The 144,179-nt window shown below is 45.7% G+C and overlaps 1 protein-coding gene, 2 long non-coding RNA genes and 1 pseudogene across 21 annotated transcripts; 2 read left to right on the top strand and 2 right to left on the bottom strand.

The window, feature by feature from the left end:
- Positions 1-47,623: 47,623 nt before the first annotated feature.
- On the bottom strand, positions 47,624-101,707 carry LOC121450467. 8 transcript variants are annotated; one of them, XR_005974604.1, is made up of 9 exons: positions 99,805-99,938; positions 86,592-86,741; positions 71,977-72,135; positions 52,356-52,527; positions 51,712-51,965; positions 51,126-51,303; positions 50,759-50,895; positions 49,091-49,626; positions 47,624-48,004 (listed from the first exon to the last, which is right to left on the bottom strand). It is a non-coding gene; the product is annotated as an uncharacterized LOC121450467 (long non-coding RNA). The 8 variants fall into 8 exon arrangements; XR_005974602.1 differs by lacking the exon at positions 50,759-50,895; XR_005974606.1 differs by lacking the exons at positions 50,759-50,895; positions 51,126-51,303.
- A 176-nt stretch (positions 101,708-101,883) lies between these two features.
- Pou3f3 (POU class 3 homeobox 3) lies at positions 101,884-109,706 on the top strand. Of its 9 annotated transcripts, none has more exons than XM_041655374.1 (4): positions 101,889-102,022; positions 102,219-102,278; positions 102,983-103,032; positions 103,173-109,706. In XM_041655374.1, exon 4 carries the CDS (start codon positions 104,042-104,044, stop codon positions 105,530-105,532), a length of 1,491 nt encoding a protein of 496 aa, XP_041511308.1. In that variant the 5' UTR covers positions 101,889-102,022; positions 102,219-102,278; positions 102,983-103,032; positions 103,173-104,041; the 3' UTR covers positions 105,533-109,706. The 9 variants fall into 9 exon arrangements, with proteins under 9 accessions (XP_041511310.1, XP_041511306.1, XP_041511303.1 ...); XM_041655371.1 differs by having other exon boundaries at positions 103,112-109,706; XM_041655376.1 differs by lacking the exon at positions 102,219-102,278 and having other exon boundaries at positions 101,884-102,022.
- A 3,954-nt stretch (positions 109,707-113,660) lies between these two features.
- LOC121450468 lies at positions 113,661-120,550 on the bottom strand. 4 transcript variants are annotated; one of them, XR_005974611.1, is made up of 9 exons: positions 120,093-120,390; positions 119,111-119,187; positions 118,149-118,533; positions 117,051-117,137; positions 116,757-116,896; positions 116,366-116,546; positions 116,161-116,251; positions 114,936-115,016; positions 113,661-113,842 (listed from the first exon to the last, which is right to left on the bottom strand). It is a non-coding gene; the product is annotated as an uncharacterized LOC121450468 (long non-coding RNA). The 4 variants fall into 4 exon arrangements; XR_005974609.1 differs by lacking the exons at positions 117,051-117,137; positions 120,093-120,390 and adding an exon at positions 120,404-120,550 and having other exon boundaries at positions 116,757-116,972; XR_005974610.1 differs by lacking the exon at positions 117,051-117,137 and having other exon boundaries at positions 116,757-116,972; positions 119,111-119,233.
- Positions 120,551-139,150: 18,600 nt separating this feature from the next.
- Positions 139,151-139,798, top strand: LOC121450670 (annotated as a pseudogene).
- Positions 139,799-144,179: the final 4,381 nt, after the last annotated feature.

Raw genomic sequence — 144,179 nt, 5'->3', positions numbered from 1 at the left:
CACCTTGGTTTCCTTTTAAGATTTTTATTTATATTATCATAAATTATGGGAACATAGGCATAATGTGTGCATGAGAATACAGTGGGTGTGATGTCAGATTCCCCAGGAGGTGGTATTGTAGGCAGTTATGAGCCACATGACCCGGGTGCTGGGAACTGAATCCAGGTCTTCTGCAAGAGCAATGAGTGCTCTTAACTACTAAGTCACCCCTCCAGCCCCCACTAAGTTTTGAACAAGGTCTCTCACTGGCCTGGAACTCACTGACTAGCATAAGTCAGTCAGCCAGTGAGCCCCAGGAATATTCCAGTCTCCACACGGCCAGTCTGAGATGACAGGCTTCCAGTCTTTCTTAATCATTGCTCTATTGCTGGGAAGAAACACCATGACCAAGGCTGCTAATAAAAGAAAGCATTTCATTATGGCTTGCTTATAGTTTCAAAGGGTAAGTCTGTTCTTGTTATGGAGGGGAGCATGGCAGCAGGGAGACAGGCTTGGTGCTGGAGCAGTAGCTGAGAGCTTACCTCCTGATCAGCAAGTAGGAGACAGAGAACTGAACTGGACCTAGTGTGGGCTTTTGAAACCTCAAAGCCCACCCCCAGTGACGCCCCTCCTCCAACAAGGCCACACCTCTTAATCCTTTCCAAACAGTCCACCAACTAACCACCAAGCATTCAAGTAATATGAGATTTAGGCTCTATTATCATTCAAACCACTATATTGTCAACCAATACCGTGTAAGCTTTTGCCATGTGATTTCTGAGTATCAAACCCAGGTCTTATGTTTAAAAGGTCAACACTTTACTAGTTGAACTTTCCTCTCAGGGTTCAAATTTCTAAATAAAACATCAAAGTACATGAGAAAATGGGTATATGTTATATGCAAGTATCACATCCTTTTATGTAAGAGAAGAGACTTGAGTACTCACAGATTTGGGGACACAATTGGAGGTAACCTTGGGCTCCAACTCTACCATAATGGTGAGGGAAAGCTGGATGGTGCATCCCGCAGTAGCTGCCAAAGCTAGTGGCCAATTAAAATGGCCTTTTCATTCATTCTTATCACTCTGGGTTCAAGTACGTCTTTCTTTGCATATACATGATTCAGGAAAAATGCTAATGTTCATGAGTTGAAACTGAGTCCCATTAAGTGCACACCTAACATACCTTCCTGAAAATAAAGTATTTCACATGTTTAAGCCTGTTGTATAGCACTTTCCTCTGAGACTGAAATATTCCATCCCACGGGGAAGTGAAGCCACAAAACAATCCCACACGAGTTAAGAATTAGGGATAATAAAAAGGGATATTTGAGGGGAAAAACTTACAGACGGTGGTCCAAAACAACAGTCCTCTGGTCGCAAACAGGAAACAGAGTCTAGCCAGCCGCCTGAAAGGGAGCCAGAAGCAAGAGAGACTGCCCCCCCCCCCCCCCCCCCCCCCCCCCCCCCCCCCCGCCCATTTCCCCGCTGCTTTTTAAAGTATAGGAGACCACGTCCCAGTGGGCGGTATCTTAAAGGTTATTGGCTGAAGGAGCGGAAAAAGCTCCCACAGCACCGAAGCTCCTAAAGGCAGACGGTAAAGAAATCAAAATGGCTTTAGGACGGTCCTGAAACTGACTAGATTCCCTAAGGCTCTTCCTTCCAAGAGTAAATAATAATGACAACTGAGAGCTACTCTGACAAGCCAAGCAGCAAGGAAGACTCTGTCTGAGAGCAGCAGAGCTTCCTGGAAGACATTTAGACCAACTGAGTTACTTGGAAAGCTCACTGGCCTTCCTTCAGGCTGTGCAGGGTGCTCCCGGTTTTCCAGCTTTTGTGAGCTGTCACCCATCCTGGCATGGACTTTAGTGATGCAGTTGTCCTTGAATATTTCTGCGTCTATTAGTAGCCGATGCTTCTCCTGCAAGTAACTCCAGTAAAACGCATACGTTCACCAAATTGGACTTTACTAGTAGAATCTGTACTTTGGTCTGTAGGAGACTCCCTCTCTGGTGTGAGTAGATGTGGGAAGGAGGTCTGCATGTGTGTATCTGCATGTGTGTCTGCGTGTCTGTGTCTATGTGTGTGTATCTGCATGTGTGTGTCTACATGTGTATATCTGCATGTGTGTATCTGCATGTGTGTGTCTACATGTGTATATCTGCATGTGTGTATCTACATGTATGTTTGTATGTGTGTATCTGTGTGTTTGTGTGTGTTGCATCTTCCCACGAAAGTCTGCCACACAACAATGGCCTTTGTATTTTACAAATTAGAATAAAACACATGTACAAAGTACTTCAAACCCACAGACAGGAAAATTTGCAAAATTCCTTCTAGAAAGAATTTCCTGCATTGCTAGCCACTCATGAAAAAACGAAAAGGTAGTCAGCCTTTCATCTCTCCTTTTTGAGGATGAGTGAGAAGGGCAGAGAATGTGCCCTTTTCTCTTTAATTCGAGACACTAGTGACAGGTACCTGACCTCTGATGCCACATCTCTAGGTCATCCTCTGTTCTTGCCAGGCTGAAGGCCAACTCCTCAGGCTCAATACAGTAAGTCAGTCACAGCTGGAGTCCTCGGTAGGGCTTGAACTTGACTGCGTACGTGTTCAAGAGCCTCCCGTTTCTGAATTGTGCCTTTTGCTCCTAGATCAAGGGCTGTTCCTGAAGCTTAAGGCTCCATATTGCTCATTATTGTTTTGAAGAAAAGCTATCCCATATACATGGCATAGTCTGCTTAATTATGTAATAATTGATTTACAATAAGCAAAGAAACCAGCAGTGCCCCCTCTTTCTACTTCCTTCTGGAATATTACCAAAACTCACTTCTCCTTCAGTGTGGCAGATTAAGCCACGGAAACCAAAACTATGGAAGAGGTCATAAGCCTCCTACAAATGTGCTGGACTTAGAATCCCAGAATGAGACTTCAAAAACTACAATTAGCCAAGGGACTGTGAACTAGCCGTTGGATGTCTCAGCATAGAACAAGGATTCCTAGGATCACATGATAAGACTTGAAGAATTGGTCCAGCAATTCCAAACCTCAGGCACAGGCACAGGCCCTGGGCATAGTGCCCAGAGATGGTTGGTCACAAATACGTAAGATTGCAGAAACCAGGTTTAGACCACTGAAGTGTCCATATAGAACTACAAGAGAAAACTTGATGCTCTGAGTGCAGGTTATGTCTACTGAGTAGCCCCAGAACATGATTCTTGAGAATGGCAGAGTTAGCCTGAAATCAGCAGCCAGCGATGTCTTAAGCCAGGGGCTAAGACAAGCACTTTCAAAGGGCAAGAATGTGGAGGAGTTCATTGTCCTCGAGCTGAACCTGCTGCTTTCCTAGAAAGCTGTCGGGAAAAGGTTTGCCCCCCCCCCTCAGGGCCACACCTAGGCAAAGGATATAACTGGGAGTCTCCTCTACCCAACACAGGTGGGACAGGGTCCCTACTATTGATACCATCTCTGCTTTCCTGCTCTGAACCAAAACATGGCATGATGAACCATTTGCTTAGGACTTACTGATGATTAAATCCATACAAGCAAGTCAGAGGGGCATGTGCCTACCCCAGGGCAATGATGAAAAGCCAGTGCAATGGAAGCCACCAAGATCCCATAATGCAACTGCTCAGAAGGAACTGGCTAGAGAGGTGGAGGGAAAGGGTCTCTAATGGCCTCCATCCACAGAGCTCCTGCACACCAAGGACCTGCTCTGTGTGCCTCATGCTATGGTCCACAGCCCGTCCAGCAACCCCATCTATCGTTTCCACCTCCTCTGCCACATGATGGGCAGGCAAGCCCAGCCAAAGTACCAACTAAAGCCACAAGATTCTCTCTTGTCCATACTTAGGTCAGCCTCAGCCACACAAGCTTCTGTGTGATGGACAGAGGAAGCAAGCCACCTCCTTCCCATCCTTCTGTGACTTGGGCATGTGACAGAGAAGCACACACCACTGGGTGTGTGTTGAAGGGCTCCAGAGTGGTGGGGACTTGGGAAACAGGGCCAATTCTAGGTGTCCCATGCTGCGTGGAAATGAGAACATTACTTCAGTGTGTTTGTCCTCGTCACAAAGGTGATTCTGCTTCTGTGGGAAGTCTCTGTCATGTCATTTTTCCTTATTGCTGTTCACACAAAGTTGTCATCATCTCACTCTGCCCTTTTCTTACCTCTTCCTTCTCTTCCCTCCTCTTCTCCCTCTCCCCGTCTCCTTCCCTGCCTTCCTCCTGGCTTCCCTTCTTTTCTTATCCCTGCCCTTTTCTCCAACATGCCCTTCCCTCTGTCCATGACAGAGCAGACCTCTCAGCTCCTTATGGGTCCACAGCCAGCAAGTCCATGCATTTTTCCTTCTTCTAGTTCACTTACCAAAATGACTCCCAATGGGCTCTTTTTAGAACTCTAGTCCAAAGTAAATTTCCACTCCAGGCAGGCCAAAATAACTCACATGGGAGAACAATGGACTAGAGAGGCTGCTGAACATGACTTAATGGTGTGGAACAATTGTCTATATTCTGTCAATTATGTTTTAAATAAATGCTAATTGGCCAGTAACCAGGCAGGAAGTATAGGCAGGACAATAGACAGGGAGTAGAGGTGGGTCCATGAGAACAGGAGAATTCTGGGAAGGAGGAAGCCCATTCCTCCCCAGTCCTGTCCAGACACTGAAGAAGGAATATGTGACCTGCCCCGCTGAAAAAGGTACTGAGCCATGTGGCTAACACAGATAAGAATAATGGGTTAATATAAGTTATAAGACTTAATAAGAAGCCTGAGCTAATGGGCCAATCAGATTGTCATTAATATAGACCTCTGTGTGATTTCTTTGGGGCTAATGGCTGTGGGAACTGGGCAGGACAGAAACCCCAGCAAGCAGGCCCTTGTGTTACAACTTAATACTCCACAGCCCAGCTCTAGAGATATCTTACTCCTCTCACGTTCTCAACCAGCAGCACCTTCTGAGCACTGGGAGCCCTGGGGACCTGCTTGATTCTCTCACAAAGTTTCTATCCAATCCCAACAGCCACAGCAGCAGCCTGAGGGGGAGGTGCACTCCTGCCTACAGTGCAGGGAGTCCCAGGTTAACAGACTGTGAAATGTGAACAACTAGGAATGGCCCCCAGCAGGACCCTAAGGAGAAGCTAGTCCAGAGAGGCAGCACCTTCCAGCTCCACTCAGTTCTCAAAGCACCTACACGGGTTGAGTCCTCCCTTGGCAGGCCTTGGGCTGATGTCAAGAGGGCTCATTGAGTAAATTCAGGGTCAGCTAAGTGAATAAACAGACGAAACGACAAGTCTCACACCGTTGAGTGGGGACAGGTTTTATGACTTCTTGGCTGGAACTGAATGCACCTGGAGTGAGTCTGAGGCTATACCACTGTATCAGAACAAGCTGAATGCGTCCTCCTTTGCAGGTCACAGGACCTTTGGTAAAAAGCACTCTGTACTATTGTCCCAGTGACTACTGCTGTTACCGTAGACTCTCACCATGCTTGGGTTTCAGACAGATGGGTTCAGGCTCCATTCATAATTCCTTCGATTTAGGAAAAGTCATCACCACAGAAGGGAACTCAGCAATTGCCAGGCACCAGGACCCAAAGCAGCTTTGGTCTTGGCACAGGTGGATGCGATTTTCTTCACTGGTGAGCTTGCACAGGTCTGTCCCCAGGATGTCATGGGTGAAGAATGGAGCCAGGGCTCACCCTCCTGGGAGGGACATTGAGATTCCTGGGCATCACACCAACTCAGCCATATGTTACCCCAGAAAGGAACTGCTTTTTCCATATATGATCATAGCTAATGCTGCAAAGCCTGCTCTGCCTGGATCCTTTCATGGAGCCTATGCAAAGCACGCTGTACGCTCTCACTCCTCCATGCCTCTTCCCAGGGATGAGCGAGGCTGCGCTCCCAGGAATGCATTCTGCTCAGGAGGAGTGATCGTGGGTCCATAGGTTCCTTCTCGGTGTGTTAGTTATGGGGGTGACGCCCTGGCTCAGGATCAGGGGCTGAGGGAAACAAAGATGCTATCTGGCAAATGCATCCCAATGTTCTCCTTTCAATTCTTTCATTTTTTCCCTCTCTTTACCTTTTAGAAAATGTTAATGTATTCCTGATGAATTCAGCGTGAAAAAATATGTTTATCAGCTTGGGTTTAAATTTTTTATTCATAATAAGAAAGATAGTAGCACCACTGAGCCTTCAGCCCTCACATCCCTGCCAGTTCTTATGGGAGCATATTAACTAAAATGACCAGAGGGAGGAATATGGTGCCAAAATGGCAAGCAAGCTCACTTGTACCAGGTGCGTGGGGCTGAGGGAGGCAGGCTCTGGTGGCAGATAACCCTGCACGTTGTCATTTGGTAGCTACAGAAGTTGTGCCTTTAGTTGGGGCCAAACGGATGAGAAGTTTGTCGCTGTTCACAAGTGCTCCGTACTTGGAGCGAGCTACACTCTCTCTTCAAAAGAGAACCAATCCTTTCCCACTTACAGAACTTTCCTTTCCCTGTCTCAGAACTCCACTAGCTAAGAGAACTGGGTATCAGTGCCCTGCTGCACAGAAGGGTGACCATGGTCCATAGCAGCTTGTCATGGGTTGCACCAGAGACTAGAAGGGAGAGGACCAGACTCCACGGAACTCTAAACAGTCCATGTTCAAGCGAATGGAAATGTGAATTATGTTGATATGATCATTGTAAGATGTTTAGAATTATCACGCTACCCCATTCCAAAGTAGCATAGTTATATATCTGTCCATTTTTTTTTTCCTTAAAGAACAAAATGAGGGTGAGGGAGGGAAGAATCTCCCCGCTAAGCCTTCTATCATAGAGACTTTTGCATTTCTCTCAAGTACCCCTATAGTGATATTTTATTTGTGTTTTAAAAATTAAAATTTGCCTGAAGATCAGAGTGCAAAGCAGCCACACTAGTCAGCCATACAGGCCAGGCAGTGGTGGCCACATCTTTAATCCCGGTAGCAACACTAGTTAGCCTTAGAGGCCAGACGGTAGTAATGCACGCCTTTATTAATCTCAGCACTAGAGAGGAATATAAGCTGGGAGGAGACAGGAATTTGCACTCTTTCAGTTTGAAGATTTTGTAGAGGTAAGAACTCTCTAGTTGGCTGCTTTGCTTCCCAGATCTTTCAGCTTGAACCTCAAAATCTGTCTCTAGGTTTTTATCGTTTGTGCACTACACCCTCCCACACCCAACGCCACCCCAGTCCATGTCCCCTCACCTAGGCTGGCTGTCATTGTGCTTCCCACACAGCTCACCTCAGCAACTTCCCACTCCCCCAGTCAACGACACTGCACAAAAAGCCAGCATGTCTGTGGGCTGCAGCCTGCACCACAGCTGGGGGCTTCGGTTTGTTGCAGAAAGAACTCCAGTGTTTCAGAGCTCCGCTCAGCAGAAAGATGGCTGGTGCACCAGGAAAGGGAGAGGGGAGAGAGAAGAGTTCATCTGAAAGTCATGCCGCCAGAGAGGGAGGCCAGGCAGGCTTCTCCTCTCCCAAAGCCCAGACTTGTTGCCTCAACCCCACTTCTCCCTCCAGTCAACAGAGCGGACCTGTGGGAACCGTGGGCCTTGAAACTCAGTCCTGGCCACAGAAATGGCTCCAAGGCCTCAGGGCAGGTATAGCAAACAGTGCTGTCTGCTCTGTGGTCAGATGGGGCCAGCCAGCCCTCCAGTTGTTTGATTTCAAAACCTGCCTCCACCTCCCCGAGGCCTCACAGAGCTCAGGGCTTGTGAATCAACACAACATTTAATTAACTGAACATTAAAGTTTCCATCTTTCAACGCAGGGAATTAGGGACAGTGCACTTTCCGAAGCATTCGTTAATGAAAAGATAAATTCTAAAATCTCCCGAGTGTGGAGTGGTCCTCCGCACACTAGCACACTAGGCTGATGCTTGCCCTGATTCGGGGGGGGGGGGGGGGGGTTGGCCGTTGGCTTCAAGTGAGCTGCAGTCTTCGGGGTCCCTTTCCTGGCAACTGTTTTACCTTGGGGCTTCCTAAGCAATACTTAGGAGTTTTCAAACAATACTCAAAAAATATTTCCAATTATATTGAATAGTGAATCCTCTGTATTGAATATAAAAGGCACAGATCTACTTTTAAGACAGGCATGAGCAACATAATTGAAATAACTAGCTGTGAGGCCTTAGGGATGACATACGGGTCACCATTCTGTGGGGACATAGCAGTCAGCTCGACACTGTGAAGGAGTAGGAACAGCAAAGGACAGAGCAAGAGAAGGACCAGGATACAGCCAGCACGACTCCCTGCCCATGAGCTGGTCCTTCAGTCATCTCCATATTCCCTGCCAGGTCAGGAAGGACACATGCATTCACAGCGAACATGAGTCCCAAAGCCCAGCATGGGTAGAGAGAACATGGTTCAGGAAGTTATGGATGCTGGTCCAGCTTCCATCTCAGCCCTCTCTGTTTCTCTGTATCTCCTCTTCCGCTTCTTTCTCCTCCTCCTTCTCTTCCTCCTCCTCTTCAAGTCAAGGAATACCCTGTGCCTGCACATGACTACCTGCTGTAGGCCTAAGAGTACAACTGTGTTCGTCTACAAGGTACACATCTCACAACAGATGTCTTGGGACATTGCTGTCTGTGTGCATGCCTTTCCCAAGTTTCAAAGACATATAATTCCCAGCTTATCAGATTAACTTTTGTGTGATTTAGAAATTTCAAGTTATAGGTTGACTATGCCTATTTCAAAAATCCAAAGTCATAGATGCTCCAAAACTTAAAATGTTTTGAGTGCAGACGTGGTACCGTAGGTGAAAAATTTCACCCCTGGCCTCCTGTGCAGCATCAAAACATAGGTCAACTAAAATTAACGCACAAAAAGACCCTTCAGCCTACCTCTATAAAGTGCACCTGAAGTACAGGCAAATTTTATGGTTTGAGGACTTGAGTCCCATCCCCAAGTCATCACATATGTACCTGCAAATACTCTAGAATTCTTACAGAGCTACAATGCTTCTACTTTGAGGAATTTTAGATAAGAGCTACTCAACTAGTAAGAAGAGCCCTCAGTCAAAATGGATTTGTGTGGAAATAAAGCAAATACATTTCTCACTTCCCACAGGGTGGAAGAGTCAAGGGAAGTCAAAGGACACCTTTCCTGGTGGCTCTTCCAAGACCGTGAAACACGTCAAGCTCAGCTGCACCCTCCCGACAAGGACCCTGCTCCCTTTCATCTCATTCCTGCCCCCAGTACACACTGAGAAGGCAACAGGACCACTAGAGGATCCAGGCTCTCATCTCTAACTCCATCTATTTCACTGCTTCTATCTAGTCTGTAGGTTTTTCTCACCAGCATGGTATCGCCATAGAAACCACATCTCAGATTCTTGTTCATTTTCCTTGAAGTAGCATCAATTTTGTCCCAGGAAGGTAGAAAAAGCGGGAAGCAAAGCTCATGCCAGCAGCTGACGTTGGGTCACTGAAATGAGTGTCCCACCTTGTGACCAAAGAGTGGGGACATCCAGATTGATAAACCACTTGGCTCTTGCTGCCAGGATTCTGCATTCTCCCAGTTCTCTTTTGGGATCTCTCCACGGGGGCAGGGATCCTTGGTTGCCAGTCACAAAATAGGAAGTACTTCTACAAGTACCATAGGTGGGGACAGCTCTTGAATACCTTACCCAGGGATGAGAGCTTCTGTTATTTAACAAGAACTGCTTCCGAAATGCCTATTACCCCATGCTGTGGCTCTCACAAACGGAGAGGAGACAGATAGAAACAAGAATATTGTGGGTCTGTCACGATTTTGATGTGGCCCTCATAAGTCATTTCAGTTTTCACTGGTGTACACAGCAGCATGAGACTGAAAGATGTACCCACCCCTCCTTGCAATCACCTGGTTCTACTGCTTTTCTCTCTCCCTTCCTCACCCCTTCCCTTCTTTCTTGTCTCTGTCCTCCATCACTAGTTCTGTGGGTCACAGGTAATGTTGAATCTGGCAGACCATATGCTCAAAATCCAAGCGTGGCATGGATCCACAGGCCAGAGGTTAAGTTGGGCAAAAAAGATGGAGGAAAGACAAAAATGGTCCTATCACCCAGCCTAGGATTGTGTTGTGAAGGTTTCCCTGTAATCCGAGACTGTACTTTTGTTTCCCGGCCACCCAAACCCAAATAACCACATAGAAACTGTATGAATTACAACAGTGTTTGGCTGATGGCTTAGGCATGTTTCTAGTTAGCTCTTACATCTTAAAATTTACCAATCTCTATCAATTTATGTATCGTCACGAAGCTGTGACTTTCCAGTAAGGTTCTGGCATCTTTTTCTTTTGGCAGCTATATGGTGTCTCCCTGACTCCGCGTACTTTCCTTCTTTCCTCCTCTATCTCTGCTTGGATTTCCCCCCTTGCTATATTCTGGACTGCCATCAGCCAAAGCAACTTCTTTACTAATCAATGGTAATAAAACACATTCACAGCATACCGAAGGGAATCCCACATCAGTTTCCCAGAGATTAAAAGGCCAGAGCCAACTTTTGATTTGATCCAGAGTAAGTCACAGAAAGATTTAGGAGGACTCCATCAGCAGGTGTATCAGTAACATCCATAATCCTTATTAGTGGCTCCCATGAGGGCCCAGGGAATGAGTGAAAAGGCCCGTGAGGCCCACATCAAAATCATGATAGGCCCATCTTCCCACCTGAGAGTTTACACAGTCCATCTGCTTGGGACTCCATAATTTTTCTCCTTTGTTTGAATTCCCTAATAGGATATGTAGTAGATACTCATTTATTTGATCCATATAGCATTTCCTTGTGAGTCGCACCTTATCAGCGTAGCAGGAATTAGTCAAACCAATGAAAACCGGTCACCAGGACCCAGGAATCAAATGATGGAGCCTAAAATGCTTAGCCAAAGGCTTCTGTTCCATATCTTTGATGGATGATACTCCTTTAGATTGGGCCAACATTTAATCTAGGTTACATGGAACTGTCTCCATTGTCAACAACAAAAGGTGAAATCTTCAATACTCTCGGAGAATGAGCTTCAAAGGTTTTGTATCTTTTTTTTTTTAAGGCGTCTTGGCTTATTTTGACATAGCAGAAAAGTTTTGCATGCATCCCAGCTTCCACTGTTGTGACAGCTGCACTTAATGAGTGCAAAATGATCAGAAAAACATCCTTTGCCTCAAGTTGCCAGTTGGTGACAGGGGAGAGGTGACGCTGTAATCAGAGCACTGGAGTCGTGCACACATCTGGGGAGGTGGGATGCTTGCACGTCTGGCCGATACCAGGTGGCACAGTGCACGGCCTCGAAACCAAATAAGACCCTCAGCCCCACATCCCATGAAACCCTTCCTCAAACAGCGGGGTGAGGACTAGGCTGGCCCCCTCGGGCTGTTCTGCAAAAGGTTCATTCAAAGTCAAGTTCTTCTAAAAATTCTACGTAGCTGTTTTACTGAGAAAACATTTTTTAGCTAATCTAGCATAGTGATAATTAACAAACTCAGGAGAAAACGAAAGAAATAAAGGGAAAGGCACACTAAATAATTCATGCGTAAATGCTTAAATTTGTAAATAAAGACTTCCATTAAATATTGATAATCGCAATAGATTGAATTATTTTTCAGCAAATATTCAAGGCTCATATCTTGACACAGAAGCATAGGCCTCCGTGGGAAGGGCTTGGCCCACTGTAGTTAACCTTGAGTCTGAGCCTTATTCTGCCAACGAAAGAGCAGATGGTTCGGTGCTGATATGGAGCCTTGATCCTCACCCCACTGTGGGCTTCTACTTGCACTTCAAAAAAATCATAAGCCAGCAGCTGGGAAAACTGTGTGAGAAAAAAAGTCACAAACCTGAATCAGATCCCCACCAAGCATGCAAAACGCCAGGTATGAAGGCCATACTTGTAATCTCCGTACTGGAGAGGGCAGAGACAGGAGAACCTGTAAGGCTTACTGGTTAGTTGGTGAGCTCCTGGTTCAGTGACAGACACTCTCTTAAAAAGAAAAACATTAGCTTAAACTGGCCATCCCCTGTGATGAGACCGGTGCCCAGCCCAACTGCCATCAGAGAGGCTTCATCCAGCAACTGATGGAAACAGATGCAGACACACAATCAAGAAACGCTATGTGAGCTCAGGGAAGCCTGTGGAAGAGGGGGAGAAAGGATTGCAGGGGCCAAAGGGGGAAGGACACCACCAGAAAATTTGCAGAATCAACTAACATGGGTTTAGAGGGGCTCACAGAAGCTGAACCAACAACCAGGGAGCCTGCATGAGACACTCTATACATATGTTACAGTTGTGTGCCTTGGTTCTCTTGTGGGACTCCTAACAATGGGAACAGATACTGTTTCTGACTCTTTTGCTAGCTTTGGGGACCCTACTCTTCATACTGGGTCACCTTGCTCAGTCTTAATACATGGAGAGGTGCTTAGTCTTACTGTAACTTAATATGCCAAGTTATTGATACTCATGGGAGACCTGCCCCTTCCTAAGCAGAAATGGAGGAGGGGATTGGGGGTTGGGAACAGAGGGAGGGTAGGGTGATGACTGGGAGGACAGGAGGGAGGGGAAACTGCAGTTGAGATGTAAAATAAATAAGCACATATATTTATAAAAAAGAAATAAGGAAAGAAAGGAAGAGAGAAGAGGAAGAAGAGAAAGAAAAAGAAAAGCTAAGATAGGAAATGGTCAAGGAAGATGCCAGAACCTCTGGGCTCCACACACATGTACACATGGGCACATATATCCATACACATTAACATATACACATGTATACAATACACACACATAAACACATACAAACACACACACACACACTCATAAGCCAGGCAGCTCTAGACCCTCTGAAGATTCTTATAGAATGGGTAGCAGGTGAAACAGACCTGAACTCAAACTTGCAGAGCCAAACAAAGTAGTCCATACTGAGCATGTGCACAGCAGAGCATCCTGGGAAGAAGGCTGCCTTGCTGAGCCCAGCCTCCCTCCACCAGACAGCAGCTGACCTGCAGCCCAGGAAGCATGAGCAGAGATGATGCCTAATTGAAGTCCCTGAGATTTGGGATTGTTTGCTATTCAGTCTCATTGTGTTGTTTCATAAACTGTTGATGGAGATCGCCAACAATGTGTGCTTGATTACGTGACAAAGAAATGATTCCAGCTGTGCGCAATGCCTCCTGCTGTTCTGCGGACACAGATTGAGGCTGCTGTTGACTGAATGTGTGCCTCCTTGAAATTCATGTTAGAGCCCTAACTGCCAGCAGGGCAGTTTCTGGAGCGTTAAGGAAGTGATTTGGTCTCCCTACCATGTAAGGACAAAGGAAGCCAGCCGTAGACAAATCAGGAAGAAAACTCTCGCCCGGAACTTTGATCAAAGGGTACCTTGGCCTTGCACTGCTCAGCCTGCAAAACTTTGAGAAACGGGTTGTTGGGTGAACTTCCTGTTCTACGGTATATTTATTGCATCCTGAAGTAAAGGAGAGAAACCAGATGAGGCAAACACGAAATTCATCCTATTGTGTTTACCGAACGGTTTACTAACATCATTTTGGGTGACATTTACTGCTTTTCTGGTTCCACTTTGGAGACATGGAGTAGAGGCAGCTTTAGTAAGACTTCCCACACACTCTCCAGTGACCTTCCTGCCTCTCACAAGTGATATTAGTCGCCTTTTCATTGTTGGGACCAAAATGTCTGACAGAGGAATAAAAAGAAAAAGCGCTTGGGCTCCCAGTTGCAGGAAACCATGCCAGTGGAGATGGCAAGGTAGGATAACTTAGTCTGTGCTGCCAGGAGGACACTGGGAGCTGAGAAGGGCACAGGGACAAAGGGTCAGGCTGGATTGTCAAAGGCCACCTGCTAGGAACAGACTCCTGAAAACCAGACCCCACCTCCTAAAAGTGCCACAGTTCTTAAAATCCCCCCACCCACCAGCTGGGGCACCACGTTTGAAACCCCGAGTCCCTGGGGACCATTTGAGAGTCGAGTTCTAGCACAGGTGAAAATCAACCCCCCACCTAGGTTCAGCCTTCGCCTTGAGTCTGACTCATTCCCACGTGGCGCTTGCTTCAGCTCCTGGCTCCCTTCAGTTCTGGAAAGACAGCAAAAGCAAAGAACCTCGTGAGGCGTGGTGACAATTAACTCTCGAGGGGAGAATCCTGTGGGTGTCTAAAAGCTTACTCTGAGTTGTATTTATTTAATTTATGCTCCACTGATGAATAATTAGGGCAGGAATTAATTTTAAAATGCAAATGTGCAGTGGGTCCCCCTCTTTCGTCTTGGTACCCTCTGTCCTCACTGCTACTTCTGTTAGAGTCTTAATGGATTTAGTTAAGCAAAGGAATGAAATTATTTTTTCTAATGCTTTATTTACTTGATTGAATCAGACTTTCTGTCAAATATTGACAACAAATGTTTGTTCGAGATCATATGGCACAGAATTTAATAGAAATAAAAGCCTGAAGTACAGACAGAGTCCATCATCTGCTTCGGGCCCTGTGGGTGATCTATCCGAATGATGGCGGGATGCCAGGAAGGAAGTTTATAGTCATGGGCCTGTCTACCCCAAATTCAGGTGGCAGAGGCAGGCAGACCCCTGCGAGTTTGAGGCCAGCCTGGTCTACAGAGCAAGCTCCAGAACAGCCAGGGTTACACAGAGAGACCCTGTCTCAAAAAAAGGGGGGGGGGAGGAGGGGGAGGGAGGGGGAGGGAGAGACAGAGACAGAGCAAGAGGAAGAAAGGAAGAAAGAAAGAGGGGGAAGGGAGGGAGGGAGGAAAGAAAAAGACAGAAATGAAGGAAGGAAAGAAGGAAGGAAGGAGGGAGGGAGGGAGGGAGGGAGGGAGGGAGGGAGGGAAAGAGGGAAAGAGGGAAAGAGGGAAAGAGGGAAGGAAGGAAGGAAACGGTCCCTATGAAGGCAGGGTTCTCACAGCTAAGAAGTACAGCGCAGGGTAGTATGCTGTTTGTGTCTGTGGCTGTTAATAGCAGGGCAGTGATATCTTAGAGAAAACATGGAAACCAAAAGGAGAGAGTCCTTCTTCAGCATAGGGTATGGTGTAAAGTGGGTGAATGTGAAGGAAGATGCCAAGGCAGAGTTCAGGACAGGACCCAGTGTCCTTTGCGGGAATATGTACTCCGTACAGAGTGTGTGAAGCCCAGGAGGTACAAGCCACCCGGACAAGCAGAGAGCATCAAGGTACATCCTGGAGCGTGGCTCATGAATGGTGAGGCAGCAACTGGGGTTCCGGCTGGTAATCTAAACAGGCGCTGTCTTTCACCTTCTCTGTTCATCTAAGAAAAACGGAAGGCTGAAGCACCCCGTCTCTTCAAATGTAACTCGGCTTAAGGACGCTGCCGAGACTCCGCCCACCAGTCCTAAGGGAAGCCTGGGTCACTGTCTTAGTACTGGCAGTGTGATACAACCTGGAGTTACCCAAAACGGTTTTGATTGAGCAATTGCCTTTGTCACATGAGGTGAGGAATTTGTCTTGAATGTGAGTTGATGGAGGAAGGTCACACCCACTGTGGGTGGCACTAGCACTGTTCCCTGGGAAAGTGGGTCAGGGATGTAGAAGAAGGCAAACTAAGCTTGAACGTACAGGAGGTCCAGAAAGCTAGGACCCTTTCCACCTACTGGGTTGCCTCCACCAGCCTTAAGTTGGGGGGAGGTGCCTAGTCTTATTGCAACTTGATATGCCATGTTTGATTGATAACCCCAGGAAGCATGCCCCTTTCTGAAGGGAAAGGAGAATGAGTGAGTGGGGGTTGGGGAAAAAAGAAACTAATTAGGATCTGAGAGAAGAATAAATTAACAAAGAAAGACATGCAGCAAGCAACAGTGATCCTGGCTCCTTCCTCCAGCTTCCTGATTTGGGTTCCTTCCCTGTCTTTCCTCGATGGTGGACTGCGATCTGGAAGCATAAAAACTCTTTCTTCCCTGGGTCGCTTTAGGTCAGTCTTGTCACAACAGCAGAATGGAACTAGGATAGTCACCAACCACACAAGTCACCTGCAGCTAAGACTCTGTCCTTTTGCTGAAGTACGTGGCGGGAAACCGGCATGCAGATCTGGATTGCTTGAGTTTTCCCACAATGCTCCACCGGCTGATGGTAGATTCTGAGTGTTGGTTTTGTTGTTGTTGTTGCTTTGTTTTGTTTTGTTTCTTAAAGTAAGAGTAGGGGACTGGAGAGACAGTTAAGAGCACTGACTGCTCTTCCAGAGGACGCGGGTTCTAATCCCAGTACCCACAGCTCAAGGGACTCTAACACACTCATATAGATATGAATGTGGACAAAACACCAAATGCACATAAAATAAAATTAAAGTAAGAGTGGAGGTGGGTGCATATAACACTAGCATTCTTCCCCAGGATTGAAAGTCAAACGGAGGCCAGCCTGGACCCGTAGGAGACAAGGAAGAAAGGAAAGTGGGGGAGGAAGGAAAAGGGGGGAGGATGGGAAGGGAAAGAAAAGTAACTTTCTCATAAACCCAGCCCGAAAGTCAATCCCTAGCAACAAGAGAAAATAGGGGGTGGGGCTTAAGGGATGGCTTCTGGGCAGGGGGGCGAAGGGAGCTCTCAAGTCAAGGGGCAATCCTGGAGCATGCTTGCTAACAGACTGAAATGTCATGCTCAAGAAGACACTCTGCTTCCATATAGAAGATTGGCATCAACTGATGAAGCCACCCAGCATCACCCCCTCAGGCCTCCAACCGCCCCCACACACACATGCTCCCACATACATGTGAATACACACACAAACACGTGCACGTAAAAGATGAGACAGCCTTATTATAAAAGTCTTCTTTTTATCCAACACCAAAATCATTCGTCTCTGTTTCCGGCCATGTAAGAGACTGTACCATTCACTAAGAACTAATAAAAGACAATCGTGCGGGCTGGATTTCACTGGGGCCCTGTGGGGGTGGGAAGATTGTTCGCTTTTGTTTCGTGGACTTTTCTGTTTTATTAGAAGAAAATACACACGCACACACACACATAATTAGACGGAGCACATGTGCAGAATCTAGTCCCTGCTTCCCGCCGGCTGCAGGTTGAGGTCATCAGTAAGTGATAGCAGGACACTTCCATCTAATTGTGGATTCCTCTCATGTGGAGACAGGCTCAGCCCTGATGATAAGGGTTTTTTGAACAGAGAGAGAGAGAAAGAGAGAGAGAGAGAACACCAGAGAGTTTTCATTGTCTGCCACCCAGTTTGTGAAGGCTGATTTTCTCTTCCTCCCATTTCCAACCAAGCTTACCACCCTAAGGCATACACGAACCCTGAACCTGCAGACTAGAGGCCCAGCTTCGGGTGTGGGGAGAGGGAGAGGAGGGCTTACCAGGTGCAAGAGAGACCCAACGCCACTTTCCCCTGGCCCGTCTCTGACCTCTTCAACTACTTCAGAGTTGGATTCATTGCCCAGGGACTGGACGAGCCTTACTGTGAGGGAGTTTATCATCAGGTCTAAGTCTAGGTACCCAGAGAACATGTGGATGGGTTGTTCCTAAGGTAGCAGGTAACTTGTGTTCCCTACCATCTCTAAAAGGAAGCCAGCTGAGGGCACTGAGCAAGAATAGGATGCCGTTTCAGGGTTGTTTCATATGGGCTTGAGTTTCTTTACAATCCCCACAGTTTTCAGCGAGACTTTTCATACTTGTGTTCTCCGTTGTTTAGATAACTTAAGAAATTCAAATGGTATGGGTTTGATCATATTGTGTGCAGTTGGGTATCTACAGAAACCGGTTTCTAAATCCCCAGAGATGCCAAAATCTGAGGACATTCAAGGCCCTCGTATGAAAGGGTAAGAACTTCAGAAGTCTACACACATCCTCAAATATACCTCAGCTCGTGAGTAGATTGCTGCCGTGTCAATGGCTGCTACATGGCATTGCTGAAAGAACAAAGGAGCGGTTTTCAGCCATCACGCCATACACGGTCTGTGATAGGTCCTATACCGGCATGGAATCAAGGAGACGGAAAGACAATAGCAGGAGCAGCAAGGCTTTATTACATGAGGCTTGCTACATTACGCATCCTGCATTGCCTAATTACGACAAGATAAGCGATTCTACTTCCACTCTGAATCACAGGGTGCACTTTTGTTAATCCTGCCAGTTGGAAACCCACCTTTTTCCTGGATGCATCAGAGTGGTCCTAAAGTATACACAGTTGACATCGAAGACCCTGGACCTGCATGAAATCAAACAAGTCTTGTGTGTGTAAGGAGGGGTTATCTGCAGCAAAGTAATTTAAGAGAGGAACAGCTAAGCTAAAATGCTTGCAAGAGCTGTTCCACAGGTATTCTTGTTTGTGTGTTTGTTTGTTTGAACTGCAAGGCCAAAGGGATAAAAACTTAGCACCCCTGTTGCCGGGCTGTGGAACTAGAGGCCCAGCAGAGGTCCAGTCAACCATGACTGAAGTCAGGGGCAGGAGACTTGGGCTCTCTGACAAGTTGATCTGAGTCATACACAGGGCATTGGCAGAGTCACACAGGGCCTGTTAGCTTGAAGTCTTGGGACAGATGGGGACTTGGGGTTCTCTGATTTCTTTCTCTAGCCTGGTCTTTAAGAAGAGCACAGCTTTACCAGGCATCATCTACGCGATGTCATCTGCCACTGCTAACCAGGGCTTCTGTGTCAGCTCTCGCCAGAAGCAGAATTCAGACAAGACTGAAATAGAAATCATTCTGTAGGGTAGTTGATTTCCGTGTTCCTTGTAAGAAATCCCATGTAAACCCAGAACTAAATTAGCACCTACAGAGTCTTAAAGCATAGCAAGAAAGGTTCAACTATTTCATCGACACAGTAAGTTTTCCACAGACACTTACCTACACACTCTATCGGTAGTGAAGGAAAACTACTTTTGATTAAAGAAAAAGTGGAAGAGAATTCAATTGCCAATTCACAATTTTCAAACTGAGAGGTTTGACGTTTCTTGACTCGTCTTCAGGCTCCCCACCCCCAACCCAGGTGAAAACGTCACATTAATTTCTCCTTACAGGTAGTCATTCCCTCTGCTGTCACTGGGATCCAGAACTGACAGTGACACTTGGCAGACTCTATTCTAATGTCATACCCATGTCACCCCTTCATCTCTCCAGGGGAGTCAGAACATGGGGATCGCAAAGATGAGAAAGGTGGTCACTCATGCACTGGACTCTTTTCCAACTTGGGTTTCTTCCCATTACAGTCCTATTCTCTCTCTCTCTCTCTCTCTCTCTCTCTCTCTCTCTCTCTCTCTCTCCCTTGTGTCTGTCACAATATGCCTTCCAATCTCACCCATCTCCCATTCTATCATAAATTAAAAGAAAATAAAATTTAAGAGAAAAAGAAGGGGAACTAATGAAGGAGGGGAGATTCTCATCACGGAAGCTTCAGTGTGACACAGTGAGTCACACAGTGAATCCCATTATCCATGTAGTTTTACATGCAGACATTTATGGAAACGAATCACGGATCTGGGTTAAGGTTCCTAGTCTCTGCTGCACCATCGATGCTGGGCCCTCCCTGGGATTCTTTCTGGACACCCTGTTGCTGCCCTGTGTCATGGAAATCCTGCAGCTGGTTCACAGGATTGACACCCCTCACTCCCCCCACCCTGTGCTCCAGCAGAAGACAGATGGGATAGATATTGGGGTGGTCTGGGCCTGGGTAGTTGCAGGGTTAGTCAGAGCACCAGAGCTCCCCTGTCTTCACCACCAGGGTGGGCTCTCCAGCATTGCCCTAGCTTGTTCACCCCAGCAGCGATGAGCAAGGGGCGGGTATGGCCCAGTTACTTATTAAAGTAAGAGCTAGTTAGTAATAAGCCTGAGCAATATACCAACCAGTTTATAATTAATATAAGCCTCTGTGTATTTATTTGGGACTGAATGGCTGTGGCATCGGGTGGGACAGAAACTTCCGTCTATAGAGAAGAGATTTAAAAAGGCAAATAACAACAACAAAAAAAAAAGATAAAGGGGAAAAGTTTTGTTAAAGAAAGGCTAGGTGATTATAAAAGAACAGAACTGTAGTCTCTTGAGGCTTACGATGGTGAACGAGACAACAACCAAATGGCTTTGAAAATTATTATATCACAACTTGTAACATATTGATTAAAGAAGACCTAGCCTACAGTTTTACTGGATGCTGAAGGTATTTTCAAGGAGATGAATTCCAGGATTTTTAATGGGATCCAAAAATGATAAAACAACTGGCAGAACATTATCAGAGTGAGGGGCTAGAGGAATACCCGATTCCTCATTTTTTCATGACATAAAGTTCTCAACAAATAAAAATAGATGCAAACTATGCCCCCCATCATAAAGAATATAAAGTCCCACAACCAACATGATACTCAATGAGAAAATGTAGAAACATCTTCTACTAAGATAGGGAAGACAGCTCTGGCCATCTTTATATAAGACCCTGCTGCACCTCCAGCCAATGAGATTAATCAAGTAAGTACATTAAAGCATTCAAGTTAAAAACAAGAAATGGAAAATGTTGGTGTTTGTATGTGACATTATCTTACATAAAGAAGTAACCTAAATTTCTATCACATTCCTGTACAGTACAGCAATAAACAACCCTAAAACAGAAATGAAAAAGTTAGTCCTGTTTGCAATGATATCAAAAGATAAAATACTTGGGAATAATCAAAGCACAGAAATTTCTGTATACTGATCTGCATAAGCCATCAGTGAAGGACACTGAACAAAAATAATTGGAAAGACATTTTATGTTCACAGCTTGGAGAACTCAACATGTCAATAACATGCAGCTAAATCTACAGATTCAGTATAATGTCTACAAAAACCCAAGTGTAATTTTTAAGAAATAGAAAAATAATCAACCTAAGATTCATATAGATTGACAATGGACCCCCAAATAAACAAAATGCTTCTAGAAAAGGAAGAACAAAATTGGTTCATGTTACCTTATATCAAGACATACTGTCAAAATACAAAAATTAAAACAATGTGGCACTTTTATGAAGATACAGACCAATGAAATAAGACATAAAGCACAGAGACAGGCCTTCATCAGTAATATTAAATGACCTTCTATATGAATAGGTGAATTCAATGAGAAAAAGACTTTCTGTTCATCAGATGGTAGTAAGAAGACTGAGTATTTACCTTATATATATTAACTTATGTTTATATATAGAGAGGGGGGAATAACTAAAATATACACAAACACACACCTGCTGACACATACCCCAACACACACACACACAGAGAAAGATCGAGAGAGAGAAAGAAGATGCTAATGATCACTTCATCCCTACATATAAATCAAAACCACAAGGAGATATAACTTCACACCTACTAGGATGGCCATACCAGAACTAATAGAATGACAGTAAGGTTGAAATCACCTGTGTTGACAAGGATTCCTGGAGGACTCTTATTGAGATTGTAAAACAGAATCTCCACCATGGAAAACCATATGTCAGTTCCTCGTAGAAAAATAATTTCCATATGACACACAATCCCATTTCTGGGTACACCTCCAGACTTCAGAGTGGGGTTCACTAGACAGCTGTGCATAACAGCCAAGAGAACGGAGGTGTCATCTCTAAATATCCATCCAAAGATGTGAGTACAGAGACAATGTGGTTCATTCACACAATAAAACATTGCGTGCTATTTAAAAAATGTCTGAATCTTTAAGTCAGGCCACTAAGTGAAATAAGAAGTCGCCAAAAGACACTACCATATGATTCCACTTAGTCAAGGGATGTCAAACCCTTAGGAACACAATATACAATGGAGGTTATTAGAGGCTGGGGAAGGAAAGAGAGGGAGAGCATCAGATGTTTGACCTGAAAAATTCTGGAGGACTTCCCTGACACTGTTGGATTATCATTCATAGTCCAAAATGGTTTCAGTTTTATGCTGTGTGTGTGTAATCACAACAATACATTAATCTTTGAATTTTCTTTTTTATGTTTTATTTAGAGTGTGTGTGTATGTGTGTGTGCATGTGTATATGTGTATGTATCTGTGTGTGTATGTGTGTATCTATGTATGTGTGTGTGTATATGTGTGTGTGTGCGTGCATGTATGTGGAGGCCAGAGGACAATTTGTGGAGCTGGTTCTCTCTTTCCATCTTTACACAGATCCTAGGAATTGAACTCAAGTCAAGGGACTGGCATGACAAGTATCTTCACTCACTGAGCCATCTCCCCAGTTCCACATTCCCTCTTCTTAAGAGGGAAAAAAAAATCAAAGCATGGGAAAGTTTCGTTGTGGTAGAAAAAGGGGGACTGGGGATAAAAGAGATTTAGAGGTCATGAGAAAAACAATCAAGAAGAAGTGTGTCTGGCAACGAAAACGCACAAAGATCAAACTGGATCTCAAGAAAACAAGTCCTGACTTGGGATATAGGCCAGTGGAACAATACTTTCTTAGTGCATAAAGGCCCTAGCCTTAGTCCCTAGCACCAGGATTTGCAGGGCCCCAAGCCCATCTTGGGAGAAACTGCTGGAGATGACATAAGCTTGTCTCTTGTCCAGTAGTCCAGCTTTAAACCAAGTCAAGTAATGAGTTTTCCCACAAAAACTGACCCTTGGCTTCCCTGGATGGTGTTCCACTTGGAAGGAAACCAACCCAGTGCTTGACCAGATCCCACACCAAAGCAAACCAAAGTGACATCTTGCCCAATCCACCGTAGGTCTTGTGTCACTCATCCATTCAGTGGGCTGTCCCTCTCTGCTCACTGTTGTAGGAACCTTGCCTAAGGGACTTGGTACAAATTGACCCTGAGAAATTGGCATCTCCCAGACACCCACCAAGTGTGCTTTGTTCCTCGCGTGTTTTTGGTGTGTACATACATCCCAGCTTGTGACCCTCCAGTACTCTTGTTTTTCTGTGAGGAGTTAGTAAATGGCTTGGTATGCGGTTTTTCTTTCATTAGCAACAAGCAAGCAGTTTGCATATTTGTGGATAAGAAGACCAAACTAAAAATAACAGAGGATGCCATGGAGGCCATTCAGCACTTAGTCAGCCATGACTAAATTCTCACACACCAAGAAACATGGAGTACATAAGGGCAAACACAAGGGTAGACTGTGGCAAGAGAGAGGAGAAAGAGAAGAGGACAGAGCACAGAAGAAAAAGCAATAAAAAAAACCTGCTAAGCTATTCACAGCAATATCACACGCCCCAAGAACCCATGGAATATTTTTGGAACCCATGGAAACAGTTAGACTAGGGAAGATTACTCCAATAAAAAACTTTGCTCTTGAGAAGAGACAAAGACCTTGAAGACCTTGATGTCCACCTCTAGTTTACTAGTCATGAGAAAGGACCCACACAAGGTACTGGAGAATCATAAGAACACAAAGCAAGCAGTAAGTTTTTTGGGGGGCTGGAAAGTGGCTGCAGCCTCAGCTGGTGTTAAGAACTCCAGAAGCCTTAAACTATAGTTCACACATAGACATACAAACACATGCATACACACACACACACAATCAAGCACGGAGTATGATAACTTCAAGCCTAGTCCTATAACTATAGTATCTCCTGCTAGTAAAAATAAGCAAGTTTTTATTACTACTCAATTAATTAAATATCATTACCTCATTTCCATCATGAACTTTCCTCCCTGTAACCTTACCCATCACCCCATTCTCAGCTCTCTCTCTCTCTCTCTCAAATTCATAGCCTTTTTATAATTTTCATTATTACATATACGTAAATATATATATGTGTGTGTGTGTGTGTGTGTGTGTGTGTGTGTGTGAAACCTGCTGAGTTAGTTTAGTGTTGCTCCTATGTGTATGTTTTAAGGATTGACTATTTGATATTGGACAACCATTTAGGGTTCTCATCCCTGTAGAACAATAATTCTTTCTTTCTCAGCAGTTGATAATTGCCCATAATTCTTCATCTAGGGATGGGGCCTCATGAGATTTCCCCCACCCACATTGGCATGTCAAACGGTGTTGTCATTGTTTGGGTCTTGTTTAAGCAGTCACATTGTTGGAGTTTCATAGTGTAACTTCTAGAAAACACAATCTGAAGCAAGCATTCTTTTTGTTCCTTTTTTAAATTCAAAATGGATTCTTTTTTCATACAATATAATCCAAATACAGTTTCCCCTCCCTCTACTCCTCCCAGTTCCTTCCCACCCCCTCTTCTCTCCAGATCCACTCCATTTCTGTCTCTCAGCAGAATATAACAGGCTTATAAGAGATAGCAATCAAACATGACAAAATAGAATATAACTAGACAAGCAAAAACTACCAATCATATCGAAGTTGTGATGTGGAATGTCCTTTTGTATGTGTTGCTCTTATTGGTTAATGAATAAAGCTGCTTTGGCCTATGGTAGGGCAGAATATAGCCAAGGTCAAAGAGATATATAGAGAGACTAGGAAGAGTCAAGGAGATGCCATGTAGCTGCCAAAGGAAAAAAAACACGTTGGAAACTTACCAGATAGTCACAGCCTCATAGTGATACATAGCTTAATAGAAATGGGTTAAGATATGAGAGTTAGTTAATAAGAAGCCTAACATAATAGGCCAAACAGTGTTGTAATTAATTTAGTTTCTGTGTGATTATTTGGGTTAGGGAAGCCAGGAAATGAAAGAGCAGTCTTTTTTGTAAGTTCACTTACAAAATGGTGCCCACTGTCTGGGAGCATGGATCCACATCAGACCTAAAAAAAAATCTTAAAAAAAAGAGGGCTTCTAGACCCACAAAAGAAAAACGGGAGCCAAGCACAGCTTCTTGGTAGTCACATTTTTTTCAGATAGGTTCTGTTTGCTGACCGCAAGTAGAGGTATGGCTTCTTTAAGAGAAGGCTTTCTGATTCAGCATTAGCGGCAAAAATTGTACTGCTTCTTGAAAAGACAGCTTCCTTTGTGTTGGCAGTACAAATTGGATCTTTTGGGAGGTCCTGCACTTAAATGGAGCTTGTGAACAGTGTGCTACAAGTTGCTTAATGGCAACATAGACCCGCTGTATCCCTGGAGCTGGGGTGGTGAGTGTGGCTCGCAAAGGTGGTGGAACATACCTCTGCCATGTTGGATGGTGTGGAGCCAACAGACAGGGCTGCAGAGTTGGTCCTAGCCACACCTGCTTAGCATAAAAAAAGGCACTCCTGGTCAGAAAATTATTACAAGTATACATTAAAGACAGATTTAAACAAAAATAAACCTCTGAACGAGTCATAGTGTGTTTAAAAAATATACATAGGCTTGGGAGAGAAAGGAAAAAGTTAAGAGACAATAAAAGTAACATTAAAAAGTACAGACAGTCATAAATAAAAGATAATAAAATAAATATTAAGAATTAACAAATTAAAAAATAAGTCATGTAAAGATGAAAAATATACAGAGAGTCTGGATTATGCATATTACTATATTTTCTTTGAATTTTTTTGACTGTGAATGAACTAACTACAGAGAAAATTTTCATTGTATAGGCTGCTAAGCTAAACTAAAATATATATTTTAAAGGTAGCCTGGCTTCAAAACTTGAGTCTAAGGATATGTTACTCTGGAAAAGAAATTCTGATTTTGTTTCCACAGAAGATGAGAACGTGTAGGTTCCTTCCAGCCTAATGTGGTTTGATGGAACAAGACCCATGAAAGGTCTCCAGGAACCCTAACAATACTTCACCCAACAAACAGCAGGAATTGGTCTCGAGAAAACAATGCCCAAATTCCCAAAACGATTGTTGATAAATGTTTGTTTTAATTTAAAGGGGGTTTATCATAAGTGATTAATGGTCACAGTCAATTTCAAAAACATAAGTAAGGGAGATATTATATATAAAAATGAATTTATTGGTTTGGGCTTGATTTATTGATACAAATTTAAGGTCAATTTTGTTATACATATATTTCTACTCTTGTTTAAGGTATTATGTTTCTACAGCTCATTTAAAAATGTAATGTGTAATTAAGAAATGTAGGTTAATAGAGTCATCTGCATTAATCAAACTTTTAATCACTTTAGTTAGATTTTCTAACTACAAAAAGATATATTTCAGCTAGATAACCTTCAACACTTCAAAGACCTACAGTACATGGTATTTAAAATGTTTTAAGAACTTAGGTTTTTATCGACAGTAAGGCATGTCTGCTTCTGGCAACACCAATTATTTTACAGAGATTGATGGGCATCGAAGAAACTCATTATAGAATTTGTCTTCAAATGTGACAAGGCTAGCCATTTGGGCATGAAAAGGGCTCTTGTCTGGACTTCTTGATGGCATGCTGTATGAACTTCTGCATATGCTGCAATCCAGAAGAAGCAGGCTCCGATGCCAGTGCAGGGATGGATGTGCTGCTGGCAAGGTGAGAGCAAGCAGAAGAATGAAAGGACCCTACCTTCTTCCATTGTTCTTATACAGACTTCCAGCAGGAGGTGTGACCTTCCCACCTTAAATGTGTGCCTTCCTGTCCCGAGATCTGAATTAAAGGCCTGGAGAAAGGGCTCGGCAATAAAGAGCATGGGCTGCTCTTCCAGAAGTCCTGAGTTCAATTCCCAGCAACTACATGATGGCTCACAACCATCTGGAGTATGATCTGATGCCCTCTTCTGGTGTGCAGGTGTACATACAGATAAAGTACTCATATAATGAAATAAATGAATTAAAGACATGTGTCTTCCAGTTTCAAGATCCGGATTACAAGTGTGCCTTCCGTTTCTGGATTGTAGTTCATTTCAGATTCAGTCAAACTGACAGTCAAGAATATTCCTCACACGTGTGAAGTCTCTGTTTTACAAGCATCATGAAAAATTAAACAAATTAGCAAGCAAATACCAGGGTGCATCAGTTAGAAGAGGCTAGATTGAGTAACAAAGGCCCCTGTATTGAAGAATCCACACAAAGGAATTTGGTTCTTGTTCATCTCACAGTACTGCACAGGAATTCATATTTCTGGAAGCCAAATCTTTCCATTGGGAAACTAACTCCAACATCGCCTATTTCAAATTTTACGTTGAATATTTTTATAAAGGCATAACATTACTCAAAAGGTCTGCATGGGACCTGAGACTGTACATCTCTGACCAGAAGCATCCAGTATCAATGGCTTTGGTCTGAGGACAATTCCTTGAGTGACCAGCTAGCTAAGAGTGTATTGCCAGGTACAGAAGAAGGCAAGGAGTAGGCACATCTGCTGCTCTTTGAAGCACAGCCTTGTGATACTGGCATTCCTTCTACATTCACTATGCCCATCTTCATGGTCTTCTTAATAGAAGAAAAATGGCTGAATGGCTCTACTATAGGAAGGAAGAACCAACTGGGGTACACAGTTAAAGTCTTTACTATATATATTCCAAATTCAGCTGCTACTCACCATTCAAGAGAAAGCTGATATCAGGATCACCACTTTCCTCTACAAATATAAAAACCCAAACTTGCTTTGGCCCCTTACATATAATGGAGTGGCATGGAACCTCTATACATCCTCCCGAATACTTGAATCATTTCTAGATGACTTACGATGCTCAGTACAAATAAACACTGTGCAAATGATGGGTGAGACATGTTACCTAAGGGAAGGTGATGTGGGAAAGTCTGTTACCAAGGAAACAGTGATGTGGGAAAGACTACATGTGTTTTGCACTGACACAGTTTTTCTCAAATAATTTTACTTTTGGCTGTTGAATTGAAAGCCAGAGAACCCACGTATGCAGAAGGCAGACCACACATTCAAAGATAACAATGAGACAAGCAGGTTTTTTGGATATCCTATCAAAATATGACCTTTTCAGACTTACGAGATCCTAAAGAAGTGCAAATTAGACCTTTTACTATGCAAAAATATAAATAAAATTACATGGTGAAGCTACATATTATAATAAATGAAGGACTTTAGAATATTTTTGTTGCTTTGTTTGACTTGTTTATAAAAAAATTGTTTAAGTAAGACAAGGCAAGTTGATCCATAGACAGTTTTTTAAAAGCAGGGTTTCAAGGGAAGACCCAAAGATGAGGAAATAGCAACTGAGTACCATTTAAGAAACTGAAGAGAAATGGATCCAAGGATTCTTTGGGTGGAATCCAGAAGACACTAGCCAAAGGGGCTAGTGATCCATGGGAGGGTAAGGATGTTCCTTCAGCAACGAAGAAAATGAATTTTTGATTCAAACAAGAAGAGACCATGATCAGCAAAGGTGTCAAGACCACACAATGGGAGCAAGGACAGCTTCATTCAAAGAAGGTGCCGCGGAAAGTAAACATCAAGATGTAACCATGTATAGACCTTTGCCTTCATGCATAAAAACTGACACAAAATGCATAAGAGGTCTAAACATGATACTCAGAACTAGGAAAATACAAGAGGAAATGTTGGGGAATTGAAATGAGCAACGATTTCTTGGCTATGGCCCCAAAAGCACAGACAATAAGGGCAAAAATAGACAAGTGGGATCATACCATACAAAACTTCAGCACAACACAGAAAGTGGTCAAGAGAGCAAAGGGACAATATGTAGACTGGGGAAAAAAGACCTTCTAGTCAGATATTTCATAAGAAGTCTTATCAAGTACAGAAAAACTACAACTCAATAAATAACAAAGCTGAGAGTATAGCTGAGATTGCAGAGTGCTTTTCTAAAATTTCTGGAATTTCTCTGGGTTCAGTTCACAACACTATACAAATTCAAGCATGGTGGCACAAGCTACTTAGGAAGGAGAAATGGGGAATTCAGAAGTCCAAGGTTATCTTCAGCTACATAATAAATTTGAGGCCAACCTGGGCTACATGATGCCATGTCTTTAAAAAATGATATTAACAATCTGAAATGATATTCACAATCTGATTGAGAAACAGGCCAAAATCTTGGGTTGATAGTTCTCTCTATGCAGATGATTAACGAACACGAAAAAATATTCACGTCAGTAGTCATCACAGACATGCAAATAGAAACCAGAGTTGCGTATACACAATGACCCCATAAAGAAAAAAGAAAGCAGGAACTATCCAGTATTGACAAGGATGTGAAGAAACGGGGGGCCTTGGACCATCAATATGACTGTAAAATAGTTGACACCTCTGTAAAACAGGACAGCATCTACTAAAAAGATTCAAAACTGAATCTCACTTCCAGATATACACGCAAGAGCTGGAAGCATGACCTAAAGGGAATAATTTCATTCCCAAGGTCACTGGGTATTATTTTCAAGAACTCAGAGACAGAAGCACCCAATGTCACTTAGAAGGTGAACGACGAAACAAGAGAGGCAGACACCTGCGATGAAACATTGCACAGGCTCTAAACAGAAGATCTCAGAGCATGGTACACTATGAATTAACTGCAATGGTAGATGAGCTTAGAAGTCCTTAAATCAGACACTGGGTGTAAAAGTTGGGTATATAAATGATTCCAAAGCTACCATGAGTGAGGCAGGAAAGTGACAGCCAAAAGTCCATAATTCCTAGCACCCCAGAAATTCAGAGAGGGTCCATTTCGAGAAGGCAAAGGCTGCTCAGTAGAGTTTTAAAGTCTGTGCATAAAGGCATTTGCCATGAAAGTAGTGGCTAATTTTCTATATTCATTGATGTTACCAGCATCAGGAACAGTGTCAGATGCATGGTGTGTACTCCAGAAGGATCTTTAATAATGAAGATTATTAAACAGTCATAATAAATAATACCTTTTCCTCAAAAAAAAAAAAAAAAGAGCAGGAGCCAAGGGCTCTGAGCCTAAGACAGCCATGATTGCCTGGTACCAGGGCTTAACGGGGCCCAAAGTTGAGAAAACACTCTCAAGAGATGAGTCCTCACTCAAAGAAAATGGCCAGAGGTAAAGAAGAGGGGCCTCACCAATCACCCTGCTGTTGAATGGAGGGGTCCAGGGATCCTTATCCGTTTCTTGGAGAAGCAAGGCTGTTTCATGTAGAACGAATTCCAGGAGTCTGCCATGCCTCAAACTGCTGGCGGGCAGGAGAAAGCACCAGGAGAACCTTCCTGGCCAGGGAACCAATGTTGTAATTTTAAAAACGCCATGAAGGGAAATCATGCCATGCAACAGGACTCACGTGGGAGGTTTATTGAAAGAGGAGAGAGAAGGGGCAGAGAAGAAGGCAGAGAGAGGAACAGAGACTGGTTCCCTAGGGACAAAAGTGGCAGAAAAGAAAAGGAGAGAGAAAGAGGGAGGGAGGGAGGGAGGGAGGGAGGGAGAGAGAGAGAGGGGGGGAGAGAGAGAGAGAGAGAGGAGAAGTAGACAAGGCTCACCTTTTAAAAGGGAATGTCGCAAATGAGCACAGGGGCGGTGCTCTTAGTGGTTGCAGCTGGGGATGCCCTGTCAGGCAGATCAGCACAGATGCCAGAATACTAACAGCTGTGGCTGCCTCCATTTTGACAAGTGTTGAAATAAAACTGGAAAAGAAAAAAATAAAAAGGCTAGCCTAGTCAATGGTGCTGGCAAAACTGGACACCTATCTGTACAAGAATGAGAACAGATCCACATCTCTCACCCTGCATAAAAATCAACTCAACGTGGATCAAAGACCTTCATTTAAAACCTGAACTCCAGGAACTTCTAAATGAAAGCCTGTAGGGATACACTTCAAGACATAGATATGGCAAGAACTTTCTGGCAAGACACTGACAGCGCAGGACAAAGCCTGGAGAATTAACAAATGGGTTGACAAGAAATGAAAAGCTTTCTAAACATCAAAGAACACGCTCAGCAGTGCAAACAGACAGCCCACAAAAATGGGGAAAACTTTCGCCAGCAATACTTCAGGCAGGCAACTAATATTCACAATTTATAAAATTCCAACAAAATTAAGCACAAAAGAAGCCAATGGTTTATTGAAATGCTGAAATGAATAAATAGTTCTCAAAATGAGAAGCATTGGCTTGGTAGCACATGCTTTTAGTCTCAAGAAGCAGAGACAAGTCAGTATTTGTGAGTTTGAGACCAGCCTGGTCTACTAAGTGATTTTTAGACTAGCCAGGACTATGTAGTGAGACAATGTTTCCAAAGAGAATGAAAGGGAGAATAAAGAACAAGTAAATATTTTTACAAGTATCCAACTTCCTTAGCCATCAAGGAAACACAAATTAAAGAGACTTTGGCATTCTATATTTTCCTAGGCAGAAAGGCTGTCATCAAGAGAACTGACAACAACAGACACTTTCTAGAATATCAGAAAAGAGGATCCCACTCTCAAAGTTAGTGGGAGGATAAACTGATACAGCCATTGTGGAAATCAGAATGAAGGTTTCTAATAAAATTAAAAAGAGAAATAACTGTATGTCATAGCTGTCCAACTTCTGGGCAAATACCAAAAGACGCTATCCTCTACCACAGGTAAAGATAATTGTATACACATGTTCATTGCCTAGATGCAACTTAGACACGGGGACTTTGGAAAACTTCCTGGGTGGCCCTAAGAGCTTCTGAGCAAAGCAATGTACCCTCACACATCCCTGAAATCAGAATTGCCTGGAGTCTTTTTTAGGAGAGAAAGTAAAAAAGCACAAGCGCTCCACACTGTGAGGCTATGGCTCCAAGCTTGACAGTTTCGTGTGGGGTGCTGGGAGTTGACAGGGGTCTACCTTATTCTTATTAGTAAGGACTGGGAAACCCCACATTAAAAATATTTAGCAGAGAAAGCAAGTGTTTCTGAGAGGGAGGAGGGGAAGAGGGGGCAGAGAGAACAAGAAGGACTCTGTTCATATAGCAAGAGTGGGCAGTAGAAAAGATGCTTAAGACCCAGCCTCCAGGCTCCAAGGTACAGCAAGGACAAACCTCAAGGTCATGGTGCAGAGAGTATCTACCAAAAATTCACCCTCTCATGATAGACTGGGTGAATATTTCTTTTCCTTTCTTAAAAAAAAAATATTTGTATTCGCTCTTTGAAATCTTGAGTTTGATAATATTGACCCACACAACACTTGATCATATCCACCCACTCCCCTAACTCTTCCCTGATATCCCATCCCTTCCCTACCTGCCCAACTTTAAGACATTTTGTTTGTTTGTTTTTTGTTTTTAATCCTTCAAGATCAATTTGTACTGCCCAAATATTCTTGGATGTGTAGACATTCACTGGAGAGTGGTTGATTTGCCATGGGTATACTGTTAAATTAAAATGCCTCCCCTCTCCCAGTGGCTAACATTCCTAACTGGCTGGATTCAGAGCATTTGCCTGGCTGGCGTCCACTCCCCATGTCCTTGCCAGGTAAGGGCCATGCACTGAGCTCTTCCAACAAGCTTGCAGGTCTGCAGCCACAGTCACATGGTAAGGACTCAAACTGGTATTTGCACAGAATATTTTTTGTCAGTTGAAATGGGCATCACTGAGAGACTTAGAGTGGTGGGTCTCAGCTTGGGCAGCCTGTACTCTTGGGACGGAGCAGGAGCTACCACCCAGGACCAGAGTAAGCAGGACAAACTACCTACCTTGTGGCTTCCTAAATCTCTGGCTTAATATCCTTCTGTAACCCAGAGCCCCATGACGTGGTACAAGGGCAAGGTGCTTCTAGAAGTTTCTCATTTGAGTGTCCACAGGAGAGAGGATAAGAGTGAGAGCTGACCATGGGATACATGGTGATTGCTGCTCTTCTTCTCAGTAAGTAGCCTTGGCCACTTCAAACACAGCAGAGCTGTGCTCTCTGAATCAGTCTAGGCTCCATCCGCAGTGAACCAGAGACCAGCCTGGAATCTCTGTACTAACAGTTTGATGTTTTCTCACCCTCCTGTAGGCCTGGCTCCATCACCTGAGTTCTGTTGCCCTGTCCAGACAGAGGGAGCCAGGGTATGCATGGTAACAGTCGACAGAGCTGCTCAGACACATGGGATTCGGATGAGCATTGTTGTGGGTGAATATCAGCAGGAACAACACAGACAGGGTGTGGGGGCACTGTCGGCCTCAACATCTCTAAGATATTTCATGAGAAAGGGCATAACTTTGGCTATTAGATCTCCCGGGCATCTTCGAGTCACTCTGTTCGCCTCTCTCATTCCACCCGTGATGAACACGAAGCACAGGAAGAAAGTATGATGTCAAAGATCTAAGCCATTACTATCCAGCTGAATGTACCTGCTTCCTGCAAATATTCCTGCAGCCCTCAAAGCGCTCCCAAAGACCAAGGAGGCTGAGTAGCAGCATCTGTAACAGAAAAAAAAAAACGACAAGAAAGAAGAGATTGTTTGACCATGCCATACCTCTGCAGACTCAGAATGGGGGCTAGTCATTTCTAAAACCCATTCAAATTCAAACCTGTGTGTGTGTGTGTGTGTGTGTGTGTGTGTGTGTGTCCTTTAACTTCTCATCTTAAATGTGTGTGTTCTTAACCAAGTATGGTTTTACACATTGGAGTCACCACCAGGAATGGGAGGATTGAAAGGCTAAGGTCAGTCCTTTCTGGGACACAAACAGGAAGATGATTTAGGATACCCAAAAGAAAGAAACGCCTATGATAAGGTTTGTTCCGTGGCTAGATCACTAATGTCGTGTGTGCGTGAGTGACAGCGTGGATAGTGGAGCTAGTGGAGCGAAGCCACTCAAAGGATACTACCCACCATAGAACTATGTCTCAGCTACTGAACAAAGACTGTCAAGGAATCTGACAGTTCTTACCACCACCCCTCCACTTCTCTCGTTTTAAGAATTCTGCACTGGCCGTCTGCTTTAAAAATCCAAACCTAGATCAACTTGAAAGAGTCTTTTCCCAAAAAAGCACATTTTATAACAAACTAGAGATTAAAACAGTTCTAATTCCATGCACCCGCAATACCTCAAGTAATGTCAGAAGACAGTTTCCTGGGCCCAGTCTGACAGATCTGGGCCCGGAATGCATGATGGGCCAGTGATTTCCTTCTCTTGTCACCTCGGTAAGAAATAATCAGTTTGAGAGAGTCACTAGAAAGAGTAAAAAGCCAGCATGACGCATAAATGAGGAGTTTTCTGAGGCTTCTTAAGAATTATGCCTTGGCTGTTTTATTTTTCCAATCATGTTAGAAGTGGCAGAGAATGCCCTCACTCGTGTGATTAAAAGGGCTGCACACTATTAGAACTGCCCCTCCCCCCCAAAAAATCACAGAGAAAAATGGCCTGACAGGTTAACAAAATTTTATATTGTTTCCAGTTGAGAGAGAGAATAGCCCAAGGCAGAAACATTTTGTTTCTGGTTAAATTCTCATAAAAAGAACCCTGCGAAATGTCTAACATGAACACAAAGCATCCTTTCTATTTTTTTTTTAACCTTCCCTCAGATGTGGAAATTTTGGAATGACACTCCGTTCCGTGCTTTACAGCCATGGTGACTTAAGTAGAAGTGTCTCTCAGCTCCATGAACTTCTGCTTCTCCTGAAGCAAAGGGATGAAGGATTTGCTAGCTGGTCTAATGGCAATGACTTTTCGATAGACATGCCCAGAATCATTGATCACTGTGTCCTCTTCTTGCTTGCATTGGAACACTGTTCAATTTACACCAATTAAAGAATGCTTGGCTTGGATATTGAAGAATAATTAAGGCATGCAAATTCCCCAAAGGCTTCTAAAAGTGACATCTGACTAGAATGTTGATCGCGGCATGAAGGCCGCATTCGTATTTAAATAGTCTGACTGATACACAAAATCATTACAACATCTCTCCAGGAAGAGTGACATTGGGTCAATGTAGGTACTTTGCCTGGCCGCCCTAAACAAATTTGACAAGTCTAATTTTAAGTAATTGCTCCGAGTTTAGTGGCAGGCTCCGTCCCCATAAGGGCAGCTGTCTAGACCACATCTTGTAATTGAGATGTATCTTTAAGCTCTATGAGTCAGCCCAGTGCGCCTGTGCACTCTCAGGAAAGGTCAAGGACTGGTGACACGATGTGTCCTCTTCAAATTTCATCGGGAGGACTGCACTGTCTCTGCTGGACAACCTTGCTCCATCTCATCCACTCTAGGAAAATACTGAGTCATCCCGCCAGATGTGGCTCTAGAGTTCCCAGACAAACCAGCTCACAGTGTGCTTTTGCACCATCAGCGGTGCTGCAGACTGGTTAGGTAGGCAGCGTCTGGGGTCCCTCTAACCAGTACGCCTGTATCGGCATCTTTGGGCTAAGACTGTGCAGTGAGGTTGAGAAAGTGCTTGCCATCACTCCGAGACCTTCCATGTCTAGCAGCCACTATGGTAAGCCCACAGACAGACCCACCTTCCCTGTGATAGTACTGGGGATACATGACAGCCATTTGCCTAACTGAGGGCACAAAGCTCAGATGAGCGTGGACACTGAGGTTGATGGTTCATTTTTTTTTAATTTTCTTAAAGTAGGTGTAACTTTAATCTGTGGGGTGTGTGTGTGTGTGTGTGTGTGTGTGTGTGTGTGTGTCACAAGCATGTAAGTGCGCCAGTGTGTATGCCAATATGCACACATATAGAGGCCCAAGCAGGATGTCTGGTGTCGTCTTCGCATCTGCCTCTGAACCAGAAGCTCTCCATGCCTGACTTTTTAAGTGGGTGCTAGGCATCGAACTCAGGTACTCACGCTTGCCAACCAAGTGCTCTTTTTCACTGCGCCATCTCCCAGGTCCCCGCAGCTTAAAACCTTAAATGCTAACTTTAAATTCACAGTTTAGTGAAAATTCGGCCAACTCTGCGAGCTGGTGATGTTCTTCAGCTGGAGTTTCGAGCCCATGTTGGTCTCCAATTTGTCATTCTGCCTACTGCTTATCCATGGCAAGCAGATATGGCACAGGACCTGTGATGGTGGCTGCTTCTTGTCCTCTCTGGGACATCAGAGCTGAGCGTCTAAGTTCCAGGTAAGCGGGAAGCCACCGGAACAGCTGTAAAGGAAATTGCATGACTAAGGGGAAAGCCCTCAGAGGCCCCTCTTCAGTTCAGACATTCCTTTGTCTGTCATTCCTGCACGAGATGATGGACCGGACACCTGCAGCTCCTGGTCATGGGGGACAAAGGACAGATGTCATTAAACCACTGATTGGGGGATATTTGTGACCACCGGTATACCCTGGTATCTTTCAAGACCCCCAGATAGTCCCTCCCCATTTTCTTAAAAGTACTTGGCCTGGATGGAAGACAGGTGGAAGAAGAAGAAACTTTTAGGATAAAATCAGATAGGATGAGGTTTCCAAGGAGATGGGAGGGTACGTACACAATCTGCGTTACTAACCAAATGACAGGTTTGAGATTTAATTTTCCTTCTAATCTTTTTTCCTTTAAAATAATTATTGTATCTTTTACAGTTTGTTCCAGCCTGCCAATCCTAGAGCTACACATCGTCTGTACTTGTCTAACTATGAGTGGGTGGATAAAACCAAAGCGGAGAGATTAAGGGCACTATCCCATGAAGGCTAGGCCAGGATGCCCTGCCCCACTAGCCCCCCAGCTCAGCTGGGTAGCTCAAGCCCCTTCCCTGCCACCACCCAACACCCCCATTTCCACCTTGGCTCCCCTCATAGACTGCTAGCCCTCTTTCTCCTGCTGAGCGCCCTCACCCCCAGGTAAGCCCCTGCAGCCTGCATCCCCAAGTGGCCCTCTTCCTTCCTTCTTTCTTTCCGAGTTGTTCTCAGCAGCAATGCAGACAGCCTAGGCCTCCTTCATCCCTGCTCTGTGTGGGACGGGCAGTGAAAGGTACCTCTGAATGGAGAGGAGTAGACAGGGTGAATTAATGGCAGAGGCAGAAGAGTAACACAGCCCAAGCAGAACAAAACGAGGGTGACCCGCACGAAACAAAGCGCCACAATAGATCATTTCTGAAAAGTCATCCGGCAGCTTTGAAACCATGGGCTGTGGGCTCCAGGGCAGCGTCTCATCCATGGCTTTCAGGAGGCATGAATGGACGGGAACAGTAACTCTTTTTCATGCCTCTTTCAGGGGGACTTGTCGGCCGAGAAGGATTTACCATTCAATTCCCATACTTTTATGTGGGAAATTAGGAATTTGTCCCTTTAAAAGAAATTGCCTTTTAAACTCTCATAAATTGTTGTGATTTTATAGATTCACCCAAACTTCTTCTTCCTTCCACTTATATATCATTTTTAAAAACACTCATAAATACACACTCATATGCACACGATCGCACGCGTGCGCACACACACACAGATCCGTCTTCTCCTCTTTGCTCATGTCTTCCATTCAAGACATGTCCAGCGACAGAAACATTTTGTCTTTCCGTTTTATGCCCTGTTAGATTTTGTCTCCAACATAACAATGTTATTTTATCATTTTTTTTGTCAAACTCTCAAATTCTTTTCTGAATAGAGAAGACTAAAAAAAAAAAAGGAATAATAATAACACCGCCGAGCTGCACAGGTGCCAAGTGCTAGGCAGAGCTGGCGAGATGCAAAACTGACCAGGGCATTCAATTCATTTTCAGCAACCATGTAGAGGTCTGTCTGACTCCCTCCACCAGCCCTGGGCACAGCACTTTCTGAACTGTGCAGAAAAAACAATCAAGTTTTACTAGGGACCATCTCCAATCAGTGCTCCCAGCCACCACGGACTGACCGTTGGTCCAACACTGGGCCTTACTACCTGCCTGTTTGCTTCCCAGAAGTCCACTGTGTTTGGCCATATTAATCTCATTAACCTTCCCTATCAGTTTCAACAGCAGCGAAGACTTGAGAACGTGTAGTTCCTGGCAAACGAGTCAAGCTTTGGCTCCCTGCCAGTACATTTGAACATTTGATCTGGCTCCCCAGGCCCCTTCCAGAGGCTGGCTTTTTTTTTTTTCCTTAGGAAGAAAGCACAAACAAGGGAGCCTTGCCATACAAAATGCAGCCATGTGTGACTCCAGGCTACCTCCCCTCCCTCCTCTTGCCAGTGTTTCCCAGACTCCAGTCCTTAGAGTAGAGGGAGCTGAGCTGATGATGCTTGCCTTTCTCTGGGGTTGGTCAAGCATGCGGCACCTTAGGCAGAGTACCCCCCCCCCCAGAAGGCTTTAGGCAAAGAGGGAGGACTGGGGGAACAGAAGGCCTTCCTCCTCAGCAGGTCTATAAGGCCAGACTGGGGGCTTCTAAACACTTTCTCTGGTGCAAATGCTGACACTAGACATAGATAGATAGATAGATAGATAGATAGATAGATAGATAGATAGATAGATAGATAGATAGATATAGATAGATAGATAGATATAAATATATATATTTCTTAGCAGGAAAAAATCTAACCCCATAGAAGTCTCTAATTCAGTGATTCTCAACCTGTGGGTCACAACCCCTTTGGGAGGGTCAACAACTCTTTCACAGGGGTAGCCTAAGACCATCAGAAAACACGGATATTTACCTCACGATTCATAACAGTAGCAAAATTACAGTTATGAAGTAGCAACAACAATAATTTTATGGTTTAGGGGGCCAGCACAGCATGAGGAACTGTATTAAAAGGGTCGCAGCATCGGGGAGGTTGAGAAGCACTGCTTTAAACAGACTTAACTTGGATGGAGTCAGACTCTGATATCACTTTCTGTAGTTTTTTTTTTAATCAATTTGTTTTATTTCTGAAAGTGTTAAAAACCCTGAGAAAGAAAGTCCTAGTACTGACTTTATGGAACTATGAGCCTGAACACTCAGCCCTTTTCTTTCTTGCTCGTAATCATGTCAAGAGACACACTGTTGCTTTTTAAATATAATTTATACGTATGTGTGTGCACCTGTCTGGGTGAGTGTATGCACACATGTGTGTGAAGGTCCCCACAGACGCCAGAAGAGGCCATTGGATCCCTCAGCACTGTGGTTATACACGTTTGGAAGCTACTTGATGTGGCTGCAGGGATCTGAACTCTGTCTCCGTGATTTAGCAAGTGTTCATAATTCTGAGCCATATTTCCAACCCCAATACTGCCCTTTTAAGAGGGAAATATGCCTTAAAATTAAGATTTGGGGTTGAAGATATAACTCAACGGTAAACTTCCTGACTACCATGAGTGAGACCTAGGTTCCATCCATAGCATTGAAAGAAAACTTCAATTAATATTTGAAAAAAATGGGAGCTCTTAAATACAGGTATCATTTGCTTGTAAAAATAGGTAGCTTTAATGATCTGGGAAGATTTAATTTGTAATTTAAAGTATTTGTTTTGATTATGTTTAATTTAAATATATGTTGCCATTAGGTACATGTTGCAATATACTTAAGTATCTAATTTCAAATTACAATATTTACACTTCTTTACTGTCTTCTGAACCTGTAGAACTTCCAAAGTCCAGGCCTTTCTAATCCTCCTGGCAACAGCTCTCACATCCTTCAGTAATAGCAGCACTCAGCACCTCTGGGGAAGTCTTTTCATCAAACTCACCCACACTACCGAAGTAGGCACATTGACAAGCTGACATCACCACCGAGTTCCCAAGCAGCTACACCAGCCATTTGGAATAGGACAGCATGCTGCTTAAGAAATCCTTCTTCCAATTTAACCCATGAGAAAAACAAAAACCAGCTTCTGCTTATTTTTTAATTAAACTATATGGTTAGAAAACTTTTTCCATGATTTTGCCTACGACCCTTGCAGCCTGCAGCGCTCTATGAATTTCCTCTCCGTAGCTGTGACAAAGCAGTTTAAGGAAGAAAGGGTTTATGGGGGCTTCCAGTTCCAGAGAAGACACTAGTTCATCATGGCAGCCAGAGCTCGAGGTCATTGCCTCACAGTGCATTATCAGTCCAGCAACAGAAAACAAAGAAGAGGTGGGGACCTGTATTCAGCCCTCACTCCACTTCTTGAATGTCCTCACCTTCCCAAACAGTACCACCAGATGAAGACCCAATTGTTCAAACTACAGGGGCCAACGCACCATGGTCAGTGCAACTGCAGACATGTAGTTTGCCATGATGCTTTGCCCACAAAGCAGTTAACATCGTAAGATATTCATGAAGTGACTTACCCTTCTTCCACCTCATGTCTTGCTTAAAACTTTTCAGTAGCTTCATATCTAGTGAAGAATAAATACTGTCTCCCGTACAGTGTCCCTCTACCTTCTTTCGTCTTGTTTTCCATTCCTTGTATCCAAGAATTTTTCCTTACCCCAGGGATTCTGCATGTATTGCTCTGGACTTGGAATGGCACGCCACCCCTTGCATACTTAGCTTCTTCTCTTTGTTTTAGACTCAACTAAAACATCCACTCCTCACAGCGACTTTATCTGATCATGCCATTGGAAAGTTAGGTCAAGTTTCTTTTGTTGGCATCATATGTAACATGTAACACATACCATGTAACAGTCACAGAATCTATAATCTAAATCTTTGGAATGATGAAAAGAAGAAAGAATTGAGGAAAACAAAATATTAGCTTGAGGCCAGCAGTAATTGAGTAGCATTCAAACTACATATATTCAGTACAAGTAATTGAAGGCAATGTCAACTTTTCAGTCTAGGAATGATCTGCATTATTCAAGGTCAATCCTAAGGTCACATATTAACAAGGACTTGAAATTCATCAACTCATAGGATGAAATCAATTCTCCTTTTACACAGCAGTATGATATTATTGGACCGTCCAGGCTAGCAAGATGCTCTGTTTCAGGTGGTAATGATGAGATCTAGGCTCTGGGGCAGCTCCCAAAGGCACAGAACATTGTTTGGTCCAGTGGAGATGCCAGCATAGTGAGGGAGAAAGCAATAGTCTAGTACACAGTGACATCCATTGAAGTCATGCAGAGTTGTTTGTACCACTTGGGCTCATTTTTCCCAGTTGAGAAGCTGATCTCATATGATGTGTAGGAGGCTGGTAAAGATCATCTCCAGCTGTGTGACTGTATGCTCAGGAATAAAGGAAAGACAGATTGGACAGCTAATCTGCCACCTTTTCCTTTGGCTGGAAAAGAAAGATCTCAAACTCAGCCCCGCCACCACCCTATAAACCTTATGGCAATTGAGGAGGCAACTCAACATAAGGAAATACAAATAATCTCTACTGCCCTGTAAAGACTCCAATATACCCAATCCTCTCCCTCTCTTGCCTCTGAAGCTAACAATATAGCCAGATGTATTGCTATTTCAACAGCTACATTCTCCCACTCAGACTTTCTTTGTCTGTTTAAGAAGGACTCAGGAAAGGCAATTGAGTGTCGTGAGGGAGACAGAAAGACAATATCCTTCCATGTTCCCAAGAGAGTCCCAAGAAAGAAGGCTTAAGAGCCTTCTTTCTATGAGTTCTTGACCAAAGTACTTAACATTCCTAAGACCCAATTTGATCACCTCCCAAGCAGAAGCTGCCATTCCTGTCTTAGGATTTCTATTCCTGGGAAGAGACATAGACACCATGACCATGGCTGCTCTTATAAAGGGAAGCATTTAATTGGGGTGGCCCACTTGTAGTTTCAGAGGTTCAGTTTATCACCATGGACGGGAGCATGGGGGCATACAGGCAGATATGGTGCTAACTGCATCTTGATCAGAAGGCAACAGGAAGTCAACTCAGACACTGGATGATATCTTGAGCATAGGAAACCTCAAAACCCACCACCACAGTGTCCACAAGACCAACAAAGCCACACCTAATAGGGTCACTTGCTATAAGCTTATGGGGACCAATTACATTCAAAGTACCACAATATCTAGTTATATTATAGATAGTCTAATTAAATGCACAACCTCATGTGAAGTTCTAAGTTTGGGGGTTTGTTGGTTTTGTTTTTTTTTTTAAGATTTATTATGTATACAGTGTTCTGCCTACACACCAGAAGAAGGCATCAGATCTCATTATAGATGGTTGTGAGCCACCGTGTGGGTGCTGGGAATTGAATTCAGGAACTCTGAAAGAGCAGCCAGTGCTCTTAACCTCTAAGTCATCTCTCTAGCCCTTTTGTTTGTTTCTTAGGAAAAAAACATTTAACCATATTCTCTAAATTATTTTTGTTTCACTCAATGCTCCTTTTGTGCTGAGCAATCCACCTATTTCCTCATCCTGAGGACTTGGTTCTCTGGACTATCTTCAACTCCATGGCTATCTACAGCCTTCTTCCAAACACATCCACAATCTGTCTCCATTCTTATCCTACACATGATTGTCTTTGTTTATGATGTTGTGTGGTTGTCCCCCAGTTCATGAGTGTTGGGAGCAGTGAGACCCCAGATCCTGAATTTCTTGTAATCCCCTAATCTGAGTGCCTACAGCTGCTCTGAGCACGAGACCTTCAGGAGTTCCTGAAGGCAGGAGAGTGGTTTCTGGTGGGTTTGGCTGGGGCGTGGCTATCTCTACATAATCTGCCCCTGAACACAATAAAGCGAGCATTCTTGCGGAATTCAAGGATGACCTGTGTCACTGTCTCTCTGTCCTTGTGTGTCTGTGTCTTTTAACCTCCAGCCCCCTTGTCCGAAGCTCGCGAACTGGGTGCCAGCGCACAGAACACGTGAGCACTTTCCCTACTGATTAGACTACGAGCCCTTCCCATAGCAGATAGTTCTGGCAGCCGCAATGTCTCACACAATGGAACTTCACAATATCCACTCAACAAACACTCTTTGATTTATTGAAACGGATTAAAGTAAGCTCTACATGACCATAGAAGCACAAATAAATTCAGAAGACTAGTTCCAAACATTGGCGGATTCCACATTTTTTTTTGCTAGTAAAATATTATGCTTATAGGTTTGTCATTCATGGCTCACTTGCCCCTCTCTGCAGAAAAAGCTGAAATGTGGCTAAAATTATATAACACCCTGGAACTTCTGGTAACTCGGGCTATTTCCTTCTGGGTGGTGTTTATTCTATGCCACAAACACCTGAATTACTGAAACTGGAGTCCTTCCAGGTTCCCTGGTTGGGGTTCTAGTACCTTGTGGATTGGCAAGTATGTCTGACCAAAAAGAAAAAAAAAATATAGGGAATGCTTGGCCTTTCGTTCATCTGAGAATTACACCTTTTCCAAGAAAAGCTAAATGGCTCATTCATGCTTTCGTTTCTCTTCCTCCAGGCTGGTTTCCTGAGGATATTTCTTCTCTAGGCCGGCGTGTTTTCTTTCTTTCTTCTTTCTTTTTAAATAGGTTGCAGTAAGAGGAGAATTTTAGACTTCAATTGGATGAATCTTGGTTTAGAGTCTGTTATGAAAACGGGCACCATTCCCATCATCTCATCTGTTACGGAGGGAAAACAGCTCGCACATGAATAGCGTCCACTCCGTGGCCTCTGCTGACCAGCTCCCCCACGGCGGGACTCGGATCCACATGGGGTCCCTCAGCGCCGTCTCTGAGCAGGGCTCACTAATAGGCACCATCCGGGAACTGAGCTGTTATTTTTTCCTTTCTTTCTGCATCACTTTTATCATCAAGAGAGGTGGAAACTTTCACATGTCAAGGGCTTTCTGCACAGGAAACTCTAGTACGGCCTTCACACACCCTGAATTCTCCAGAGGGGAAGTCATGGAGTGACCCGGAAAACTTGAGCAGAGGAACAAAGCTCCTTGGCCGGAAGGCATCCATCTGGGGCTTCCAGCGGGAAACTGGGAGATATATATATATATACCACCCGCAAACCTGGGGCTTGCTCCAGACCACCTCCATCCTTGAAACCTATTTTCAAAATAGAAGATGTCATGAACTGCAGACCTCTGGTCTAAGATCTCCCACCCTGAACCATGCAATAAAGTTAAACGCAGGGAAGAAAAATACTTTGTTTGGCTCACCTGGAAGACTTAGGCCACAGAGAACTCGGCAGGCCAAAGTAAAAGTCTCTTAGAAAACCAAAGGGGCTCGTCAACAAAGGCAACCTTGCCGTGCAAGAAAATGTACCATTTCCAAAACGGCAACAAAATTGGTACCCGTTTTCTCAAAGTGGTAAACCAGGCAGGGTTGTAGAAAGGGTATTTTGACCTTTATTCACAAAGGAATAAAAGTTCCTGGTGGGTGAGGAGCATGCAAGTGAAAGCCGTGTGGGATGTGGAGGACCTCAGGAAGAACAGACTCCAGGCTGTCGGGAGCTTGTCGACCTGGGCTGTGGACAGGGAGGTCATTGTTCTCTAGGAGCCTCCACGCAGCTGAGGATTAGGCAATCTGCACAAACCATGGGCATCCTTTTACCAGAGTGTGTGGTAAAGGTTCCCTTACCTGAAAATATATGATGATGAACTACGTGACTTATCAAAGAGCCGTTAGTTGGTCCTAGTGTGTGGTACACACCTATAACCCCTCCTAGAGATGCTGAGGCAAGAAGACCATGAATTCAAGAGAGCCTAGGATATATGAGAATCTGTCTTTAAAAACAAACAAGACAAGTCATTGGAGAGCACAGTGGCTTGACGGCACATGAAAAGAGGTGTAGGGCTAGCAAGAACCATTACAAAAGCATCCAGTGGGTTACAGGATGGAAGGACTGGTTCTTTGCATAGCATGGAATCCTCTGACCAACTGCCGTAGTCAGGGTCCCAGGGGGACACTGAGAGCCTACTCCAGAAGGTAACTAGGAGAAGTCAAGAATCAGTTTCTGGAAATAAAGTCAGCATTAAGAAAATCAAAACAGTGTTAAAGAGCTGTCAATACACACACACACACACACACACACACACACACACACACAGACTGAAGCAGTACTAGGGAACTCTGAATCCTTCACTGGAAATGATGAACTTCCTCCAGCTGATTCCTACCCCTAATGATGGTTACCTTTCCCAACTGAAAGGGTTGATTCCCATCATTGAGAAGACATGACTCTTACCATTGAGAGGGCTGACCCCAGTCCCATTAGAAGAACTGACTTCCACCATTGGAAGGACTCCCTACACTGCAGACTGTGGATTCTTCCTTTGGGAGGGCTCTGAACCTACCTCACCACCCCCCAAATCCATAAAAGCAAGAGTGTCACATTCTGGCCATCAGGAAAGCAGGGACTGGCCATCAGTATCTGGGACTCACCGTCTTGCTATCTATTCTTCTAACCCAGCTGAAGCTTGAAAACAAGAAAGTCATTGATGCCACAGAGTTCTCCACAAAAGCAGGAAGTGCAAATGGAAAGGGTCCAGTTCACAGCCTCCACACTCCCATCCAAACTTTCATTTCATTGCCTAAGCATAAGTTCCTGGGAAACCCCAGCCAACTCAGCCTTAATGGTGTCCCAAAGATCTCAGTCCCTGTACACTGTTTGCAAGAATAGATTTGTTAAGGATTGACCATGTTCATTAAAAAAAAGAAACTGCATATTTAACAGCAACTGTGAAATAAAAGGCAACATTTTTTTTTTACAATGTAAAACTATTCCTTAACAGGGTGTTTCCCTATGGTAGACTAATTCTTAATTTGTCCATTCTGCCTAAAGCCAGATAGCCAAGATACATACAAAATAAAACAGAGGCTGGGCAGTGGTGGTGCACATTTTTAATTCCAGTACTCAGGAAGCAGAGACAGGTGGATCTCTGTGAGTTCGAGGCCAACCTGGTCTACGGAGTGAGTTCCAGGACAGGCTCCAAAGCTGCAGACAAACGCTGTCCTGAAACCACATATACACCCCAAAAAATAAAAATAAGAATATAAATAAATAGAAATAGAATAGGCTAAAACCAATGCACTGAGAGTCTATGTATGCTTAGCTGGAACAAAGAAAAGTCAGGGGACTACAGCATTTTGAATTGCCTTTAATGCAAGAATACACTAACTGCGGCATTCTCCAAACTTCCCAGACCCCAGAACTAAGAGAGTAAGGCAACTGTTGCCAGGATTGCTCAGCAAGCTGTGCTCAACCACGGAAAGATGGCAGCAGTGGAAAGATGTGAGCCTTTTTTACCATGGGAGCTTTTTGGAGACCAGTGCTGTCTGGATTTGATGACAGGTAATGACATTAACTAATTAGAAAACTAATCACATTTTGGAGCAGTGGAAGCTGAGATCATGATAAGCATAATCAAATCCCTGACTTCAGGGCTTCGGGAATTGGAGGATAAGTTTCCTCCATGCACAAAGCTTGAACAGATGCCCTTCGGGGTCCTTTGTCTGGATTTTTAGGAGCTATGGAGCAGCGTTCGAACCTGTTGTGAACAGCAGCACCCAGTGTCTGGATGTGAGCTCAGCAAGCCAACTGTGCTCCAGGGTCTTCCTAATGAGTCCCAACTGACGGAGGATGTACCTTGCCTTTCTGCTCTCAGGAGCCCCCGTCAAGGTAAGCTTGTGACTCTACAACCCCTATATTTTCCTCTAAGCCTCTGAAGACCTGTAACCCCGACCCCCACCTCTGGCCCAGCCACACTGGATAATCTACAGCCCACTGGAGCCTCCCTTAATTGCTGTCCAATTCTTGCAAAGGTGAACACATCTATCCCATTTGCCTTGGCACATCGATGGGAGAATGCCGTGAATTCGTGTTTAATTGGTGTTGTAAACAGTCGTTAATATAAAGAGTATTGCTAGTATGGAGCCAAATTAAAGGCCCGTGTGTCTGACATATGAATATCAGTCGCTAAAAGGGAATTAGACACAATATTAAGATGAGAAGCTGGGTACTTTCCAGTGGTCTGGCAGCGGCCCCTCTGCCCATTCTGTATTTCCTTCTAAGGCCTGGGAAGAAAGGGGCCAGGCCTACTGCTTTCAGAGCCTCATCAGTCTTTATGGAGACAACAGAGCAGGGAGCTGTGCTGTAGTAATGCCCTGGTGGTTCTTCTCATCTGCTGATGTTTCCTAAGCACCAATGTAAGACTTAAAAGGAACTGAAATCCTGATGTAAACACTGTCCCTGTCCCCTGGAAAATGACGTACCTTCACTCTCGCATGCACGCCCATCCACTCACCCTACAATTAAAGCTGTTCTATGAGTTTACCCTCACTGTTCAGAAACCAAGCCATCACTTACGAAAAAGAGAAGCATTCAGAGACACGGGTTTCAATTAACTTTGCCATTGATTTTTGTGTAATTCTGGGGAGGCATGACTCTTTTGACAAAATGGGGACAGGGAACTCAACAGTTAATAGAGGTTCTGATGAGAGCAGCCAACCAGCATTGAGACATTTGCAATCCTGACCCTGCAAAAAAGGCAAAACCAGGAGGCAAGAGGATTGGAGGTGAGGCCTGTTGAACTGCCCCCAGCCTGAAAGTCTGTCATTCAGACAGAATGATATTGAAAAGTAAAGTGTGCCCGTGATTTATTTGTTTGTTTGGGTTGTTTAGTTTGGTTTGATTTGGCTTAATCTTTCTGCCTTTTGAGACAGGATTTTACAGTGTAGCCAGTGCTAGCTAGCCTCAAGCTCAAGATTTCCCTGCCTCTGTCTCCCCCGTGGTAGGATCACTGCTATGCACAGCCTTTTGTAGCTATACTTTTTCATCTTTAGGCAGTTCCTACTTTTGGTGATTTACATAACTGGGTTTTCTGGAAAACTGGTAAAGAAGATATATGCCCAACCTTGCTTTTCTAAACACTACAATTGTTTCATAGTTGTGAAATATCTATTAGTCACATGAGGTAGTACACACATGCACACATGTGCAAGCACACACACACACACACACACACACACACACACACACACACCATACCCAGAAGCACAGCAGAGGAAGTCTCTGATATGGATATAATGTTTAATGTGGTATGTCATGAGATGTCTACCAGAGGAAGAAGTCTCTATGAAATAGATTTAAACTAACAGTTTAATCAGATAAGTATGCAACATTCATCTCTATCCCCAGCAATATGATTGGGGGATAATGAATGAAGGGAAGGAGTTCTTTAGAATACATCTCTAAATGAGTAAATCCAGCTATCATCAGAGGTCTTTCCCCAGGGAGTGTTGTAGGACGTCTATTGCTGTGATAAAACACTATGACCAAAACTTGAGGGGGAAAGACTTTATTTCATCTTACAGCGTGCAGTCCATCATTCGGGGAGATCAGGGCAGAAAGTAAGGCAGGAACTAGGAGGCAGGAGTTGATACAGAGGCAAGTAAGGCTGGCCCACCATGCCTTGCTCTGCCTGCTTTCTTATAGTACCTAGGACCACCCATCCAGGGATGGCAGGCACAACCCACAATGGGATGGACTCTCCCATGGTGATCATCTATCCAAAAAATGCAACACAGGCTTGTCCCCTCGGTGAGGGCATTTTCCTCAACTAAAATTTCTTCTTCCAAAATGACTCCAGCTTGTGTCTAGTTGACATAAAACTAGCCAGCACAGGGAGGCAGGGGCAGGACCCACCTCAGGCTTCATCTTCATAGACAGGTAAACCTTTAGAGACAAGGAAAAAAACAAAAAGGGAAATGTGGGACAAGGAACTATTCAAAGTTTACTGAACTTTCCAATGAGGAATTCTGCCCTGGCACACACTTATCAAGTTTTGGAAGACCTGATGGTAGAGCAGGGGTTCCCTTCTCTAGGGGAGGGAGAAAGGAGTGATAAATAACCTTTCAAAGAAGTATAAGGAGAAAGAGTTAGAACCAAGATCCTCCTCAAATACAAATGCAAAAAGTGAATCCACTCAGTTTCAGGACTGCTCAAGTAAACCACACAAGGCAACCTGTTCCTAGCTGAATACCTTGAAATCATTCCTGGTAATGGAGCTCTGTCATGGGGATGCCGATATCACCTGTTGTCTCCAAGGAAACAGTAGGATTACTGAGGGGACTTCCTAGAAGTACCATTGCCCACAGTAGTACTTAGGAAACTGCTGTTTATACCTTTGTCTACTCATAAATCAGTCCTGATACAAGGGCTTTGTCCCTCACCACCATGTGGCATGGGTCCTGATTTTCCAGTCCTTCCAGAGATGTATGGGAAGATATGAAGTGACTTTCCTAGGATCTCATGGTGACTAGGTGTGGTGATTTGAATGGTATGAACTATCATCTTTACTGGATATGCCAACTTTTCTGTCCTTATAGAAACATAATGATTTAAATATGGAAAACAAAGACTTTTGCTATTTCCCTACTGTCATTCTTCATCATGAGCCAAATTAGTTTATCTTTAGATTGCAATTTGGTAGAGTTTCATTAAAATCACTAAATGAGTGCAGGTTTAGGGACAGAATTTGCAACAATCTCTGAAATGACCCTACGTGTACTTCTTTCATTTTGTGCCACATATTTATGTTCTGCAGCATTCTGGGCATTGGCAATCATAAAATAAAAATATCAGTCAATATTGAGAAACACTGGGAGTGTAAAATTATATTTCTTTATGATCTATTGTCAGTAAATGTTTAGTTTCTACACAATATATAAATAGATATAAAGATAGATGATAGATAGATAGACAGACAGACAGATAATAGATAGATAGAAGATAGATAGATACTGATAGAAATATATGTACCCGGAGACATATAAAAATTTATTTGGTAAAAACGTAGTCCCAAGTAGAAAAAGTTCAAGAAGCTGGATGCTTTCCTATATCAGCAGAAAATGTGTTTTGACTCCATGCTACATCCAGGAAATCCAGCACAGTCTCAGGCTCCTTCCATCATATCTTCAAAGTCTATGCCCTATGGCATCAGTTCGTCTCATTCTAGGGGCCAGTGACAAATGATCCAGCAGCCAGTTACTGCTGAGGCTGAAGCTTAGTGGACTTCTGCTGAGGCTGAAGCTTAGTGGACTGTCTCCAAAGGCTTATGTATTATAGGCTTGGCTCTTAGGGTGGTACCATTGGAGACTTAGGAGACCGGCCTAGTAGAAGATCGGTAGGTTTTTAAGGAGGTGACCTTGAAAGAGGTTGGGAGTTGTGAGACTCCAGCACCCTTCCTTTCTTCCCCTTGGCATCCTGGCTATGAGGCAAGGGCGCTGCTCTGCTCCACACTCCCACCATGCTCTGCTGCCTCTCCACAGGCCCAAATTGATCAGGTTCAGGAGATCCTGGAATAAAATCATCACCCAACATGAATATTTTTCTCTTTTTAAGTTGATTATCACACATGTTTATTACAGTAACAGAAAACTAAGACAGTTATGCCCTGATGCCGGGTCAGGGCCACATCAATAAAACACCCTTTCTTTGCTTCTCTTCTTCCAGCCACAACCATTGTGCCCCAAACCCTTCCTACTCTGGGACCAACTTCTCCATCAGAGAGGCAGCACATGAGGTTTTCCTCAAGCTCTACTTTTTTGGTAAGCTCAAACTAATATGTCTGAATCAGGAGGACCAGTGCACATGCTAACAATAGGTGTGATGATAAGAGCCATGATACAAGAATTCTCTGAGTTTACAGGGAGGAATTGTAAAAAGAGAGGCTGATACACCAAGAAAAATGTATGCCTTTTAAAAGACATGCATCTTCAGTAGTGGGATTTACACTGTGTCAAAATGTTTATTTCTATCCTGAAAAACATTTCCAATGGGGCAAAATTAGAATATCAAGGTGGACAAGATTAGGAAGTAAACAGAAAGTGTGGTAGTCTAAATGAGAATGACCTCTACAAGCTCCTAAGTTTGGATATTTGGTCACCAGTTGGTAGAATTGTTTTGAAGGGTTAGGAGTCATGGCTTCTTGGGACGTATGTCACTGGAGACAACTTTGGGGTTTCAAAAACCCACTCCACTCACAGTTAGCTCTCCCTGCCTGGTGCTTGAGGATCAGATTGAGCTCTCAGCTACTGTGGCAGCACCGTGCCTATCTGCCGCTGCTACGCTCCTTGCCACAATGGTCATAGACTCTACTATCCTGTGGAACCATGAGTCCCAAATTAAATGCTTTCTAAGTTGCCTTTGGTCATGATATTTTCCAACAGCAGTAAAGAAACTAACCAAGACAGAAGGGAATTCACTCTGCTGAGAGGCACTTACGCGGGCTGATGAACATGCCCCAGTTCCCTGTGGAGGGGTGAGTGCTATCTGCCACAACACTGGGTGTGGCTTTGCATATGCTCTCGATATGTGAAGCAACCTGCATTCCTCCAATGGGCAACGTGTCTTATGTCCTGGGCGGGTCTAGGAAGCAATATAGCATATCAACAAATCTGTGCAGGCTGTGGAGCTGTGCCTGCCTACCTAGGTGGGGAGAAGAGCCAATGGAGGAGCAGGGTAGAACTTTCTACTACAGCCCTCAGAGGTGACACGCGTGCAATTTTTCCATCAGGCAATTTTGTTGGTTCCTTTGTTTCAGAGACTCATGTAACTTTTAGGTTCTACAAAGAACAGGCAGACAATCACACCAAACATGAGGGAAATCAAAGGATAAATACCAAAAACAGAAGCTATCAATTACACGCCTGTCTTCTACCAACACAAGGAAAGTATAAAGTACACACTTTAGTGGAGTTTTTTTTTTTTTTTGAGTACTCTACTACTGTCTCCAAACTGGCAAGACAGAGGCGTGTAACCGAATGTGTATAGCCGCACAGCTGGGAGCACCTACCTCTGGCACAGCCATATTTAACAGGTGTTTATTGAGCGGCACAGCTGGATCATTTCTCTCGGAAAGATTCCCCTGGGCCGTGTATATTCAACCTCCCAAGCCTATGTTGTCTCTTTCCGTTCGTAGCTACAGTGATCAGTTCCCCACATTCCAGTGTTCTTTCTCTTTCCTCCTTTGGCTTGAACACACACAAAAGGGTGAAGACACACACACAAAATGAACAAAGTGTCAGGACAACATTTTTCACAATGGCAATGCATTGGGCCAGCATTTGCTACTGTGGCGAAGCACTTGAGATGGTCAACTTTAAAAGAGGGAAGGAAGGTTTGTGGTTTGAAAGTTTTCAGTCTATGACTGGCCAATCCTGCTGCTTTGGGCCTGCAACCTTATCCCTCAGATGACAGAAAGGATAGCATGATTTTATCTTTATAGATAACGTCAACCACCAATACAATAGCTTAAGCTGGCCAACCGCTTGGTACCCTGGCACCTCAGCACCCGGAATGCTGGGGTTTCAGATGTACACCACCACACTCAGCAAGGATAGCTACTGCTTGGCCCAGAAGCATAGCCGTACAATACTAACCTTAGAGCACTGACATCTTGATAAAGATGCCACCCGTCCACAAGTTCCTGTCATGTCCAGCTCTCCTTGGGTTGCAGACAGAGCAAATGTCTGGCATTATCTGTGTCTGCCACTGGGCTGAATAACCATGGCAGGACCTTCTCTCTAAATTGACTTCTTGCCCTAAATTTTTGTTTCCTTCTTTCTCCATGTCACTTCTTCTACTCATAAAATTACTGAGTCGCCAAGGTTTGGGAGCATTTTTTAGTGAATACCTTTATAAAAAAAAAATATGTATAAGAAGCAGGTAGCACAGAAACGGAACATTGCTTAGCGTGTGCTCAGTCCAGAATACCATCTCCAGAAAAACAACAAAGGACAAAAAGACAAAAATCTTGACACATCTATTTCTTCAGTTGTCTTTAATAGATACTGAACTAAAATGACCAATATTAGGAGCCAAAACTTTTTCTGTAAAGAGCCACTAAGTCTCTTAGGCCATACAGCCTCTGCCACAGCCACTTGGTGCTGCATGCACAAGCACCATAAACAACACAGAAAACAACGGGCAGGTCTAGATGCAACAGAACTTCATTAATTGGAATCAGCAATGGGAAAGACACATCCCAGGGACCCTTCTTGCCAACCCCTGGACCAGCACCAACTTGGAGGAAAAATCCTATCGGATGCATCATTTCTTCATCTGAGCGCTTCCTGTTGGAGAAGGGTCTTCATAAGGCTTGATGAAGGCTCATATCTAGGCACTCTGTCCCTCTCCCTCAACGTCCTTTGATAAGTGCCAGTTGGCAAGGGGACCGTCCTTCCACGGCAGTTATTCTGAAAGACAAAGCAGGGGTAGAGATTAAAGCCAGGCCCAGGTCTTTGTGCCGTGCTCAGCATATCAAGTGGTCCTCTTCAGATCGGACTGTGCTGGCTGTACACCTTCAGAAAGAGACAGAACCATTCTTTCGCTCAATAGTCTTCCGTGTGGGTGTGGGAGGGAAGGTTGACGAAAAGGCCCTTCTGAAAGGCCGGCTGAAAGGAAACCATTCTCCCTGGCACCACGGACGACTCTTTCTCATGTGAAGCTGCGTGATCCTTTTCATTTTACTCCTCAAGCACCCCGTGGCACCCATCCACGTATTAGGCTAATAACTGCATGAAGCTAGTTAAAAGGAACCCGAGCAATTATTTTAATTAGAGGAGAACAAAAATAACACTCCTGGCTTCTGTTTTAAGGGGGCAAGAAGGAAGTAGTCAGGGTTCAAAAAGATCCCACAAAATATTTTTTTGTGAAAGGAAAAATAATTAAGGCCAAATTTAGAATGTACTCGCAATAAATGGGCCAAATAAAATGAATGGCCCCACTGTGCAGCCAGGACCCATTCACAGAGAAGAGCTCCAGAAAGCTCATTTCTATGTGATACCATCTTGAGGACACAGCCAATTTTACACAGTGAAAGTGAATGTCTAGTAGACTTTAATGATCCTTGTGAATCCCTCACGCACCCTCTTAAAGAGTTTCTGTGTAAACTCTTTTATTAATAAGAGACAGGGGCAGGATCTGGCTCATTTTGCCTTTTAAGCAGGATTTTTTTGTTGTTTGAATTTTTAAATTGCTCTGGAGAAATCTACCTTCACAGAAGATCCCTGTTGCTAATCTGTTCTATACAAGGTGGCCTCCGTCACAAGAGGACTTTAATCGCTGGACTGCGCTCCACGACACAGGGAGAGCTCGGAGCCACAGATTTCCCCAGCCTTGGCCTCAAGCCTCAGTGGAGAGACTCTGCCGCTTTGACCTCTTCCTCACATCTGCCTCTTCTAAAAAGAAACAAAATGAAACTCAGAGCCGTCAGCTGGTTGCTATTGTTTGCGCTCTGTGGCTCTACAAATGCTAGCTGAGCACCTACCCACCCAACCCCCCCCCCCCCCCCCCCCACACACACACACACACACAGGCGCGAAGTTCCAGATTCCCACAGATCACCAGGGCCTGAGCTCCGCCGCACACAGCTCCATAGCCATTTACTCCTACAGACAAAAACATGGGCAGAAACAAGAGCCAGCCGCCCTGGCTCGATTGGGTCAGGGTGATCTAGCCTGAGCTTAATATTAAAGAGTGGATTACCCGAGAGACACACATGGATGTTTCAGGCCGAAAGATCAGCGCAAGCAGAAGCTGAGACACTCAGAACCCTGGTGCGCAGACAGAGCTAGCCCCAGTACAGTGAGTGAGTGATCCGACAAAACGAGAGGAGCCGAGAAAACAAGCTGCAAAGAGAAGCCCCAGCCAGGTGCTGTAGTTTGAAGACTGGTATCTCCTCCGGTTCCCACTCTATCCTAGGACAGTCGGTCTATTGTCGCTTGTAGCCTGGGCTATGAGTGGGACATCTGAATGCTAATCCATCCTTTCTCAGGCGTTCAACTGCTCACCCTTAGAAGGAAAACGGACCACCTCTTGTTTACCTCTTGTTGAAAAGCATGAGGTGAATGTTGAAGTTTGCTTGCTGTTGCTATAATTAACACCACGATCAAAAGCAGCTAAGGGGAGGAGAGGTTTTTATCTCACCTCACACATACAGGTCACAGTCCATCGCTGAGGAAAGCCAGAGCAGGAACGGAAGCAGAAACTGCAGAAGAATGCTGCGTGCTGGCCTCGCTCTCATGCTCATGGTTAGCCTGTTTATATAGCCAAGGTCCACCTGCCCAGGGATGGGGCCGGCCATGGTGCGCTGGTCCCTCCCACAGCAATCAGTTGAAATAATCCCTCACAGATATGGTCACAGGCCAATGGGATTGCAGCAAGACTTCAGTTAACGTTCCCTCTTCCCAGGTCACTCTAGGTTGTGTGAGTTGGCAATGGAAATTAATTAGGCTACTGTTTTTGCCAATAGTGAGTGTGATGTTGTAAAGAGGTGTGGCCTTTGGGTGGTGATGACATCATGGGCACCTCTACCTTCACGAAGGAGAATAGTGCCCTCATTTTACAGCAAGGCACAAACTGGCTCCCTGCACCTTCCACCATGTAAGAATTCCACCACAAGACACCATTTCTGCAGTCCAAATGGGACATTTGTTACTGTTGGCACTTTAATCTTGGGCTTCCCCCTCTCTCCCAGAACTATGAGCAATACATTTCTTCTGTTTATTAATTATCTAGGCCAGGGCCAAGAGCGTAGCTTAGAGGCCAAACTCTTGCCTGGCAGGCAGAAAATCCCAAGTTTCATCCTCATCAGCACAGAACAACAGATCATCCCATCTAAGGTCCGTGGTGGAGCAGCCCACACAGACCGCAATAACAGGTCACAGGTGAGCCTGTGCCAAGCCTACATTTGCTCTGTGAAACGATACAAACCACCTCACTGCTGGCAGCAAGGGGCTGAGATGGTCAACTGTTCAGTTCAGAGGCCAGGCTATCAGTGAAAACAGGGTTGGCCTAGGAAGAGAGGAGGTGAGAAAGGGGAGCTACGTGCCATAGGACTGGAGCAGGTTTTAAAAATAAGAAATCTCGCCGGGCGGTGGTGGTGCACACCTTTAATCCCAGCACTCGGGAGGCAGAGGCAGGCGGATCTCTGTGAGTTCGAGGCCAGCCTGGTCTACAAGAGCTAGTTCCAGGACAGGAACCAAAAGCTACAGAGAAACCCTGTCTCGAAAAATCAAAAAAAAGAAACAAAAAATAAGAAATCTCTCTCAGGAGCAATGCCTGATGGGGTCAAAAGCCAGAGTTAAAGCCAACTTTGAAGACTCACCCTGAGGACCACGGGCTTTAGCTGAGTGTCATCACTTGTCCCAGGAGGCTTTTTCTGTCATAGGTTTTCTTTTAAACCCAAATGGCTTTCAAAATCAAAATGGAGTAACTAATTCCAACCTAAGCTACATGAATATACTGTTGAGTGCCGTTCAGAAACTCAGCCAACAGTCCAATTCTATTTACTTTTTTTAAAATGTATTCATTTTTATTTTGTGTGCATTGGTGTTTTACCTACAAGCATGTCTGTATGAGTGTGTCGGATCCCTTGGCAATGGTGTTACAGACAGCTGTGAGCCGCCATGTGGACACTGGGACCGGAACCTGGGTCCTCTGGAAGAGCAGTCAATGCTCTTAACTGCTGAGCAGTCTCTCCAGCCCCCTGTTTACAAACCTTATGCAAAGCCAGAGCTTCCCGTTTCAAGTCTAAGCTAACACACACAGGAGATGAAAGGAGAGGAGGCTATGGTGAGTGTTCAGACCACTGCAGACAAGTTTAATCGCTCTGTTAGATTATCAGCCTTCTCAGGGGGTTCCCTGTGAATGAAATCTGAGAGAAATCCATCTCGCGGTTTACGAGCTGAACCTGATGACACAGTGGAGGAGACCCTTACGGCAAATGGCAGGCACACTTCATTCACAAGCGTCGTCACAAAAGTACACATTGCACGAATGAGGAAAACACGTGCAACAGTATGTAAAGGAAAACGCCACAGCCAGGTTGGGTTCTGTCCAAAATACCAGGCGGGTTAGCATTCGAAAGTCCATTGGAAAAAAAAGAATATGAGAGAGGCAGGGGCTGTGTTGAATACAAGATAGGATCTAGCAGGAGAGGGGCCGGAATGGGGCATAAAAATGTCTACAAGTCATTGTCTATGAGCATAAAATTGTCATGGAATTTAAAAATATGAGGGAAACCTACCGAATAATTTGTCACGCTGGTGGAAGGAAGAGAGAGGGGCACATCACTGTACACAGGAGAAGGGTTTCACTTAGGGTAAAGAGGTCAACATGAAGCGCTGGGGAAAAGGTCTTCCCAGTGAATGGAGCATAAGCGGATACTGGTAACAGAAGTCAACTTGACTGGTGTCATGGGCCAGGAATACAGCTGTGTGGTATGGAACATTTTGGCAGTCACAGAACCCTTGGGTTCAATCTCGGTTATAAGAAGAAGAAAAAAAAAAAGATGGGAGAACAAAAGGGAGAACGAAGAGGTAGGAAAGAATGGCGGCAGATGGGGAAACGAAGGTCATGTAGACTGTGGATTTAAACATAAAACATGAAACAGCAAACTTACTGGAAAATACCATGAGGGTGTTTTCACGGCCTTGGGATAAGAAAAGCTCTCTCGAGAGATAACAAAAGTGCCAACCAGAAAGAAATTAACCATCCACAGAAACCACAAAGAAAATGATAAGTACAGAAGACTGGTAGCATTCCCAACACCTGAACACGTAAAAGATTCGTATATAAAACGTATGCATATCTCCTACAAATCAGCAAGAAAAGATTATAAAAATAAGCAGTCTGGGTTGGTGCAGTGGCTCGGTAGGTAAGAGTGCTTGCCCCACAAGCATAAAAACCTGAATTTGAATCCCTAGCACCCATTCACATAAAAGCTGAGCACTATCTTCCATGCCTCAGTACAGCAGGGGCTAAGGCAGGTTGTTCCTGGAGACATGACCACACAACCAACCCAAAACAGTGAGCTTGAGGTTTGGTGAGACACCCTGTCTCAAGGGAACAAGGCAGACATGAATAGAAAGGGACACCCCGTATTCTCCTCTAGCTACCACATGCAGGTCCATGGGTACATAAACACGTGCACACACACACACACACACACACACACACACACACACACACCAAGCAGGCAACTTGAGAAGAATGTTCATAAAAGGGAATATTCAAATGCCCAGAACACCTAAAAATATGTCCAATTCTTTTAAGAATCCAGGATATTGCCTATCTGTGGTGGTGCCCACCTTTAATCCCAGGACTCAGGAGGTAGAAGCAGGCTGATCTCTGTGAGTCGGTCTACAGAGCAAGTTCCAGTATAGCCAAGGCTACACAAAGAAACCCTGTCTGGAAGAAAGAATCAGGAAATTGAACTAAGCTCACAATGCCAGTCGACTGCGTGCCAGCAGAATGCCTAGCAAGTATGAGCTGGGCTGTGGAGGGAGCAGTTACAGTCTCCTTGGAAAGGTACTCATATTCAGCATCATATATTAACATCGAGCAGTTCTGCCCTACAATTTAGTGATTTCCCATCCGGTGTAAATACAGACTAAGCATAATGCGTGCGCACACTCAGCAAGACGCGCTCAGGAAAAACGCACAGCCGAGCTCCCTGAAACCATCTAGAACTCAAAACCGTCAAAATAGTCATAAAGGGGAAGAAGGATACACTGTGCAGTATGTGATATTTTATGAAGAAAATATACTACAGTTATAGCCAACGTAATATTGAGAGAAGAAAGCCAAACACAGATGAGGACCTATCCCGTGTTAAATTCTGTACCACAGCAAAATAACTTTAAAAAAAAAAAAAACTATATATCTGCTGTGTGACTCCACTTATGTGAAGTTCAAAAAAATGAATAAATAAAGCAAAATAAATCCCTGGGGTCAAAAAACAGGGTGTGGGTACCTTTGGGAAAGAAGATAGAATTGCATCATAGGAGCAATTGGGAATATCAGCCATGTGATCTTTCTTGTCCTGCCATGAGTGGGTGTGGCTATGGGATGTGTTAGATCCAGATCAATGCACTGAGGCCCACATTCATGCTCTTCCCACCCTCCCCATGTGAAGCTCCAGCGAAACCCTCCCTTGAACATTCCAAATGTTCTTCTTGCTTCGTGATGTCACTCAACATGGGCGTGAAATAGGTGGGGAAGAGGAAGAATGGATTCATGCCAGACGCAGAAGGAGAGGATGCTTTTCAGTGCGCTAAGAAGTAATACATTAAGAAGAAGGAGGGGGAGAGAGAAATATCCAATGTGAAAAGAGTACTATTAACAATAAGGACAATGGAGAGGAAGTGGACACAGAAACTCACAGCTGGCCAAAGTCAGTGGAGTGTCCAGCCACAAATGGAACCTCTTGCAAAGAGGGAAAGGAAGGTTTTAAGGGTTAGAGGTGAGAAAAGCCAACAGTGTTTGTGGACATGACAGGACCAAGGCCACTGCACACACAAACTCACAGCACCATGGTTGCCTGCCCAAGACCAAGCTAATTTGCTTTTTAGCATGGAGCTATTGACTGTTGACAGCTGCTAGGGGAAGGAGACTCAGTTTCTCTTAAGGGTGTGATCCCAGGTAGGTGTACCATGCTCCAGTGGATGGTAACAAACCTAGGAGCGCATAAATAGCACGAATTGCAATCAGTGGTTATTAAAAACAACAATTAAAAAGAGGACTTGAAGTTGGGAAGGGTGGGCCGAAGTGGGAGGAGTTGGGGCAAGAGTATGGGGCAAATACAATCAAAATATATTGTAGGTATATATAAAATTATCAAAGAATTAATAAAAAGTATTACACTTAAATACAAACTGTGTGTACGCACGCGCATGCGCACGCAGGTGCATATGTGTATCTGTGTATAAAATAGAATGTTATACTTAAACAAAAATACAGAACTCGAGGCTCCTGTGTTTCAGTATGGAAAACGGGATTTAAAAAGTAATAAATATATACTACATACAAAGCACTTTCTTATTCAATGTGTGTAATGTACATGTCAACAACTCACAGCGTGGGGAACAAAACAGTAATAGTAAAATCCAGCTCCTCCCCCAAAAGCTGGCTCCAGCAGCGGGGGCTGCATCTGCAGAGTGGTAGCGTTGCATCACAAAGCCTCCTATGCAGACAGGTAGAAGCCCACCCCCGAGTCAGGGGTCAAGGAGAAAGATCCCGCCTTGGGATAGTGTTTCACAGTGCTGTGACCTAATCCTGAACAGCTCTCCAGTCTGCACGGGCGGCGTACCTGCCTCCGCTCCAGGCACCTGGCTGGAAGCAGGATGCTGGGGTGAAGCAGGCTATTGTTTCTACCCTTGGAAGGCAGCACCTGGAGGCCTGTGTTTAGGCTACACCATGTATTTCCAGAAGGTAAATGCAACAAGGAATATAATCAAAATTGTTCCTAACACTACAGTTTGTACATCAACAAGCTATAAATGTATGGAAGAACTGAACATACACGTGAAACAAACAGAAGGGAGGGACTATGCCGAGCTACCTGAAACACAGCTCTGGAATTTAGAAGCCTGGCTTTCAATTGCTGTGTTTTTTTAGATAGGAAACAGCGTGAAAAACACAGCCATTATTCATCAGAGTGATTGTCCTGTGCACCTGTATACCTTCTATAATTTTTTTTCCTGGGCTTCAAGGCAATAGCTCACTAATGACATTTCAGACTTCACTGGAGTTCCCTCGGGGAGGAAACTGTGAGTGCGTGGATTCCCCCCCCCCCAGATCATTAACAGATATTACAAACCAATTCAAACTGCGCATTTTCTTTGCAAATTACCTTTAACTTTTAGAGCCATTGAAGGCATTGAAGGAAGTGGGGGGGGGGGAGAGAACATGAGTGATTTGATTTACTTAACTGTCGACAACTTGCAGCTTTGCGCTCCATCGGTGCCTGCATTTCCAACCCCCCAAAAAACAGATCTCTAACTATCTCTAATAGATATATTTTTCTAAATTACCGCTTTGAATGAGTGATATTTTCAGAGAGTAACATTGTCTTTTTTTTTTTTTTCCATTTAGCAAGTTGCCCTGGATTTGGGGTGTTTATCCTATTGGTATGTTTAAGGTAAAAAAAAAAAAAAAAAAAAAAAAAACCCGAGCCCCACACTGTCTATCTGAGGCCTAATTAGGTGTTTTCAGTAATTAGTTGATTTATCCTCTCCTGGGTGCACGCATGGTGATGCTTTGGTTGTTGGTGTACTGTGCCTTTCAGAGGAGAAGGAAGAATTCTTTTATCTCATGATCAAAACCTAGTTTCCGGGCTAAAAAGCTAATATTTGGGTGAGCAGTCCCTCATTGCAAGATTACATCAGGCCTGATTCTGATTTGCATGTTTTCCACTCAAAGGACCCCCGTGGACTTCACGAGGAGTCTCTACAAGGACCAGCAACATGGGAGTCCTGACAGGTTCCAGAGCAAAAATTACACCAAGCACTGCTCAAGTTGGAGCCCAAAAGCGGGACACAAAACTAAAGGGTCTTCCCTGCCTATGGCATCCCATGGTGCACATGGGAAATGTCCCCAGGCCTGCTAACTGCTCTCCTGGCTTCTCGGGCTCCTAAAGTAAATATGTAATGAATGATGGTTAATTTATAAGAACATGCATAAGAATATTCTTTGCATTTGGTGCCCAATAAGGCTTTTTGATCATTGTTTGAGGTGCTGGAAGTTTCTTTCCCCCCATTTTACAGTAACAAATCCCTACCACTCAATTGACTGCAGTACTTGGGAGAGCCGGCCCCTCACCTCGCCTGGGCAGTGCAGAAGAGCTGGCCCTAGTGGCATGGACACAGTGAAGCCAGCGCCTGCCCAGGGCGTGAGAATGAGAAAGCCAGCCCACCCCTGCTGGGCTTTGGCATTCAGGCGAGTTGGCCCCATCTTTGCCAGGGCAGTGTTAAGAGCTGGCCCTGATGGTGTGGGTACAGAAGAAGCACCTCGATAGCATGAGTGTGAGAAACCCAGTTCTGTCCCTTGCCAGCTACCACAGGCAGGAGAGCTGGCCCGGCCTCTCACCTGAGCAAATCAGGAGAGCCAGCCCTGGTGGTGTGGGTATAGAAGAACAACCGGGCTCACCAGCTCAACTTCCACCCAGGCCCAAATCCAGTGTTTGAGTCAAGCCACCCAAACACCTACTGCTGGAGCGTGTGAAGAGGTCACTCCTGCAGAACCAAAGCTGCAGGATCTCCATGACACAGGGCATCAACAGGGTATCTGCAAAGGACCCCCGTTAAGGATCCAGCATTGATAGTTTAGCAGACGCTAAAGGCATCCAACCAGACAGATGACTCCTTACAATGAACATTGGCAAGTAAAGCTGTTTGGGTGAAAGGATAGGCAGGGTGACACACCATGAAACGTTGCACCTTCCACAGCAAGATGGGTGTTGTTGTTGTTGTTTAATTTTCGTTTTTTTATTTTTTATCATTTTTATTTTTTGTTTTCTTTGCAGGGAGGTTGCAAGAGGAGGGTGAATATAAAGGGAGGTGAGTGGGATTGGGGTGCATGATAAGAAATTCACCAAGAACCTACAAAAAGTTTTAAAAAAAATAAGGTAAGAAGCCAACTTAAGATGAATCAAACAGAAGAATTTCATATGTCTCCATATGTCCTGCTAATAGGAAGTGGGCAAGACACCATCTGAAGAGTGTTCTACTTGGGGAAGGAGCCATTCTGTTATCAAGAGTAAAAGAACTGGCCCCGTGGTGGTGCATGCCCTTAATCCCAGCACTTGAGAGGCGGAGGCAGGAGGTTCTCTGTGAGTTCAAGGCCAGCCTGGTCTACACGAGCTAGTACCAAGACAGTCAGGGCTGTTACACAGAGAAACCCTGTCTCAAAAACAACAAAGCAAAAGGAGTTAAGGAGCTTTTGGAACCTTCTACTATGTTACAGGGTAGATAATATCACCCCTACCTATGTGACAGAAAGTGGTGTGGGCTTCAGAGATCTCTATTCCAAAGTCCTATTGTCCGAGTGTAGAGAGAGACTGAGGAACCCAAATCTATCCAATTCCCTAGCCAACATTTGTCTGTCTCAAACTCACCGATGATTTCAAATGCCAAGTTCATAGCCCAGCATCTGACAGAGAAGCAGACCCTTGGACCGTGGTCCTCTAATTTGAAATCAGACAAAGGGTAGGTACTATATTCTACATTTGCATGATTAAACTGCAAGGAGTTGGTTGCCCCGCAGGTTTCCCAGTGGGGCCCTGTCGGGAAAGGCAAACATGGTTGGATGTCTAAACTAACTGGCCTGAATGGTACAAGGGTATCACAAAATGCTGACACACTTCAGAACTTCAGAAAATAAGACACAATCCTAGCATGAAGGAAGGCTGACGGTCCCGAGAGGATGCTTATCTGTGGGCAGGTACCTCAATCAAAATCATCACAGCTTCAGATGTGTGTTGGAACAGGGGTGGGCTGAAACTCCCATTGATCCGTTTGGCCTGTGCCCCACCATCAGAACTTTAGAGCTCTGGTCAAGTCTGCTGGGCATATTCAGGCCATGGAGGAAAATGAGAAGGTGGTTTCCTGTCTGCCCAGGGAGCACATCCTGCCCCAAACTGGCTGCCTCCAAGTGACATTGGGAGAGGATGTAGCTATTTCTAAATGCCTTCCTGTTCACTAGACTTTCACAGCTAGGTCTTCTGAAGCCAATGGAAGAAGCCCAAACAATTCCTCGTGTGGCCACTGGGACCCTTCCCCACCAGGAACTCGACTCTGAGAAAGTTTGCCAGGAGTGCTCACAAAGATGTATCCCAGCTGATTCTTCTGTCCTTTAACAAACATCCCGATGAAACGTGAATACCCACCTAGACTAGTATGCTGGGTAAGAAGGGCATGAGACAGGTGCCATTTGGGAAAATATTCCACGAAGGGCCATGTGGAGAGGCCTTCTCATGACTCTTCCCCCCTCCTTCAGCTACAGGGCTGAACACCACGCTGTTTCCCACCACTCGACCCCTCCGTGTGACATTCAGATCCAACGCTTACTCCACCCCTTATCTGGATATCCCTGTGTCCTGCTGGTCCCTTCCTCTTCCACCCTGACTCAGAAAGACCTGCCATGATTTCTAGATGTGGATCTTCCCAAGCACAACCCAAGGGACTTGCTTCGGGACTGTCATTGATGGAGGAAGGTCATTGGCTAATAAAGGCACTGCCCTGGCCCATTTTATTGGTTAGAGGATAGGTGGGAGGAGTAAACAGAACAAAATGCTGGGAGGAAGAGGAAGTGAGCTCAGAGACTCGACCGCTTTCCTCTCGGGAGCAGACGCCTGAGAGAGACGCCATGCTCCTGGCTCCTGGGCAGACGCACGCTAAGAAGCTCCGACCCAGGATGGACATAGGCTAGAATCTTCCTGGTAAGCGCACCTTGGGGTGCCATACACAGATGATTAGAAATGGGCTAAATTAATATGTGAGAATTAGCCTAGAAGAGAATGGGTCAAGCAGTGTTTAAATGAATACAGTTTGTGTGTTGTTATTTCGGGCATAAGCTAGCCAAGCAGGCGGCCGGGTGTGGGGGACGCAGCCTCGCCGCCGCCCTTATTACCACATGTCATGGCCATGATGGAGATGCTTTCTCTCTTGGTCCCTGGTAAACCATCCATCTCCTCGATTCGGGAGAAGAGCAGTCATCTCAGCATCTCTTCTTGTTGGTCTTTAGGCTCCTGCCCCGTGTGAATGACTCAGGAGATGAGTTGTGCCTTACCTGAGTAACAAACACTAGTATTACAGCTGCTGCAGATGCTGAGGCAAAAGGATCGCCAGTCCCAGGCCAGCCTAGGTCCCAGAGCAAGACCCTGTCTCTAATTAAAACAAAAACAAAAGCAAACACCAAGAGCATTTAAACCTCCCATCTGCAATAAAAAAAAAAAAAATACAAACCTATCACTTGGTTTCATTCATTACTCTTGGCCACCCTTGAAGCAGATCAGAAGATAGTTCTCACCTGTTTCTCTCCTCCAAGTTCAAGTTCCTTCCCCTGCAGTTAACCCCCTGCCGTGCCCACCCACACCTGGTCTAAAGGGATTGTTGCTTGCTAAGGACATGCAACTTCCCGGGTCATCTAAGGTCCCCATGCCACCAATGTTCAGGATAGCTATGAGTGCAGTGCTCTGTGGGCCCAGGTGTGACTCTTGGGTTGTCCCGTGCGACTCCATTGACAGCTAGCAGGGGTTTCGTGGCAGCTCAGAACTTTGCCCCATCCCCTGATGAATTTCCACTTGGGAGTAGAGGGCTTTTGAGAGAAATCTTTTTTATTCCTTAATTTTTTTAAAATTTGCCCTTATTTTTGAATTAGAAAAGCACTATATATTGTAACAATACTTTCAATGGTGAGAAAAAAGCAGAGATGAACATGTCTCCCTGCCCTACCCATTACCATGGTCTTGAGACAACCAGTACATGCATAGCACATAGCTACATTCAAGTCTAGTACACACAATATGTTGCACATAGATGTCCTGTGCTGTAATAGTCTGTATACCTTTCATCATCTGAACAACGTCATGAGGATAGGAGAATCTGAGCACATAGCTGTGTCTTTCATGACCTACCTATTTTCCACACCTTTCCTAGGTACGTTACTCTAAGCACTTTCGAGAAAACACAGATTTGCTTTGGCCAGAGGGTCATGGCCGTCTTTAGTGACCTCCATTTCCTGTTATGATTCTGCTGCTGCGGCTGCCGCTGCTACTGCTGTTATTGTGGGGTTTGATGAGATTTTTGTTTGTTTGTATGCTGGGATGCAACCCAGGACCTCATTCCTGCTAAGTATTATTCTTTATCACAGAGCTCTAGCCCAACCTCACATTTTTGCCCATGAACATTCTTACTGCCCTGGGCATGCTGGGATTGGGTAGATATTGAGAGAAGCTGTGTGGGTTCCTTAACTTCTCATTTGGTTCTGAGGGATAACCTGTCTTATACACCTGTTAGCTTCTTATCTTCCTTCCCCTCCTGTTGGATCTACTGTCCAATTGCATCTAACCTCATTCTTTCCCTTGATGCTCCCAAAGTCATCAATATTTCTTCTGCGGACCCATTTCCCTTTCTCCATCTACTGTCTGACAAAGAGGACCCTGGTCCTTAGTTGGTACCTCCTATTTGTCCTTCTGCTTCTCACCCTACCAGGTCCCACATTTGAGCCACATTCTTATGCCTTGTGTTGTAGGTTTCAAATAGAATGAATCTTTACTCTAGCCTTTAAAGCAGAGGCTAAATATACCTACTGTACACAATACACTTTGCTAGGTGAGAGGGGCACTATTACTAATTTTTTGTAATTGTTTTTATAGCCAGATGTGGTGTTGTACATCCAGGGTATCAGCTTGTAGGGAGGCAGAGGCTGAGATGAGAAACTCTTTAGAATAGAATAGAAGGAGGAATTCAAGGATACACTCAACAGCCTCATCTCAAAATGAAGACAGACTTAGGAAGACCCCTCAATAAAAAGCCACTGGGAAGGATTAGTGAGGGAAGGAAGTCTCTTGAACCTCAGAGAATAGCAATGCATCCAGTCACAACTGGGTGAGAGTTATCCTTGGAACAGGACCGAAAAGATGATACCTGAAGTGCAGAAGGAAGTGAAAAATGGAAAGAATCTATAAATGAGAGCTTCTTATAACTGCAGGCTAGACATATATGGTAAGGGGAGCCTGACTGGGAGAGAGACCATCCCATGGGCTGCATGAGTGCGTATAACAAATGAAAGATCTGGTGATCCATCTTTTGCATAAGTGACCACTGACAACGCAACCTGTTCTCCTAAAGATCCTTCTGAGTGAGTACGCAGCTCAAACAAACCCCCCACCTCCAGCCCCTAGATGGCTCCCCCTCCAATGGCCATCAATCAATTTCCCCAGCAAGAAACAGACACCCTGGCACTGTCCTGTAAGAAGTCTTTGCAGCTAACCAGGGTACCATTTTGTTACCCTAAAGGATGGCTGAAATATTTCAAATTAATTAAATGCATCAACTTTGAATTATTTCTTCCCACAAAAGACAAACACATACAAAAAAAATAAAATAAAATTGTGCTGATTCTTCCCCAGAAACCCTCTTGTCCACTTGGAGACCAGGCTGTGGTTCAGAAGGGAGACCAAAGTGAGGTGAATTTGTCTCCTGGGGACTGAACCTGTGACCTCATTAGCGCAGGGTTCTAATCAACTAAGCCACCAGGCGCATCCCTCACTGAAGGCACCATGGCAGTAATTTGCTCCATGTTAATTCTAAGATTAACTACAGATGAGAAGCATTCCTAGGGGGCAAAAATGAGAGATTTGCTAATTCTTGGGAAAAGATGTAGGTCATCAGTTTTTGAACCCTTCAGTTTTAAAATATAATTCTGTAATCTTGAAACGATGCTCACCATCGTCTATACCTTCATGATGTTTTTTAATCGCTGTCTACATCAGAAGGGCAAAGCAAATGGTTTCGCCATTGCAACTGCAAGATACAAATCAAGTACTTATTTAGAGATTTCTCTACATTTTCTATGTTTTACACACAACACAGAAAGAACAGGTCCCATGTTGAGCCGAAGATGGTTTTCCAAAATCTCGAGGGCTGCACACCACCACTGCCACCAAGATGCTAAGTCCCAAAGAGGCAATCCTCTCTCCCACAAGAAAAAGGGAAGGTTAGTGTTATAGACCTGTCTCAAGACGGAGGAAGTTTAATCCACTCCCCTCTCTTCCTTTTCCTCTAACCAGTCTTGAAAAGTTAATGTTTAAAAACAGTAAATATGGCTGCAATACTGTTTTGACGCTGGTTTCGTATCCTGTACTCAAATTCCTATGAATATTCTGCCTGCTTCCCATCTCTGAGAACAATTTCCGCTCCGAGGCTACATTAAACATTCAGGCCATTTCAGCTTCAGCTGCCCCCACCCTTACTGTGACTTTGAACTTGATATGGCTGAGGAAGAAACCAAAGCAACGATTTAAAAATATTAATAAAGATGGGCTCTATCCCAGACTTGGTAATTTTGTGCAGGAACCTCTGTGAGGCGTCCTGGGAAGGGCGTTGGGAATGTGCCCGTACTAGCTTTTCTATGGGAAGCTGACTGGAATCCCACTGCTTTCTGGAAGGATTTTCCCCATGGAGAAACTCAAGCCTCACACTCGCACATTGAACCTTCTCTCCTATGAGTTTAAAGCAATGATTTAATACCTTCACCTGACTGAGGATGGAGTTCAATGGTCGAGCGAGCCTTGGCTTTGAGCACTGACTTACAAACACCTTGACAGGCATATACATATACATATACATCTAGGCTACTGTCAGTTGTAAGAGGCACCTCCCACGTTTGTTGGTAAGTCCCAGCCTGGCATCAGTGGAGCATCCTGGGTCATGCCTTGACCATTAGAGGGTCATAGGAAAGTTAAGTCTCCTGTGTCGACTGTCAATTTTTTCATCTGTAAAATGATGGCAATTATAATTACTACTAAATAGGACTGCTGCTGTGCACTAGAAAAGCACATAAAATTATTCAGATCAAGGTTGAAACATAGCACTGAGGAACTCATTCAAATGTAAGCATTCGGGCTGGGGGTGTAACTAGGGTAGAGCACTCCTTCAGTTTGTCCCGTGTATGGGACCCTGTGTTTGAGCTCCAGCACCACAAAAACGAATGGCTAAACTGTGACAAGCCAGCTACTGTGTGCTTCTCTCGAGCAAAGCGTCCCCATCTGGCTGTAATACGTTGCATTCCAAATATCCCTCGCTTTACAAAGTTGCAGCAGAAGTTAAATATGTACTACGGCTCTACATCCACAAGGAAAACACTAACGATTCAACTGAACACAACATGCTTAAATAGCAGGCTCTGATTCACATAGCTAAGAGGCAGAAGCCTAAAATGAAAATAGCTAGCCCTGATTTCCAAATTAATGCCTATAAAAATGTTTTCTCCTGAAATTCACTCTAAAACAGAGCAGTGGAACTTTCCAAATTAGCATGACCGAAATAGATGATCTTGCTGTCTACAGCGTATCCAATTCTTAACCAACCTAAAGGTTTGAAGGAATTTCAAAAAAAGGGGGGTATAAAAATATTATCTGCCTATTCAAATAATCAGGCTAAGTACGTTTTTATCTGAAAATACAATCTGAGACAGTCTCATTTTATAGTCAAGAAACTCTCTTAACATATTCAGGGAGCTGCCGTTTTAAACAACTCAAGTTGAAGCTGCCAGTCAGAAACTAAATAAACAAAACCTAACCTGCTGGGTAGTATCCATCTGTACAGTCCTGGACACAGTTGCTGTAATCTGCAGGGGGATGGGTGGTTCAGTAAAATAAATAGTTCTCATTTCCTCTCTATATTTTCTCAAACCACACCAATGCACTTGTCTGTGGCTCACTTGAAGGGTTCGGTAAGCACTCTCCCCGTCTCGCTTAGAAGACTATGTTTTATTTTTATTTCATAACGAAATGGGAGAAACGATGTGGGTGTCTATTGTCCCAATGCACTGAGTCCTAATCGTTTTCCATTCTCACTTGTCAGCAAGGTAGTGTTCCTAAGAGACTCGGGAGCTTTTTAGCCATTAAATATTGCCTTTTGCTTTGTGATATTTGTTTCTTTCCATAAAATGATGCTGTGTATTCCCCCTAATGGTGAAGGATGAAAGAGGGAGAGAATTCTATTTGGTGATATTGGACCACAAAGAGGTGAACTTCAGAGATCAAATCGCCAATAGAAGAATAAAATGTGTGATGTGAGATGGAAACATGGGATTCCTCACAAATAGCCAACATGATTGGTAATTCAATAACACTGTTGTTTTGTTAATATTTGAAGGGGGAAGGATATAGCTCTTAGGCATTCGCCTTCAGCCAGACTCTCTCTGCTTGCCTCCTTTCCCCAAGTGAGCCGGGATGTTTATAGGCACCGAAGTCTGAGAGCTTTGCAAAGGGCTGTTAAAGCCACGAAGGTTATAGGCAAGAGTTGAAGAAGCCATTGGACTTACCTCGACCAAGACTACAGCTGCATCTTGGTCTCTGTGACTCAGTAGCCAATGGGAATCATCTGCCTTCAACAGTGCAGAATACCTACAGCATCACTGCAATCTGAGCAAGAAAGACACGCAAAGTTCTACAGTGAAGCCAAATGTGGTGGTGTATGCTTATAACCCCAACTACTTGGTAGTCTGATGCAAGAGGATCAAGATCCTAAGAGTTCAAGGCCAACCTGGGCAACATAGTGTTGCAAGGCTACTCAGTCCCTTTCTGAATATTTGGGTAATCAGGTATCATTTTGAGCTTTGGCTTCTTTATCCAGGGTACTCTTATGGCGGTGGTGGTGATAATGTATTGGAAGCTGTGCTGGTGGTGATGGTGACCGTGTTGATGGTGTTGTTTTTTTTAAAAAATGCTACAAGGTGCTCGGTGGCAGTAGGCAGCAGAAATGGCTGCCGGTCCCAGAGCGGTGGCCCGAGGTGGCAGGCAGCGGGCCCTGGGAGTAGCCAGTCCCAGGCAGAGATGGCTGCTGGTCCCAGAGCAGTGGTGGCAGGCCATGTGGCAGCAGGCAGTGGGCCCCAGGCAGAGTCGGCTGCTGGTCCCCGAGCAATGGCTGGTCCCAGACAGGGAGACACATGGTGGGCGGGCAGAAGACAGAAACATGGATAGACACGACATGCAGGGTGAGGTTGAATGTTTATTCAGGGGGTTATGGAGGAGGAAGGTTGAAGTGGGGGACAGAGAGAGAGGGAGAGGGAGAGAGAGAGAGAGAGAGAAGAGGAGAAAGAGACAGAGAAGGGGGGAAGAGAGAAGTGGGGAGAGAGGCAGAAGCAAAGCTGCCTCTCCGAGAGGAAGATGGAAAAGAGAACGAGCTCAGCTCAGGCCGGAAGCTGAAGATCAGCCTGCCTCAGCGGATGGGGAGGGGAATGGGTGTGGCTTGTCTCTTAAAGGGACCAAAACCATAACATTCCCAGGTCTTCCTTATAATAAAAAGCACGTATGTAAAGGAAGCAGAAAAGGAAGGGCCCAAGATGGCAGCGGGCAGGTCAGAGGTAATGGGAGTGGGCGTGGCTTGTCCCTTAAAGCGACAGGAAAGGACAACATTCCCAGGTCTTCCTTATAATAAAAAGCAGGAGACCAGGCACCACAGCCCAAAGGAACTGGGGCTGCAAACTCTCAAGACTGCAAACTCTCAAGACTGCTTCCGGCTGATTGTGGGCGTGGTCTTTGGGAGGGGCGCGAGAGAAGGCTGGGTGCTGGTCACATCCTGGCATAGCTGGTCTTTTTGTTTCTGATCGATGTCTGTGGCATGGAAATGTCTACACGGACCAAGGAGTCTAACACGTGCGCGAGTCAGGGGCTCGTCCGAAAGCCGGGCGATGGTGGCGCACGCCTTTAATCCCAGCACTCGGGAGGCAGAGGCAGGCGGATCTCTGTGAGTTCAAGACCAGCCTGGTCTACAGAGCTAGTTCCAGGACAGGCTCCAAAGCCACAGAGAAACCCTGGCTTGAAAAACCAAAACCATAACAGATGGTGATCATGATTATACTGAAGGTTGTGGTGGTGGTGGTAGTAATGGAGATGATGGCAAGACATTGGGATTAATGGACGTGGTGCTGGTGGTAAGGGTCATGGTGAGGGTGAAATGGTAGTGGTGGTAGTGGTATTGGAGGTATTAGTGTTGGAGTTGATGGGGGTGGTGATGGTAACAGTATTGGAGTCAGTGGTAATGGCGGTGGTTAAGGTAGTAATGGTAGTTGTGATGCTAATAATGGTATTGGTGGTGGTCATGGTGGAAATGGTGTGGGAGGGAGGTAGTGATAATACGATAATGGTCATGGTGAGCATGCTGATGTTGGAGAATCAGAACACCAGCACTTTACCAGTGGAGTGAGCACAATCTTGACCTTAAATCTCAAAAGATGAACTGAAGACTTCAGCTTCAGAAAGCCACTCTTTCTATGTTTTCTAAGTCTTCATTTCTAGTAATCAGATGCTAAAGTAATCATACTTATGCTGTTTTATAAAGTTTATTCTACTTTTAGAGTTATGTTTGTCTCTGTGTATCTGTTTCTGTATTTGTGTGTGTGTGTCTGTTGTGTCTATTTCCGTGTCTGTGTATGTGTCTATCTGTGTGTGTGTCTGTCTGTTTGTGTCTATGTCTGTTTCTGTGTGTGTGTATCTGTGTGTGTGTGTCTGTCTGTCTGTGTCTGTGTGTCTATCTGTCTGTGTCTAGTTGTGTCTGCGTGTCTATGTCTACATCTGAGTCTCTGAACATGAATGTAGATGTCCATCGAGGCCAGAAGAGAGAGTGGGAGTTACAGACAGTTGTGAGCCACCGAATGTTGGTGCTGGGAACCATGCTTGGATCCGGTGCAGGAGTATGTGCTCTTAACCTCGGAGTCATCTCTCCAACCCAACAATATTATTATTGATTATGACTTGAAAGACACTTTTAAAACAATGGGAAAACAAAGCAGAAACCAAGCCACTGCTTCGGGGACATATGGTGAGCTTGACTAATCTTCATGCATATTTGTTGTTGTTGTTATTCTTAGCTATTACTTTCATCATAACCATTGGCACTGAAAGCATTTCAAAGTCCCAGGAGTCCTTGAAGATGCTACACTGTGAAATCCCAAGGACAGACGAGTTCAGTTCATGGAGATTTGTGTAGACCCATGGGACAACACTCTTCTAGCAATGTCTGGACTGTCTGGGAGTGGAAATTCATGCTTACAGCACTTGCCATGATAATGAAGAGACACCCTCACAGAGTAGAGTAATTTAGAAGATAAGGAGAGTCGTGACGCAGGTCACTTACATTTCTCTTCTTTCTTTTAGTCTCACTGCAACATAGAATGCCTACAGTCACTTCAAAGTTAGGCGTGGTCATGTTGACTCAGGAAATATGAGCAGAAGGGGCAGGTGTCACCAGTGAGCAGAAGCATCAGGATCCTGGAGAATATCCACCAAGTTCTCCCTGTAGTGAAAGAGGAAACAGGAAAAGAAGGAGCCTCCATCACTCCAGAATCCTAAATGGCATTGACAAACAGACCTCATTCTGACCCACAATAGACTTACATGGGAGAGTGAGAAATAAATTCCTGATATCTTAAGCCACTGAAATTTGGATAGTAAACCACAGCCTAATGTGTCCTAACAGACACCAATGTCCAAAATAGGAGTGTTTAAAGTGCCTTGTGGTCACACAGCAAAGAAGTCTACATTTCTCCTGCAGTAAACAAAGCCTTCTGAGACTTCAACTCTGTTCCATGTCAGAGTGAATGTGCCTACAAAAGGGAAGGGCTGGCTATCACAACCCAGATGTGATGGAAAGTCATTCTTCCCCATGGCAATCCCATCTGAATATAGGGAACTCGTATAGCTGCACTTGACTTTAAAGAATCAAGTATCCCCTCCCCATGAGGCAAGCCGACAGGTTCAGCGCCACCCCCATCCCTGCCACCCATGGTCACTTTCAGAGCTGCTCCTTTAAACACCTTAAAGTGTCAGCCACCTTAACCGACTGTTTTTCAGAAAACCAGACCTCATCAACGTTAGTACCACGCTGCATGCTAAGTGGGGCAGTAGATGAGAGAATTCCATCTGTGCCTGCCCTCCAGCCACCCAAGCTCCACCCCCAACAGAACTGGGACTGGGTCTGAAAACCCTAGAGCACACAAAGCCCAGGCGCTCTTTGAAGACCTGGCCCGGCATTATTTGTAAGTTAAAGACTTGCTGGGTCTTGCCAAAAACAACAGGGAGGGAAGAAAAGCAACGGTTGTGGGGTTTGTTTTTGCTTTGCTTTGTTTTTTTTCTGAACTTGGGAACTAAGCATAAACCTCCTCTTTTCTGAAAGGCTGGAGGGCTCCAATCTTTCACGGTGGAGCTGACCTCTCAGTGGCCATTGGCCCCATCAGATCCAAGTGGCTTCTTAATGGTCAGCCCTTTCCTTCCCAAATGAATCTCATGCTTGCCATAGCCAAAATAGATGTCCTGGTTTCTTATAAAGAGGCATCAGGTCTTGTACAGTGTCCAGGGACATTGTCAAAACATAATAAGATGAGTGGGGTGTGTGTGCTTTGATACGTTACAAGTGGCATTATTTCTTTCATTCCCAGCCTCTCCTGTGTCTAGTTTGCTCTGCCCTAGCAAAAACAAAAGAAATACACACTTGCTAGACATACGTCCAATGCAAAATCCTGACAAAACCCTTTGAGTTGGGTTCTATTGTGTCTGCGAATGCAGTGTAAGGCAGAGAGTTCTGTGGTTCACCCAAGGCATATATACAGGGCTGACTGTAGAGCCTGAGTTAAAGACACAGTATACACACAGGAGCAACTCTGATCTATAATGACCTGCTACCAGGCAAGTTTTGTAGTGGGATAATCTTTTTGTATACTGTGACGATGTGCCTCTGCCAAAACATCTTCTGATTGGTTTAATAAAGAGCTGAATGAGGGGGCTGGAGAGTTGGCTCGGTGGTTAAGAGCATTGCCTGCTCTTCCAAAGGTTCTGAGTTCAATTCCCAGCAACCACATGGTGGCTCACAACCATCTGTAATGGGGTCTGGTGCCCTCTTCTGGCTGGCAGACATACACACAGACAGAATATTGTATACATAATAAATAAATAAATATTTTAAAAAAAAGAGCTGAATGATAGGTGGGACTTCTAGGCAGAGATAGGAACTCTGGGTTAGAATCTGGTGTGGGGAATTTGCCAACAAGACACAGAGGAAGTTGGACGTACTATATGGAAGGGAGGTAACAAGCCATGTGACAGAATGTAAATGAATATGAACAGTTAATTTAATATTTAAGAGCAAGTTGGGAACAAGCCTAAGCTAAGGCCAAGCTTCATACGTAATAAGAAGTCTCCATATTATTACTTGGGAGCTGGTGATCAAAAGAAAGTCCAACTACAAAGTTGTTTGCTTGCTTGTTTGTTTGTTAATGACTATGGACATATTATTCTGTTAGCGTTCATCATTATGATGGAATACCAAAATAAATAAGGGAGCAAACAATTACTTGGCTCATAATTTCAGAGGTTTCAATCCACAGTCAGTGAGCCCCACTGCTTTGGCCTGTGTCAAGCCAGAAAGATCATGGTAGAAGAACAAAACAAAACACAAAGCTTCTTGGCACAGAGTAGGTAGGATGCAGGGGAAGAAGAAGAGGAAAAGAAGGATGAAGAAGAAGGGAAGGTGCCAAAGACAATATATATCCTTCAAAGGGCCCCCAAAAAGAATGGCACTATTAGGGGGTGTGGCTTTGTTGGAGTAGGTGTGGTCTTGCTGGAGTAGGTTTGTTGGAGTAGGTATGTCACTGTGGAGGTGGACTTTGAAGTCTTGCATACGCTCGAGCCATGCCCAGTGTCTCATTTGACTTCCTGTTGCTGCACAAGATGGAGAACTCTCAGTTACCTGTCCAGCACCATGTCTGCCTGCATGGTGCCATGACCCATCATGATGATAATGGACTGAACCTCAGAACTGTAAGACACTCAATTCCATGTGTTCTTTTATAAGAGTTGCTGTGGTCAGTTGAACAGGTGTGGTTACTCCCCAAGGTCATCAAAACAACCCCCTGAAAGGACAAATAAGGGGAAACAATCCTTAGAATTCACCCGTGGCTGGGCCAGTCACCTTTATAATTCATAGGCTATGGGAAATGCTCAGACCAGTACTGCCCCAATAGCAAAGGCTGTTGTCCTAACAACTGCTTTACAAAGTTTAAACAAGCTTGCAAAAAAAAGAAAAGTCATTTGGATATTTTTGCTCATGTTATTTAATTGTATGCTGTTGCATATCTTGGCTATTAGGAATCAGAGCTGTAATAATAGCCCAAGGTGCACTTCTCTCTTTGCTGGAGCGGTTTCATGGCTTTGGGATGTGTACCAGAAGGGCTCAACTTCATTAGCCAAAAGAGACACACAGATCAGAACAAAATAAAATACTATCTCCCTCACTAGAATGGCTATTACTAAACAGAAAACAAAATAACCAATGCCGACTAGGATGGGCAAAAGAGAGCCTGTATATACTACTGATGGGAGTAAAATTCCTAAGTCCAGTCTGGAGAGAAGTGTGCAAATTGAGGCTTGCTCACTTTGCTTGACAATGTCTCCATTTTCAATAATCTCTTGTGAGATTTACACTGCTGTGGTGATTTAAATGAGATGTCTAATGTCCTTCTGGCATTTAAACACTTGGTCCCAAGTTGATGGCGGTTTGAGAAGCGTAGGAGGTATGGGCTTTTGAGAGGAAATGTGTCACTGGAGGTGAACTCTGAGGCTTCAAAAGACTGGTATTGAGTTCTCCAATTCCCCCTGGAAGTATGAGTCTTCGTTTCTGTAAGCTGACTGGACCGCGGTGCTTTATCCTGGCAGTAGAACAGAGTCTAATACAGCTATCTACTACGGTTAGGCTTGACCACCTTCACCTCATTAAAATAACTGTGATTACTGATGGAACAGAAGAAAAACAAAGCGTTGTTGTAGTCATGGTGTCTCTTCACAGCAATGGAAACCCTAGCGAGGATACCCTCTCCCTACAAGCTACCCTCTCACCAGGCCTCATCCACTAATAGAACATTCAGCACAGTGACATCTGAGCCCTCATGATTTCATGACCTCTCAAGAGTGCTACCAACTTGAGACCAAGTCTTCAGCACTTGATGTATATTTTACACACAACCCTCCACAGGCATGCACATAGTTGCTATGAAGAAAATATGCTAAGCCCTCTATCACTATCAGAAATGCAGAAATCTCAACCTAGGGTCCCAGAGCACAAGCTCAAAGCCTGCTGAATAAAGTGGGATTTGAAGCAGCAAGGTAGAAAGGTGTCTATGGCCATGGGAAGAGAGCCCCATCTGGGCAACTACAGAAAAGACATCCTGAACTGAATCCATTTGATAAGTTCATAAAAAACTGCATAAAAAGGTAACTTTCCATTGTTGTATATTGGTTTGAATTTATCGGTAGCTTAGGATTTTTAAAATAAACCACTATGAGTATTACTCAGCAGTAAAAAACAAGGACTTCTTGAATTTTGCATACAAATGGATGGAAATAGAAAACACTATCCTGAGTGAGGTAAGCCAGACCCAAAAAGAGGAACATGGGATGTACTCACTCATATTTGGTTTCTAGCCATAAATAAAGGACATTGAGCTTATAATTCATGTTCCTAGAGAAGCTAAATAAGAAGGTGAATCCAAAGACAAACACATAGGCATCCTCAGGAATATTAACCTTCATCAGGCGATGAAAGGAGACAGAGACAGAGACCCACACGGGAGCACCGGACAGAAATCTCAAGGTCCAAATCAGGAGCAGAAGGAGACGGAGCACGAGCAAGGAACTCAGGACCACGAGGGGTGCACCCACACACTAAGACAATGGGGATGTTCTATTGGGATCTCACCAAGGCCAGCTGGCCTAGGTCTGAAAAAGCATGGGATAAATCCGGACTAGCTGAATATAGCGGACAATGAGGAATACTGAGAATTCAAGAACAATTGCAGTGGGTTTTTGATCCTACTGCACGTACTGGCTTTGTGGGAGCCTAGGCAGTTTGGATGCTCACCTTAGGAGACCTGGATATAGGTGGGCAGTCCTTGGGCTTCCCACAGTTCAGGGAACCCTGATTGCTCTTCGAGCAGATGAGGGAGGGGGACTTGATCGGGGGAGGGGGAGGGAAATGGGAAGCGGTTGTGGGGACGAGGCAGAAATCCTTAATAAATTAATAAATTTAAAAAAATAAATAAATAAATAAATAAAAAAAAGTTATAAAAAAAAAAAAAAAACCACTATGAAAAAACACAATGTATTGTGTCCATAAAAACAAAGAGAACAGAGAGACGAGAAAATCACAGACACGGTATCATCAAAAGATGCTTAAGGAATATGGAGAGGGGAGAGGGATGATGAGGCAGAGAAGAAATTCCAGCAAAATCACTGAGAAGAAGGGAAACAGAGTAATACAAGGAAGAAAAGTGTCAAAAAGTAGGTAGCTTTTAAGAGGAGAGAAGAATTTGATCAGGGTATTGGTTATGTCTCTACTGCTGTGTCAAAAAGCATGGCCAAAAGCAACAAATAAAGGAAGGGTTGATTTGGGGGCTTGCGGCTTAGGATCACCATCACAACAGAGAAGCATGGTAGCAGGCACCAAAAACAGCTGAGAGTTCACAGCAAGGACCACAAACAGGAAACAGAGACAGCCAACTTGAAAAGGCACAAGCCTTATAAACCCCAAAGTGACATATGTCCTCCAGCAAGAATACACATCCTAAGCTCCCCAAACATCCACCAACTGGGAACCAAGTAGTCAAATGCCCAAACTATAGGGAACTAGCATTCAAACTACTACAAAGGGTGGGTGGGGTGGGGGGGTAAAGAGGTCCTTACCAAAAATAATTCTGCACAAAATACATAAGTACTGGCTGCTTAGAAAATACACAGAAATGGACATCACAGGCAAAGGAAGAAGCACTAAAGGCTGCCTCAATTGAGCCAGGTAAGAGTGCAGATAAATATATTAGCTACTTTCAACACCCAGCAAAACTCAGAAAGGAAAGCCTTTTATTATTCAAAACACATGTATATTTCTAAATAAATACATACATACATGGGGGGTTTTTTTTAAACCTCTAGATTTTGATTAAAGTCTTTCCATTTATTTTCCTACCCATAAAGCTCACATTCATTTCAAGTCCTTTCAAAAGATGCTCCCAATCTGTTCTGTGACTTTGCAAAAGGCATGGGGGCTGTGCCTGTATTTCTTTGCGCTATTCTTTGATTTTGACGTCGTTGCTTGAACCCTGCAATTTATGTTTCAAACTTTAGCCCTACTGAATCTGTGTCCTGAGTTGACTAGTTCCCCTGCCTCACTAGAATGTTTAGCTGACCGTATCCCTCACTCGCTTCAGCCCAAATGGACCAGCCATTTAAGCCTGTGCTCCACAGTGCACTTTTCTGTTAGGCAATTTATAGTACTTCCTCATAGGAGTTATTGATAACATGGCTGCTCTTCAGACTCGTATCTGCAATGCAAACCTTCGGTCCTCCACTCACCGACCCCTGAATCCTAAAGTTAAAGTTGGAGGGATAATTAATTTCACGGTCCACACCTTTCCTTGTACTGAATTACACCTCTGGGGGGAAAAAACTTCTTGTCTCCTTTAACAACCCTCAACACCAACAAACTCTTGCTGGCTCATAGCACCCCGAAAAGAGAAAATTTAGCACCTTGAACAATATTGTGAGAACAACTAGGGCTTTAAAAAAGGTTTTTATTATAACAATGATAATGTTTTCCAACCCCAGAGTAAAAATACTGACAACTGACACCATCCTGGCTTATCTTTGTAACACTGTGAACATATTTTCTCAATGTCACCTATAGAAGAATCTAGAATTCTGGTCTTGGGGTTCTCGCTGCAGAAGAACATGATGGTAAAACATCTGTGGATGAACTGCTTCCTATTTACTTTGCAAAACTGCTCAAGAATTCACATAAGTAATTAAGGAAATACCCATCTTTTGTGAGATTTTAAAAAAAAATACTCCTTGATATTTTTGCCAGCAAGATGACCAATCTGAAGGATCTGCTTCCTTCTATGAAAACATATAACCTCCCTGAGCTGGGGTTCCACAACCAAGTTCTGAAGAGTAATAATGGTAATATCCAATCTGAGTGACATGACCATGATTACCTGCTGTGGGACAATGATCTATACCCTGTCAATTATATTTTAATAAAATGCTGATTAGCCAGTAGCCAGGCAGGAAGTAGAGAAGTATAGGCGGAGCAACGAGAATGCTGGGAAGAGAGAAACACATTCTGCAATCGTGACCCAACCACAAAGGAAGCAAGATGTGACTGCCTCGCCAAAAAAGGTACCAAGCCACGTGCCTAACATAGACAAGAATTATGGGCTAATATAAGTTATAAGAGTTAATAAGAAGCCTGAGCTACTAGGCCAATCAGTTTATATTTAATGTAGACCTCTGTGTGTTTATTTGGGACTAAATGGCTGTGAGACCTGGTGCGACAGAAACCTCGGTTAACAATGACCCTTATTTCAAAACCGAAATGGTAATGCAAAGTGGGAAACGCAGACTAAGGGCCAGGGAGCCAGGGAGCGTTTCCCAAGGCATCACAGAAGTCCATCAGCTGCCTTTTCCATGTTGTCAGAAGCACCAGGATCTCTGACTTCAGAGCAGTGCTGAGTCGCTGCAATTTTTGCCTAGTTTTGACTTACAAAGCAGTTTTCCTAAGGAGCTTCTCGCTTATGCTACCTCTCCAAAGTCCTTATGATCCTAGTCTACATATCAATCCTGAAATATCATTTTCTCTCTTTCCCTCTCTCCCTCTCTGTCTGTGTGTCTATGTGCATGTGTGTTTGTGTGTGTGTGCATGTGTGTTTGTGTGTGTGCGTGTTTATTAATTGGTCATGAAAAGTTGTCAAATGTTAGAAATGTATTAGTAATAAATAAATCAACTGCTACTAAGCCCCCAGGTTCTCTGGTCTCTAAGGATTGTTAATGTGTGTATCACATAAGCCAGACATCCTACAAGGTTCATCAGTACAGATACACGGCTCTGTAAGACCCTTTCAAACTTTATCCTCCCCCACAAGCCATCTTCCCAAAAGTCTTAACCCAGAAGCCAACCCCCCCCCCATCTGCAATAGGAGACAGAGGTTTAGAGAAAGAGAAAAGAACAGGGAGGTTAAGGTTTGGGAACTCTGAGGTTGGGATCAGGGATACAGCCTGCACGGAAGGCTGGGCCACACACTCAGCTGAAACACAGATATGATGATTATCACGAGGGCTCTGAAAAAAAAACCTGGGGGGCGGGGGGGCTTTCAAACGAATGCTTCTCAAGAACTGCCCCGCAATGGGGGGTCATACTATCTCTGAAAGTTGGGTCTACGTGACAACACAATAGCTAAATGCAAGGTGAGAAACTTCCAGAGCCTTTGAGACACTAGAGCTGTGCCATCCCAAATCCGTGGAAATGCCGTATAGCCTCTAGACCAAGGCTGCTGATGTCCACTGGAAGAATTCTCTGCATGAGAAAGTGTGGGTGCTAGGGGCTGACGTCACCAAAGTCTGCAGAGGCGTACGTTCTCTCGGAGAAATAACAAAACTCCACGGCCATTTCTGTCATTCTCCTCGTGCTCCTCTGAGAAATCCTATCTGACCTCTGAGGTTGAAATCCCATGGGGAATCTTCGGGAATCTATCAAAAGCCTGGCGTCCCTGCGCAGTCTCAGAGCCTCTGAATACAAAACAGGACCATTTCCTGGCTCAGAACTCCATCACCAAATTCCTTAGCCTCAGAACTGATGGGAAAACAGATCTCCAAGTTCTTCTGATTTAGACATCATGCAGGCTGACAACAGATAGGAAATTGACAAGGAGATTTGAAATCTTCCATTACCCAGCCAGTTTGTTTTTTTTTTCTTTTATGTGGTAGAGAACACAGCATCCTTGATTTTTCTCACTTTTCTCAGTTGAAAGCAAACCATGATATGAATTAAAGCGTGTGTATGAGTGTGTGTGTGTGTGTGTGTGAGAGAGAGAGAGAGAGAGAGAGAGAGAGAGAGAGAGAGAGAGAGAGAGGAGCGCTCTGTGTCTCATATGCTGTACCACCAGGCATCCTAAAAGAGCTTTAAGTTTTAGGGGTCTTTTCTCCCAGTCCCATCTCTACTGTATTCGTACACTCTTCAGCCAAACAACATCACCTGGTTTTTACACAGAACCCTCCCAGGAACAGCCTGAGAAAGAGTACAGACTCACAGGACAAAAGTAGATGATCAAGGGTACAGGAAAAAGGGAGTACACTTCCTTCCAAGCTGAACTCCGGAATCTCCAGTCGGACAAGGACAAGGCATCTGAGGCCATCAAGCTACCCTTTCTTCTATTACGGAGGCCCACAGAGACCAGGGTGGGCTTGCATAATCCTTATAAACTGCAGCTCTTGGGATTTCCTAGAGGTAAAGTTTTTCCACTAGCAAAGGATCATAAACCCCTTCTAGTTACTGCTAAGAATTAAGCATTCTCTGCAAAAGAATAAAACACACACACATACACACACACGCGCGCGCACACACACACACACATGTACCAACTCAGGGGTTTCTCAGAGGCCCTAAACCTCATCTCTTAATGATTAACAGATTCATGGCCCCAAAGTTAAGAAGTTCTGCCCAAGAGAAAGCAGTTTTTCTTTTTCAAAACTTACTAGCTCGGGCATATACACTCATCCGAATGGTGCAATCTATAAAATTCAGAGAGAAAGCGATTCCAACAATTCAAAAAGATGATTTAATCCCTAATCAATATTTCCATATTTCTAACATGTGTCAAGGAAAGAAAATGTGCAGGAGAAATTGAAACCTATACATATTTCACTAGCGATTTCACATATGGACCTGGAATATCTTTTCTCCTAATATGGAGATGGCTCAGCAGTATTTAAATGACTCCTTATTCCAAGTCATATAAATATGCACCAGATGTATCTTTTGTAAATGTTATGTTTTTCAAGTTCTCAGCATTTGCAAGTAGTTGAAAGCTATGTCAAGCACGCTTTAATGGGGCATAAAAGTGTATTGTATTCAAAGAGATGGTACCGCTTTGTAATAGGGAGAAATACAAATGCTGTCGATGGCTACATTTCCACTTATTGATTTATGCTGCACAGCGGAGTGGTCTGTATTCTTTACACACGAGTTCCCTATCAGTTCGAATCTAACCATAGACAAGAAGTCTTGCCTCCATTAATGGATTCTCTAGACGACAGAAAATTCCCAACACTCCTAGAATCTCGGTCGACAGAGACTGAAAAGGTCAGGTCAATCCCACACCCAGATTGAACAGATGAGAACAGCTGAACCCCAAAAATGTTACCCTGAAGTCACCTCAGCACTGAGCGGCTGGGGGAGAGGGTGCAGGAACTCCCAGTCCCTGGGCATGAGGAACTTCCCTGTGCTCTCTCTCCACAGCACCTGTGGCCTGCACAAAAACATGAACAGTCAGAAGTGGAGCACAGATCACGTGTTGATTTCCTGGAGGGACTGTCGTCTATGTTTTTTTAAACTGTCGAAGTAGCTTATGGGAAGTAAACACAGGGAGTAAAATGTCATGCAATGGTCAGCACTAATGATTTTCAAGGAAGATCGTAATGCCTTTCTCTGATATGAAATTTATCTGACTCAAGATGAGCTTTCTCACTGAGACACCCAATAAAAGGCACCCAATAAGTTCTCCTCTCAATATTTTTTGATGATATACATTATATACATTACATATATATAATATATAATGGCTAAGAAATGTTTTCAAGTCCCACAGCAACCAAGTTGAAAACGTTTTGGGTTATTTGGGGTGGGGGGGGTGCTTTGCTTTGGTTTTTGTTTCTGAAGTTCTGCTGTTGTTGTTGCTCTTTGTTGTTTTTTTTTCTGTTTTTTGTGTTTGTAAATGCCCAAGAATAAGTCCTCATTGCACAACTTTTTGTCTTTTTTTAAGGAGAAAGAAGATCCTTTTCTTCCAGAATTCCGTGTGGCTGGAGCCTCTCGAAGGAGAAGGAAGGCGTTCGCTGACACACCTTAGCCACCCCTGACTCTCGCCTACTTCATCTCCTATCATGTACTGCCTCAAATCGTTCCTGGGAATGAGCCAGACTATTAAATAATGAACCCGCTAGGTAAGAGGCATTCTCTGAAAGGCAAGTAACTTTTCACTTTGACCTTCACAAATAGCATCTTGCCCTCCCGGGCCCAGGGGCAGCAGTGAATAATCTCAGGTAAAAATGAAGTCATAATTGAAGTTTTCACAGACTGTGCATCCCCGTCCCCGTGAGTGGAGTTCCCCTGCTTCACAGAGTTCCACAGCTGAACATATGTCCTCTCTGGCTTCAGACGAAAGCACATATTTTCTTTCTCGAGCCAGGAGCCAGGTTTTGCACACCAGGTCAGTGCATGAACCAGCAGCTCACAGTCCAGAGAAGAAATGCAGGCAAGGCCAGCTCAGAATCCGCCCTCCACGGGCAATGCGGGATGCTTATGAAACACTGCCACTGTTTCCCAAGCAATATCATGACTCCTAGAAGCTTGGGCAGTGGTCCTACCTATGTGCCATAGGCACTCACTAGTCAAGCTGGTGTTAAAGGCATGTCCATCACCACTGGCCCAGGTTCCCTCACAAGAAGATCAAAGGTTCCTATGCCAGCCGTCAATGCCATAGTTAGGGGTGTTGCTCTCCACCACTAAGTGATTTTTTTTTCCCAGGGTGCTGGGAAACGCAAAAGCCAATACTTTTCTGTCCAGACGGGGAGCACAAGAGGGAGTGTAGATACACCCACGTTCTTGCCAAGAGGCTTAGTCTAACTTGCCATGCTTCTGTGTGAACGCAGCATCCACAGCAGAGTTGTGCCAAGTTAAGATGGGAACCTTCTTCTGTTCTTGTTATCACAAAGGGCAGGGATAGGGGGAGGACACAGTTACAAAGGGTCAGGTGGCCTTAGGAACGGTTGCCACCTTTGTTCTACTACAAAATGGGACGAAGGGGCTGAATTCACCAAACGTCACAGAAGCACTTAGCAAACTGACATAGAGATGTCCTGAGGGGGCAATGTCCGGGGAACTCCAAGATGCAGAAGCAAGGACAGAAAGCAGAGGCGCACATGTCTCCTCAGCTACCCACAAATTCAGAAAACAGTAAACCATTGCTACTGGAAGACAGTGTCTTTAGCAGACAAGCTACAACTTAGAAACGCAGCATCCCCATACCATGACCTTGACAGGTGGCACAGGCCTGTGTCACTCAGCTGGTGTGGCTGCCAGTCCTCAATACAGAGTCCACCTTGAAGAGAATTAAAGTAGGAGAATACAGATAAGGTTCAAGCTTCAATGCCTGGTTCATTATCATTTTTAGTAAACTCTAGTAATATTATTAGTGCCACTGTCCGTGTGGGTTTTATGATGGTGGAAAGTCCTGCATCACCCTGCTCCTAAATGAGGTGTTTTCTCAGAAGAGTTCACCCTTTCTCACACCCCTGAAAGAACTTGAGCACATAGAACTGGATTCTGGTCCCCCAACCCAGGCCGAGGAATTCAACACACAAGAGAAGGGATCGGAAAGGGGACAGGACCCAAGACCCACACAATTGCCTTCTGTAGCATGGCTTTAGCATGTGTTCGCAGGCACAGTCATCCTGACCACATGGACAACGTCACCTGCCCCTTTTGATAAAGTTCCGACTGAGGGTAACAAGGACAGTTCTAGAGAAGGACAAAGGAATATCGCCTATGTTGACAGATCCCAGGCTCCCCTCTCTGTGCATTGTGAAAACAATGGCCTTAACTTGTTTTTCATTCCCAGAGAGCACAAAGGGAAAATCTTACCCAATTTAAAGTGACACTAACGAGATGTCTATTGGAAGCCCAAATGGGACAATCTCACATCCAGCAGGTTGGTACTCCTTCTACCAAGGACTCTCCCTAAGAACACAATCATGCTGAATTGATAGCCAACAACCGTAGTCAGGAGAGAGGTTGCCCTTCACAACATCGCTTCCCCAATCCCACCAAGGCCAGCCCTTGCCTTTTCTGAGTTACCCGAAAGACAATACCCTGAGAGACCAATCCAATGCCTTCTCAAGGCCTGCTACTCAGAACTGTACCACCTTTAAGGCATAAAGCTCAGGCTAGCATTTAGAAATGGAAAACGAACCTAACCCAATGGTTAATACACTGAATCTTTATGGGAATGTATAGTGTGTGTGTGTGTGTGTGTGTGTGTGTGTGTGTGTGTGTGAAGAGATATATACATAAAGATATATATTTCAAAATACATATAAAGATATACATATATACATATCATCTTTTAATATCCACAAAAATCAGTTTGGCTGTTACCCACTGTCATTGAACTACAAGCAAAGAACAGATCATGTGTGCACTTGGTCCTGCATTGATGTCTAAAACCTGGAGTGTGGAGCAGATCTACAGCCCAGGCCCTGTGAAGAGATTTCTATAAGTTCCACTTCAGCTACCCCAACCCACACAAGAGTTAGAGAAACCTGGTAGGCAGGCTGTGTTTAGTAGATGGGGGTAGAAGGGTGAGAGGGCAGGAACTTTGGTGTGGCCTGGGCAAGGAGAAGAGATGCAGCCCTGGTCTCAGCCGTGCTCCTCTGAGGGATTTCTTCCTTGATCCAACTCACTTCCTATTCACAATTGATTTTACTCGAAGAACCCTCATCACTGAAGGCCTGAGAGTTTCACAAATGAGACTTTTGCTACCACATAGCACAATGGTCGCTGCTGTCTCCAGCTCCCCAACGTCAGGAATGGGCGGCAGCATTATCTCAATACGTCTTTTTGTTTGTAATAAAGGGAGGTTTTGAAAAATCACAACACAACCGTTTTTAATGTCTGAGTTTAGGGGGTTTGCTTTTTCTTTTCTTTCTTTAAGGCTGAGGCTAAAGGCAGCTGATAGTGGCCAGTCCTGATTGGCCAACATCTGCTTCTTTACAGGGACCTTACTTGCCAAGTAGCTGGACAGCAACACCCATTTGGTATTCATGGGAAGTGCTTGCCGAACAATAATGACAATAATTGCCTCTGATTCTTGTGTTTACAACACTGCCAAAGTATCATTAGGGCCTTATTTATAGATAATAATGCTTATTAATCACAAGTATTTGAATTTTGGAATGTATTAGATTAATATTCTTTTGTACCTCGGCTCTGTACTAATGTTGTGAAAGGCGCTCACTGAATGCAACTCATTGGGAATGCTTATTTCGAGCTGCAGAATAATGTGCGCAACTTGCAGGTGAAAGAGAGAGAAATTCCATGGCTACCTCTCCACAGCCTCCACAGAGGCCGGTGGCCAATGGGGAGAACCAGCCCGGCCTCTTAAACGAGAAGGAAAAGAAAGCAACGTAAATAGCCCTATAGGTATTTTTTTTTAAAAGAAAATCTTGTAAATACTGAGCTTGAGAGACATTGCTGACAGGATGTGTGTTGTTCTGTTTTGCCTCAAATCTGTGGATAGGTCGTTTTATTGGGAAGGGTCTGGCATGAGGAACAGTCATTGATAGCTTCATAGTGCATACGTTTTTAAAATCTCCATGGAAGAAAAAAACCATTGAGTGGTTAATAAAGCTGGTAGACACACTACTTTAATGTCTAAACACCTACTCGTTACAGGATCCACCGTATACTTATTTGCTAATCTCTTTCTACACATTTAATTTCTGTGCAGACTTATATGTCACCTAGTATTTCTCTACGTTTGTGTACAACTGAAAATAGGAATCATTAAAATTTTCAGAAGAGTATCATCATTTTTCCAGGTTAATGCAATCTATATTAGTATAATAAAAAAAACTTTATAAATAAACAGACAGCATTACCAGTTCATAGTCCACTCGGCCTCCTCTCTCCAGAGATCACAACAGAAATGAATTCTGCAAGGTTTTCTTCTCCTCTAGCACAGTTTTATTTACCTTGCAGTGTTCACGCTGTGTGTGGCGGAACAGTGTTCAGCTTGTTTAATTAGAGGCCTGCAAAGTAATGAAGGGACATGATTCTCCAGGAATTTTTTTTTTCAGAATAAAAGCAAAGTTTATCAACAAAAAGTCCAGGTGCCCTTTCCCTCAACAATATTTGCAACTAGATAAGACTTTTAAAGGCACCTGTAATTAATGTCTACTAATGTTCCTTAGCTAAACCCGTATCGGTTCAACGCCATGCTGTTCCACACACCACTTTAAATTGTCCCCAGCCCCATTGCCACCCACGATAATTAACCTTGTCTTTTCTCCTCCTCTCAACTTTGGCCTCCATAAAAAGTAAGAGGGCTACATCTTTAAATCACCAGATTACACTACGAGAACTGCCCACCCCCCAAAACCGGAAAAGCCTGGAAGGCTTGTTCAACAAATGTTTCCTAGTCTGATCATCCAAAGAGACTAAGACCCTAATTCATTACAAGTAAAACGGAAAAAAATAATTCACAGCTTAATATAAACAATTCTAGTGTTCCCAGTTGGGGTTCTTTACTATCAAAGCATGCTATGATATGTGTATGTGAACTCTCATGAGTCAAAGCAGGAAGGTGGACAGCTACCCAACAATTCAATGAGTATTCATGGCAAGGTCTGGTAAGTTGGGCCCCTCAACCCTCTTTATATAAGTCTTGGCAGGCACACTGCTCTCAGCTCTGTGCAGAGGTGCACGCCCATATATGCAGGGGTATATACCCATCTGTGCAAGGGTGCAATGCCCATCTTTGTGGGCATTGCTAGAAGGACGCGTCATCACTCGATAGCTGACAGACTTAGTCCAGATCGTCCCAATTCACTATGACAGCAAATTTAGATTGCACAATTTTCACTCTTTTCTTAAGGGTGAGAAGAGAGGGAGAGCAGACATACCTGAATTATACAAATAATTCACTCAATTCTCCCACTTATTTTTGCCTTCTTCAGACATGGCCTGAAGATGGCATTGTGTCGTTAAAAGATGCTGTTTCTTGGATGAGGAAGAAAAGCAAGGCTCTGAGAGGCCCCAGGTCCTAGGCTAACTGACTTGCACCACTGAAGTGGAAGGATGGAGGTTGTTGAGGTGTTGCTGAACCCCACTACACATCTCACCCAAATGCTTACAGACTTGGTGTGGGAGACACTAGAGACAGCTATGGAAGAGGAAAATAGGGAGGGAGAAAGGGGGAAGGAAAAGAGAGAGACTAGTCTATGAATTTGAGTTTAAATTTGAGGGTATTGAGAAGATAATTCTTTATGAAAAAAAATGGCTTGACAGAATAACTTATATTCCACCAACACCCCGCAGTTTTCTATGAGCCTAGTTGGATATGAAACTTGAGATCTGTCAACATTTTATAGTTCCCTGATTTAATAAGCATTTTTCCTTCTTTTCTTTAACTGCCAAATTTTTTAATGAAATGGAATCTTGGATGCCTACGTTCTGGGGTTTTTTTTATTTGCTATATTATAGTTGCCTTCTTTTAGGCCATGAATGCCAGAGTCTTTATTCTTACAAATCTCTCTACATGTGTACTCTGAGCTTGCTAACTAGTTCTTTACCCACTTCATTAATTAAATTGACAGAAAAGGTTATTTTCCCATGTTTTGGTGAATGACTCTTCAGAGGAATGTTTGAATGAACATTTCAGTCTTAAGTTAGTACGTAGCCCCGTGTCCTCAGATCACACCACAGCAGCAGATAGGAAACTTGCTCAATTTTAGAAAAAAAAAAGTACGTTTTTGAAACTCATCTTAAACTGCTAACTAGAGAAAAATGTTCTGTTTTTAATTTTTGACATGTTATTGCCACCATTTTAATTTTGAACTTTTAAAGAAATTAAGGATAAAAGTAAAAAGAATATTGTGATAAACTAATTTTTAGTTCGCATTTTTGTCACTAATATTTGGGAATCGTTGATGAGTCATAAACCCTTTAAGTGCTCTTCCAAACAAATAGTAACAAATCCAGTAGGGAATCACTGTGACTATGAACATATATATTTTGCAAGGCAAATGTACTTGTATTCGAACATAAAAACTCAAGATAATTTTATAATATCAGTGTAAAAAAATCATTCATAAAAAAAAATGTCCCTAATCACAAGATTCAGGAAACTTCAAAACTTTATCATTTTGATTTGTTCAACTAGGACCAATAGACCTCGAAAGAGAAAATTCAGGTCCGGCATTTCTTTACATTTATTTAACACAAATGAACGCTTGGAGTCCTGCCAACGAATGTCAATATATTCATTTTGACGGTAATCCCTAACAGCAACAACAAAAATAAAGCTTCCAAAAAATCCGAAGATTCAAAATACCACTTAAAAGAAGCAAGTATGGAATACGTCACCCCACATCTATGCAAATTATACTTCAAGGGAAAATATATACTTCAAATTTGCTTCTTGAACAGAGTTAGCCTACAGATCCCCTCTCAGTGCTCAGCGAGGCCTATAATGGTAACTACCTCAATGTGGTTTCTTTACAATGGGAAGAACAAAACAAAACTGTTGCTCTTTCTTTCATCGTATCCCGATTTGATTTTTGATCTAAGACAATAGCATTCAATGTATAAAAAAAAGGACAAAAGGAAAAAAATATCTGACTTTAGATGGAATGTTGATGTTTTAAATATACCTTTTTAAAATGCGCTACCATTTTTTTTATTCTACACCAAACACATTATTTAAGTGCAGAGTACCTTTCAATGGGCTTAACACAGTGCTAGGAATCTCTTCTTCTTTTCTGGGGTGTCAGCTACCAAAAGCCCCATTCGCATTTGAAAAGGAATTTTGACTTGTTTCAGTATCAGATACACCCAGTTCCTCTTGCTTTCAGTCGCTGCTATTTAATGCATTGTTAATCATAGAACTGCGGTATATTGCACATGGATGGGCATGTTCTATGCAAATATATTCTGTTGGGGTATGTATATATTTTGTTATGTTCTGTACATAAACATCTACCCTTGTGCATATGTATATTTACATCATGTGTAACTATGTGGAGTATATTACCAAACTGTACTATACTTAAGAGGAGGAGGAGTTTCGAAGGGGTGCCAGGCAATATTTTAGTTAACTGTTAACTGAGTCCTTTTTTTTTTTTTATGAAAGCCATTAAGTTGTATTTTGGGTTTTGTTTTTCACAGTCCCAAAGGTGGGTGTTGACAGACACGATTATTTCCTGTTTTCCAAAAAGGCCAGTTTTAAAATATTATGTTAACATCTGTTTTAAATAATTAAAAGTGGAACCATCCCCTTTGCATCTACCTTCTCCTAGCAAAGCCTGTGGGCAGAGATCCTGATAAATAATTCAAAGAAAAACTTAACTTTGATTTCACAAACAAAAGCTCATCCCCTGAAACACTAACATCCCACAATTAACATGCTTTGTGAAAATGTGGTTGCTTCTAAATTATCTCAGGAAAAGGACTGGCTGACACTGGATCAAGATGCTGGCTGCAATGGCCTCTTGGGGTAGGTTAGTGTGTGCCACAGTTACTCAGAGGTTTTTCTGCTGAACAGAAGGTCTCCAAGAACTACACCCCTAGCAAAGTCCTCTAATATTAGTAGATCCAAGAAACTGATGTCTACCATATTTACACGTGATGTAAATATACATATGCACAAGCATCCATGTTTATGTACAGAACAAGATCTACACACATCCCAGCTGAATACATTTGCATAGTAGTACATGCTCATGTGCAGCAGACCAAACTTCTAGGGCTAACAGCAGCAGCTCAAAACAGAAGAAAAAACTATTGAAAAAAATGCCATTGGTATTTCTTGATTATTAGAAAACCTTGGGTGCAAACTGTTGTGCAACAGAGAGCAAGCGCCATGAAGTTTCTTGTCTATGGTCTTCAGAAAGCTCGTGGTCCAAAAATGCAATGTAGCTTCACAGCCCAGAAGAGAAGAAAATCTTTAATGTGTTTATAAAGGTCCCTGTCCTGTCTCCCCTTGAGGAGTGAACAAACTGGATGGGACACAGAAAGGAGAGCGAACAATTCCTGGTTAATGATTTAAGAGAGAGGAATTTATTTTGCCTCAACTTTCCTTTAACTAGTTCACTTTTTTTTCCCCATGAAGAGAAATTTGATAGCCCCTGTTCTTTATGAAATTATGGAAACCACAGATAGAAGAATGGGGAGTCATTATTTCAGAACTGGAAAGAAGTAGGTGTCCTTACTTCCTCCTTAAATTGCCCAGTACTGGAAAGGAGCCAGGAAGTCGAAAAGGTGCACAACAGACCACGGTTATGGGCTGAAGCCCATGTTCTTCCTCCTCCGTATTCCGCAGAAAACAAACCAAAACAAAACAAACAAACAAAAAACACTGCTATCCAAAATCCTTAAGACCAAGACAGAGAGAAAGTAGCTACCCTAAGGACTCCCTAAAACATGGCTTTTGGATGCATGAACCCCAGTGTAAAGCAAGAAAGAACAAGCTGTATGATTCTGTTACATGTCCAGCTAGTATTGTCCCTGTTGGCTTTACCTTGGTTCACGTGGGGCCGGCTATTCATAACAGCCCCGGAACCACGAGGGACCACAAGGGACATCTCTGGGGATCTGCGCGATGACCTAATCGAAAGAGAGAGGATGCAAAATCGAAAGATAGAGAACCAGCCTGGGGCAGACGGAGGACTTTAGGCTCTGCGCCATAGGTACCCACACTGGAGGAAACCTACTAGTTAGCACGGAGCATCCTGCTGCGCCTCCTGTCCTGCCTTTCCACGCTTTGCCCTGCCCTGCCCGGAGCTTCCCTGCGCGCGCGCCTCACTCACACGCACACGCCTTAGCACACGCACACACGTGCGCACGCACACTGCTCCCAGCAGCGCCTCTCGCCAGACCGTGGGGCGACTTCCCCCCTCGGAGGGGCGGCGGCCCTGCCCCGCCTGGCACAGTCCCGCAAAGGGACAGAGAGGCACTGGGGGCTCTGGAGTGCGTGGGCCGTGACCGAAGACGCACGGCGGCAGGTGGCAGCAGGGGCTTCTCAATGGAGGGCGCGTAGCGGCTGGAGGGAACAGCGTGGGTCTGGGGAGGGGGTGGTGCATCCTTGGTAGCTTTTTCCTACGGCTGCGGGGAACTCGCCTTGGAGAAGGCACTGAGTGCCGGTTCGCATTGCCAGGTTGGGGTTGTGCGCGCGCGCTTGGGGATCCGGCTGGCACGAGGAGGGCAGTTGAGGGAACCCACGCGGCGGGGCATGAGCGACGTCCCTCTCCGAGCCTGCCTGCAGAGGGCGCCCTCATGGTGGCGCCCCGCCGAGTCGGGCCGCCATCCCCTGAGCAACAAGGCTAGGTCCTTCTGGAGATATCCCGGTTGGTTTGGTTACACTAGTCACCATCTAAGGCCGCAATTCCAGGCAGCAATTTTTTCCTCGTCTTCCAGCTGGAAGACACCAGGGTTAGGAATGCAAAGGGAGATGACCTGCTGGGCAAGTAGCTCAGCTGGGCCAAATCACCACTGTGGGTTGTTTTTTGGTGGGGTTTTTTTGGGGGGTGGGAGGGTGTGCTGTTTCTTTTCTCTCTTCGAAGAGCCACACAAGACGCCGAAAAGTTTTCTACCACTTGGGGGACACAGGAGGATAAAGTATAAACCTTACTTTCTAGCTGGTATGGCCCGACAGTACTAGAAATCTCGGTGGGCAAGCTGCCTGTCACCGAATAACACACACGCACTTTCACTAGCTGTGCTAAGTGACCTGAGGCTGCTTTAGAACCCGCCGGCCTCGCAAACAGCGCCAGCTGGGGAGAAGGCTCCCTGTAAAAGTCTTGCCCCCAACCACTGGGTGTTGCCCATCCTGCCGCCTCTATCACATGGAAAAGTGGGGGCCACATTTCCAAAGAAAGCTCAAGACCTCACAAGGACGGACACCGATTGGGGTTTGACCGAACCCTGGCCTTCTGCAAGTATGAGCCAGCAGAAAAGTGTCTTCTCAGTAAAAACTGACCAGATTTTGTGATAATCTACACCCGGGTGGCCCTGTCTGCTCCGCACTGCAGAAGTTCAACTGAGCTTGAAGTAGTGACAACCCCCCGCCCCGTCCCGTTTAGGTGCCTTTCCCACGTCTAGCAGTCAAGCCTTGGCCAGAGGTGTGCAGAAAAAAAACTTAGAGGACCCCCCCCCCATTCTTATAAATTTGAGAATTTGATCAGGCCGCACAGATTACTCAAAGCTTCCGTTTTTCTGCGATCCAATTTTATTAGGATTTATTCTCATTTGTGCTCGGCTTCTCTGGGGAAATAATGCTTTGATTAATGCAATCCTGGCCCAGTATCCGCCTCACGCCCCTCGACCCTCTCCCAAGAGAAAGGGCCTGTTTGACAAACAATAACAGAGGCGCAACTCTTGCAATCTGCCTACACCTTTGGGGACGGCTGGGAAGAGGGTGACACCACTAGCTAAATGCAGTGTTGGGAAGGGGAGGGGGGCTCTGTGGTGGTGAACTTTCCGGACCCAGAGCATTAGGTACAGAGGCGGGGTGGGGGTGAGAGTTCAATGAAAGGACCCGAGCCTCGGTGAGCGAATGGAGGAGGCGTGGATACCAGTGCGCGCCTGTCCTCTGCTTGCTCCCAATGTCTACTTCTTTGTCCCTCGCCACAGGCCTCCACAACAGAGATCCGCGCACTATGGTTGTGCAGTTCCTTGACCCCAAGGTATATCCACAGCGCCCACCCGCGGCTCCAAAGCACCTGGAGAGCACGACCTTGGAGTTAACCAACCGAACCAACCTGAGACGCCCTGCAGCTGCCAAAACCCGGACTAGAAACCCAGAACGTGGGACCCAGTTCAGTGGTTTTCCTCATCCATCCAACCATGCATCCATCCATCCTTGCATGCTTGCATGCTTGCATGCATGCATGCATACCATACAAATCGGTGAACAGAAGAGCGGAGAGTTCTCTGCCCTGCTATGGGCTAAGAGCGGGCGCCCCCTTTGCAGTTCTTTAGCCTCCTGCTCAACCAAGGCCCCCTCCGCGAGGGGAGAACAGCTCAATTACAAAAGGAGCAAAGAAACGAAATCCCGGGCTCCAACGCCCTGCCCACCGGAGCTTCTCCGGTCCCCCTTTCTCGTTCCCCACCCCCACTGTCGCAAGCTCAGGGGCGGGCGGGGAGGCGGCGGTGCGAGGGGTCCTGCCCGGCTCCGCGGGAACAAAGCCCGCCGCGGGAGCTCGCGGCCGCGCTCTGAGCGGGTGACAAAGGCAGGCAGGCGGTGCCAAGCTCCAAGGCAGCGCTCCTGTGGCCAGGCGGGGAAGGAGGCCCCGAAGATGGGTGCGATTTGCACCCAGATTTTTCTGGACTTCTGTGTTTCTCTACCGTGTCCAAAGACCTGTTTGGTGACTCAGCGTTTATGTCTCTGGTCCTGCAACCTCACCAGCCTCCCACTTCTTTTCTGCCCGCCACAGCCTCTCCCGTCTCCCCCAGCTTTTTTTTTCCACCTCACTCCTTTTACCTCGGCCCTTTCTCGCTTTGAAGGTTAGGTTTTTCCCTTTTTCTTTTCCATGGTAAAGCAATGATAACTGGACCTCTGCAGACTTCTCTGTGTTCAGATAACATTCTGAAAGACGTTTCTGGGCATTTGCAGGCAGAAAGGGGGACGTAATGGGAGTCTTTTAATTTTATTATGCAAACTGAACCCTAAATAAAATAAAATGCCGTTAGAATACGATCTAAGAAAGACAGACTTAGCCCTGAGGCCGAACAGATTCCTGCTGAATTCGGCAAGTGTCCCTGTCGGTTCCCACAAATCACATAAATGGCTGCGGGGGGGGGGGACCCCTTCCTGTGGAATGGGGCTCCCAGTCCGCATGGAAATGAGAGTTCAAGTCTCTGAAGCAAACCTTTCTGGAAAAAAAAAGTTCTAATCTTACCTTCCAACCCGGGGTGGGGATTGCTGCCAAGACCCTACCAATAAAATCGTACAGTTTTTTTTTTTAATTCAGAGTACTTTAATGGTGTTTACTCCAAGCAAAGTTTTACTCGATCGGTTTTGATGGGGGGGGGGGGGGACATAAAGGGAACACAGTCCTAGCCATTTGACAGCACAAGCTGTGACTTCCCGGTGAATTCTGTGCCCTGGTTTGATTTTAAATTAACGTTTAATGTTATCAAGTACCACTCTGACCCGGGGATTCTCCCCCTCGGGCTTTATTAACTAGGATTCCGGCAGAAAATTTAGGCAGAGAAGTGAGTATTAAAAGAAATCCTGGACCTACAACTTTTAAGTTGGATATAAGCCTGAGCTGCAGGAAGCCATTGTGAGCAAGGTCACTTTCATTCTGCCACCTCAACTTCTATCAATTAGTTTATCAGCTGAAATTCTATTCTTGCACATTCTGGGATTTTGGAAGCACCAGCTCTCAATAAACACATTTGCTACTGCATTCTTTTTTTTTTTAAGTGAATAGCAACAACCCCACTTTCTTGGAAACACAAATAAAGAAGGACAGCCCCAGACAGGCACTGAGTTGGGTAGGACCCCAGAGAAGGAACAGAACGGTGACATGGAAGGAAGCTAGAGCATCCTAGGATGGAAGAAGCCACGGAAGCAGTGCTTGGAGATGAAAAAAGAAAAAAAAAAGCACTAGACTTCAGTCTAAATGCCCAGATCTACACCCACATCCAGCTCCTCAGACAGTAGCGAAGGTCAAATGTCGAGAGAGAGAGAGAGAGAGAGAGAGAGAGAGAGAGAGAGAATTGTTCTCTAGGATGCCATACCACCTCTACTTTCATCCCAGCACTACTGGTTTGGTACCAGAGAAGATGCTGTGAAACGAGATAGAATACTTGATGGAGGAGAGCCCCAGGCAAAGAGCAGCTCAAATCTTTCAGGGCTAATGTAAGAACACAAACTTCAGATCCCCCTCTAGTAAAGCTGAGTTCATATTTCTGGGCTTTGTTTTTGTATAAGACACCACACACACACACACACACACACACACACGCCTCGAAATATTTTTTCAAGCTAGAACGTATCCACATTTGTTGCTAATGGATTGTATTTTCACCACCACCTCTAGTCAGTCAGCTGGGCTCTGGGCTACCTAATCCTAGGAGTTGAAATTTGAAAAAGTCCGTGATGTCAGGGAGCCCAGGAAGGGTGGTGAAGGGCAGGCCAGAATAATCCATTAGTTGCAGCTTCCCCAGCCATTGGAAGAAAGCATTACCAGCCTTGACAGATGCATGCACGCAGCTCTGGTGAGCAAGCAGTTGGAAATGGGTTGCTTCAAAAGCACATACAGGATCACCAACTAAGTTGCTGTGCCTTCTCAATTTATTTCACACAATCAGAAATGCCCTGTAGTTTGAGGCTGCTGCTGTTGCTGCTTACTTTAGAGTAAAGCATCATAGTTTCTTTGGATTTATAATTACTCTTTCAAACCAACCTGAAGAATCCTAAGTGTTTGCTCCCTGCCTCCAGATCAGAGGAACTTATCAAAGAGATGGGGGGGGGTGCATACTCCTAAACCTTAGCAATACCAAGAAGCAACTCATCTACTGTCCATCAAATAAAGTCTATCTTCTAACCAAAGTCACTATTGCAGAGCCCTCTCCCTCTGTATAGGCCACAAAGTACAGACTGTGGGTAAGCTGACTATTTCAGAGTGTGAACGGTAAGAGAAACTGCCTATTTCCTGCTGCTGCTTTCCTGGATCGCCTTATCATCGTGAAATGGAAACAAATGAGGGAAAATACCCATCTCATGTTGTGCACATTTGACCCAGGTAATGGTCTACATTCTCTCGTTTGGCGAAAACAATTTCACAGTCCCCTGTAATTAAGCCTGTAGATTTTGCCCAGAACTTTCAATCTTAATTCATACCCACCTTGATTATTTCCAGCCCCAAGTCATGACAGACCTCTATCATGGTCCCTGTAAAGGAACAGCTCATCTCAGATTAACTTGTTGCTTGTCCAAGAATTCTTATTTTCTTTCACTGCAAGGTATATCAGTCTCTAGAAACCAGGAGGGTTCCCTCCACCTCTCTGTTCTTTCAAGAACATTTTCAAGAAAGGGGAGGGGGAGCAGCTGCTTAGACCATCACAGCCCCCAAAGAACGGTAACACACGAATGTTCCCTTAAAAAGAATCGTGAGGGTTTAACCAGTGTTTTACAATATGAATGAATTTTTAAAGTTTCTTTCCCTGTTTTTCCAGCCTAACTTCCTTGAGCAACCCTGGGCTTGTAAAGCAAACTAAGTTTTGGGACTTGTCCCACTCTGTGGATCTCCCCTGGATGTCTTTTGTCCGCAATGCAGAGCTGAGGAAGAAAGCAGTGTTTGTGCTCAAATTACAATTTCCTCAATTCTTCACTTGCATTTCCTAGCACCAACCTGACAGTGCATTTCCTGACTCCGAATGTGGAAGGGGTCCAGGGTGAAAAATTATATGCTTTTATCTGAGTGTCTCTCTTGCTTCTATGAAAGACTATAGGAATATAGTCTTTCCGACCTAGACGAAGTCGCAGTTTCTACCAAAATCAGTTTCAAAAAAAAAAAAAAAAAAAAAAAAAAAAACCTTATAGTTGAAGCCTGGCTGACTTGGAGCTGAGTTGAAAAGAAGCCAGTGGTGACACCCCCCATCCCCCAGTAGCAGAGCTATCAGAGAGGTCAGGCTTTGTGACACTCAGATACGCAGGTGCCTTCAGCTGCACTGTGGAAGCCCCCCCCCCCCAGTCACCCAGGCCTGTCGTAGTAACTCTCTAAATCTCCTTGGGAAAATTGTTGTTTGAGACAAGCTGACTAAATCCTCAGAACCAGCTAGGATCTGCCCTTCACTGGTTTAGGAAGTTTCCGACTTTGCTATAGGACTTTTTCATTCTTTGCTGCCGTTTTCGCTCGCAGTCCTCACCCCCCCCCCAAAAATCCTTGGTTCTAACACTCCTCTTTAACTGTCCTAAAAAGGTTCAAGTCCACAGTTACCTCTACCCTCTGTCTAGCTTGCATTTTCTTTTCTCTACAAAGCCTTTCAAGGCTGTTAAATCCTTCTAAAACCAGTAAGAGCTACTAGGTATCAACTGGAGTGAAACATCCCAGGCACCTGCTCCATCCTCAAGCCCCTGAGTTCTACACAACTGTGAGACTGTGTCCTGCTGAAACAGTCATTATTCAACATATAACACTTCAGAATTCATTTTGTTTTCTAGTCCGATTCCAAAAGGATAATCATCACCAGCCTGAAAGACAGTTTCTTAAGTTGCCTATAATATAACTAACAGTAATTCTTTAGCTGTTCTGTGTTTTTGTTTTTATTTTTACTTTTGCTTTTGTTTTTCTGCCTATTTTATATATATATATATATATATATAAAGCCCTAGTCACACTTCCCTGGAGCGAAAAGGGGAACAGTTTCTGCACTCTCTGTCTTCCTGGGCCATTTACAGGCATGGCTGGTGTGAGGAGAGATCATTGTCCTAGTATTTCAAAATCCTGTGTGGTGCAATCATTTCCCTTCTTCCCTTGAACATGCATAGAAAGGTAAGGGTGTTTGTTCTTCTGGCAAGTTCGTAAGGGCAGATTTGCTTTTGAACTGGCTACATTTTCCTGAGTGCCTGCTACGACGAGTCAGTGCGCCCCCTGCTGACTAGTCAACAGTATAGTGCTAAGCAAAGTTTATTTTGTTCAGTAAACCGTGTCATATAAAATTAACAACAACCAATAAAATTAGCTTATATGTTTCAACTGCAAAAGTCCAAAACAAAATAAAGCTAGTTTTAGTGGTCCTAGAAATCTCTAGCTTGCCTTCTCCTCTTTGGCTGAACCAAGGTCCTTTTATCTAAAGCCCAGTGCACAAACATATAGCTTAATGTGACTAGTGTTCTTCCTTTTATTTCTTTCTCTATGGCAACCAATATGCTCTGCTCAGAAATGTTCCCCATCAAGGAAACAAATGATCTTCAGGGAGCAGCTCTATATGGCATCTGGTCCAATGGAGCACACGGAGTTAACCCCAGTCAGATGCAAGGCTGTAAACAAGGGGAGGAAACCTAGTGATTCTCAGCCCCTCCCCAACTGACACCTCTGCCTCCCTCATTACAAACCACAGCATTGATTTAGCATCAACTGTTTCCAAATAAATTACCAATTCTAAATTGCAAGGTGTTCTGTATACAAAAGTGAGTATAATTCCAGACATTTGACTCCCCCACCCCCACCCCCCGCCACTCCCCGCCCAAATGTGGCTTCCTTCGAAAGATCAAACCCAGACCATTTTACTAAAGTCAGACAATCACACTGGCCTGAACTTGGCATAGCTATTTCTTTCGGCCACATTTATCTAAGTAAGTACACCCTTGAATTTTCCAAAAACCCGGGGGTAGTGATAAGGAGGGTTAGGTCTGACTGTCACAAATAGAAAGCGTATGAAATCTGGTACTTTGGATGCTAAAGCTCCAGCGTCCTTGGGGAGTGGAGAGCAGGGATGTCCTGGTTAGTTTTGATTGATCACCCTCTTTCTGATGGGCTTTTACTACTGAGCCAGGAGCTGCAGCTCACCGCCTGCTCCCCAGTTGCAGCATTAACCAGGGATACACTGACTTACTCCCTCGGCTCCCTCATTGCTTCCTCCTCTCTAGCCCTCAGTCAGTGGTTACCAGGCCCTCTTCCTCACTTGATCATACTGCTCCCCATCCGAACCTGGACAGACTCACAATTCAGTCACCCCACTAGCTACAGATCCCAGGCTTTTCCCTCTGCATCCTTGATTCTCTGGGGGAAATTCCAAACAAGAAATATTTATATACTCCATGCTTAGTAGGCACCTCTTTTCGAGGGGTTTACCCCTCCCATAATCAACAATTAAAATCAATAGCACTTTCTTGCTCTCACCCAGAAGAGTAAAGCTCTTGCTGTGAGGGCCTCTGGAACCAGTCCACCTTTTTATGTATTATTTTAGCAACGTCAGATTCCTTTTGCTCACTCCCTCCGACACACTTTCCCTTCCTCTCTCCTCCCAAGCAATGAAAATAAAGCTTCCAAACCTACAAGAACATAAATAAATACACCAGAAAGGACGGAAAGGGAAAGGAGAAAGCAAAGGAAGAAAATGGGAGGGGGGGAAACCACTTACCCAGCAAACTCCCAAGGTTAGACTTTTAAATAAAAGGTTGTTGTTTTTTTTTTTTAAAAAAATAAGGTGCCTGGAGGGGTAAAGGAGAAGGCGTTTTTCTCCACTCTCCAGAACCGGCGCATCCTTAGCCTTCCCTTTACACTGACTCCTCTAAGCCCAGTTCTCACTAGTCTATTATTTTCACCAAAATATATGAAAATGTATGCAAATGAAAATCAGCACTAACTGTTCTCCCCTTGTTATATACTTTGGATTTTTTTTTCCAGACAAAACAATCACACTCGGCAGAGGGAGGGGGCGGATGGGGTGGGGCGGGAGTGGGGGGAAGCTGGGGAGCGATTTGAGAACTAAGTATATGGAAGGGAGGGGAAAGGGACAGACCTGGGAACAGAAGTGCGTTTCTGTTATTGAGGAGCACAGCGTTTGGGGGGCTTCCCGAAAGCGCACACCCTCCGCGCAAAGGAAAAGTGGCTCTGTTTGCAGAGGCGCTATCCCGTTTCATCAGGCCACCTGAGACGGCTTTTGAAAGCGTGTACTGTGAAACTCATAGCAGTAATTTAGACAAAATCCTCACTGTATATTAATGAAAGGCGGCCCCATGGCTCTGTTCCTATCCTCCCCATTCAGTGTAAACAAAACCACGAGACTCTTTCGGTTTTTGAGCCGGATCCAAGCAAAATCGGCAGGAAAGGAAAACACGGGGTGCTGGCACCGACCATTCAAACGTCTGCACCTGGAGATCTCAGATTTATTCAATGAAATCTGTGTTCCATCTTTTATATATATATACATATACGCATACATAAATATAAAAAGGAACCTTTTGGGGAGGAGTGGGGGGAATCCGTTCTGTTTGGGGCTTTGGTTACTGCTGCCTTTTAGATCTGTTCCTAAGATGGTATCTTTTCACCCGGCAAGCAGGAGCTGGACCCAATCCTACATAAATGCTCCGCGTCTACGGTTAATCTCGAGATCACGCAGAGGCTGCGTGGCTGCTGCTGAGCTGGAGAGCTCCTACTGTAACTGAGTTCACCTAAGTGAGCTCGGCAGAGGAATTATGCATGGGGGAGAAGGCAGGCCAGTTCTTTATATTCGAAGCACACTGACCACCAGGTTACGTTCTCGGCTGCAGCTCGGGCTGGGACTGCAGGCTGCAGGGTGCAGGCTGCAGGCCGGTGCCCTGCAGCTGGGGAGTGCGGGTGCAAACACAAGCACCCTCATTAAGAGTCGTGTATTTATTGAATGTCCGAATTGGGTTAGTTCATTGGAAATCCCCAAGGAGGGTTTAATTTGCCCTTGTTTTCGTTGCCACTTTCTCTTTTTTCTTGGTTCGCTGAGGTTCCTCTGTGCAGCATTTCCGCTTGGCCGCGTCCCCCCCCCACACACCCCGCTTCTCCCGCCTACCGGGCGCACTCCTCCTCCCGGCCCCCTTAACTCTTTCAGCTGGGTTGAGGCTGAGAAAGCACTTGTCGCCAGCGTTCACAGCCACCGTGCAAACCTGAGACCCAAAGAAAGAGAAAAATAAAGCGTCCCCAAGCCCAAGAATAGCAAGCGAGTAATAACCACACCGACACACACACACACACACACACACACATACACACACACCACACACATACACACACACACCACCACCACCACCACCACCACCACCACCATCAGCGGTGGAGCGGCGGGGGAGGGCGCGGCTAGCGGACCCGAGCCCTCTGGGCAGGCTGTGGCAGTCACAGCATTCTAAAGGCATTGGGGTCGAATACACTTACGATGAATCTAGGGGGACGGTCGGGCTGATTGCCTTTCAAATACCTCGAGTGGCTTCGTTGACCAGCACCCTCCAAACTCACAAGGGCACGCACGCTACTTGCAAGAATCCCGGAGGAGGGTGGAAGGGAGGGAGGAAAGGAGGGAGAAGGAGAGGGAGAGGGGTGGGGGAGAGCGAGCAGCCGCAGCAAGCGGTCCGTCTCGCACGCGCGGGCCCCGCGCTGGTACAGGGCTGCAGGTTTCCCAGATGATGGCATCCGAGAACTTAAACAAAGAGGGTCGCCGCCGGCGCGCGACGGCTGCACAAAGTTGCAGTGGCGGATTTCCAAGAAGCTTGGCCACCGGAGCTCTGGGCGAAGCAAGCCTTCCTTTCCCACCTCCGGCAAGACGGAGATGGGGGCTCGCGCGGGAAGGGAAGAGGAAACTTTGAAACCATTGGGGACACATCTGTCTATAGGTATTATTTTGAACCGTACATCCGTGGCGCGCGCTTTACAAATCTCTGGCGTGGGGTGGGGGTGCAACACAACGCAGTCTAGGTAGAATGGGTAGACTGCTATTTTTCGTGATTTTTTTTCCCCTCTTCATTTTCCTTCAAACCCCCTTCTTCCCCGCCTCCTCCTTTTCTCTTCCCTTTTTCCCCAACCTCCCAGACCAATCACGAAGGCAGGGAGCCGCGGAGGCAACGCAGACGTTTGGGCCGGACACTAAGAGTTAAGATGTGGTGGAGGGGCGGAGGGGCGGAGGGGGGGGCGGGGGCGGCGGGGGAGGGGCGGGGAGGGGAAAGTGGCGCGGGGGAGGGAGGCTGGAAGACGACAGATTTCCAGCTTCTACGACGCTCTGCCTAAATTAAAAAGCAACCAATCGGAACGGCCGGAAGGGGGGCCGCGCGTCCTAAGCCAGTCATTCCAGGCCTGCCAATCACCCAGCGGGTAGCCAATCAGCGGGGGCCCTGGTGCTCGACTTCCTTGTATTTGGGAAAGTGTGGTGGTGGGTGCGCGCTTGCGGCGGAGGGTAAACATTCGACAGTCCCTGCTCTGAGAGGGAGGGACAGGGAGCGAACTGTCAGATCCTAGCGAGAAGGGGCGCTCGTGAGAGAGAGACAGAGAGAGACAGAGAGAGAGGGAGAGAGAGAGAGAGAGAGAGAGAGAGAGGAAAGAGAGAGAGAGAGAGAGAGAGAGAGAGAGAGAGAGAGAGAGAGAGGGGCAAAGTGAGACAGGGAGAAAGAGAGAACCCGGGCGCAGAGCTAGCTCCGGCTGCAACTCTGCCCCGGCACGCCCGCGCCCGAGCCCGCCGTCGGGCACTCTAGGAGCGGTACAACGTGCCCACAGGAGTTGGTTGTGTATCAAGGATCCCCTGTATGCACACACACATCTCCATCTCCACCAATGCACTCTTCTTCTTCCTCCTTCTCCAGACAACTGCCGGGGAAAAAATAAAACACCAACCCCAACCTTCAGCAACAAGGTAACAGAACAATTCGACATTTTTTCTTCCTGTTCAATTTTTGCCTTGTTATATTTGTTTCCTAATTTCTGCCCAAAAGGAAAGATGTCGCACCAGACCGTGACTGTTGCGAGGAAAATGAAAAGGGACTCTTGTTTCAGAGACATCCAAGAGCTCCGGCAATAGCAACTTCAGAGAAATGCATCATCGCAAGAAGTTTTTCTAGGACAGAACAAAACTTGAAAGGAGAGGACCAGAGCTGGAGAACAGGAGCCAGCCTCCCCACTCCGCAGACGCAAGCCGCCAATATCACCACTCCTGTAAGGACCGGAAAAGTTTTACTATGCTAAGGGGGAAACAGTGAAATGTCTTGCTGAAGAGGAGAGAAGCCAGCGGACCAGCAAGGAGCGGCCCGATTGCTGGCCACCCACAATTTGGCCGAAGAAGAAAGGAACCCTTTCGTCCTTTGTTGTCTCGCGTGAAACCTTTGCTTAGCAGGTGGACAGAGCCCCGCGCCGGGGCAGAGTCCGCACCCGCCCGAGGACGAGGACAGGAGGAACAACCCGAGCCCCTGCGCACGGAGAGAGCGCCCGAAGTACGGGTTCCCGCCCCATTGGGCGAGCCTCGCTGGAGCGAGTCGATTGCTCCCGGCCAGGGGGGAGACCACGACCCCCCCTGAAGGGGCTGGCCACGGAGCTCACCCCGAGAAGCGATCCCCCCTCCCCAGGGCGCTGCTCCTGCTGCGGCTGCTGCAGCGTCTGCTGCTGACCGAGGCCGGCCCGCGACCCCCGCGCCCTGCCGAGCGGCCTTGCAGCTGCAGCCCCGGGCCGCGGCGGCGGCGGCGGCGGGGGCGGAGGCGGCGGAGGAGGAGGAGGCGGCGAAGGCGGCGGGGACCCGGGGCGGGGGAGGAGGAGCGGGGGGAGGAGGCGGGAGGCGGGGGGGCGCGGCGGCGGCGGCGGCGGCGGCTGCCGCGGCTGCTGCTGCGGCGGCGGCGGTGGTGGCGGCGGTGGGGTGGCGGGAGCGGAGCGGCATGGCCACAGCGGCTTCTAACCCCTACCTGCCGGGGAACAGCCTGCTCACGGCCGGCTCCATTGTGCACTCGGACGCGGCCGGGGCGGGCGGTGGCGGAGGGGGCGGTGGCGGCGGCGGCGGGGCGGGGGGCGGCGGCGGTGGCATGCAGCCCGGGAGCGCCGCTGTGACCTCCGGCGCCTACCGGGGGGACCCGTCCTCGGTCAAGATGGTCCAGAGCGACTTCATGCAGGGGGCCATGGCCGCCAGCAACGGCGGCCATATGCTGAGCCACGCGCACCAGTGGGTCACCGCCCTGCCCCACGCTGCCGCCGCCGCCGCCGCTGCCGCCGCCGCCGCCGTGGAAGCCAGCTCGCCGTGGTCGGGCAGCGCGGTGGGCATGGCCGGCAGCCCACAGCAGCCTCCACAGCCGCCACCACCGCCGCCACAGGGCCCCGACGTGAAGGGTGGCGCTGGACGCGAAGACCTGCACGCCGGCACCGCGCTGCACCACCGCGGGCCTCCGCACCTCGGACCCCCGCCGCCGCCCCCTCACCAGGGCCACCCTGGGGGCTGGGGGGCCGCCGCCGCCGCCGCCGCTGCCGCCGCGGCAGCAGCAGCAGCCGCTCACCTCCCGTCCATGGCGGGCGGCCAGCAGCCGCCGCCGCAGAGTCTACTCTACTCCCAGCCTGGAGGCTTCACGGTGAACGGCATGCTGAGCGCGCCCCCGGGTCCCGGCGGCGGCGGCGGAGGCGCGGGTGGTGGAGCCCAGAGTCTGGTTCACCCGGGGCTTGTGCGCGGGGACACGCCCGAGCTGGCGGAGCATCACCACCATCATCACCACCACGCTCACCCGCACCCGCCGCATCCGCACCACGCGCAGGGACCCCCGCATCACGGCGGCGGCGGCGCGGGGCCGGGACTCAACAGCCACGACCCGCACTCGGATGAGGACACGCCAACATCTGACGACCTGGAGCAGTTCGCCAAGCAGTTCAAGCAGCGGCGCATCAAGCTGGGCTTCACCCAGGCCGACGTGGGGCTGGCTCTGGGCACGCTCTACGGCAACGTGTTCTCGCAGACCACCATCTGCCGCTTCGAGGCCCTGCAGCTCAGTTTCAAGAACATGTGCAAGCTCAAGCCACTGCTGAACAAGTGGCTGGAGGAGGCGGACTCGAGCACCGGCAGCCCCACGAGCATCGACAAGATCGCGGCCCAGGGCCGCAAGCGCAAGAAGCGGACCTCTATCGAGGTGAGCGTCAAAGGCGCGCTCGAGAGCCACTTCCTCAAGTGCCCTAAACCCTCGGCACAGGAAATCACTAACCTGGCCGATAGCCTGCAGCTGGAAAAGGAGGTCGTTCGGGTCTGGTTCTGCAACCGGCGCCAAAAAGAGAAACGCATGACGCCCCCGGGCATCCAGCAGCAGACGCCGGACGATGTCTACTCGCAGGTGGGTACCGTGAGCGCTGATACACCGCCACCGCACCACGGGCTGCAGACCAGCGTACAGTGAAGGCCGGGGGGGCGCAGCGCGAAGAGGGCCGCCGCCGCCGCCACCTCCGCAGCCGCTGTCAGCACCGCCGCCAAGGTCGCCACCGCCGCCGTCTCTGAGCCGCCGCCAAGAACCGCCGCTGCTGCTGCTGCTGCCGCCGCTGCCGCCGCCGCCGCTGCCGCTGCCGCCGCACAGACCCAGCACCTGGCCTGGGCCAGTGCGTCTCGGCCGCCTCCCCTCTGCCCAAAGACAGGTGTGCCAGGGCTCTAGGAGGAGGGGAGAACGACTGGGGAGACACCGACCAAGGAGACTCTTTTTGAAGTCCAAGGAAGGAGGGACCAAAAAAAAAATTAAAGCATAATAAATACCAAGACTGTTTTATATGCATATATAACAAACAAAACCGGAAGAGGAAAAGGGGGCAACCGGGACATCTCGTTTATACTCTGGTGGTGTTTTGTTCTATTTTGAAAGAAGGTTGAAGATGCCTAACGCACCGAAACTGCACTCTTGAGGTACTGTACACCCCGAGATGTCCTTCATGGCATCAGTGGAGAACACCTGCTTCGTCCTCCCCTCTGAGACAAGAGAGACACTCCCCTCCCTTTCTTCCACTTCTTCCTAAAGGGCTGCCTAAAAGATCCATGGAAACTTTATTGGGAGCGACCTGAAAAGAAAGATGCACCAGGTTTCATGCAGGTCTGACTCTACTCCAGAACAGTGTTTTTCTTGGCCATATTAAAGTCTTTGGGGAAAAAAATAAATCAACTATGAAATGGGAAGGAAGGAGAAACAGAGTCTGGGACGGGGGAGAAGATTCACAATTTCTGAAGTTCACAGACTGAATAAAAAAAGCCAAAAGAAAGCATCCTCGCGGTAACCTTGGAAATAAAAGCAGCGCGAAAGAGCCCGGGCTGGGCGAGGCTGAAGGCCGGGGCGTCCAGCCGCCAGCGGGGAGGGCACAACAGCGGGGGCCAAGGCCCAGCCTTTGAGACCGCCCAGAGAGGCCAGGCCACCGCCACCGAACCCGGGCTTTGCCGACTGCCACTCGGGGTGGACCATGCCTAAAGATTCCACCGCTAATATTTTTTTTATTAACATTTTTTTATTTTTTATTTCTGGACTGACTCCGATAAAAAAAAAAAAAAGAGTGTGGAAAGAGAGCACCAGCCGCCGCACTTCCCTTGACTTCTGCCCTCAATCCGTTGCCAACTTTGATTGAATGGGTGCTGCGGATGTGATTATGTAATACTGCCATTTCCAAGCAGTGTTTTTGGTAGGTTTTAATAAACAGACTTTTCAAATGACGGCAATATAGAATCGTTAGATCCGTTGTTGATCTAAAAATATTTGCTTTATATTTTCATTAAATGACTTCTTTTAATATTTTATTCAGAATACTTATGAACTGCTGCAAAACGGTAATTTATTTTTCCCCAGATCTTGTATTACGTGTTTTTTTCAGACGAGCACAAATCAAAATGAAATGAAAATATGGACAGTTGTTAGGTAATAAGGGTATCTTTTGATGTGATCCTTTGATTGTAATTTAATTTGAGTAGTGATTCCGTAAGAGCTGATTGAGAAAATAAATTTGTTAGAATGAAATAGTCTGTGTCTGATGCATCAACACTGTGTGGGAAGAAGAGTTCTCTAGAAAATATTTTTTTACTAATGGAGATCCTTAAGTCGTAGAGCATCAAGGGAGCAGAGCTTCCCCCACGCAAAGAACAGGCTAGGATTGCTGAAAACATCTGTGCTTTAGCAATAGAGGTTGTTCACTCCTTGTTGATCCATACATTTCACAGTATTTTCCTTACCCTCAGCTTCAGTGTCTCTAGTGTTTTTTGCTGAGCGATCTATAACTACTAGCCATTTTCTTGAAGGTACCTGTTTTGAATCGCATGATTGAGCTACATCACCACTGAAAATAAACCCACCTGGTCAATCATGGTAAATACAACCCCTCATAGTTCAGTCTCTCTTTTTTTCTCTCTCTCTATCTTCTTATCCTCCAATATATCCCTGTTTCTTTTTTTCCCTAAAGATCAATAGTTGCAAAGGATAGCTTATAAACCATTGAAGTATTTTAATATCAATTACTCCCCATTGCTACCTATATGTGATTAAATTTTGGTTATTAAGCTTATGGTAAGCTTTTCTTATTGCTTTCATGAAAGAAGACCTTGCAGAGAGCCCTGCTTGACTCTGTACTTGGATGGTCACCAGCTCAGACTGGAGGCTGCCCATTTCTGTGGTTTGGTCCTCTGGAAACTTGGTTCTTCACCTTTTCCAGTGCTGTGAGGGCTTTAGCTTTTTGGGTCACTTTTTAGATCAGCCCCTGCAGAGTGGTCACATTAATCAAGTTAATGTATCAATATTTACAACAGGGAAAGATGAAAACCTAGTGCCTCGGGTTGTGAGTGCTAAAGATGAGAAAGGCTCTGGTTGGTTGACTCCCTGTATGATTTTTTTTTTCTTTAAAAACTGAGGGAGAAAGCAGTGGTTTTTACACAAGAATTTTCCCCATCTCACTTAGCTACCACTCACTTTTTGCCTAATTTTGTCGCCTTCACTGGTTCAACCTTCCCACCCCCATAATTTAGATTCAGGGGTCTAAAAATCCTGGGAAACTATAAGAGTAAGGAACAATGATTTCTCCCAGAGAGACCCTATAGCACAAACCAAGCCCCAGCCAGAGGGCCATGTATTGGGTGGCATTATTTTTGACACTAAATTGCACTAAAACTCACAATCATTCTGATTTGTGAAATCTGAAAGAGTCCATATTTATTCAGCAGAAGGGGGTTGTAGATAAGAAACTACATTTTACTTTTCTCTGGGTTGCTGTTTTCTGTTTCTCCTGCTATTGTTATTGCCCTTCCCTGGGAACAACTTGGTGTGGGGGTGGGGTGAGGCTCACCATCATTTTTCTTTTGGTGTTGTTACTCTTGTTGTTTGAGGGACTGTAAGAGTAAACCAAGAAGACCTGTCTGGAAACCCAGGAAAGGGCAGGTTGGTTGTGAGTGGAGCACACCACTGGCATATGAGAAGAATCATGAGTTGTTTTTTTTTTTTTTTTTTTTTTTTTTTTTTTTTTTTTTTTTTGGGGATAGGGGTGCTTTTTGTTTTGTTTTGTTTGATTGTTTTCCTCCTGGAATAGTGGTGCTTGACTAGAAGGGGGAATGGGTCTATTTAAATTTTTAGGAGGTCTCTACTTACTTGATTTAGCTGAGGACAAGGGAGCTAACAATTAGATTTTTTTTACACTGTTTTCTATTAAAAAGAACCTTTGCTGATTATTTCGGAAGAAGCCTTGATTTAGAAGTGAAGAATCTGGGCACGCAAGGCGATTTGTTTGTCATTTTGCATTTTGTAAAGGAAGCTGATGCTTGCACTTTTTTTTTTTAAAGTCAACCCTTTGAATGTATTTACAAAATGAAATTCCTGGTTGAAACACTACAGAAAAGATATAAAGCAAGAGGTTTTGTGCTAAGGCTCATATTGTTACACATGTAAATAATGAAAATATTGTTATATATCCCCAGATCTTTTTAATGAATTTGGTTATTGTGTTCCGTTGTGGCACAAATGTCTTGTGCTTCCTAAGCCTTCCATTTGTTTCCTCCATCTCCTCCTCCCATTTCAACCCAAAGGAAAGTGGCGAAGTTCTGTCCCATCAACCTGGTTAGTTACAAACTAGGCCCATTTGTAGTTCTCAGTAGACTGTGGCTCCTGGGCTCTAGACCACCTCGTCCGCCCAGTCACCTTCCCCTGACAATTCTCTCCAATAAATAATTCAAGGTGTATTTAAAAATATAAGTAAATTTGCTGTTATTGCTCTGCATTTTCCCTCCTTAGTATTACCCAAGGATATTCTCTCTCTCTCTCTCTCTCTCTCTCTATCTTTCTCTCTTAGAGATTCCCTCTGCTTCCCAGTGGCCTCCGGTGTTTGCTCATCCCATGCTGATGATCTGTTTTGTATGAATGGTTTTCAACCTTCAGAGAATAATTGGTTCTTATATCAAATGCAGTATATACTCTTCATAATTTTATCACTGAGTGTAATATTTTAAATAATTTTAACAATTAAATTTGCTTTTTAAATTATATATTTGTAAAGTATTTATCCTGTTGGAAGCAACAATATATTGTTGTATTTATTCGTTTATTTTTGTAATAAATGATCAACGTCTTCAAGCTAAATCAAAAATGACACTTTTATATATCTATACAAAATGCATTTAAAGAGATGGGCACATTTGCACCAATTTGTATGTAAATAGAGTAAGAGCCACCAATAACTTGTAGCTTTCAGAACTAAATTGAAGGAAGAAACATTCTTTCCACATGGAGTTTAGTTTGCCCAAGTTCCAGGGTAATTAATCAACTCTGAAATAAATGCAACAGGTATTGGCAGTACATATAGGCTTGAAATTAGATATTTAGGATGCAGGTCTGCTTTTTTCCCCCACCCTCTTAAAATGGAAAGATATTAAAGAACTTTGTTCTTTCCCCGAAGATGCTGAGTTTCGGTGACAAACCCCCAAACACCTGGCTGTGCTTGACTTCTGTGTTGGGGGAAGGAGAAAGGCAGCTGAGAGTTCCAGTGTTTCAGAGATCCAGAGCAGGTGACGGACTGAACAGAGTAATGCCAGGCTTAACAGCAACAACCAAAATGTTTAGACCCTTTTAAAACGACCGAGGGTCGAGCCCCTCCTTCTCCGGTCCCGCTACAGACAGAAGTAATCAGTGCAGGTGTTGTTGTTAGCAGTGGTGCGTGAGAGAGTGGGGAGGAGGGGGCTTGCTTCGCTGGACCAGCCAGAGCTCTTTGCTTTGCTTGGCTGGCCATTGCAATTCCTCGGGGTTCCTAGTCCCTGGGCCTGAAGGTCGCCCATGTGACCTCCTGGCTGCGGGGAGCCCCAGGATAGGCTTGATCTTGATTTCAGTAAGGAAATCAGAGGGCTCTGTGTTTACCTCCTGAACTTTCCAGCCTAGGGAAGGAAATAGAGAGGAGTCTGGAAGAGCAGGGGGTGGGGGGAGGCGGAGATAGCAAGAGGGGTACTTGTGTAATCAGATTCTTTGATTTTGTTAGCCTGGCTCATGGCCTATTAATTAGATTACTCTCTCTTTCATTCTTGATTTCACATCCGTGTTTGTTCCTGTATCCTAAAATGTGGGCGCGAACTTGGCGAGCAGGAGCCTATGATGTCACTGCCGGCCAGTGGCGGCGGCCTGGCCTTCTGGTGGGCTGTGGGCTGCTTTCTTGATGAGCCCGCTTTTCCTCGAGGAAGAGTGGGGCTCTGGCAGTGACCTCAGAGGGGTCTGGGAAGAGGGCAACAGGCATTCTCCTGGCCGCTCCTGTGGGGTGTGTGTGTGTGTGTGTGTGTGTGTGTGTGTGTGTGTACGCGCACAAAGGGAAGGAATGGGAAAATTCAGTCAGGTCTGGACTGAGAAGCCCTAGGGACACTGGCGACTTAGTCAGGTGAAGGTTGGCCTCAGGTGAAAACCAGTGAGCACCGGAGGCGAGTGGGAGGGGTCTAGGCAGTTGGCAGCCAAAAGTCCGCTTCCCTCCCTGAGGGAGGGCCGTGCTGGGAGCCTAGGTAGGGTGGTGGCAGTGGCCGCGGGGGCGGCCCGGTTCAGGCTCGGCCCAGCAAGGCCCCGGTAGTCGAATGGTGGCAGCTGCTGCGGGTCGCACAAGTTGTTTTCCTCGTGGAGACCATTCAGCAAAAACGCAGGATCCTTTCTCAAAGATTTAAATTTCGCGGATGAATTACCATACACCGGTTGCTTAGCAACTAAATTCAAGCCGGGCTAAGAATATGCAAGCTTTTTGTATTCTCATTAATAAAAATGCCACTCTGACACAGCAACCCGACTTTGGATCACTGCAACTTCTGTAAAAGCCGTAGGAGAATACAAACCGATCCTGCCATTTAATTACAGATCAAAATGGCTTGAAACGTGATGTTTTGTTCATCTATCTTCCTAAAAGCGATGTAAAAAATAACGGCTTTCAAGAACAGTAGTAAATTTTCTTCTTCTTTTTAAATGGAGTTGTCTGTCGAGGTTACTGATAATTGTCAAGTGAAACCTCTTGAAATGTCCCTTTTCATCAACGTTTCTACTCTTTTCTCGAGTTCTTCCCCAAACTCAGTACTATTATTGTTATTGTGGAGATCCTCAGGCCTTGGACACCTTCGAGACTGTGGCTGTTGAGAAAGTAATCCACATGCCCACATTGGCTAGAGGAAGCCTGAGAAAAAAAGAGTACAGACAGGAAAAGTTGTGGAAGTTTTCTTGAAAGGCTGGAGGAGTTTGGAGGTCCGGTCTGTCACTTTCTGTCAGGCAGGTGGGAAGTAAAAGAGAAACGCCTGTTGTTCTTAGATTTTCTGTTCTGGGGTCGTGAGTCTGCCTCCTGCTTACTGAGAGTTGAATTTAGGGCCTTGCTGACCAGGACTTTCCCAGAAATTCTCCTCCCAGCTTCTCTCGGCCGAGGAGCTTGGGGCCCCGACAAAGTAAAGACTCTTGACTCCCTGGGTCTTCAAAGAACAGGGCCCAGGCCTAGAGCCAGAGATTTATTGTATTCAAGGGGCAAACTTCGCGCCTCTCCCAAAGGATGCTGCCCGTGAAGGGTGATGCGTCGCTTTAGAAGAGAGTTCCGAACGACTTCTTTTGAAACATTCCAAAAGTTGAGGGTGAGGCAGTCAGGGCAGCCTGACCTTGTGCAGGCAGGCCTTGTTGTTTGGGAGTGTATGCGAGTCTTGGCTGCTGGGACTGTGGAGCAGCGGGAGTCAGGGCTGTGTGCTTTGTGGAAGTTTTGGGCCCTTGCTGGCCTTTCCCAGCGTGGAGTTCTTGAATAGCCCTGAATGCTTGGACAGGCCTTGGCTTTTCTTGGCTTCTCTTGGGCCACAAGGACGCCGAGGTGGCCAGGCTGTTACCAGATCACCTAAAGCACGGGATCTCAGCTGGGACACTGGGGACCCCTAGGCCTACCATACCCAATGTCTTATGCAGCCTGAGCCCTGACGGTATGCCAATCGGCTTGTGTGTACCCAATGTCCCACCAGGAAAGATTCATGCTGACTTTGCTTCGAAACTCACAAAATGTGGAGGAGCTTAGCTTTAGATAAAACAGCGGTAAAAATGTGAAGCCCTCAACACACACACACACACACACACACACACACACAAAGGCTCCGGTCATATTCCCAGAGAACCAGCCCCCCCACCCACCACCCACCCCCGCAGTCCTTAAAATTTTGCAAACGGGAAACCTGAGAGGAGACGCGTCCCCAGGTCATCCTGGCAAAGCAGAAATTGGGAACCTCACAACTGACTAGATGCAGCCGGACTTAAGGGGAGCAAAGGCAAATGGTTTACCCTCTTTTCTAGAGTGTTAACAAGGCAATACAGCTTCTTTTTTTCCTTTTGAATTAAAAAAGATACATAATAAACAATGACCTGTTTACTTACAAATACAGTCGTGTGCCCCCCCCCCCCAAGCCATATTCTGTATGTAAGTCACTAATGGACCCTGGTGATTTTTCCTTCTACTTTGGAAACATTGTTAGCTCTTTGAAAAGAAGGGGGCAGTCTTCCTGTTGCTTGAAAAAAAAAGTAGCAAGTACTTGGACAGTTTCTGTCTGTGGATACATTTAACACTATGAAATAACCTTCTAAAATACATGAGAAGGGGTTTTCTCTTTGACTCTTCGGTTGTGTGTTGGGCATCGGTGAGTGGCCCAGTGGGGAATGTGAGGTAATGTGACCCTCTCATGTGTGCTTTTCTTGGAGACACAACGACAGAAGGAAACTTTAAATAACTGGAGTTGGCTAAGAATATGAGGAGTAAAAGATCTCTGGTTTCCAGAGTTTAGGGACTGTCTATGGGATGCAGTGTGGTGCGTTACTCAGGCTGCCTCCTTCTTACAGGGATGGGGAAGCAAGTGTGGAAGTGTTACTTACTTGGGGCACAAGGCTCATCTTTTTAATTTGGACTTTCCTTCAAGTGTTGCCCCACCCTCTGGTAAGAACAGTTCAGGGGAAGGCACAGGACACATCTAGACTGTGACTGTGGCTCTGTAAGTCCCTGATACTAGACGACTTACAAGAGACAAATGATGGGCCAGACACTGCATGAGGGAAGCACAAGCATCTTTTAATTCTTTTTCCTTCCTTCCTTTCTTTCTTTCTTTCTTTCTTTGTTTTCTTTTTAATGAACAAGAGATATTTTGTTGAAGCATGTCCAGGAGCTCAGGAATGATGTGCCCCCCAGGACAGGCTCTCAGCAGAAGGTGGATCCCGGATCATTGGCTTGAACTTTGCACACTGAAACAAAACAGATACTGGTTTCCAAAGGCTCCCAAGTCAGCACTAGAATGAAAAGTGTCAAATCTCATTCTACCCAGGTCAGACACAGCCCCCACCTCTTTGAGCAGAAGCCAAGCTGGCAGGCTCTCAGGACCCCTGAAATGGGCTGGCAGGGAAGGGGTTAGCTTTTCATTTATATTTTCAAGTCTGAAAAACCCACCTGCACAGTTAAAGAAAAATTCAATAGATCTCATCAGAAAGTGGACCGGCACCCCAAAAATAGCAAAAGGAAAATAAAAGTCTTAGTGGTTTGGCCTCAAGACTCTCCTGACTTACAATGGTAAAAAGGCAAGTCAGTAAACAAAATAGAACCATTTGCAATGAACACTTTTAAGGAGAGAGGTCTTTCAAATTTTAAAATTGCACCAGCAAGTCTAATTTCTATGTTGTATCCCCTGAAGATTTCTACCCAGAAGGGCTTTTAAAAATTCTCAACCCCAAGAGAAAGACCTTTAACCTCTTCCAAGAGCTATTTAATAGCTGTCCCATGTGTTTTTTGTTTTCTGCAGTGATGAGAACACAGGGCCTTGCAAATGCTAGGTAAGATGGAGCCAGCTTCGAGGTGTGTGCGGGGAGGGGCTTCCTTTAAACACTCTCCCTCTGAGATGAATCACCAACCCTTGTCCTCAATGCTTTTAACAAGAGAGGTGTGCCTGGCTGTCAGCCTCAACTGTGCAGTCTTGGGGGATTAGAAGTGTTAGGCACCCAAAGGCACAGAGCAGCTAGTATCTGAAATGGGATTTCTGCTCCTCAAAGAGGGGGGGCTGGCAAGGTCAGCAGTAGTGGGCCTGTTCCCCCAGGCTCTCCTGGGGGTCTCAAAGAAGAAGCCTGCAGAGGGGCGATGGAAGTGAGGAGCCAGGAGACCAAAAGAGAAATCACTTACCTCAACCCTTTGTTCTGGAGTGTGAGCTAGGGCATCAGAGGGAAACAAAAGCCCCCAGAGAATGAGGCTTCTGCTTCATTTGTATCTCCCCGGACCCTTACCAGAAAACCAGGCTGGTTGGCTGGGGTCAAAAATAAATAAAGAAAAGGCAACTTGAGGGATCTTTACCTTACAGATACACCATCGGCAGGGAGAGGTACATACACTTGATTTTCTCCAAGTGACTGTGTGGTGTGCAGGTAGAAAGGCCTGGAAAAGAAACAGGAAAACAAATGGAATAGGAAGGCTTGGGGTGGGGGTGGGGTAGGGGGTAGCTGTATAGGACCAGTGTGCATGCAGAGCTGGTGTGTATGCAAATAGTTGTATTTCTACCCTCTGTGTACCAGAGCACCCTTCGCGGATCCTGCTTAACCCTGTACCCTGACTCAGGGGGATTTATACTTATAACAACTGAGTGGAAAGCAATTGTACCCACAAATCCTGCAAGCTGACTGCCATTGGCAAGTGCCAGCCAGGTAGTACAGAGCTTGGCATCCTCAATCAGCGAGCTCTTTCTGCCTTGAGCCTTACCAGGGGAGGACAGGTGTCTTCCTCTCTTTTGAACCCTGTGGGTGTCAAGCTCAGTTGTCCCTGCCATGCTAGGAACGCTTACTTCTTCATCAGGCTACTGGACTGGAATGTGTAACAGCATGAGGAGGAGGTCACTTTCAAAATGCATTTTTGTAAGGATGGGGGTGGAGAGCCCATCCTAAAGGCCATACAAACCATGTTTATCTGCCCTGACCTGGGGAGAGATTTTAAATAGGGGGCAAGTATCTGGTAGGATGCTATGGACCCCAGGAAGATTCTCCTCTGCGGGGTAGGGAGGGAAGATAGTGAGGGGTCTGTAAGAGCTGCTGAAGGCTTGCTCTAACAAAGCTCTAACAAAGGCTTCCTGCAAGCTTACTCTCAAGGCACTTTCAAAAACCACACACCTAGCAGGCATGTCCCCAGGTCCCAGGGTATGGAGCAGATTGATCATTCAGACAGGGAGACGATGTCAATGGTGTGTGGCTGGCTGCCTGGGGGTGGGGGGACTCAGCCTAAGAGTCCTGTTAACCCACAAGCTTCTAGGGACCTGGGTGCATGGTTGTGCCTGGGCCTTGGGGACTTATTTCTAGCTCATCTCCCAGACAGTTCAGCAAGGCTGAGGCCGAAGCCCTGCGGAGGAATAAGACTTGCTCTTGGTTGTCTTGGTAAGGTTGAGGGTAGCTTTGACTCAAAGAAGCCTCCTTGCTGAGTAAGAGGAAGAAGGCTCACAAATGGAGAAGGTTCCTTGGGTTAGGTGGGTGTCTGAGTCAGGATGGCCTTTGCAGGAAAAGAGCAGGCTGCTGTGGAAAAGATGTTCCCGTACCATGAGCTGGACCGTAGGCATCTCCAAGCCATTAAGCCCATTACTTGGCTATTGCTTTCGCAGCACAGCGAGAGACTTGCAGGACTGAAATCTACATGGGGCAAGTGGGAGAAAAAGAGAAAGAAACCATCACAACAAACTACCTTAAAGACCATAGCTGTACATCCCCACAATGAAAAGTAAGGCCCAGGTGCAGCTTCCATACCCGCCTCCAAGTCGGTAGCTGCAGCATCTCTTTAGGAACCACAGAGCAGCTCAGCGCACAACAAGCAGATAATGAGGCCTTCAGAGCTGGAGTTCAAGGCCAGGAGCAGGTACAAAAATGCCACAGATGTTACTCCTTACACGACAAGGTAGGTGCTGAAGATACAACTCTAGGAAAAGATCTGACGTGTGTGTGTGTGTGTGTGTGTGTGTGTGTGTGTGTGTGTGAAATACAGTCAGTGATTGTTCCTTCCCTTTCTAGAAAAGGTGTTCCCTTTCCTAATTCAACCCAAACAGAAGCCCTAGAGACTGCCACAGACCTCCGGTCCAGCAGAGCCTCCTAACTCCCCTGAGGAACCCCATTCCCAAAGCTAACCCCCCAGACTCCTCACCCTCTTTCTTTTCTCACAGGCCTGGGCAGTGCTGAGCCACCCCAGGAATGGCCTCAGCAGGATTTTCTAGACATTTCTGCCAGGGAGAAAGTCTTGGTGAGATTTCAGGAGGCAGTGACTGACGTGGACTCCACCCTTGGCTGTATCCAAATACAAATGAGACGCATTTTGGCTGATCAGTCCAATGTAGTTCATGAAACTGTCTTGTCAAATTTTCTAGTCAAAAATAATAGAAGAAGAAGAAGAAGAAGAAGAAGAAGAAGAAGAAGAAGAAGAACACTGTAAAGATCTTACATGTGGAGTTTCCATACAAAGAGCCAGGTGGGCAGGGACGGGAAGCTAGCTGCAAACAGCATCCAACAAACCCTCCTAAAGTGTAACCTCATGCCACAAAGGAGAAAAAGAGGTGAAAATGATTCTGGTTGCCTGCGAGACACCCCGATAAAAGTAAATGGGCTCTAGCTAGGGAAATCTTTAAAGCTGTAGAATTTTGTTCTTAGAAAACATTTGTTTTCATAGACTTGGGTTGCTAGGGATGGGTCAGCCTCCCCCTAGCTTACCTGGCATCCTGAACCACCATGCAAGAGCCACTTATGAGGATAGTATAGTGATGAATAGGTTTTCTGGCCTAACCTAATCCTAATCTGAAAGATGGGAGCTCGCCTCCCTTCTTGTCTATTTCCAAAGCTTCTAAGTTCGAGAAACCCCAGATTCTCCCACCAGGTATTCTGAGAGGTAGGTCCTATCAGGCTCTGGTGCTGTGGACCTCTTTGGATTGGGGATGGGGGTGAGGACAAGTGTGAGGACCAGTTTTACTGGTCACTTTGGGAGAGCTCTGGTCTTTCCTCTATCCTAGAATCCTAGAATGCTCGAGACAAGTGGATTAGACCACAGACCCATCAGATCTAGGGTAACATCACTCCCATCTCCTTAGCCTCAGGACATTCCTGGTCTTCAATTTGTCCAAAACTACCGATTGTTTTTTTTTTCCTTCCCTGCCCCCAAGCCCTGCTCCACTCCACCATGGACTTGGTAGGGAGGCTCCAGAGCCCCCAGGAGCCCTGTTGTATCCTCCAGTTCACTCTCTCATGGCATCCACAGGGAATTTGTTCTCAGGACACTTAGGGACAGAGGGAATTTGCTGCTGACCTGGACACTCTGTTGTTGAGCTGTGCCCCTGGGGTGAGCTGCCCACTGAAAGCAGCACTAGTTTTACTTTCAGGACCCCACTCAGGGTACTAACAGTCTAAGCTAGACCAAAAAAAAAAAAAGTATTGTCCCTGGGGAACCACTGAAGAGAAAATTCGAAGCATCATCCCATTCAAAGGAAGTTTAGGTTTCAGGACCCTTTAGATACCAAAGAAAAAAGAGAATTCCACGCCGTCCTCTTACCTGTTGCCTGCTGAGGTTACTGTCCTTGCCTGCAGTATTTTTTGGCCATCCCACCATGAGCGACACCCCACTGCCCGGCAATTAACTCTGACATAACAGAAGTGAGGAGGGGGTCCATGGGCTTCACTTAAGGGAAGAGGCCACCCAGAGCTCCAAAATAATCAAAAGCTTTAGTGCTGCTGAGAGAGGACCTGTTAATCCCAAGCAGGTCAAGGGTGGGCCACACAGCCTAGGCATCTATGCCCATATCACCCTGGCAACCTGGCAGGTACATCGGAACCAGATGCACCCTGGTGTTATGGGCTTCCACCCAGGAGCTGAGGTGCTGGGCAGATGTCTTGAGCAAGACAGACTTCAATTTCGTTGCACGAACACTCCCAATGCTCTAGAAAGCCAAGAGGAGGGACACTATGAGCAGAGGCGACATACAAGATAAACTGCCCCCTCCAACTGCTCAGCTCACCTGCTTCTGAGAGGTAGAAGGACCTGTGTTAAGTTGCCCCCCCCCCTTTCTAACTGTGGACTTGAAGAGCAATTTAATTCCCTCCTTTGCTCCATGCCTCCCCTGCACACACACAACTGAGCGTGGTTCTCCACTTGGGGATAACAAGAGGCTGGCAAAGAGACAGAGAGAAGTGGCAGATGGCCTCCTGGAAAAAGCAGGCCCAGCCACACAGTAGCCCTGAAACTGATAAACTCCTCTGATACTTGCCCCTCTTCAGACAACCACTCTGTTCCTTTCATCTGACTCACCAGAGGCCCTCGAGTTCACCAGCTAAAACCACCAAAAACATAGCACTAGTTCTTCGTTTTCTCCTAGGTCTCTTTCATGCTCTCGTTCTCCCCACTCCCACCCAGGCAGGCCTCGCCCCATCTGAAGTAAGAAGTTAAAACAACTTGTTCTTTTAAATGACCTCCGGTCTTCGCCACTACCAGAACACTGGAAGAGCATGTACCCTCACCTTGCCCCAAGTCCACTTCCAAATCAAGTCGGTTGTAACCACCATCATCAATGACACTCTGCAGAACTTGACAGGATCTGAAATCAAGGTTCCTTTACTTACCAGAAGTAGCAACGAACTTTACTGAAAGAAACAAATTCAGCATTGACAAGGAACACACACACACACACACACACACACACACACACTCCTTAAAACATCATGTAGTTTTCTAACTTCCTGCGGGTTTAGGGGAGGGATGATGTAAAAAATCTTAGGCAGCCGATTTTAAAAATCACTTGATTGTATTGTCCTAGTTTGAAGTTCTCTACTATAATCGTAAGTAATAAAGTCGTTAATAGGCATAATTGGTATCTCGTTGATCCATGTAACTGGTGCTTTATTGGTGACCCAACTTAGTTTTGTGGCAAAATACAGGTGGTTTAGGATCCGTAAAAGGAAGCTAGTCATTTTCAGGCAACTTTCCCCAGCAGAAGGCAAAGTGCAGATAGACATCTGTCTCACACATTCGCTCCTCTGCTTTTCTGTACACTTAAGAATAAACAGTACATATCTGGGTTTTGATTTCTCTAGATGAGGTCATAAAGTACCGTGTGTGCGTGCGTGTGTGTGTGTGTGTGTGTGTGTGTGTGTGACTGAAGATTCATGGCTATCGTGGCTATCATCATGCACGTTAAAAACAGCGAAGAACTCGGTGTAAACAGAGAAGGAACGGGCTCGCTAGTGAGATCAAGTGTCTGACCAAGTTCACTTTCCACCCCTTCGCAGGAAGAGGGTCGGTCACCCGCTGAAAGCGAAAGCTCTGGGGATTTGGAAGAGCACCCCGCAGACATCCTGGGTTCTGGGGCTTTCTCCCAGCACTCCCACCCATACCCCGCTTCAAAGTCCTTCTGCAGGACTTGGTGATTCAGGGTGCCCAGTGCGGGCTAGCTTCCCGGAGCTCTCCTTGCCCAGTGCTGGCTCAGCAACGCCCTGGACTCACCCGGTGCGGTAGGTCCACTCCCTCCAGACTAGAAACGGATCCCCAGTTGGGCAGTGCGGGAAGCCACGTCTCAGCAATGTCAACCCCCACCGCGTAGCTTGCCTGAATCTGGGCTCCAGAGGAGCCGAAGTCGGGCAGCCACCGGCGGTGGGGGCAGGGAGGCCCGGGAGAGCCTCAGCCTCCAGCTGGGTTGCGGCTTTCTTATGGAAATGACCCGAGCCCGCCTGCTGGACCCGAGCGAGTCCCCTGGTCCCCAGTCTTCTCTCTGCTAAGCTTTTCCTCCCGGCAAACCCTTGTCCTCCGCGTCTTACCCTAGCGGGACGGGTGGCGATGAGCGAGCTGTGCGCCCCGGCCGTAGAGTCGGGGCCGGGTCTCCCCCTCGGCCCGACGGGCTTCAGTTCCACATTAAATATTCATAGCAATCGCTACTTTCTTAAAGGGGAACCCACCGCGCGGGAAAGTTCCCAGCCAAGGGAACTCACAAAGGAAGGTGTCCGCTCCCTCTAGTTCTGGGGGTGGCTCGGCGCACAGCTCCTAGCGCTCCGCTCCGACAGACAGAGAAGGGAAGGGCCAAAGTACCCGCTCTCCTACTGTCACGATATTTCTTGTAGAGTGTGAGAGACGAGGTGAGCTTGGAAAGCTGATCATTGTTTACATAATTACTTGAACATGAGGGGTCACATTGAACGCTTTTGGGGTTTCCAAAACATTTCGTTATTTTCTTTCATTTCATGATTTTAAAAGGAAGGTGGTTTAACTTCATTCGGGCGTCATCGGCCCCGAGGACCAGAAAGTAAGTTTGCCCTGTATTGTTTGTTGGAAAGAGGCATTCAGCGAACTTATAAAACCTCACACGGAGAAACCGTTTCACTGGAGAGCACCTGCCCCAAGTTCTAAAAGTGATCCTGGGCTGCCGTGCAGAGCTGGGGCTTGAGGGCTCAGAACCTGTGTGGGGTGTGCTTGGGGAGAATTGATTTGAACCCCAGCTCCACTGCTCAGTGCCCGGCCTCTTTCTTCCAGGAGCTCAGAGGGCCTGCGTGGTGTGCGGTCCCCGGGCTTCCCAAGGCCGAAACTCATCTGCTTGACTCCTCAACCGGGCCCAGGAGAAAACCGAGGCGGGAAATGGAGAGGAAGCAGTGAAAGTTCTGAGCCCACTGCGAAGGCCGGGCCTGGGATGCACCCCGCCTGGGGCCAGCTGACCCGTGACTGCTCCTCGCGGTGCCAGGCGACGCCCGCGCCTTGTGTCCCGTCCCTTCCACCGTCCCCCCTCCCCCCTCCCCGCCCCGCCACCACCCCCTTCCCTGCGCACGCCCACTCCACACACTCTCACTCCCAAGGGCTCTTTTTGTTCCAGGCCAGGAGCACTTTCACAAATGGTTAGAAAGTCTTGAGCGCCATCTAACGGGAGCAGCAAAAAGTTGAAAGTGGGTGGAGGTTAAGACCCCAGGCTGGGCGCGGGAGAGTCCCATCCATAACTCTATGGGCACTCTGGGGCCTTGACACCTCTCCTCTTCCTCCTACGACACGTAACTCTGTCGGACTCTGGAACTCCAGGCTTGTCCTCCCCGATCCCCGAAGCTCACCTTCTCAGGGTCCTGGGGCAGGTGTGGGCTCCTTGCTTGCGTCCTTTTCCACTCCAGGTTGGACTGCTTGCCTGGTTTCCCTTGGACACGTCTGCCTGAATAGGACCCCTGTATCATTTAAAGTCTTCAGAGCTTTGATTTTGGCCTGGGATAGACAGTCTCACGAATTTGGATAAGGTGCACCAGTTTTGTGAAATGAAAGTCCCAAGCCGAAGCTTCTGCAGACAGGACGAAGCAGAAGGCAGGTGAATAAAGTTAACTGCAGCCAATACAAAGGAAAGTGTGCAGCCTGACACTGAGAGATGTAGCCTGACAGCGGCTCTAGAAGAGCTGAAGCCCGTCTCCAGGAAAGAAGGTGGATCCTGAAAAGCTGCCCAGGGGTTTGAAAGCAGCCAGACTGGTGGCTCACAAGGGATGCAAGTCAGGAAGGATGCTGCCCCTGGGGGTGTAGCTGAAGGAGTGTTGTGTGATAGGCTTTTCCTGGGGAGCTGCAACAGGTGCTGCTCACCCCAGAAAGGGACCCCACGACAGACCAAGGAAATGACTGCCCCAATGTCCAATTTGGTGAATCAACGAGTTTCTTTTTTAAGTTAGGGTTACTTAATGGGATTACAAATGAGGGGTTAGTTAAGGGTGGGAGGGGGTAAATAAAAGGCAGTGAGGCGACTTCACAGCAAGTCAACACCATAACAGGACACAGATGAACGCTGCAACCTTGCAGCTCTTTGCACAGTGGGAACATCTCTTTCTCTGAAGTTTGGCTGGTTAGAGCCCCGCACAACCCCCACCTCCGCTGCCCTAGCAACTGTTTAGCTCCCTTTTTATTGTTTTAGGGGAACCTCAAAGATCCTCCAAGTTTTTTTTTTATATCCTCCACATGTGACCTCTGGTTTACCTACTGATGCCTGTGAGCCTTACCTTCTCTTCTGAAGCGAAAGCTTCAGTTTGGAGGGAACATACCCTATGAAAAGGTCATCTAGACATCCCCTTTCACCCCCACCTCACCAAGGATTCCTAGCCAATGTGAGAGTCGAGCCTCATGGGAAGTTCAAAATGGGGTCTTTCTAGTCAGGGCAGAGTACACTGGAAGGTATCCTGAAGACTGTGTAGGTGGGTGACAGAAAGGCTTGACCAGCTGAGAAACCAGGGAGAGAAGAAGAGGTGACCATCAGGCCCATACCATCCTCCAGTCACAAGACTCCAAGACTTTCTTCACACAGGAACTTTCTCCACACCTCAAGTCAAAAAAAAAAAAACCAAACCAAAACAACAACAACAACAAAACCCAAGACACAATAAAAACCAAAAAGCTACATAGATGGGCAGTATAGAGGTTCTCTGACCACCTTCTGGGGTCTCCAGAGGTCATTAGAAAATCTGTTTCTCCTCCTTGCTGGGTGTTATGAAGGTAGTAAATGTTATGGTGATAAAATATGTGTGGCATAAAAACTTGGCATCTTTTTCTTCTAAGTGCAAGTGTGACGGTCCAGTTGGAACACACACATTCATATTGCTGAGCAACGCCACCAATTACCCATTTCCAGAAGTATCATTGTACTTCCCATAGCCCCTCCACCCAGCCCCTGGCGAGGTCTACAAATTCGACTTCATCTCCATAGAGCCCAGACAACATTCATCTTTTTCTATGATTTATTTGACTTTGTGTAATGTCGACCTTTTATCCGTATTATACCATATCCCAGCATTTTCTCCCCATTTAAAGACCATCTCGCTTCTTTATCCATCTATGGATGGATTCTTGGTTTTCCTCTCGTGTTTTATGAATAGTGATGCTGCTGTGTGCATAGGTGAAAAGAAACCTCAAGTTCCTGCTTTTAACTTTTGGGTCTATACCCTGAAACAAAATTGCTAGGTACTATGACAATCCTCTTAAGAACACTTTGAGGGACCTCATGGTGTTTTCCACAACTGCTGCATCCTCATTTTACCTCATCCACAGTCCACAGAGATTCTGGTTTTTCCACAGTGGTGCAACGCTTGCCAGTTTCTGTCCTTTCAAATGTAGCCATTGTAACTGCTATAAAGTAATACCATGCGCAGATTCTAAAACATTTCTCTCCACCACCCCACCCCACCCCCGCCTTTTCTTTTGAGATAAACTGACTTCAAGCTTCTCTCTCTCCTATCTTTATCTCCTAAGTCCTGGGATGGCCATCTTGAAATATTTTTAGATGTAAATACAAAAGCATAACGGAGACTGGGCATGGTGGGCAAAGGCCTGTAATCTTTGCACCTCTGGAAGCAGAGGCAGGAAATCCAAGCCAGCCAGAGCCACAGAGAGACGGTGTATCAAGCAAACAAACAAGCAAAAATCAAACTGAAACCAAATTCACAAAGGAACCTGAAACCAAATGAGATGACATCACCAAAGCAGTTAATGTATCTATCTATCTATCGATAGATAGATAGATAGATAGATAGATAGATAATCACATTCAGTACTAGAGAATGAACACACGAGCTCACGAGTACTAGGAAAACACTGTCATTGAGCTTTATCCCCAAGACAGGCTCTTTCTATATTGACCAGGGTGGCCTGAAATGTATAGCCTCCCAAATGTCTGGGATTCCAGGTCTCTAGCAAAAGCCTTTCTAAAAATACAAAGTATCCATAGGTTAAGCCAGCAAAAATATCTCAGTAATGATAAGGATTTTCAGTCTCTGGCCTTTGGAATTTATGTCTAGGAACAACAAGAAGAGAAACAATTAAGACAGAGGAGCAAATAGAATGGTTTTTTTTTTTTTGATGATCACATTTTGATCCATTCTTCCAATAGGAAGCCAGAGAATTGTGGGGGCGTATTATTAGTAAGCCCTATTCATTTCTTTGTTCCTAGAAGGAGACCTTCCTGAGATAGAGAGAATGGGGGGGGGGGGTACTTGTCTTCCTAGATTCTTTGATGTATTCAAATTGAAAATGAGAGAGACTGCAAGTGGCCCAGACTTTGGCTGTGTGGGTACCTGGTGGAAATCTTTGAAGTCCCCTTTCCTAGAAAAGAGCTGAGAAATGGCAAGGTAGCCACTTCAGGAGACACGATGGTGTTCTGTGGCAGGATCCCCTGTGAGGAGTCCCTCAGCACAGTTCTCGGGACTGTGCTTGTGGTACCCTCATGCCAGCCTTGTTTAGTATTTGTGTGAGGCATACCAACAAAGTGCCCTATTATTCTTTTATTTCCCCCTTTTTTATATTAGCCATTTCTTTTTACAGCCTGGGGAGCCAGGTTAGTGCTTTTATTTCCCACGTGTAAAAGAAAGTGTCAAGAATGGGCACAAGATAAGAAATGGAACAGGTTGTGATGACAGGGTCATGACTGGGGGCTCCCAGCCGGGGCTGCAGCTTAGCACGCTGAACTACACTCTTCTGTTACTGCACAGGGTGCTTGACTCAGGGCAGAGATGAAAGAAACAGGAGCAGCAAGACTTGGCAGTGACCACCACCTCCTCTCTGCCACCAGGCTGATTGCAGCACTTGCAGGCTGGGGGTGGGGGGGTGGGGTGGGGGAGTGAGGGTTCTGGGACAGGGTGCAGGAAGCTTGAAGGGGGTTGGGAGCCCCCTTGGGGCAGGAGGCTGTGGAAGCAGTCCCTGGTACCTCAGCTCTGAGCACTTGTCTGGCCCTCCCCTTTAATTGCTGTGTCTGCTCTCCAGAGAGAAGGATGATACTTTGCCTCAGGAGGCTCTGTGACTTAAAACAAAAGAGGAAGCCTTGACTGTAGCAGCTCACAAGAGTCATTTCCTCTCCCTCATTAAAGCTACTTCCAGGAGAAAGAGAAGCTTCTGGTGGCCCTGGGACCCAGAGAACTCTCAGCATCCTAAAAAGCCCTTTGCCATTCTTGGATCTAAGCCATTTGTTTCCGGAGAGAATCATGTCGGGTGGGAGCTCAGTTTTTTCCATTTGCAATGGCTTATTAGGTACAAGCATTGCTCTTCTCTCTGTTTACTGAGTGATTAGGTCTCCCTCCAACTGACCCTGCCGAAGGAGATCGCCAAAGTGGATCCTTAACACACAGTTACTCCGCAAAATGTCCTTCTCATAAACCCAGGGACCTCAGCCTGGACTGTAGGCTTCCTTGTGGTATCTTGTTTGTGTGGCCAGCAATGGAAATGTCCATTGATAGTAAATGCCACCCATGTTTACAGACTCCATTCAAGCAACAGTGCAGAGAGACTGGAACCTGCTGAGACGGAGGCCAGTGAAGGGTGTGCCCTCAAATGAGCCTGGCTGGAAGGCCTCAGCCTCTGGGCCCCATCACCCCATCATCCCATCGCTGTCACTGAACCCTTTCCAAGTTGCACCGTTGCTCTGCCCACAGAAGAGTGACCTTTCTGTCCTGGTGAGACAGAACAGAGGCAGAAACTGGCAGTTCTCAATGTCCCCACCTGGCAGGCAGTGAAAACCATCTAGGAACAGGGAAGATTCACCGGGTACCAGCTAGTTAGTCATTGGTCACCTGGCCAGGCTGGCTGATATAAAGACAGCCAGCTGAATTAACAGCCCCAGCCTCCATCAGCCAGGCTCAAAGGCCACAGTGAAAACAAAACCATGCCATTTACCCAAATTTCAGAGGATGAATTCAATTGTCAGGCTTGGTCTGGAAATGAGAATGAATTAGTCCCAGCTAAGTGGATTCTCCCTCCTTGCTGCCAGTTTCTTTCCTGTGACCCAGGGAACACGTAAGGCACGCCACTGATACTGCTAGATAGCAGGGCCTGTCTTCATATACCAGGGCCTGGGTGACATGACTCAATCAACTCCCACCTCGCGCATATTCTCAATGGGAGCCCAGTGCTCTGACTCTGCACTGTGTTTTCATGATAAGGGTGCACTGTGACTGCCAGACACTCAAACATACTGTTTATTGTATGGCTCTAATATGATCTGAGCCCTGGTAGAATATAGGGCTGGGAAGACCCTGCTCATCGGAGCTATGAGTGTGCCAAAGGGTAAATAAACTAGTAGATTTCCTGAACCATCTCAAGATTCACTACACTTTATCCTGAGATTTGTATGACTGCACACACATATCACACAGACCATACACAGCACACTTGATACAATATACCTCCTGCCCACATGACACACACGATACACTATAATACGGTATGCACACAACACATGAATATCCTATACTATATGCACAGAATACAACATATACTATATACTCAAACAACACATACATAACATACAACACACAGAGACTAAAAAATACATAGCACACACATGGCATACATACAATATATAACATATGCATAGTCCATATATAACACACTGCAACAATGTAGGCACACACAAAACATATATAACACATGATACAAAGCCAACATACAGGAAATACATGAAGCACACATATAGCACACCATCAGTTCAGCACAGCTCACAATACACAGAGCACTTCACACACAGAGAGACAAACAGATATACAGACAGGCACACACACACACACACACAATGTATGCAGAGGAGAGACAGGAATGTGGAAAGGGCCTGTGCCTTGGGTATCCTGGGCTCTGAGCAGAGCTTCCTCCCCTGGAGGTATCTAAGAGACCAGAGCTGATAAGGGACATGGCTGCCAAGCATCACCAGTCTTCAGATCAAGTGTGGTGACCTCTGCTGAGAGCTTGTGGAAGATGCCAGAAAATTTGCTTTTCATATTTCTTGTACTTAGAATTTGTTCTTGTTAGTTTTTGTTGTCATTTGGTTGGTCGATTGGTTGTTTCATGTGTATGCATTTTGTTTTGGTTTTTGGCTTTTTTTTTTTCCAAGATAAAATTTCTCTATGTAGCCCCGGCTGTGTTGAAACTCACTTTGTAGGTCAGGCTGGCCTTTAACTCAGAGATCTGCCTACCTCTGCCTCCAATCCTAAGTGCTGAGATTAAAGGCATGTGCCACCCCACCATGTCTGGCTCTTTTTTTTTTTTCTTTTCTAATAGTTTCCAGCCAAATATGTCTATGTATACCTGTTTCAACTAGGTTAAGAGAAATCACCAGAAGCCAGATTACACCATGTTGAAAGGGCTGAGTGGCTGCTTTGTCTTCTGCAAGTGGAGTTGTGAGCGGTCGTAGTGAGAGCCGTTGAAGCACAGAGGCTCAGAGCAGCTGCCATTCTCCTTCCCCTCCAAGAGGACAAGGTGTGCGAGGTGGTGTCCAGTTCGGGTAGGGAGAAAGTCGGGCAGGAAGAGGACGGAGAAACTGTTCCACAGGCAACTCAGAGCATCTTCCCAGAGCGGCACTCCTTGCAGGCACTCCTGGGGCGGAAGGTAAGAAACTCAGCTGAGAATGTCAGGCTCTGCATTTACATGGAAACAATTACAGGTCTATTATACAATAGAATACAAAATCATCATACAATTGGAAAAAGAGAAACCAGGTTCTGGATGTGCTTCGTGACTGTTCAGGGTGGCTCGGGGCCAATACCTGTCCCTTCTCCTCCAAGCACATGCGGTTTCTTCGCACATTAGTGATATTTCCGTGGAGAATTTTGGGAATGCTACCTTATAGTTTATTCCTCCTCCTTTCTGTGGTTCAGATTTACGTTTCGGGACATTATATTTTCAGATTCATTCTCCCTCTTGCCTCCATCCCCTCCCCACACAGACAGATTTAGGGCCACCTGTTCTCTTCAGAGCCAGGAGAATTGAAAAGATACCTCATGCCAGACTCCCCTCCATCCTGCCATCATCATGCACCCTCTCCAATGTTGCAGATGAAGGCTCCCCCGGGCTTCACGTCCAGGCTCTGCTCAGGTAGAAGGCTACTGTACAGATATTCTCACTTGGCCAGGCTGAATGGAGTGGGAACCATGGGAAACCCAGTGTCTCAGGGGAGTCCCCAAGGCACCAGCCATCCAGATTTCCTACCCAGCATTCTACCTGCCTGTTTACACCGGGCTGGTAGGTTGTGACATTTGTACTTATTGCTGGGGACTGTGTCCCTGGAATGAGCATAGTCTTATTTATTTTCAGGCGGTGCCATCCAAACCATTCCGATCTATTTGTCTCTCCATACCAAGAAATCAGGGTCAGAGCACAAAAGAGAGAATCTCTGTTCTGTTCTCTGAGCTGCCCTTAAAGAAACTGTGTGCTGCTGGCCTAGTTCTGAGTGAATGTCGTGGCTGCATTCTCTTAGCAATGCTTCTCAGTACCTGTCACCTCTTCTGGGGTTAACGGCTAGGGTTAAGATGTGTCTAATCTGGGCAGGGTTTGGGTAAAATCCTATGGGATAAGCTCACACACAGCTGCCCTTTCCCCTGAGGTAGAGGTCTCGGAATTAGACTTTATTTATCACTGACTTGACACTAAAAAGTCGAGGAGGTAAAGATGTGTATCAAAAACAATGATTTCATTAATCAGGTGGAAATATAATTTCCATAGATTTTAGATTGTTTAAATGAGGGAAACCTAGTTTATTTGGCACATAACCTTCCTTTAACCATGCATCATCTTCTCGTGTAAAATAGTTACACATGTACACACATAACACTCATACACACTGCTTTCCCTTCAAGCTGGCATTTCAGCTGGTTGCCGGGCCTGTCTTAGGGTATAACCTTATATGTGTCCATTAAAAAAAAAGAACAAACAAATAAAATGGACAAACAAACCCAATAGATTTCCTTAAACTTAGCAAAATAATCTGGAATGTTTTAAACCTGGTAGTTTGTTGGGACAGGTAAAAGTGGCTCCCAGGAATCTCTGTGCTTTCCTGTGACTCTTGGTTTGGCTGGATGTCACTTGGGAGGACAACTCCACACCCAGGGTGTGTGTCACTACAGCCCATCATTTCCTACGGCTCTTCCTTCCTTCCTCCTTTGGAAGTTGGAGAAGAAAAGCCCACACCCAGGAGGAAGACAGTGGACAGGCTGAGATTCTGTGTATGGGCTAATTGACAATTGCGACCTACAGGGTTATCAGAACACATAAAGTCTCCTGTGGAAAAAGAATGAGTTTCCAAGAAACCTGCTGTTTCCAAATGAAAGGCTGTTTATCTCTATGCTTTCCAAGTCTGATTTAACATTTCAAATATTGACTTGACTTGATCAATCCATAAACTGTCACTCCTGATTAGAAGACCTCAGTCTTTCTTTCTTTCTTTCTTCCTTCCTTCCTTCCTTCCTTCCTTCTTCCCTTCTTTTTTTTCTTTTTCTAGTATGCTTTCTTGTTCTTTCCTTCAGTCTGACCCTGTCATTCCATCAAGTCCACATTGGAACAAAATGCGTTTATAAAAACGGTTCATCCTTTTAATACCCCAGACCTTGCTGGTTGAAGCAATACCACGAATTCGGCCATTTTCCTCTGACACCATGTGATTGAAGTGCTGGAAATCCCAGATCAGAAGCACGTTCGTTCCAAGTGCTTCTGGAGTTGTGTGCGCATTCCTGTGTAGCTCTCCTCCTCTTCTTTGATCTCAGTGCAACTTTCTCAAGAGGGAAAAAAAGCCACAGAATAACCTGGACACTTTGCCGATTATACAGGACTAGAAAGTGAATGCCGGAAGAGCAGGGGAAAATGACAGGGAGGTTGTACAGATGCTATCGGATGGTAATAGCCCAACTGAGAGTAATTCTGTACTGAAGTCCTAGAAGAAGGCGGCTCTCACATCAGGTGCAAGGCAAGCTCTTGGCAGGAAAGAAGGCTGAGAGCTTGGCTTCCTTGGGGGAAAACAGGCCTTTCCTGGGGAGAATTGTAGGCTTTACCCCTGAAATAAATTAAGGAGAAATGTTAGCGAGAAGGACTCTGCATTTTCTGATCTGTGCTCAGTGAGACGTCCTCAGTGCTCAGGACCATTAGAAGAACAGAACTGCTTCACCAGAAACACAGTATCGTGAGAGCACCCCCACCCCCAGTCTGGCAGCTCCCGTCCCCAGGCCTGTGGCTGCCTTGGAGGTTTTTGAAACAGTTTAAGATTTTTGGATTAGTTTTGGGTAACAGAAGCTGCACACTGATGGTCGTTTTTTTTTCTTCTTCGTCAAATTGGGCAAGATTACACGCTGGTCTATCATTAGGCCTGCTGAAACCGGCAGACCCTCCCTCTACGGGAGCCGCATGTACAACGTGCTATGTCGTGTCAAGGTTTCGGCAAAGGAGGGTCGGAGGGATGACACACCAGAGCTGGGCTCTGTCCAGCTCACCATCCCCAGTCCATCTCTCTGCTTTTGGCATCTGGGGACTCTAACAAATGTAATTCCCTCCTCCCCATCTGGGGATGGTGTGTTTCCAGAAACTTCTCAGCGAGTCAGCAGGCTGTATCTCCAAGTTGCAAACAGGCAGGATTGAATATCACCGTTGTTCTGACTGTTAGGAGGACAGGAGGGGCAGGAGAAGATGGGGGGGGGGGGTTTGCAGGAAGCTCTTCTGGTAGAAGTCAGCATATATAGTTGGCCCTCTATAGCTCGGAGTCCTCCATTTGCAGATTTAGCCAACTGTTGAATACATCTTAAAACACTATGCCTGTACTGGGGGTACAGAATTTTTTCTCTTGTCACAATTCCCTAAATAATTGATAACACATTCCCATTGTGTTATCTACTACAAGTAATTTAGAAAAAAAAATTGAAAATATGGTGGTGCATGTGCCCAGGTTCCATTCAGAAACATTTTAGACAAAAGGCTTGAGCACTCATGGATGTTAGAATCAGTAGCTTTGGAGGCCATTCCCTGTGGATAACTAGGGGTGACTTTCCTCAGTGAACTGGGTAGCCTGGTGCTAGGCAGAGTCCTTCTCAGATGGGCTCAGCTGACAGCAAGAACAGGGAAAGGGCCGGAAACAGGAAGAGGGAGAAAGAGCATACTCTGCAGCCTTCCCCCTTCCCAGGCAACCCTGAAATTGCTGCACATGGCAAGGATCTGCTTTTAGTTGTAGGGATTAATTGGAGCAGAGGTCACGCTCATTACGGAACAGATGATGACTATCTAGCAGGACTATGGAGCAGGGACAGAGACGGAGTCTACTGGATAGAAGACTAGAGGCAGAAATACAGAAGAAGGGTGAAAATCAAAGCCCAGGATCTGGTATTATAGAGAGAAACCCACTGGGGCCCAACACAAGATATCTGGTAAGGAGGGCACAAAAACTTCCAGAATTTCTTCTAAACCATGAACCTGCCTGAACAGGATGCCCTTTTTGTTCTGTTCTCAAAGGTGGTAGGACTGTCATGCCACACCAGGGAATCAATTGCAGCTCCTCATGGGTGCAGCTAAGGACTGTCCATCAACTCAAGAAATGCCACTCGGCCTCCAGCCCATGCAGGAGGTATGTGCTGGGAGCCAGTTTTCTCAGGAAGCCACACACAGTGCTCAGTTGCCACGTATCCATCACACAGGCTCTTCACTGAATTCTGCAAAGCCCCTTCTCCTATAGAAACTCATGATGTCTATCATAAGCTTAAGACGACTCTTCTCACCATGCACAGAGACACATGCACCGTAGCACACAGGAGAGGTGGCTCTCTCCGAGTCCAAGGCCAGCCTTGTCTACAAATGGAATTGCAGGACAGCTAGCGCTATGCAGAAAGACCCTTTCTTGAAGAAGGTGGTGGTGGTGGTGGGCAAGGGGACTCATCTGCATTTCAGCACTGCTGAATGAGGGCCACTCAGCTTGGCTGGGTCAGGGGAGGTCAAACGAACTGCAAAGGAAAAGTACTGCTGGTTTCCTTACTATGCAGGAGGCCTTCTAATTTTAGAAAAGAAGAAAGGCGGAGTGGATGGTTTAGTGGGGAACAAGGTAGGTAGATAGGTAGGAACCATTGAAAATGGAACTGCTGGGCCAAAGTTTCACTGGGTGGAAGGTTGGCAAAGATAGAAGTCCCATCCCAGGCTGGTGCAAGGAAAAGCAGACTTCCTTTAATTAGAAAAGGGAAGGGAAAGCTGACTTAAGGCACAAGGGACTCAACTTAAACTCTGCTACTGAGAAGCGCCTGTCCAATGACCTTCATGGTAAAATATCCTCGGCTAAATAACGGAGCCAGCTATTTAAAAATATTTTACTGGGTGAGCACGGCTGTGGATTTGACTTAAGGAAGTCCTTAGGGTTTCCTTCCTGAGGTTTGGGCCAGAAAATCTCATTCGTTCATAACCCAAACAGGGCTTCAGAGCTTGCCAGCACATACTGGGTCCCTGCTAAGTGTGCAGAAGTTGAACAGCATGACTCTGGGTGTCCCAGAGTGCAGCCTTGCAGGCTGCGTGGAGCAGGGTGGGGAGGGGGGGGAATCCCACAGGGAGGGGCACCCCACAAGTTTACAGCAAGCCATTCACATGCAAACGTGTTTTATTTTCGGGTTTTAAATGGAGATACTAAAAACAGGGTTCAAAGGAGGATTCGAGGAACACTTAAGAAGTTCAGCCTCTATTCTGAATAGCAATTAGGAGCAGCTAGGTATTTAAAAACATCTACAAATTTTTCTTTTGTAGGCTTGCCGCAAATGGAGTACAGCAGGCACTTTCAGAAGGGGAGAGGAGGTTAGGACATCTCCAAAAACGCTATTGCTCTTTGTCTTCCAAAAGTGCACCCATTCCAGATATAACCCTGCCCTGATAACAACACTGCACCTAACAAAGACACTACCTGATAAAGCACAAGCCTAGCTCTTCCTGCAAGCAGCTTTGGTACTTGAAGAAATGGGCATATTTCTTACGGCTCTTTAGGAGGCAAATAATAAATACTTCGGGATGGGTGGTGCAGGGGACAAGCCCAAAGGCTCCACAAATGTGAGGGAAAATTTTATACATCTGTAAGACTGAGCTGATATGGAAATGGTTAAGATTATGTAGGCAGATCCAGTAGGTTTCTGTGCGGGGGCAGGGAGGGATTCAGGTGCTAGCCCGGGCCTGATCAGTGACGTTGGCTGTGAGGTGAGACTGGCAACCGCCATGATTGACTGGGGCAGCTGGGATGCTTACCTGGTGACTGGCACCTCCTCGGTACCCTTACTCTTTCTTCTCCCAGAAGATCTTGCCGTTGATCAAGGGTCTGCATCCTGGAAGGTTGACTGACTTGGATCATGGGGAAGGAAAAAAATGAAAAGGTTTTCCAGGTTTGGTTTTGATATCTGGCCTAAAGAAAACACACACGGATCCCACCCTCAGGAGAAAGAAGGAACTTGGAGGGAGTAGCTGCTAAGATGCGTCATCTGAAGTCTCGGGTTTCCGGCTTGATTTTACCAGCTCCTAGCCCACCATCCACCCACCCATCCATTTCCTTCCCAATCTCAGGAGAGGCAGTCGCCAGTTTGGGGTTTATATTTAACTCCTGCAAATCTTGGCGAAGGAGATCTCCGTTCCATTCTCCTCCGCCATGGCACCCTCCCTCTCACCGTCTAAACACATTGGATCAGTGCTTCTAAGCCATCCACGGAAAAGAGGCGACTCTTATGGCTGCCACAGAGACCTCACATTTTCACCTCCAGTTTCTCTTACCAGCCACCTCCAATCAAGTCAGATTAGACTTCATACAGTAAGTTGAACCCGGCTTCTCACAAACTGGCAGCAGCCCCGCTTCATTTGAAGAGGGTGGAACATGGTATAAGACAGTCTCTCACCTTGTGGACTGCAGGGGTGGCTCAGAGGCTAAGGGCACCACTGTTCTTCCAGACAATGGATATTTCATTCCCAGCCCTCACATGGTGGCTCACAACAATCTGTAACTCCAGTTCCAGGGAGTCTAACACCTTCTTCTAGTCTCCAAGGGCACCAGGCAGGTACGTGGTATACAGACATATATTCAGGCAAAACACCCATACCCATAAGAGACAGAGAGAGAGAGAGAGACAGACAGACAGACAGAGACAGAGAGAGACAGACAGAGAGAGAGACAGAGAGAGAGAAATTCTCTCTCAATTAGAATCTCAATTAGACTCTCAATAAAAGAAATGAGAGATTCTCTCTTTTTCTCTCTCAATCTAAAATAAAAGAAGGTGGGGTGGGGATGGAATAACATTTCATAGTCCATATAGCTCAGTAGGGCAACTGTGAATGGCAATAAGTAAAAAGGATTTTAATGATAAATATGCAATTTGACCTGATTTGATCATCATTGCACATTGCATACATGTGTAGAAACAAAACATATGTAAACAAATAAGTACATTTTTAATTTAAATAGTAAGGATGCCCATTGGGAAGCAGAGACTATGCTACTGAATAATTTCCATGGTCTGATTTGATCCTCACGTGTATACCTTTAAAGAGTTCATATTCGATGTATTATAAACGAGATTATTTCAGGCTGGAGAAATCACAGCCCTGGGCCAGTGTCGGGAGATCAAGACTTTTCCCTTAGGTAGATTTCTCCCTTCGATAAGGGCCGTGATTTTAGGACAGCATAGAATTCTCAACCCGGAAACCACACTAGAAAGGGTGTCATTGTAGTTCAGTTGCCCATTAGGTAAGCAGTCTTCAGCATTGCATAGCTTCTTGGCTCTGTGCGGAAAGGCTCCTGGCAAGCTCCAGTAACAGAACAATTCTTGTGCCTGTTGCAGACATTGCTGAATCGGGTAGAAGGAAGAAGTTTGACACATGTTGAATATATAGCAAATGAATTATTAATAGTCTTTCCTTATATGTTTTTCATGTCTGTCCACTGGTTTGTCTGAATCCAAGGGGCAAGTAACTGGACCTTGGTGGTCTTTCCAGATATGAGAAGGGCGGCTGATCTAGGTGTCTTTCCTTCTACCATTTTGGATATCTGCCCTGTTGGATGAAGGGTTCCTTAGGAATGCATCCTACTGATGAGTGACCCTAGAGGGTTCTCTCAAATTACATTTACCCTCTTCTCTTTCTCCATCAATGGCCTCAATAAAATACCCAGGACTGGATGATACCCAGCTCATTGCCTAAGGAACACCAGATCTGATGAGAGAGGAACGTAACCCCAAGCATTCTTATGAACCTGACATTTGCTGCCCTCTGGATGTTGCTGAATACATGTGTTGAGTGCCAGCACGAGCTTGCTAGCTCTTCCTTCTCTCTTGTTGTCCTGGGTTTCCTGAGCCCCAATTCAATGCTTTTTCAGTTATGATGAGGATCCCATCACGCCAAACTGGAGCCTTGCCAAACCTGTAGGATGTTACCTACTTAGCAGGCATTTTAGGAACCATGGCTGCTTGCACAGGGAAAAACTACTGCCCTTTAAATGAAGGTTAATGGAACCTTCAAGGTTCCGTTGTTCTTGCTGATTTTGTGCTTGCTTGTTTCTAAAAAAGCCCCACCACCTCCCCAGCCCAGCGAAACTTACGAGGAACCAGTATCCAGTTCAAGTCACCGACTCGCTCTTTGGGGGTGACCTGGAATAAGCTTTCCTCATTTTAATATTAAACTCTCTACCTAATGGTGCTCCATTTGTTTTCTGACCATGTGATGGATGACCTCAAATTGAGCATGCGCAGTCTTTCCCGAGTAAGTAAAAGCTTCCGGCCTAGCATGTGGGGAGGCAGTGCCTTGAGAATCCTCTCCAGCATTCTGTTTGTCTGCAGCAAGTAATTCTTCCTTCATTATTTCATCTCTTGCTGGTGTGTGGGCTTTGCTCTTACCAGGGGGTGAGCCCTTGCATTTTTAGAAGACAGGTAATCCATTCCTAAGTTCCTCCACAGCCCCATCTAGAGGCACAGATAAACCCACCCATCTACTGACCGGTGCCTCCCACTGGTATGACTTCATCATGAATAGAATTCCACATTTTCCCCCCAACCATGTTAGTCTAGCAGCATAGTCCAAGCAGACAGAAATGCTCTGGGGAGACTCATAAGAGAGACAGCTCAAGGGAGGCGGATCGGTAGCACAATGGCCTTCCAAACAAAACTAGCCCAGGTTAGCCTTCAGTTTCTCTGGCTGCTGGTTAGGCACTCCTCACCTCTCAGAGCCTTAACTGTCCGCACCTACAAGCTGTGGGAACTGTGAGATCACGTATATGGTCTCGAGCCCTGGTCTTCACATCCGTGACAAAGTCAATGTACATTGGCTCTTTTCCAGTCAGGGCTTCATAAAGCATTTGAGCCATTTCTTTTACCCGAATGTGTTACCATGAGAGATAACATTCAGTTCAGTTTAATACACTTTATATTAGCAATAATATATTAATTTATATCAATATTTTATTACTACATAACAGTAATGATGTGTTAATATTTCAGTATGTTAAACATTAATGACTATTTAATGTTGATTGAGTATCTACCTGATGAATATTTAGAAGGTGTCTACTATGTGCCGAACTCGAAGGTCATTGGCCTGTGTTTTTATTTTTGTTTTTGTTGTTGTTGTTGTTTTGTATCTAGAGGCTTAAACAGGTTGACCAAACGTCTAACCTTATTTGTTCAACACATACACAGCAACAAGTCCCAAACTGGAAGGCCACTTCTGATATGTGATACAGGGGCCTAGAGAAAACAACAGGCTGCGCTCGAAAGCTGAGATGAGCAGGTTCACAAGTGGGGACAGTGGCCAGGACTTTGGATACTGTGGTGGAGGAAATCAGAATCCTTTCTTCGGCTGCCACGTTTCTCCTCACAGCCATTTCATGAAATATAAAATAGCTATGGGAAAAAAAACTTTTATATAAATCTTTTTTTCTCCCCCTCAGAGGACTCTGACAGTGCAGTCTCCCTAACATCAAACATTCCCATGAAAAATTAAAAATCCAGTCAATCAAGCAGCTGTTTCTAAATATACAAAAATATGGTACAAACCATCTGAGTTTTCACTCTCTGGTTGAAGAAATACATCATTTAGACAGAGCCTAAAGCACATCTTGTTCATCACTCACTGAAAAAAAAAAGCATTTCTTTGGTACTCAGGAAAAAAAATATTAATAGCAAAATTCTTCCATTAGACCACTCAAGGACACACCTGTGCTCAAAGCAGACCCTCTGGTGCTGTGAGGCCAACCCAGAATCTGAGCGAGAGAGCTGGGTGGGAAGGGCCACTGTACAGGGGGCTTCGCTGCGCTCTAGACCATAGCCCCCTCACTCGTCATGTGATGGGGTGCCACATTTTGTCGTGTTTTCTGGAATGGAAATGGTCCACAGCTGGAGGTAAGGGGGGACTTGGGAAAACCTGCCTCCTCGACCCGGAACAAGCAAATGTAGCTGTGTCAGGGCTCAAGGTGACTTCTCAAGCTTACTCATTTACTTACCGGCGGAATTAGTGAGGAACTCTGGCTCCTGCCCCGTTCAAGTCTCTTTAATGATCTCCGTTGTAAAAAGCTTTCCACCTCAGAGATTTATGCTTCAGGTTATGTGTTCATCAGCTTGCTGTCACTGTGACAAAATATTTGAGACAGGCAACTCAACAGAGGAGAGATTTATATAGCTTGTGGCCGCTTACGTTCAGTCTGTGGTTGCCTTGGGCCTGTCCTGAGACAGGACATTCTAGCGGGGAGCATGGCGGAGCCAAGCAGCTAAGCCCACGGAGGCGGAAAGGAGGGAGAGAAGGAGAATGTTTCAAAGCCTGTGAGAGCTAGTTTTTGTCAACTTGACACACATCTAGGTGTCCCCAGGAAGAGGTTATTTCAATTGGGGAATTGCCTTTCTCAGATTGGCCTGTAGGCATGTCTGCGGGGTGTTTTTCTTGATTAATATTTGATGTTGGAGGACCCATCCCATTGTGAGCTGTGCCATCCCTGAGCAGATGGGCCTGGACCATATAACAAAGGTATTGAGCAAGCCAGGGGAAGCAAGCCAGTAAGCAGCATTCCTCTGTGGTCTCTCCCAAGGTTTCTTTCTTTCTTTCTTTCTTTCTTTCTTTCTTTCCTTCTTTTTTATCACAGCAACAGAAAGCAAGCTAGACCAGGTTTCAATATTTCCTTTAAGAGAACACCCCCAATGATCGAACCTTCCTCCCATAGGGGTCTACCCCTCAAAGTTTCCACTGTCTCCCAGCTCGGCCACACATTGGCAAGCGAGCCTTTATTTAGCCCATGAAGCTTTAGGGGACAATTGAGATCCAAATTTTAACACGTTGAGGAGAGAAGCGACAGAGATTGGTGAAGACAGCTTTCTCTGAGAGGTTTATTTGCCCTGAAGACTGTACTGTTGAAATCTGGATAGTGGTCATCACCATTAATGTTATTTCTTGAATTCAAGTTGCACAGATTATCCAAATCGGCTAAGATGTTCGTAAATGGATGATGAATAGTGACAGTGTGGAACCCATCCTTGAGAAAGTTTTGTGCTGCCATAAGGAATGAAATGAGACCAGGCTTGCTGGTACGCCTTTAATTCCAGCACTTAGGAAGCAGAGGCAGCGCATCTCTGTGAGTTCAAGGTCAGCCTGGTGTCTACGTAGTGAGCTCCAGGACAGTCAGGTCTTAAAGAGAAACCCTGTCAAAAAAAAAAAGTAGGCCAGGAGGAGATGGTGAGATGGTGGCTGCTCCAGCTGCTCTGGGAACCCCAGGAGAATTGATGCCTTGAAGGCCTATGTACATTTCTCTAAAACCTTGCTGATATCCAGACTCAACTCCCAGATCCATGGAGCCCACCAGAAGCTGTCGACTGTTCAGAGATGCCTTCCCTGCCATCCTTCCCATCTAGGGCCATTGGTGTCAGTGACCTCCAACAAGTACAGGATAACCAAGAAGTTTTCTGCCGTGCTGTGTGACCCAGAGTCTCATCGTGGAAAGTTCTGGAACTATAGGCCATGTGTGGGACAAAGCATCTGAGCAGAACCATTTTGAGGATGTTGGCAGGGTGCAGGAGGCTAGGACCATGCATGTGATATCTGTGTAACCTCTCTGTTTGGAGAACTTATCTTTGAGGTGCTGGCTGTCAAGAAACCTGGTTCTTTTCTGGCAAGCAGCTGGTAGCTAAAGAAAACCCACAGGTAGCAAAGGATGTTACATCACATCCAGCCTGACTTCGACTGCCAGGGCCAGGCTGATCTCTTGCTCACCTTCACTCTAACCCCCCTCTGACAGCAGGTCTCTTGGCCCAGAAAATCTGTCATGTCCACCTTGGAGCCTGGGTAACTCTGAACAACTGGTGACTAGTTTGACCCTTCATCATTCCCACATTTCCGTGGGAAACACAACATACTGCTGCCTCGGGGACCCAGTTCTTAGAGGTATAGTTTCTTTCTATTTCTTCACTGGCCATAAACATAAGACTCCTCCTCTGTAGACATCAACTTGCTTTATAAACAACATTTTAAAAAAAGAACGAAATTATGTTATCTGTAGAAAAATGTATGGAACTGGAAAAAATTATAAATATTTCATTTCTTCCCACATAAAGAATCTAGAATATATATATTCATATGTGAATATATCTGTATCTTTATCTATGGCATAAAAATAGAAGGAGTATAAAGCTCGAGTTTCAGGTTCTTCAGTCAATTGGTTGGAGATACTTGGGGCCTTGCATACTGTTTAAGAGAGGAAGATAAACACAGGTGGCCATGGTGAGATGGAGGCACCCCCTACAATTATGAAGAGCCCAGCCATGCCCCTATCCTTAGTAAATACCTTCTGTTGATCACCTTAGAGTGAGATTTTATTTTGAAAACCTCTGTCCCACTGCATCAAGGCTGGAACTGTTCCTATTAGGAGTTTGAAGGACAGAGAATAGACTTTTGCTTTATGTGACACAGCCCCACAGAAGAAAGGGGCAGTCTCTGAGACCTCTGCAGAGGGCAAGGGTTGGTCCCCTACTCAAGGAAAAGAAATACTTAGGATTAGAACCATCCGCATAGACCTTGAGTGGTTTTCAATGAAGACGGTTATTGCACTGATATCACTGAAATGGGCGAGGGTTAAGACAGAGTGCATGCAATAGGGACTTATACCTGGCAGGTGCTTAAGTAATAACAACTACGGAGGCACAGCTGATGGAGGAAGGTCATTGGCTAATAAAGGAACTGCCCTGGCCCATTTTATTGGTTAGAGGATAGGTGGGAGGAGTAAACAGAACAGGACGCTGGGAGGAAGAGGAAGTGAGCTCAGACTCGAAAGCTCTCCTCTCAGGAGCAGACGCCTGAGAGAGACGCCATGCCCAGCTCCCGGGATGAAGCTCCGACCCAGGATGGACTAGGCTAGAATCTTCCCGGTAAGGCCGGTTCTCACAGATTATTAGAAATGGGCTAAATTAATATGTGAGAATTAGCCTAGAAGAGAATGGGCCAGGCAGTGTTTAAAAGAATACAGTGTCCGTGTAATTATTTCGGGGCATAAGCTAGCCGGGCAGGCGGCTGGGGTGTTGGGGACGCAGCCCCGCCGCCGCCCTTATTACTTCACACAGCTACATATGCATTAAATTATGCCGAAATTCTATAGATATGGGTATGATCACATGAATTATGTTAAGTGTTTGCTGGAGATGACAGCTGGCCAGCTGTCAGCATTTCGCTGTGCCAGTAGAGATCTTGGATTTATCTATGATCTGCATGGCCCTTTGCCTCTCTGTGCCTCGGTGTCCTTGTATATCCCGTGGATTTTTGTGAAAATCTTTAAGGGTGATTAAGAAAGATCAAACACATCTAGCACGAGAGTCACATCTGGCACACAGAAAGTGTGCCACTGAAAGTTAGGCGTAGCTAGTGTTGAGTAAACAACTCTGGGCAGATCTGCCCTTCACTGTATCAGCTTTAGTGACACCACACTTTAATATAAAGATCTAGTGTGTGTGTGTGTGTGTGTGTGAGAGAGAGAGAGAGAGAGAGAGAGAGAGACAGACAGACAGACAGACAGAGACAGAGAGACATACAGATAGACAGACATAGAGACAGAGACACAGAGATGGAGACATGGCAGATAGCAGTTAGCACTTGGAATCTACTCAGCATGAAGTAGAACTTGACATGGGATCAGAGCCTAGCACCTAAGTGGAAGGCAGAAGCAAGTAATAAGATGCTGGACTACAGTTTCCTCCCCATCCCAAGGCAACCACATGACTCAGAGTTTTTCAGCTCATATTTCTCATCCTCCTGACTCTTACAAACTCTTTCTAGTTAGAGCTAACCTGGCTGCAAGGGTTTCTGTGTTTTTTCTGCTGCCTTCAACCCCATGTCTGACGGAGATGATAGTCTCGGCCGTCTGAACACATCCCAAGCCTGTCACAGTGCAAAGAGTGTGGAAGCAAGAACCCCAAGGACCCAGAAACTTTGGACGGAGATCATGCGAAACAGTGCCCTGCCTGTCAGAAGTCAGTCTGTGATGAACATCCCACGCTTTAATATTCACTTTGTTTTCTTTGGTTTGTTTAATCTCCTCACTCATCCATGGTACACGGAACATGCCTTAGGACATTTGAGACGTCATCAGCAAACCATCAATCTCAGAGCCTGAATCAAGGATCCAGATGGCCCCCTCTTTTTAATTACTCAGGTGCCCTATGCTCTGTTGCTCCTTGAACATATCACTCCTTGAACCTGGAGAAAACCTCATGGCAGGCTCTGTGCCCATCTCTGGAGTGGCCCATTCTAACATGGGCTTCTATGGCATATAACACACTCGTAACTGACTGAAGGCATTGCCTTTGCCTTTGGGATCTGGATGCCTTAGGTCAGGCCCTGGATTTAGACACAGAGCAGATGGTCTCTCTGAGCATCAAGGACCGTGGGTTCTGACTCTAGTGTACCCTTCTGCAGAACCACTTGCGCACATTACACAGCAGTTTTGAACGCTGTTTTTGATGATTAATATTGATTGTCATCTTGGTGGGATCCAGAATCCCATTTCAGACAGGTCTCCAGGCCTGTGTGCTAGGGAGTGTGTAGATGAGATTAACTGAGGTGGGGACAGCCGCAGCGTTCATCTGACTCTCCTCCCTGATTGGGCAGATGTGATGTGACCAGCCACGTCAAGCATCTACCGCTGTGACTTCCCTGCCGTGAAGGACTGCACCCTGGTACGGTGAGCCAAAATAAACCCTTCATTTTTTGAAGTTAATTTTGTCGCAGCAAAAAGTAGCTAGTGCAGTACCCTAAATAACCCTGTCTGAATCTTTCTTCGTACAAGCTTACTATTAAAACCCAAGCGTGGGGCCAAGGAGATGGCTCACTGGTGAAAGCACCAATGGTACAAGCCTGACGGCCTGAGTTCGAGTCCCCAGACCCATGTAAAAGCTGGATGCAGTTGTCTACATGTTTGTAATCCTTGCTCTCCCATGGAGAGATGGGAGATGGCAACAGAGGATTTTCAGATCCAGTGACCATGGTGTCCACTCAGCAGTGAACAAGAGCCCCTGTCTCAAGTAAGGAATGATCCCTAAGGTTGCCCTCTGACCTCCGCAGGTACAGCGCGGCATTGTTTCTCCCTCTCCTCTCCTTCTCACATCCAAAAGCACATCTCTGTGTTGATAACACCCAACAATCCTGCAGTGGAAGTAAACCAGGGTTGTAGATATAGTGGGAGCGTGTGTGCATGTGTGTGTGTGCATGTGTGTGTGCATATGTGTGTGTGTGATATGTAAATGCCAATGCAGGAAGGCCACCATAGGGAGTGCTATGTCCTCAAGGAGCCATGTTGGAAAGTGAGCTTCCCGAGGTTATGTGTTAGTCAGGTTTGAAAACAAAAGCCGCAAACAGTTCCCTAGCTCACGCTAAGTCTTTATTTCTAGAGAAGTTCCTACTAGTTCCTCTACCTGGAATTGGGGGCATCTGTACCCCAAACCTGGCAAGTACATAAAAATTGTGCATCTTAGTAAAGCCACACTTGCGAGAGAAGCAAGAAGGAGCTTCCCATTGCTCCTTGTTTTCTCTTCGCTCTTGGATCAGGGAGAAGAACTGGAAGCAGGGGACCCTACCACACAGCCACACTGTCCCCAGAAACACTGCCTCCTGGCTCACCGAGGCTCACACTACACATTCCCCAGAAGGGCACAGGACAGAGCCAGAGCTAGAGCTCAGACAGGGCTGAGCTTGTCCACAAAGCAATGCAGGTAAGGTAGGTGTCCCCTATTCTCATGCGAATAAACACCCAGGCTGGAAAGAAACGGAGCATCACGCAATGATGACCCCAAAGTCGGCTGTTTAATCTGCATGCTGTTGAAACATTTAGAGCAAACTCCAAAGGAGGCGTTTCCTATGTTTCCTATGTACCCCCACCAAGTTGAGATATTTGGAAGCGTGTGCTGACTTCTCAGCATCTTTACAAAGACCACAACATGGAAGCCAATAAAGGCTTCTTTCTGGGGCCCAATGAAGACACAAGAGATAAACTTGCCTAAGTTTAAAACTACAGCATACTATGCGACTATGAAAACAGCTGAGAGAAAAAATATTGTCCTAAATGTTATAGACTGTTCGTGTCCCTTCATATTCATCTACCGGAAGCTAAAGCCCTGAATGATGAGTTTTACAGGCTCAGTTTGGGAGAGGCACGCAGTGTCAAGGCGGAGCCTTCAGGAACGGGATTCATGTGGTTCTAAGAGGTCAGAGAACTGGGAGGGATCTCATCTGATCAAATGAGAAGGCAGGAGGTTTGCAGCCCTGCAAAGGGCAGTCCCTGGAGCTCAGCCACACTGACACTCGGAGCTCAGTGTCTAACCTCTAGAGCTATGAGTG

Source organism: Microtus oregoni, unplaced genomic scaffold (genome assembly GCF_018167655.1).
Source record: "Microtus oregoni isolate MIOR12 unplaced genomic scaffold, Mior012 000007F_ref0000211, whole genome shotgun sequence".
Lineage (NCBI taxonomy): Eukaryota > Metazoa > Chordata > Mammalia > Rodentia > Cricetidae > Microtus > Microtus oregoni.
The sequence above is the reverse complement of the archived record's forward strand: the minus strand, read 5'-3'. Positions and strand labels throughout refer to the sequence as shown.

Excerpts from the sequence above, each read along its gene's own strand:
- Pou3f3 (XM_041655376.1), top strand. The coding sequence starts at position 104,042 with ATGGCCACAGCGGCTTCTAACCCCTACCTGCCGGGGAACAGCCTGCTC.